A 143,665-nucleotide genomic window follows, 5' to 3' on the forward strand; every position below is an offset into this window, starting at 1 on the left:
GGCTCAGATAGATAACTGCTTACTGCTCTTTTCTCACCCTCCCAGATCTCTCTGTCGTGGCTGTGCCAGTGAGGCAGGTGCAGGTCGGTGGTCCTGCTGAGCTTCCCCTGCCACAGTGTACCTGGGCTGTATTCGGCTTTGCAAGAAAAATTATGAACAGAAATGTCTTAGTAAGGGGGGTGGTGGGTTCTGTGGCATCCTCTGCTGCAAAACCTGATTGGGAAGCTCAGCCTGGCAAAGCACAGGAGCTGAAACTCCTGGGAACTGCTGGAGCCCCTCCGTTGGAATCGTCTGCATGTTGGCGTGGAGAAAAACAGCTGTGACGGTGCAGGAAAGCCATGCTGACAGCAGTCTATCCCCAAAGGGACAAAGCGTGAAGGGCTGAACTTGCTCACTTGCTGTCCCTGGGCATGGTGTCCCCTGCAAAAACCATTAACTGCTGTGTGCTGATCAGCAAACCATTCCCAACAGCATGCTAAGCCAAGGCACTGGGTTATGCAGTTGCTCCGGACTTTTGAGGTTATAAATCAGAGTTAGCTGCTCACAGCACAAAGAATTATGACCTAAGGATCTGTCATCATCAGCAAGTCCTAAGGGATGATGGCTATTCTGGGAATTTACATTAAGTAAATGTTTGAGATCTCTCTATGTAGGCTGTTATCCACACCCACCCAAATGCACTTGAAAAAACTGCCTAGAATTCTTAACATTAACATTTTTGGTGAGAAAACAAGCTGGCAAAAACAGAATAAAAGCCACAGCCTCTGAGGATTTGAAGATGGGAGGCAGAGCCAAGGCAGGGCAAAGTAAGATCCCCAAACAGAAACACACACCAAAGAGGAGTGTGCAGGACCTGCAGAGATGTGGCTACAGAAGGAGGGACCTTCCTCTCCTCACCTTCAGAGTCAGGCTGTGGGCTCCCCACACCTGAGTCAGTCACCACAGGCACCGTCCACAGCCCTCAGAGAGAAAAAGACACCTCTGGGCTGGAAATCACCTGGCTAGTTCAGATGTCCCCAGTAGGGCAAATCGAACCGCCCAGAAAGGCCTCCTTCCTGCTCCAAGGGGTGTTTAGGCAAGCAGCTGTATGTATCTGCTCTCCTTCCTTGGGTTTTCCCATCAGTGGCTCTTGATGCTGGAGAGAACCACTCAAGGGACAGGAGACAGAGAGGGATGGGCAACACCACTGCCCTGGCACGGACTTCTGACTTGATGCTAGCTTTCTTAGCCAACCTGGTGGCAGAGGCCCAAGAAAGACAAATCGCTGCATGGGAAGAGAGGCGTCCTGGCTGCTGACAACTGATTGCCTTTTGGAGCTCACAGTCTGGCCAGCAGACAGACACAAGTAGATACATGCAGTTCGTTCATTCATTTTGCATCAATAGATTGACAAGCTTCACTAACTAACGCGATTGAAATAGCTTCACGTTATTGGATTGTGTAAAGTCTGTCCTTTTCTGTCCCTTTCATCTTTTTCTTTCGTTCTTCTTGCTTGTATGTAGCTCTATCCAGCCCTAGGAAGAGAAATTAAAACAGAAACTTTAAAACTGTTTTTAGTGTTTCAGGCTGGTTATTTTACCCAATTAATCTGTATAATGGAAAGAAACCCAAGTGCACCCACAACGCCTTGAGACTGATGGGTGGCCACCTTGGGTCATTTCAGATGTTCATCTAGCCCTCTGTCTGTTCAGTGACCAAAAGGGACAGCCCTAGGGAGAGGTGCAGGATAAGCACACAACGAGGCTTCTCTTCTAACAAAATGCAGGACTGTCACAAATGTGAATCAGTTTTAACAAGCAAATATGAGAAGCCCAAATGAAGACTTACCCTTTGTATCTCTGCAACTCTGCTTGCACATCCGCATCGCTGTACAGTGAGTGCCGAATAAGTAACAAAGTTCTGAATATTTTTCTGGGGGAAAAAAAATTAGGTCAGCTACATGATTTTCGTCAGCAAAGGTGCTACCGTAACAGGAATCAATTCTTTGTGACACAAAGCATTTGTGCTGATGAGACTATTACGCGGATAGTGAATGACGTTTAAAATCATGAATGCCTGGTAGTCCTAAACTGTCTGTAAGCATGACAGCTGTGTGCAACCAATGCTTCAGCTTCTAATAAAGGTTGAATAGAAAATGTTTGACATTGCAGATTGATTGCCTGTGTGGTTTTTCAGCAAGTGAGGATATTCTACCATTTTTTAAAGCAATCGTAGCCAAGGAAATGGTCTCAGAAATTATTCATTTTGAAGCAATGCAGGAAAGCTGTATTTGGCTGACATGGAGAATTAACAGGGGAGAAAACTAGGACAGACAAGGAGCTCAGAGCAGATGGGTGCTAGCAACAAAGAACAAACCTGTAGCAATGAGAAAAAGGGACAGAACTGAAAACACCTCCAAAAATGTGTATTTTATTGTGCCCACTTACTTCAGATCCCATTTTCAAACGTCTCTGGAAAGGGTAGCTTCCTGCTACAGCTAGTATCACACACCTCCTCTGGCAAAGCACGGTTTCAGACAAGGTGTTAAACCAAAGTGAAAAAGAATACAGAAAGTGCAGTCTTCCCCTGTTGAGAGCAGCTAAATTGCACGGTTCTGCCACAAGTCTCTAATGAGCTACTGGTTTTACTAAAGCTTAAAAACTTGACCATGATGCCATTGAACAGCTTGGAAAGCAGAAGGTAAAACACAAGAACCAAAACTGATTCCCTGTGTTAAAACCAGGCAGAATGATGATCTCAAGACCCAGATTCAGTTTCCAGGAGGCTGCCCTCGCTGCCAGGCTGAGTCCAAAAAGGGGGACTCACTGCTCTGAGGTGTGGGTCGCAAAACCTTCCTTATGAGCAAAGTTCAGGTGAGAGTTCCAGAAGCTCTCAGGTGAGAGTTTCCCAAGCAGCTCTCTGCCAGAAACAAAAGTCCTCTTTGGGCAGAACAGTCCACTATTACTCTGTAGACTTCTTTTTCCCCATCTGAACCTTCTTCTAAAGCATTTGAAAGCTGCCAGCGTCAGTATACAAAACGGTGAGCTGCCCAGCTACCTAAGACAGCATGCATGGTCCCTGTCCCAGTACACTCCACCAGGTACGCAATGGGAGGATGAGACTACAAACGTGTCCTCAGCCGTAGAAGACAACGGCCAAACAGATAGACTTCGCTTCCAAATCCACGTGCTGCAATGCGTAATACCTTCAAGTGCTAGAACTAACTAGTAGCACTCACAGACGCTATCGAAGAGGATGCTGTTTTGTTCAAGTGTTTGCAGCCATTTGGTGCTACCCCCCCCCCCACTAGTGACTGGTAAAATTTCTGTGTGCCTATCAGAGGTGAGCAGGGTAAGAAAACAAAGTACTTTTCTGCTGGAGGCTAGTGTATCCATTCGTCTAGCTATAGTAACTTCTTGTGCTTTGCGAGCACCCTTTGTATACCCGTTGTGGTAGCCAGAAATTCCCCTCAGAGAAGACACTAGACAAAGACAGGATCTTTCAGGGTCTTGCTCCCATCGGTCTCCAAGTTACACCTCCCAGGCTTCCTTCAACACGTGCTTCCGTCTCTGAGCATAACAAAAGGTTATGCTTTTGGTTGTTTTGGAAAACCCAAGTTTTGAGGGATTTAATACTGAAATACCACAATTGAAATGAAACTCTGGAAGTCTTGAATCAAAACATTTCACTGCTGCTGAGCCAAACACCTTCACTGCTGAACTTGTTGCAGAAACTCTAGGAAATTCACAGGGTTCAAAGCCCATGAAAGTTAGCTGGGTCTGACTAAACACAGGAGTGGACTGACGGTTGTTTGAAAGCAGATAACATCAGTTTGATGATGGTGGTCTGTGGTGTTTCCAGGAAGCTTCATGAAAGGTAAATTTGGTAAGTGAAACCCAGCCAGGACACATGCTCCTTCCTACCACAAAGTAGGACTTCCCCTGCTTGTTACCCTTTTTCAGACTTGGCATTACGCCCCATCCAAGGCATGCTTCACCAAGACTTAGGATATGGGTTTCACCAAACAGAAGGAGCAAAATCAAAAGCTTTACTGTAGCTTTTGTTTTTTCTCTAACAACTTTGGGGCTACTTTCTGATTCTTACACAGAAGAAAGACAAAAAGCACCTGCAAGACTCTTGATAAAGCCATGAGATCTGCTTAATATTTGACTCTACAGATGGCAGTGGGGATGAGCAAGAAGGTCCTAGGAAGAGGTGGAGCTTTATTCAACCTACCCAGCAGAGCAGATGAACTGGTGGTGGGACAAGAGAATGACTACGTGCTAGAAAGAATTGGGGGGAAATAGTGCAGCTCTGAGGGGTGTTTTTGCAGTCAGAAGCTGACAATGAATCAGCTTTGTGTTTTGATAATATTTTCCATCTGTGGGAGAGACGAAGTATTGACTTCCTTCTCAGCCTTCCCATGTGTGTGTGGGCACAGGAACAAAACTGAAACGTCAGGTGTCCAGCAATGCCATTGCACAAAGTTAACGTTGCCTAAAAAACTAACAGATCTTGAAAATATCTTCAAGGCACAGAAAAAAATAAAAGAAACCAAATGAGGCTACGAAATTTAAAATAAAATAAAAATGGAAATTGATGCAATTAGTGCCAATTTCACTAATCCAGCCTTTGACAGCTTTTCTGCCCTAGATAGAGCTTGCAACACACACTTCCCCGCCAAGCCCTTTATGCAGGCTCTCCCAAGATAAGATGTCAGTGCTAGCGACTGACAGCACGATGGCTGCTGATTGCTCACCTGGGCACTGCACAGATCCTGATATCCTCCCATGCTGAAAGAGGTGATCCTTCTTACCACAGCAGCCTCCCTGCCTTCCAACGCCTTTCAACCTGCATTACGAAGCAGGTTTGAAATGGATAGCTATTAAAAAATACAACATAAAGTGTCCTGTATTTTCAAACGATCTTTATTTTATTAATCCATTTTGGATACACAATGGTTGGTAATTGCATGTAAGGTATATTAATTTTTGCAGCGTTGCTAATGAGAAGTTTATGGCTGGCTTATTTCATAGCATTAACTGTAGTATAAAACATTTAAAGTAATTTATGTCACCAGTCAAGCTACGAAGGACTCCTGTTCCTCCTCTTCCTTTCCTGCTCTATGGACAGTTGGCATTGGGAGTCATCTAGTTTTTGGGACCATAATTCCTTCCATCTAGTATTATTTGCAGGTCTATAAAACATAACATAAAGTATTCTCTCTGCTATCATTAGAAAATTGTCTTGCCGTTAGCTTTGAAAATGCAATCCTCTTGTGTCCTTAGGGTAGTTTATCCTTTAAGCATCACAGCTCACGTTATCTAGGACTGGACACTTAACTAACTTGTAAAAGTTATGGCTGTTATCCTTGACCTGTGGTGACCCATGCAGGCAATTTTGTTGCTGTGGTGGTCAGGAGGGGTGGCACAAGGACAGTGATGTTGTCTAGGCTTGACCTTAAGTCCAATACACAAACAGACAGCATAATAGCATGAAAAGCCACCCAGCCAGCAAAGTATATGGCAAAGTAAGGGATACGTACACTGAAACCCTTCTTCTGACACTGGTCTCCTTGGGGCCTTACACAGGTCGAGTTTTCTGCCCAAGAGCTTCCCCACCAGTGCAATAGGAAGCAGCAGTCCCAATGCCTCAGGGACCGTATTTTGGGAGACTGTTCAGAATGCAAGAGCATGGGGAACATCTGCTGACACTTGCAGGTAGCATGGTCAAGATCAACAGCAGATAAGTCTGTGGAAGAAAAATCCATCAAAGGCAAGAAAACATAAAGATAATCCCACTGGCTCAGGAAGTCCTCAAATTGTGTAGGGTTTGTCAGGGCAGCACCCCTTGATGCTTGCTCTGTTCTTGCACTCTTCCCTGTGCGGTGCTGTTGTTCACCGTCAGGTACTGGGCAATACAGACCTCTGCTCTGGGCCAACGTGACTGCACTTACGTTTTTAAGAATTTTTACTGGATATTTCTGTAACCTACCTGTATTGGGAGTTACCTGAAACCACCACAATGTACATCTGAAACAGTCAATTCCATGTCCTTGCTGGCTGCCAGAACCTAGGAGCAGGCAGTGAAAACATATCACTACCAACGCACCTGCCACTTCCCTTTGAGAGAGAACAGGGACAAAGGCATCTGTCTGAAAATAATAACACTTTATTTGATTTTTTTTTTTTGTTACATTATCATAAATGTTCTCTATTCTCAGAAAACAAAGCCCTAGTTTGGAAAATAATGCACATACAAATCTCTTCTTACGGGTATTAAGTATACAGAAATATACAAAGATTTCTCTATTATTGTAACATATCATCAGAATGCCCCACATCCCACATTTTTACTCAGGTTCACTGTACCGGTAAGCGTAAACTACAAAGGTAACAAGCAACCTGAAAAAGACATGGTTTATATAATATAATTATATATATGTGTATATATATATCTACAACAGTGCAAATATATCACAGCGTGCAGGCAGCAATAGTCTCTAGAGAAGCGTAATAAAATTGATTCATAGTAATGCAAATGCATTACAGAAACAAGAGACAACAATGACATATTAGATATACAGAATATGCACACTTTAGCACGCTGATTTAAAATGATACCTTGCATTGACTCTTGCTTTAAAAACAAAAGAACAAATGTTAAATAATTCAATAACAGATTCAAGGGCAGTATCTCACAATAAGGTCAACTGACTCAGATAAGGTATTTCACAAATCTTTACCGACACAGGTAAAGGCTTGGCTACACTGCAGGACTTGTTTGTCTTCTTTTTAGATATATCAATGAAATCTTTTCCTTAAATTTAATTTACTTTTACCGTAATTTAAGAGCATTTTTTTTCCATATTTTTTAAAATTGCTCAACAACTAATTCACATTTGTACAATTATCATTGAGGCCAGGAAGGCTGGTTTTTGGAAGTAACAGAAAGGAGTTCGTATAATGATTACTCTAAGTGGGCTACTAAAATAAGCTACAATGGGGTCAGAAAAAAAGACATCACAGATGCCACTGAAGTAAAAAGCCCCATCAACCTTAAAAGTAAAGACTTCCATGTTGCCTTGCAATCTGCTTAAAAAGACATTTTAGGTTTTTTTTTTTTTCTCGAAAGAGTAAAGCAAACCCATAGATCCAGCACATTAGGTATTCGGTAGCTCAAAGAAATCTAAAAGTCATCCCTGCACCTCTACCTCTCACTGTTCCCATGCAGCTCATTTTTACACCCCACGTGGACAGCAACCACAAATATCTAGCAATAAGCACACAAGCAATTGGTAAGCATGGGCTGCGCCGCATGGAGGCCCCCAGAAAAAAAACGGGTCGACAAAATCTTGATGTATCTTGAAGGCATAAACAATGCAGAGAATGCAGGCTGGCAGGCTGAGCCATGGGGATTTCTTGTGCCAAAGGATATGTATTTTGACTGGTCACCCTCTGTTTTACAGTGCTGGCAATGGGTCTCAACAGAAATCTAAATCTCTTAAAGGAAGGTTCTACAGTTGACAACTGCATAAAGTTATGGTTCATTGTAAGATTTCAAAATAATAAAAACTCTGAAGCTAGATTTCCTGCTTTACAGTACCATTACTCCTTCACAAACTCTACGTGAAATGTGTACAGGAACAGAAATACACTAACATACGCACAGAATTAAAAGGAAACTTGTTATCCTTGCAGGCTCAACCTGCAACTTTTGGACACGTAATATGCAGAATGATATCCGGGGTTGTAAAAACCACTCAGTGGGATACATTACAATGATCTCTTTATATATTATGAAAACAGGTATTTGAGAACAGGACAGTAGAAGCTGATCCCTGGAAACGCTACTGCCCCTGTCCACGAATAAGAGAGCTCATGATTAACTTCAATGACACTCAGCACTCCATTTCTGCGCTCACTAGTGCTGTGTGGCAGGATTAATAGGACCCGTGTCATGGGCACAGCAATGATCAGTCTGTCACAAACTGCTACAGACGACGTGACACGGTGTCATTTTCTGCCTACTTCTAGTTCCCAGCAGCTTTTCAAAATGCCTTTGTTATTATCATACTTTATAAATGGCTTTCCAAACGGAATGAAAGGAAAGAAATTCCTGAGCAACTGCACCCTATCGGGCTGTTCTGGTAGGAAAATGGATATACACAAGATCATTTTCTCAAAGAAAAAAGAACAACATGTGGGACAGTATCTCTGCAGCTACCACCGAGATCCCTCTGCAGAAATACAGACCGATTATCTACCACAGGCAACCTGCTCCAGAGGAGCCTAAGGCTAGCTACTGCCAAAAACCAACCTCGGTGTTTTCTAATATTCCTACTTTTGGCAGGGATCTTTGCTGCCCTGTGTCAATGTTAAAGGGAACGACAATCCTAACAGAGTTCAGGGTGAAGTCTGGACCTTTTCTAACTTACAGCAGGGCTACAAAAACAAGGTAACTCAAAACATCACATCTACTTGTTAAGTGTGCTATGGTACCCCCAATGCAAGACCAGTTTTAACAAGTTTCCATTTTGGCAAGGAATTGCTTGAACTTCCAGCTCTGAAGGTCTAAACACCAAAGCTTTAAGCTCTAAAGTTTCAACGTACAGGGGCTCATCTCCTCTAACCTGGCGTGTCCAGAGCAGGTAGGCAGACTATCTAAGGTACCTTCCTCGGCTCCCTAGATACCCAGTGCAAGAATTATGTACTGCCCTGAGGGCAAACCATGCCTTTTTGTCATATTACCTAATTCCGAATCTTCTGCCAGTGTCCAAAACACATGCCTAGGAAAGACCACAAAGGAGATGCTAAGTTCAGTGGGAAGAATTGCCTCTATAGCTGCCTGTCTAGTCCCCATTAACTAGAGAAGGAGCTTAGGAAACCAGAAGAAATGCATAAACTAAGCTCAGTAAGTCCAGGAAGCTGAATTACACCGCTAACATTTCAATTTATCCACTTCAGGGCCGTTGCAAAAACTGGAACCAGACTAGCAAAATGAGGACCCAGTCCTGCTCCAGCGGACACTGCCCTGAACCCCCCCAGGAACAGCCATGACTTCAGATGTGGCAACTGCTATAATAAAACTCACTGTACGGGCCAGAATTCAAATCACTAGGAAAAATACCTGCATCAGGGAACTATGGAAGTATCTTGGTCCATTTGTCCTGGAGATGGCTATTTGCTTCCTTTTACTACAGAGAAAAGTAGATGATTAACTTAGACTAGACCTCTTGTTTTTAGACAGCTATGCTTTTGTGAGATAAACCATGTCCAAAAACACTTTCCAGTTGAAAATTAAAAAGAACTGAATTTCATTGGCTGAATCACAGTATCCATAGTTAAAAGCAGCATGCATGTGATTTCCTCTTCCTCCACACCTGGATCCTAAGAAGCAGGCCAACGCTGCGGCTGGCCACCTGCACCCCAGGCTCTACCCATGCATTCAGAAGGAAGCTCTGCCTCGCTGCTGCTCCTGCAGCGGACGTCCTTTTCAACCGTGTTCATTCTAACTCACAAAGCTTGGCTCAAATACAGGTCAAGAGAACTGTTCTGTTTGGGAAAGCATTCAAACTTATGCTTATATCCCACTCAACCCAAGGCAGCTGATGAACTTCAAAATCCTCCGTGAATGAGGACACACCAGAGTAGAGACAGTGCCAGGACAGAAAATGCTGTGCTTAACCCCCATGAAGAGGACTCCAAGCCAGCTTCTGCTGCACTAAGATCAACGAGCATCAGAGCAGATCCCACAAGTACGAAAAACTCCCCACAGAACTAACTTGACCCCAATGAAGGAGCTAATGACGAGCCCTGCAGTGCTGGGGGGCTCCCCTGCATTACGCGGGACAAACACGCGTGACCCTCTCTCCCACACAGCCACCAAATGAGACCGGACCTGAAGCTCAGTGAGCGAAGGCAACGTGGAAGAAGGGGCATCAGGCTGCAGAAAGAGGTATGCGTGCCATTTGCGAGGAGCTCTGTTTGGAAACATCATCATTACACCTTAAGTCTCTCCCTCTGCCCTGTGTTATTGTTGCTGAATATAATCGTCACAGAGCAGAAGACAAAAGAATAAAATCATATTCCAATAAAAGTTAACACTTAAAAATAATTAATTAAGATCCCTTCCTGCTTAGTTTGGAAAGTAAAAATAAATGCTGACAATGTTTGAATGTAAAGCAGTCGTGGATTGGCATTTCTAGTACAGAAAGAAAAAAATGGAAAGTTCATTTTTCCTTACCAAAACTATGCAGATAACAAAAGCAATTATGCAAAGCAACAGTAAACAGACAGAAAAATATACACTCATCTCCATGCTTGATTTTCATTCTCCTCTTCCTCTCAAAAGAAGTATTTTGTGATTTGAAAAGATTAATTCAAGATCATTGTAAAGGTGTAATCTCCTAGAGACTAACCCAAAGCAAATGGATTTTTCAGTATAGTCTCCAAGTCTGCTTAGACAGCCAACATCTCAGTCTTCCGGTGCAATACAGCCCTCACCCAGCAAAGCACTTAAGCCTGGACTTTACTTTAAAGACATTAGTTGTTCCTTTGATTCACATGAGATAATGCAGATGGGAGAAGTTATTAAGACAGTTAAGCACTTCGCTGTAACAGGGCTTCAAAGGATCCCATTAGAGTCGAAAACATTCATCTGGTCTCGAGTAAATAGGACAGACAGGACCTCCTCTATGAGGATCGCTGGGGTGGTACATGTCAGCATGTACCACACTGTTTTCTAGAAACAGATGTTTAATGAAACATTCATTTCTGTTGATAACATGGACTTTGACACAAACGAGTAGATCGAAATGCCAGTCATCAGACACATCCAGTACTTGGACTCAAGTGTTCATTACCTCCCAACTTACTCCCAGCTCTCTGTATTATGTGTATATATATTCCTCTCCTTTAATGAAAAAAAAGATATCTTGGGCTCCAAATATTAAGGAGTGGACAGGAATTCAGCACCAGATAGTCTTCTGTTACTCCCTTTGATCCATAAGGATGAAATTTTCTCGATTTCTTATATGATTAGAATCTGCTTTACAAATCTTTTATTTAATTACAAATAATAATGTTTTAAGTTCTTTTTAAAAATTCTCAGGGGTTTTCAGATTATATGCAAGTTTCCACAAAGAAGAACAACAAAAAAACATTTGAAGCACATAAAGTCTTAACCGATGCACACAGTAACCAAAGCAACACGCAGAAAACAAGTCCAAATAAAACAAGGAGGCCAACAGAACATGAAAACCTTCCTGCAATCCCAACAGAAATCATACATTCAGTCTTCAAGAGACCTTTAATAAACCTTTAGCATCTTACACAACTTTTAGTCAAATTGTGACTGGTTCGAATGGTAATAACGGCATTGATTTCAACCAGTTTACGGCTATTTATATATGGCTATATAAATTGAGGATTTGAAGTCTTTAGAATCTTGCTGGCCTCATTATTCTTCTGCATGAAGCCTTCAGAGCTTCACTGTGTGCTTGCTTAACACTACAGCACATGCATGCTTAGTCCATGAACCTGGGAATGCGTTTTCTACCAGCCTGTTAGAATTTGTTTCCACATAAATAGAAAAAAGCCAGGTTGAGACTATGATAAAAATCTTTGCAGTATCTGAAAACATAATTGGGATGAACTTTAAATACTTCTGTCGCACAGTTGTGGTAAAAGAGATATCATTAGTTAATTTTAGAGCTAAGGAGGGAAAGAATGATTATCTCATTTATGTGTAGCACTGAGTTTCAACAGAATTAATTTATTTCTTTAGTGGGACACTACAGTCTGAAAGCGTTCCTTAGGATAGTAACTTTCAGCTAAATGCTGCCAGCAGATGGCTGGGAAAAAGCGTATTACCAAAAAAAGGAGTGACAAAAAATATTGCAGAGCATGCATTTTCTTAGCAATGCCCGTGGAGGACCAGACTTTTGGCTACCATAATAAAATACAAAGTTACAGTACAGGACATGTTGCAGACTAAAGAGGTAAAATAAGAAAGTCTACAAACAGAGGAACAGGCACAGATAACAAGATAGCATCCAAGGAAGTCATACTGCTAAATTGGTCTAGATGGGAGAAGACAGCATTGTCATTGTGTAAGTTAACAGTGTTGAAGTGTCAGCAAAGTTATTTCATTTGGTAAACTGCAAGTGATTTTCAAGGTGGTATTTGGTAAATTGTGTTGGTAAACACAAAACATGAACCCTGAAGGTATTTAATGCCATGGATGTCACACTCTTTCATACTCAGCTAGCCTACAGCTGGACCAGCAGCGTGCAACAAAAGAGTAATTTGGCAAAGGTAGCCTTTCGTCTGCTTGCAACCAGCATTTGAACCGTCTGTAATATTCACAATTATTTTTAGAGTCTTGAAATAACCAAGGCATGTTGTGCCAAGGGATTTCAGCTTGTGACTTATTTAAAAACCATTCACAGTTATGAGTATTATTTAGAACAGCCCAAATTCTTAATTTCTCATATCTGACAGCCATATAGGCCTACACATGCTTGTGATTATGCCTGGAGAAGCCGCAGAGCTGTATAAAAGCTCTACTGGCTCCAGGACATTTTGTGAAAAAACAGCAACAAAACTATGTAAAGAGGTTGTGTAAGGATTTTTTTTTTTTTTCTTCTACAGTAAAGATTGACCTTGCTTGCTCAGGTCAATCTTATTTTCAGGAAAAGTTCAGCTAACCTTCCTAAAACATGTGACTTGACTTAAAGTGTTCCAGAACACAGTCTTAATTCAAGCATCTTGAGTTTAAAAGATACACGCAGTCTATGTCTGTATTGGTAAATTTAATAGAGCCTGGTCACTGGCCAGGAAAATTGGGAAACAATTGTCTTCAGTGCTAAATGGCAGAGCTGTGGCCCGGCACAGCCAGAGCTTTTCTAGACAATGTTTGGGCTGTATTTAGAAGTTAGCACAGTCCTGGGACCATTCCTATTAGCCCCAGTTGTCTGAGGACTAATAGAGCTGGCCCTGGCACTATTTAGTTTACTAGCACAGACGTAGCCATGGAGTCCTCAAAAACACTCTGTGAATTGTGACAGCTGGTGACCAGCAGATGTGCAAGGCTTCTCTTCATCTACATCTTCTCTTCATCTACCCTGCTGAGCTCCTGAATGGTTTGCTGACATCGAGCTGCTTCCAATCTACAAGACTTCAGCATCCTGATAGGAATAATGCATTTATAGAATTTGTAGGTCTGACTTGGAGGTCTGTGACACTAGGGTAAACACACAGTAATGGCAGAAGGTAGTGGAATTTGCACGGTTGTTCACCAAGGTGTCCAACATGAGTATGGGCCCCACAATTTCATTTTGGCTTGAAAATCCAAACCCATGAAAATCAGTGACAAAATTCACATCTATTTGGAACAAGAATTCTCCCTGCCAAGTTTACAAAGGTGAGATATGCAAAACAAATGCATGCTTCTTTTAATGGTTTCATTGGTGTTTAGATCAATTAGCTATTAATTCCCATGTCACACACGTAGACTTCAGGATGAGAACAAAACTGCTTGGCATAATTAGACCTGCAGTATTACAAGGTCATTTGTATATTTTGAGGAGAGTCCTACACGTTGTGTGCTTCAGATATAATGACCACGGCCATATGAGGCGGTCACAAGTGTTTTAACGCAATACCCCAAGCTCTGAGCTGTGGATAGCTCTCCATCAGGCTTTAACAATCGCTCAGGCTTTAGGGATAGATTCTGCTTTCACAATTTAAGAAAAAATGAGCCTTGGAGTGCTTTAACGTTTTCATTCGCAGGAGGTAGTTCAAACAGATAATGAGCAGAGTTAGCATTTTAAATACCACAAAGACTGAGGATTTAAAAGACACTGCAAAACAACAGTTTTTCCATCATTCAGCAACAGCTTGAACATGTCTGACTGCCTGTGCTATCTACTGTTGCTTCCAAATACGGACCACAGGTTGAGTGCAGACTCAGAATCTGCCTTATCATTACAACTTTCAGATATGAGACCAGCTCGACAAGTAAAGCACCAGAATTCTAAAATTAGATGGAAACAAAAATAATTACTTGAATCACTTTAGGTTTGTTTTAAAAAAGTATCCATATTAAAAAGATCTTTTTACCTTATTAATGAATACATTTACAGACTTTTGGCCAGAAGGGGTAATTCTGTGGAAAAGAATTGCAAAATAATACATAGAAAACTGCAAAGATGAAATTCTGAATTTAAAAAGATGAGAGAATCCTATTTTCTTTGCATTCCCTATTTTGCATCTCATTACCTTGTCACCTACAGACGACATTATACTATTCTGGCTACCAGGACGAGTATTACCTTATCACAAAACTGTTTTTCATAAGGAAAGTTCCTGCAACCAGGTTTTTTATTACAGTTACATTGCCTCAGTGTTGATATTCTCTGGTGTAAAATTCCCTTCTATTTCTTCCTAGTTAAAGCTAGAAAGTGTAATGAAAACACGACCCAACCCAACTGGACTGATTGGCTTAACACTATATGTCCACTATCCCATTGTGGTTCTCTATGGGCTAGGTCATAACAGCATCTAGCTGGGCACGGGAGACTGGCCTGCCACAGTGAGACAATGTCAAGTGCCCTCTATAGCATGTCTAAAGATCTTCCTACTGCATCGTTTTAGCTGTTTTTCCTTTACCTCTCTGCTCGGATTTTGTATCTGAGAACAAAATAGGCAATTAGGCGCAGAGAGAAGAAGAAAATTCCAAGAACAATGAAGTCCAGGTAAAGTTTGGCATTTTCTACATCCAGTTCTCTCAGAATGGCCTCTGATTTTTGAAAATGGCAAGTATCATCTTTGTCACAATGCAGATCTTCTCGATCCAGTCCATAGATGGAGAGAATAACTCCTTCGAACCCGTATCTGGAAAGAAGAAGGATGGATTACAAGGAAAAGTCCTGATGATCTGTTTAGAAGTACTCCAACAGCAATACAATCCCTATGAGAGCTCGGCTGGAAACACCGAGGGGTTCAATATCATTCTGACACGTGTCTCGGGGCAAGTTCTATCCCTGTTACAATCAAGCAAATGACATGTCACCGGCATTTTAAATAAGATTGAACAAAGACAGAAGTTTTGCCTTTAACTGCTTCTAGTTAGTGTATAGTGCAATTTCTCCAAAGAAAAATATTAAAATACAAAGCAGACTAATTTTGTATTCTGAAATCCCCCTTTTAAAAGTGACATCATTAATTCCATGTTTTGAAACTAAGCAACAGGGATACAATTATGATTTGAAGTCAGAAATATACTAAAACTGGCATAAATCTAGAATCTCTCTTTCCTTCCATGTGCTACAGTTTCACTGACAATGTACAGTTCTCGCGTCTCCCCTGGCACTGGGTGCACTTAGGATTTGACTTTGTGAGCAGATACACCATCATGCATCCCATGCGTACGACAGCACCCTCCGGCTTCAGGAGACCCCACACGGGCTAGGCAACCGCTTAAGGCCTCATCTTGAATTCTAGCTACTAATTCAGGGTGTGCAGCCTCTTAATCTTCAATAGGTTTTTGTGTAAGACCTCACTTGCCAAATGAGAGGATATTTTAGCTTGGGTTTTCTCAGTAATAGTGCAGCTTGGGCAGGGTGGGGAAAAGGGGGATGGGAAAATTCACTTCACCTAATTTCAGCTGTAAACATTTAAGTGTCTAGTCTAAACTATCCCTCTGTGCTAGCCTCCAGAAGTTTCCTGATGGCAATCATCCCATCTTAAGACAGCTGTCTCAGACAGCGAGAGTGACAGACATAGATAGGCTGTAAGGTGCCTATGGTTTTTAATACACTAGTTCAGATTAGAGATGAAACAAATCCCATGCCTCTTGTGGCAGTGGTACTGCAAAACTTAAAAACAGGTCTTTATCCAACAAGTCTACCTAGCAGCAGTGATTTATACAACATTTTCTTCCAAAATGAGGTGCTGGCATCAATTTCTCAGTTGGGCATACTGTCCCTATTATTTCAGAAATCCATTATTGCAAAATCCAGGAAGATCTGCATGCTGTGCAATCCCACTGAATTCAAGGGGACTGACACGGACTTGTGGCTGATAATCTGTACTGAATGTTCCTATTTATTTCACATCATATATAACATAAAATGCAGTAAGATAATGTGGTATACATCGTATATATATTTATACCCTAAAAGAATGTGCTGTGAATATAGTCTCTTCAGCACCCAAAATAATCAAGCAAACAAGCAAAGGCAAACAAACAGCATTTCCAGATGGGAGGTTAATGGCCTCCCTAGCAGTACCTGACATAGGAAATGTAGGACATCCACTGGAGGTACGTTGGGATGGTGTCAAAGCTGACAAAAAATCCAGAGAACAGAAGCACTGGGATGGCAGTAACTGGGCCCACAAAAGTGGCCACCTGTGAAGAGAAGGAATAGACAGTTTCTTGTCAGACAGTCAGAGAAAAAAATTAAAATTAACTTGGTCTTTCATCTGATGTCCTGACCTCTAGTGAGGAAACCAGCCTGTAAAAGAGCAGACCTTCCTTATGGCAAATCCTCTGTTCTGTGCCAAACCCAAATAGGCAGTGCAAACTTACTCTTTAGGCAGTGCGGAGCGATGCCATTCAAGTCCTTCTTATAATGCTACTCCCCAAAATTATCACAGTTCCAAATACTAGGAAATTACTGATTTTTTTGGACAAGATTTCTTGTGAGGGGGAGATTAGATGCTGTTAGTGGAGGAAAAGGGGTCCCTCTCCTCTTCCTAAACCCTTCTACTAGTTGATGCTGCTGCTGTGCTGGGATCTGGCCTTTGAAGGACTTGAACCCATCAAAAAGTTTACAGAGCAAGAGGGCACTGTGATTCCCTTGCTTCTCTGGGTATGAGACCCCTCTTTCTAAATATTATCCTTTCTCACTCCCTCCCCACTAAGGATGCACAGACCTCCCTCCTTATTAACCCCACATGAACAGTAGCTTCAACTAGTCCTAAAATGTTGTGAAGAGGATAAGGAACATCTCCAGCTGGGTGGCTTTGGTGGTGTCCTGGTTTCAGCTGGGATAGAGTTAATTTTCATCTTGGTAGCCGGTATGGGGCTGTGTTTTGGGTTTAGGATGAGAACAATGTCGAGGATACACTGACGTTTTGTTCTTGCTAAGTAGTTGCTAAGTGGCGCTCACAGTGGTAAAGGACTTTTCAACTGCCCATGCTCTGCCGGGTGCACAAGAAGCTGGGAGGGGGCACAGCCAGGGGGAGTGCTGACCCAGATTGGCCCAAGGGCTATTCCATACCATATGACATCATGCTCAGTATATATAAGCTGGGGGAAGAAGAAGGAAGGGGGGGACATTGGGCATGATGGCGTTTGTCTTCCCAAGTAACCATTACGCGTGATGGAGCCCTGCTTTCCTGGAGATGGCTGAACACCCGCCTGCCGATGGGAAGTAGTGAATGAATTCCTTGTTCTGTTTTGTTTGCGTGCACGGTTTTTGCTTTGCCTATTTAACTGTTCTAATTTATTTTACTTCAATTATTAAACTGTTCTTATCTCAACCCACGAGTTTTCTCCCTTTTGCCCTTCTGATTCTCTCCCCCATCCCACTGGGGGGGAGTGAGCGAGCGGCTGCGTGGTGCTTAGTTGCTGGCTGGGGTTAAACCACGACAGTCCTTTTTGGCGCCCAACGTGGGGCTCGAAGGGTTCGAGATAACAACAGATTTAATTGGAATGCGCTAGATCGAATTTATAGCTGTTATTGCTGTTTAGCTGTTAATCGGCAGGCTTCCGTGCTTGCCATGGGGCTTGCTTGCCTTACTGTATGTTAGAGTCATCTTACTGTGTTGTGCCTGGGAACATTTTGATAACAGCAATGGCCACGTACCCGGGCTGGCAGATGGCCAGGGCATCGCTGTTTTTCTGTGCTGCTTTACTGGACAGGCTGGAACTCCAGTGTCAACTCGAGTGGAAGGGACTGTGACCTGTGGACGAGTTCCTGCGGGAGCACGACACCCCAAAGTGTCTGTGGACGTGGATAATCCCGTGTCAGAGCAGCCCATGGAAATTAAGAGTGGAGCAGAGATTCACCTGCAGCCCATGGAGGACCCCATGCTGGAGCAGGTGGATGCCCGAAGGAGGCTGTGACCCCATGGGAAGCCTGTGCTGGAGCAGGCTCCTGGAAGGACCTGTGGACCCGTGGAGAGAAGAGCCCACGCTGGAGCAGGTTTGCTGGCAGGACTTGTGACCCTGTGGGGGACCCACGCTGGAGCAGTTAGTGAAGAACTGCAGCCTGTGGGAAGGACTCACATTAGAGAAGTTCATGGACTGTGCTGTCAGAGGGATCCCACGCCGGAGCAGGGGCAAGGGGAGGACTCCATTGCAGTGTTAAACCCTATAACCTGGCCCAAAGGGGCCAGGGGTGGAGACTGTAATGGAAATACCTTTAAATTGTTGTGACCCGGGATTTGAGTTGCATGTTATGGGAATTACTATAGCAGGAACCCCTTGTTGCTAGCCAGGCTAGGAGTAAGGGGAGGAGTTCATTGCAATGTTAAACCTGGCCCAAAGGGGCCAGGGGTGGAGATTGTGATGGAAATACCTTTAAATTGTTGTAACCCATGATCTGAGTTGCATGTTATAGGAACTACCATAGCAGGAACCACCTGAACCAATGGAGGAGAAGCCTTACAAGAAGCAGTGCAAGCGCAGCAGTGACCTGACCTGAGCTGGCTTTGGTGCCCAGTAACTCCACACAGCACACCACCTCTCCTGTCCTGAGTGACCACTATCACAGATGGAGCCCAAAGTCATGGACTAAATGAGCTCAATGGACATTTTTGGGACAACAGGGGTGGTGGTTAAAAAGGATGTATTGGATAATGTGGGACCTGAGCGTGATGTAAATGGTATGGAATAAGGGGTGGATACTGTCCTGGTTTCAGCTGGGATAGAGTTAATTTTCATCTTGGTAGCCGGTATGGGGCTGTGTTTTGGGTTTAGGATGAGAACAATGTCGAGGATACACTGACGTTTTGTTCTTGCTAAGTAGTTGCTAAGTGGCGCTCACAGTGGTAAAGGACTTTTCAACTGCCCATGCTCTGCCGGGTGCACAAGAAGCTGGGAGGGGGCACAGCCAGGGGGAGTGCTGACCCAGATTGGCCCAAGGGCTATTCCATACCATATGACATCATGCTCAGTATATATAAGCTGGGGGAAGAAGAAGGAAGGGGGGGACATTGGGCATGATGGCGTTTGTCTTCCCAAGTAACCATTACGCGTGATGGAGCCCTGCTTTCCTGGAGATGGCTGAACACCCGCCTGCCGATGGGAAGTAGTGAATGAATTCCTTGTTCTGTTTTGTTTGCGTGCACGGTTTTTGCTTTGCCTATTTAACTGTTCTAATTTATTTTACTTCAATTATTAAACTGTTCTTATCTCAACCCACGAGTTTTCTCCCTTTTGCCCTTCTGATTCTCTCCCCCATCCCACTGGGGGGGAGTGAGCGAGCGGCTGCGTGGTGCTTAGTTGCTGGCTGGGGTTAAACCACGACAGGTGGGGAAGATAGATCTTGACCCAACTCTAGTCTCTCCTCTCTACATCCCCTCTAGGGCAAAGCACCATATAGGTATCTCTGGGGAGAGCAGAAGCACAGGGATCACACAACAGGGCTATGCTGGTCTCCACAGCGTGGCACAGAGAGGGAATCAAGTCTTCTACTGCAGAAATCTTCATAGCATCAATGCATATTAATGTCAATATCACCTGTTATCACAAGCACCACAAAGCAGTTCTGCTGTGGAATGGTCGCCTCAGCACATCTCCTGCCAGGAAGCAGAATGGAGTTACACAGCCAACTTGCGGTGAGACAGTCATGCCAACAGCTGCTCCTCTCCTTCCTTCTGCAGAAGTTTAGTTTCTGGGCAAGCCTTTTCCTACCTTACCTCCTGCAACCTTTTTGTATGTGTATGGGAGAACCCTCTCCTGAGCAACTGATCCTCATGGCCTACCTCCAATTTGTAGATGCACAGAAATTCATCAGTCCTGCAGTTTCTAGGACCTGCTCAGCCTAGGATGAATAGCAAGAGACAACCCACTCAAGCAGGGGCAGGCGCTTCAGAGCCTCACATCCAGTGCATGTATACGCTGTTTAACTTGATGCTAGTGGGAAGCATCAAGTACCTATATCAGACCACGAGAACTTTTTGCCTGTCATCTCTCAACAGATGTCTTGGGGACACAGCAGCAGTTAGAGCAAGCAGTCAGTATTAGGAGACAGCAAGGTTCCTGTGAGACCACAAAACACCATCAGTACCTGGAGGGATGTAGAGGCTGCACCTATGAGAAGCCCCAGTGACTGAGCCACCAGGGATGTCATGGTTCCCAAGGCTGCGAAGAGGACAAATCGGAGTGCATCAGATGGCTGTGAAGTCATCCAGTACACAATGCTGCAGTAAGCCACAGGAAACATGATCTGCAAGGAGATACACTCGGAGTTAGTCCATTAAAGCCAAACGTTCACTGTTACTCTGAATAAGATAAAAACAGGGGGAGTTCTAGTGAATCCACAGCTCTCAGCCTTTCCATTACATGACAGGCGTGGCGGAAGAGAATAAATACATCTGCCACAGACTGTGATATCTATCTTACTACTTGGGCATTATGAAACAGAACCCACTTGCTTACAGCCCTTTTCAATTCCCCTTATGGAAAAAAGCAAAGGCGGTCATATGTTTATTAAAAAAGTATCGGGTCAGGTCTCGCCTCTGTGAAGTCCTGCTGTTCACACTTAGGGTGCTTCTGCTTTGGACCTGAAGCTTCAGCACACACATATGGACAGCTTCTCTGCTATTTAGATGGATAAAATACCAGTACTAACCTTCTTGGCAAGTGGACTTGCCATGAACTTAAATGATTCTTGTTTTATTGAAGAGTAGAGCACATACCTGAAAAGGAACGTCAGCCATGGTTTTGGCGAGATAGTAGGCTTTCAGGCTGTACCAGTAGTTCAAATGCTCTCTAAGAAATACTCCCATCTCAAGAGGAACTACAGGGAACATAAATTAGTAAGTTAGGTTGTCAGTGTGCAATACTGTTGCACATAATAACGTAGTTTATCCATATCTAATCCTGCACTGCTGCAGTCCCATAGTGGGACTGGAACGCTGAGGCCTTTGACAGACCAGCAATAGTTTCAATGATTTGTAATGAAATGTAAGAGGTCAGCCCTGAGAGTTGCTCACTGTTTAGACTATGTGCCAGTCTACTCAGATGATCTAAACCTCCCTTAAAGAGGTTTTTTGAATTAAAAGTGGTGTCAAAACTTAAAGAACCTGGTTATTCCTTTTGGTCCAACAGGGAATTCAAAGTAACAGTGCTCCCAGAGGAGGTATGGAACAGTCCATGCTGCAGGAGTTTGCTTCTGACACCACATGAACACGCTGATCTAATGCAGGAGTCATGACTTGGAAGTCCTAGAGAAATTATTACATCCTCCCTAAGACCAACCACGGCTGAGATGCACCGGCACAAGAGGAAATTTCAGTCCAGGACTGTAACTGTGAACTGTCTCGGTTGAGAAACACTGCCAAAAATGGGGAGAGAGAGGTGCCACTGGACAAGCCTATTTCTGTTTGCCTCTACATAGCAGTTTAGCGAGTGCAAGATTTATCCCCACACCTGTCTTAGAAGTAGAAGCATAAGTCAAATGTTAACTTATACGAAACAGATACATTACAACACCCTCCCAGCTTACTGCAATCCCCTTGTCCATTGATGTAACAGTATGACTGGTACTCACATGTAAGGACAGTTGGCATGAGCGCAGCAAACATAAGAAACAACATGGAAAAAAAGAGGAAGCCAGAGTTGCTGAGGACTTTCTTAGCTTCATTGCCAATGCCTAGGTAAAGCAAGCCGATGAGCAGTCCAATGCCAATGTGTGAGGTGATACGCAAGTGTGTCAGGACCTACAAGCAAGGAAAGAGTAGTATTTCTGGTCAGAAAGCCTGGGCTCAAAAACAATGGCAACGTGACTGAAATCAGATATACAGATTGCAGAAAAGGAGTACTTATGTGCAGAAGAACTTATATAGAAATTTTCATTTCCTACTGGCAAACTGGGCTTCAGCTAAGGAAAACGTATTGTAATGAGCTTCCCAGTGTCAATCAGACACACAGTTATTACAGTACAGAAAACTATGTCCTGTAAACACAGGCAGAAACTGCAAATGCTGCAACCTGAAATCTTACTGTTTGACAATGTCATGGAGCCATTGGCCCTTATTTATCAGGAGAAGGAGACTTTCTCTCTGACTAAAAGATAATCCCAGAGCAGAAGAGAGGCAGAAAAGGTATTTCAGGTTTATATAAACCAAACTAACTTATCGGGCATAAATTGCTCTTCTGTGCCTTCTCTGCAATACAGTATTCCTACAAGAGGTATGGAAGAACAAAAGAAATAATAAAATTTTGAACAACTGCAAGCCTTTACAGTTGAGCAGGGAAAAAAAAAATCTTAAAACCAACACTTTTCTTCAATCTATGCATCAGAACATAAGTTACAGTTTCCCCTTGGTGGAGACGAGGAGAGGACCATATGATCCATGGTTAGGGCTCACACACCTCTGAGATATGGTCTCCAAGTGTACCAGAGCCATTCTGATCAGCTAGTTGAGCAACATGGAGAATCTGAAGCTGTACGTATGCTTTGGATTACAAGAGCCCTCCCACATGAACATGTCAATTTATTTTTGACCAAATATTTGGTACTAGACCAGATGTGCAAACTATTCCAGATTGCAGGAAGGCAAAATCCAACAGCTTAATTAATCCTTGAATGACAAATGCACTATAATGTAAAACAGCAAGGCAGAAGAACAAGTTACGGCAAAGAAATGTGCTGGCAAAACAACAAATGTGCATAACTTATATGATCTGGAAATAAGAAGATGTTTCCTAACCACTAGAATTGCATGGCTCTGGCATATCTTCCCAACCAGAGCAGTGGGGAAAATAGCTGATTGCTTTTACTATGGCATTCGGTATATTTCCCTTTCTGAAAGGGAAAGGATACTGTGGTTATCTGACAGCAGACGCCTGGACACAATGGTCCAGTAGGTTTCTTCCAGGCCTGTAGTTCTGTGTGGACATGTCTACACTGGAAATGGTAGTGTCCTAAAGAGATAACCTGCCTGGGTGCAGGGCAAAAGCAGCGTAGCTGCAGCATCTGGAGCTCAGTGAAGCTCACTTTACCCTGTCACAAGGGTAACTTACTCATGCTGAGCTCAACATGGCTCAACTGCTTTTGGTTTCCAAACTACCTCATCTGAATCCACCATGTGCCCACCAGTATAGATAATAGTGTCTGACCTTCCCCTTTTGTAAGGACAAGTATGTCAAATTAATACATCTCTATATATTAATGTATATATTGTCTTCCCCCCACCCTCATGTAAAGCACTGAAAACCTTCCAACACGCAGAAAAAGCAGCAGACAAACCCTCTTCAGATTTATCAAACTGCAAATTTGCCACAGAGAAAAGCACTTGGCCAACCAGTACCAATTATACTGCACATGGGTGAGCTCCTTGGACAGTTGTGCATGTAAGGTCTAGTTGAGGAAGCTCATCTCCTTAACTCACACCTGTTAATGAAGGGACAATCTTACCTAGAGGATATTTCAAAGCATCAATGTAAATAATTCTACATCTTAAATTCACAAACAACTCTGCTACTTAGAGATAAGAAAAACTTCCTTGAGCAAAAAAAAAAAAAGTCCCGTTGCATTTTGTTAATGCAAACTAAGCACTCAAAATATTTAATGAACATACATGAAAACTGCAGGATTTGGGAATTTGAAGGGGGTTGTTTATTTTTAAGAAAAAAGGTGAAAGATATGGTTTTTTTTTTCCTTGGGAATGAACAGTTTCATTATGATACTTACTTCATTCTGATATGAAATGTACGAAAATAGAAATGTTTCTTTGTCAGAGAAGCAACATTTTTATTTACCAATTTTCTGTTTCAAAAATAAAGACTTTAATTACTAGCCTTACATCACACTGAAATTATTACCTCTGCTACCCTGAATTTTCTGGAAAAACTAATTTTGTGACACACCTGTACAACTTCTCACTCACTTTTCAGTAGGATAAATAACTGTATAAGGGACCTGCCAGCACAGAGGGGATTTAAGCTTTAGGTTTTTAGGCCAGATGCTTCTGAGTTCCTCTGAAGAAAACTGTTGTTCATAATGAAGACGGTACAGTTAATAGCAAGACTGAAAGGTCAGTCTCTTTCCTTTGACGTTCTGTGATGATTTTCATGCATGGGCTGTTGGACAGGACCTTTAAGGTGTATTACACTACCTCACAACCAACTGGATACACCTTTTGGCTACAAGTTATTATAAAGGCAGTCTTACCGAATCCCTCATGATGGTGAGAAAAGTTCTTTTGAAGAGGATACAGAATTGGGTTAGGCAGCTGGCAGAGAAGCTGTGGCAGCCTTCTGTGGAGGAGGAATCCTGTGGAAACACGTAAACAAATAAACTTCTTTCTTTGCAGCATCTTGCTTAGTGTTCATTCACAAAACCCCACTCTCAGCTGAATGTGCCCAGAAACTTCCTCCATTGACTGAGGATTGAAATTATCTTCCTCCCCCTCCAGCCTCAAGCCATGCCCATTAGTTGTGATATACAAAATACCTCTTCAGAAGGCCGGTGCCAGAGGAAGGGATTCAACTCATTCTCACCACCCACATCTCTCTTGTAGTCTGTGTCACATATCCTCTCCCGTACTGCCCTTACCAGCCGACTGTTCTGGTCGCCATATTCACCAGATGCTACTTCCATAACTACAAAAAAGAGAAAGTGAGAGGTGAGTTACTGGTTTACGCTACTGACTAGTTACAAGCCTTATTATTAGATCCCCTTGATTCTGTAGCATTGACAGAAACAGGATTTTTGTCTAGAACAGGCTCTAAAATGCCACATGCAAATTCATATGTATAGACACATAATTTAAATATATCTTTCTATAAATCTTCAGAGAGTTCTCTTCATCCTGGAAGTTAAATGAACCATTTTAGAGGAAAGGCAGTGAATATGGGATAGTCTTGGTAATAAAAAATGACAAAAGTCTATTTTTGTGGTCCTTACGGCTTCTTTGGAATTAAGAAACAACAATGAAAAAACCCAAAATGCTATTAGCTGTACAATACCACAGTGGTATTGTTCAAGATGAAAAAAACAGAATACTGCAGCCACTTCGAAAAGCCACTAAGATTAGTTACTATGAAACACTAAAGAATATGTTTTATCTTTCCTGGACCTGGAGTTCCACCAGAGAGAAATATTCATTAAATTTTACCACTAGATGGCATTCAAATTGCTTAGAAAAAATCTGAATAATTTTATGTTGAATTTTGGTACATATATGTACACACACATATGCATGTATGTACAGAAGTATAAAACAGACCATGGTCCCCATTACCCTGAAGGTGCTAATGAAATACAAAATAAATTAAATAAAGTATTCAAATTGTCCTTACCAAAATCTGCTGGATTGTGGTACGTTGGGCAATTCAAACCCAAGTCTCTCAAGTAAGGGACTAGGTTTAATACCTTCCCACGGTAAATGCATTGACCTTGGCTTAAAACATAGAGCTGGAAAACAAGGCAAAGAACAGGGGGGAAAAAAAAAAGAAAAAAGAAAAATGTGAAATAGTATCAAAATACTTGATCCTGCTATCTGTATGACAGCAATCCATGAACATAATGACCTCTTCGTGTCCCCGTGGGAAGAACACCTTGGGAAGATTTGTCACCATGTGGAACTACCTTTGCATGGAATTACAACTAATGGAAAATGAAGTGCTTAAGGTTTGAATTCTGCAAACATTCCCTCCAGGACTTAAAGCACATTAACACAGAAGCAGACTAATTCCAGCCTTAGACACATGCTGAAAATAGGCAAGAAACTGTAGAGCCGAGTCATCTAATTTCCACACATTATGGATATTTTGGGCTGTGAGACGAGGCTGGTGAATGCAGGAATGGAAGGAGAGGTGGAACAGCACAGCAATGGGAAACAGCTTGCTTATTCTTACTTTTAGCCACACTATTGACTTTAAATAAACCTCCTTGGCAGACTGGCAGTCTGCAAGAGCTTGTTCACCTATGGTGTAGTAGGTTTTCTCTTAGCTCTCATAGGTCTAATTTAAATCTCCTAACAAGATTAAAGTAAATTTAAATCTAACCTGAACACACATGATCTCCAACAGACTTCATTTCCATTATTATTATTTCACGTGAATAAACTCTTCTGAATTTACACCTGTGTAGCTAGGATGAGAATGTGTACTAGCAACATTGCAGACATTGGCACTAAAGCTCTCTTGCTCTTCAACTACTTTAATTTACTTTACCGACAGCCCTGTGCCCAGGAGCAGTGGTGGGTGAAGGCATGAAAATCACAAGTGCAATAATAATGATTTCACAAACATACCAGCCAGATTCTTTAAAAACTTTTCATGTAAAAAATGGAAATGGGCAGAGAAGAAGAAAAAAACATAATCAAAAAATATATTTTGCTCTTATTTATTGAATGTCTTTATTTGATCTGGAACCATAGACTAGAATTATTCGTGTTTTTACTTAAAGAGTGTAGCCTTGAAAGTATAACCTACCTAAACCACACATAAGGAGAAAGAGTTTGAGAGTAATACCTGATCAAACAACTCGAACAGTTTAGCACTGGGCTGGTGAATCGTGCAGATGATGGACCTGCCACCCTGGGCTAAAGCCTTCATCAGGGAGACAACCTGAAAACATGATGCGCTATCCAAGCCGCTGAATAAAAAGAAAGTTTGTTATCCACAGGTCCATAGGCACCACTCAAAACTAGCACATGTATTTGCTACTTTGGCGTCTCACTATTATCCCTTTATAAATTTTCTCTGTAGCAGTTTAATTTTATCATATGCCAACCTTATGCTTGTATTTCTCTATCAGTCTTTTAATTAAGTTGGAAGCATGCCTGAGAATGAAAAATAGAGTATTCTCAAAGCTGCCTTAAGGGACTTCTACATTTTAGTACTGCAGATTTAAATGCTCCCAACTTTAATGAACAGATACATATTCATAGCTCTCCCAGCCTCCTCCTAGACTGATCACAGAATTCGATTCTAAATATGCTACATTCATTATTAAAAGTCACACTTTAAAATGCTTATATTCAAGCTATCTTTGCTTGAAAAAGAAAACTCATGCCACATTCTGAAAACATTTTCCTCTCTCTCTCCCTTCCTGTTTCAGTTTGTGTCCCACGGTCCAGCAATTACAGCAGTGACCCAAGGCATTAAGTACCCAAATCAAATTATTTCTTGTGGCCTTATTCAGTACTTACAGGCAACAGAAAATGAGCCTTTTCCAAGGTGAATAACCTTTCTGCACCACTGTTCTACTATAAAAAGCAGTATTTGTCTATCTTTAATTTTTGGCCTTGAAGTACCTGGTTGGTTCATCAAAAAACATGACAGGAGGATTGTTCACCAGCTCCAAAGCAATGGCAAGACGCTTTCTCTGGCCTCCAGAAAGACTCCCAGTCCTCGTATTGGCACATGTCAGCAAACCGAGGGCTGTCAGTATTTCCTTTACCTAGAGGAAACACAACAATGCGTCATTTAAATTCGTTAGCACAAAAAAAAAGCCTCTTTACTGATTTTCATGGAGAATGTAAACTAGCTCATGACTTTGTTTCACCACCCATACACCAAAGCCTTTTTTTCATCTAATGTAGCATTTATTAGATTCAGTGGGGCTTAACAGTCTCCCATTTACTATTTTGACCCAAATTCTACTTTTTTGTCCTACATGACCTGTCTCAGTAAGGAAACCTTGCCTGTGAAAATGGAGTGGAAATCAGTTCTTCTATAGCACTCCTTGGATATGGCACCGCTATCAAAAGAGCTTTGCAGCATGTGAGGAGTTACTACACAGTGAAACCAAGAAGCTTCTTTCAATAGAACTTCTAGGCTGTATTTACAAGGGACTGGAGAACTGTATAACAAAAATCAGTGGTTTCTATAGAGCAATGACCTGCTCTTATCTCATCACAGTCTGCTCTTTAAAGTGCGGCCATTGATTTTAAGTGTTTTCATTCTCCTCAGAGCCAATTTAGTTGTCACAGGTACTGTCAGACATATTTGGGATTTCCTCAAGGCACAGCCTCAGGAAGGGCACAGCTTGTCCCAGGGTCTTTGGAGCAAAAGGAGAACAATCCCAGCTGCTATGAATTTTTCTTGTTTCAGTGGTTTTAGATCTGGCCTGGTAGCCCTATATGAGGAAAATAGTTCTTTGGCATCGGTAAAAACATGAACATAAAAATGAGTGAATCCAAGCTACATTGCTCATGCAATTAAAAAAATCTACCACTTAAAAGGTAGAAAGAAAGCCCAGACATCCAATACTTCACTGAAGTATAGGAAAAGGAGCCCGTCATTTTTTAAAGTAGTAGTTGCTTGGATGGAGAGAATTTTTCTAGAAAGGGTGGCTAACATGGTAAAAGTTGGTTAGACCAACCAGGGCCTGACCCTTCACTTGTCCTGATTTTGACTTCGAGGAGCTACCTCTCTCAATGAGAAGGGGTGAAAAAAAGAACAAAACCCACTAACCCTTGTTCTCAGAGAGAAGAGCCCAACTATCTCCTTCCCTTTATCTCTACGAAGGATGCTACGGGACATGGGCAGCACAAGCTAGGTCAACTAGACACGTAAACTATGGTTCGCTGGAGGATTTTTCACTTCTCTGTGTTTTAAACAAGCATTGTAATCTTGCTAACATGAGTGCATAAATTCGTAAACGTTTATCATAGATAAATTGTATCTTACAATTTACAACAATAAAATGAATGATCTAGTCCAGCACAGGCCAGCAACACTAACTAGAAAATGACTGCCCTTCTAATATGTGTTGAATAAATGCATAGAGCACAGGTTTTTCCTCAAAGAGCTGCTTCTAATTACAGTGACAGTGTGAACACGTGAATTAACTTGCTCGGCCTAACTTACTAAACTGTAAATGAATTAAGACTTTCAAAGTGCAAATAAAATTAACAGCTGTTTCTAAACAAATGCATTTTCCAATAATAAAAAAAAAAAATCTGTGTTTAGCTTATTAAAAAAAAAAAAAGTATTTGAGAGAATCAAAGCAACCTTAAGCTACCAAACATATGTTGATTCCTGTAAGTTTCCCTCTCTGGAGCTCTTTCTGATTTTCAAGGACTCTCTGAGATTGAAGAAATGCCAAATGTTCCAATTTGGAAGTAAATACAGACAGAAGACAGCCACAAAAACGGTTGTTCTATCTTTGAAGCTGCCATAGTTTTCACATTTCAGGCAAAGGGTATACTTTTCACCAGGTGGGTCAGAAGCAGGTTCACCTTCTCTTTTATAACCTCTGCTTAAGAATCACATGCCAGCTACTGTCAGAGGTGTCTTTTACTAGAATAAGAGACTCATCTGAAAGTATTAGAGTCCAACAAGTCAAGTTCAGGCCTCTACCAGATAAAAAAAAAATTAATTAAACTGGCAACTGGGGAAAAGCAGGAAGCCTCTCATGTTCCTGAGACAGCAGGCCACAACTTTATCATGTCCATGCTCCACTCCCACTCCTGTGTCCCCTCATCTCCTCCTTCCTCCTGCACAACTCGGTTTCAGTTGAGTCCTGCAAGGTGGCTTCTTCCAGTCACCTACGTGTTTTCCTAATTTGCCCACGGAGGGTCTCCTCAGTGCAAGGCTTTGGGAGCACAAAATGCACCAAAATGGAAATCTCACCCTCCTTTCTATTTATGAAAAAGAACACTGAAAAATCATGGAAAGCCCAAAACTTCAGTTCTGTTTACAGGAGTAAGTATAGCAAAAACATTAGGAGCTTCCTATACCAGTAGTAACTCCCTCTTCATTGGTGGGACAACTGAGTTGCTAAGCCACTAGAAGACTTGTTCAGAGTAACATACATGTCCCTAACAAAGGTAGAAGGAGCAGTCAGCTTTCTTGGAAGGTAAATCTCAATAGTAGCCATGTGGCCATGTTACCAAATCAGCCCCATTAGCCCGCAGCATAACCCCCACGTAACAGAGGCTTCCTCCCCAAGGAAGCAGTGTATGAGAGATCTCCTTGTTGGTGCTCTCTTATGCTGGACTGAAACGTAGCTTGAGACCAGCCAAAACACCTCCAAACACTTTCTGAGCTACCGTTTCACTTTTCACAACTCTCTCAACAACCTGAACCATCTCTGCTTTCACCAGTACCATGATTTTTTGTTTATGTTTTGCTCCAGACATTATCCTCCCTGGGCATATATGGTTTTGAAACATGCTGTGCAGCACCGAACCGTTCCTCTCCTAGGCTTTGGCATGCTCTGGTTAACTCTACCTGAGCACAGACAGATGCCTGAGCTCTGACCGTCCTTAGGAATACACAGGCCCAGACATTTTAAGTGCAGAATAAATGTGTAGAAAGGGCACATTTCCAGTCCTTTTTAAAGTATAACTGAGGTAACCAAATTCAGTTGAGAAAGCCGCCTCATGCACAAGCTAACACGTCAGAAGCCATTTTGTCTGCTCACACACCTCCAAGGTATTTTCTTTAAAAGGACAGCCCTGTGTCAGAACAAATCACGGGGAGGAATCGTGGCAATCAGACGGGCGAGAAGAGCACGCTTCCTAGCGCAGGTCCAGCTGGGTTATGGGTCTCCATGGGCAAAAACACACCAGGACTTCTCTCCCACTCAGGAAAGTCATATGTCAGCCACAGGCAGAAGCGGGACAGTGCAGCAAACGTGCAAGAATAAGTTGTGCAACTCATTCCCAGTGTTTTAGAAGAGATACGTGCGTGTTTTAGCCCTGTTTCCTACTTGTCCAAACCTTGGTCACCCAACACAGCTTCAAAATACCTTAGTCTGTATCTTAACCGCAACTGCATTAACTTGTCCAGTGCAACAATATGTCCACCAGCATAGCCATGAAGAGCAATGCTTTCAAACACGAGCATAGAAATTTCTGCAGCAGTTACAAGAACTGCTGAGTTTTTTGTTAGTCCTTGGAAAAATTAAGGCCTACTCTCACCATTGCCAGACATGACTGATTTATCTTGCCACACACAAGATGCCTGAGCCCTCAGACATGCATATAACAGAATCTAAGGTGCTAAGGTACATTAAAAGGCATCTTACAAAACCTGTGAATTTATTTCAATAGATTTTTTTACAATTATCTACTCAGTCTCATACCGAAAGCAACTTTCGTAGAGACTGTAGTAAACGCTCCCTCATAACGATACCTGTCAACTTTGAGGTTATGATTAATTCTATCATTACAAGTCCAATGCAATTCAATCTTAGATAAAAATGCCTGCTTTACAGACCTCACTTCATGGACCTCTTTGGCATCCCCCAAAATTCTCAGTTTGATGGACAATATACATACCATTTCTCTCCTGCCTTCATCTTTCTCTTGAAGTTTCAGGTGAGCAGACACCTGGAATGCAATACAATGGAATTTGATTTTGAACTGGTCTGAAGCACAACCACCAGTTACAGCGTCTCAGGCACTACATCCCAACGTACCATTTAAACAACTTCTTTCAGCCCAGTCAGAAAAGGTTAAGTTTAACTATAATGTTCAAATTGCAAGCATCACATATGCATGTGCAGTAGGTAACTGAGTATAATCTGACTTAAGCAATCACTCAAGCATCTGACAAAAAGCACATTAGAAAGAAAGGCCATTCTGCAAGTGAAAGAGCTTGAGAGGAAGATGGGAGAGTCATGTTTTTTCATAGCCACTAACTTCCCAGGCAATACTAGAATCACAGTTTATTTGTGCTTCATCCATATCATAAGGATAACCAAACTCTGCCATTCTCCAGGATGTGAACAACTGAGTATAGAAATAAATAATCTTGTGAAAGATGCAATCTGCTGTCCTAAGAGGCAGCTCCACAAAACATGATGATTAACCTTTATTAGAAGCAATTAAACTGTTAAGTAATTATTTTTGTCAGAGCCTTGATTGATTAATTTAGACAGCAAGTACGATCTGGGCCCAATTCTACAAAAGTGGTCCTACGGGATTCTGACTACAATGTTCAAGTAAACAAAAGAGAAGAAAAACTTCCTCACAGAGAAGAGCCTTTGCAGAAAATTAGCCACATAAAAACTACACTGATTCCTTCTGGCCTTAAAATTTGTGAATTGATGCTTGCATATAGTATGAGCAACCTTAGCCTTATTTCAATAACATCCTCTGAGAAAAACTGTCTCGTTTCTCAAACTGAGCAACAGGCACTTCTAGACTGATTGGTCAAGCTGGCAATTAGCAAATTATTGATGCTATGCAAAACAGTAAGAAGAATTTACGTTGCCTGTAGGTCTTGGGATTATTCTGTTCCTGTTGTTTTCCTGTGAAGAACTGGAAGAGATTTTATACAATGCCTTTATTAAAGAAAAGGCACAAAAGAGTAGAAGTAGCAGAGAGACCATGCTCAGTCAAAATAGCACTTTGCAGTCAAGAACATGGAAGATGGGGAGAAAGAGAGAGACAAGGTTACTCATCCACCACCCAAGAAAAATGATGGTCCCTACAAAGGCTCATTCTGTGCAGAATTTCAGGTTCCATTCTCTAGGAGGTCTAAGGAGTTGAGCCTTAGATTTTCTTCCAAATCATAATGCTGGTCACAAATTGAAAACAATAAAGCTAAAGAAGCTTAGACAACCCCTAGAAGGATGAGCCTGAAATGGAATTCAAGGCATCATTGAAGTCCAAGCACTTTCATTGGGTGGGATCAAATAGAGATAATGGCTCGTGGTGTTACCAGGAGTAAGAACATGTGCACAATACACAGAGATTTTTCCATTTTCTCCTGCTCAAATAAATTAGAGTAAGAAACAAAGCTCACCATCATAGCTTCCTGGACAGTCAGATGAGGAAGGAGCATGTCATCTTGCATAATGTAGCAGGAGACTTTGCGAAAAGAGCGCAGGTCACGAGGCTGTCCATTGATGAGAATTTCTCCTTTCATTCCTGTCTCTCTGAAACGAACCAAGAAAATAACCAGCGGTGAATCTTGCCTTCACTTGTGCTGCCACAGGCCTCAGTATGTGGAAGTCTTAGGTAATTCTTGCCTACTATGGAATAAAACTGATACAGTGGATAGAAATTAATTTATTTCATGATTACGCTCTCTTTCATAACAGGCTTCATGCAATGTTGCTGAAAATTTTACTCCAAGTTAGTACAAAATGTGTGCTGTCTTATACGAATGTTTGAAAAAATATCAAGCCGTTCAAGACATTTTTTTTTAGGTTTCTCTATCCTGTTCCTTATGCCCTAATGACAACAACACAGAGACACTTCGTATTTGGCCATACAACAGGGGATTCAGGAAGATGAACCACAGTCACTTCGCACATTGCAGTTTGGTCAAGAATACATCAACACTATGAAAGTAGCAACTAAAAAGGGTCATATTTTTCAAGTGTTTATAAAATGTGATTTAAAAAATATCATAAACATAAGACACTGAGTCAGATTTGTACACAGCTAGAGAAGAGAAATTTTTTTGTGTTTTGGACTTTAAATTCCTTCCTATTTTTGGATCAGACTTGTTAACAGATAAATCCTAAGTGACCAGAACAGGGCAAACAGAAAAAAATATAAGCAATAAGAATCTAAATCAAAACCTGTGAAATACCTGTTTTCTACAAACACTGGGGTAAGATTTCTTCTGCTGTTGTCTCCAAGCAGCCATCAGGCTAGGTGATCTTATCTTACTTGGGATTTCCATTGTTACTGACCTGTATCCTGCCAGAATGTTCATGAGCGTTGACTTCCCAGCTCCTGAAGGACCCATAATTGCAACAAGTTCTCCACTGCTGAACTTTCCTGAAATTCCTTTCAAAAGGGTCTTATAACCTGAAAGAAGAAAGAAAAGTTCACTGAACCCGTCACAATCACATCTAGGGGGCAATGAAAGTTCATTTCCACTAAACAATGACGACAAATATGCATTAGCAGGCACCTGCTGAGACGCTGATGCTGAGATCAGCACACTGCCAATAACCACCAAAAGCCAAATTCTGAGTGGGAGCAGCAGCCTCCCCCACTACACAAGTAGTATTGTGGGATTACAGGATCACATACCCTTGATTCACTCTAAGAAAATTTTCAAACAGGGTTAAGAAGCCTTGCTGCCATTTTCTAAGTGTCTTCTCGGAGTATTTTACTAGGATGCTAGCATCTAATTAAAACATCTAATACTCCACAGCTACTGTACCTCCACAGCCTTGGAGCAGACTGCCCTCCAATCACTGCAGCTTCATGCCAAAATTCTGCCCTCTCAGCAAAACAACAACTTCTTGGAGAATAATAGCCATGATCTCAAAGGCAAAGCCCTATGCTTTTGTTCATTCCCCGCTAAAAGAGGTATGACAAGAAACACCGCAAAAGGAGACATACAGGAAAAGGCAAACCTGCTTCACTGTCTTACCATAAGGACTCTCTTATCATAAGAGCTCTAAAGGCTTGTCCAGACAAGGAGACTGACCACAATAACTCTGTAAAAATAATTCCTGGGGAAATACTTGTTCTGGATTAAGAACATGCAGGGTTTTTCTCTCATTTAGATTAATCCACTTCAGACAATCATGCCACAATAATTATGTCCTCAGGCGAAGCTGTTCTAGAATAACCACAACACCAACTTCAGATATCTCATTCCTCAGTAAATCACCTTTGTGATCACCTTAATTTAAACCCCAAACTCCATGTTACTCTAGGTGTAAGCAAACTGGACTCCAATGAGAATTCCAGATTTGGACTTAGTTGCACCCATCTTGTCCTTCATGATTCCTATTTTAAGGCACAAGGACTGGGTGGGGAGGGTGGAGAGAGCCCTGACCAGCATTTAAACTTTTCAGAATCTCCTTCCCTTTTATTTTTTTGCTTGCTTACTTTATTTTAACTACCAGTGCTTTCAGTTAAAACTTTTAGTAATAATAAAATGTTAAGTAAGATGTCAAAAAAACAATCTCATATGTTGAAAATGTTGCTGCAATTAAATTAAAACCAAAACAGAAGGGCGAAAGATCCATTTACATGCAGTGCTGGGATCTGGCAATCCATTGTGCCATATTGGTGCATAGGCAGGCAGCATTTCTATTCCACATGTAAACTACCCCAGTCCTGTGATTATCATTAGCATAGGTTGTAGCTGGAATGTTGAAATGCTGTTAAAAAAAAAAAAAAAAAATCACACTGGCTGCAAACTCTTAGAAAATGAATCTTCTTCTGATTTCTCTTTCTTCCTAACTCCATAATTTCTTGTTTTCCTTTCATCCCTGCTTAGCATTCTCTTTATATTTTCTTCTTTTCTCTAGTCTCAGTTCACCCTCTTTCAATGCCACAGAGAGCAAACTTTTGCACCAAAAACATTAATGTCATCCTCCCATGGGGTCTCCCAAATCCACAGCAAATACTCTTCTCTGAGCATTCCCCAGCCCAGGAGGAAAGCAGTAGCCACAAAAACTCTCTCTAGAAATATTTGATCCTACAGTTTTCATGGCAAATGCCCTAGAAAATGTAATTGACCAAACTTATCAAAATAATAGCTTTCTCGAGTGCCTTTTTTTTTTAAACAGGCCGGTAATTTTTCACTCTGAAATCTTGTCCTGGACCTGAATGATACAACTTGATTGGAAGCTACAAGATATCATGGGTATGAAAACAGCAGTGTATTTGCATTGCCTATTTATGGCACAAGTCCTAAGAACAAAAGCAAAGACAATCTATCAAAAGGAACAGCTATTTTGAAGAGAGAAATCCGTGGCACCCTGACAAGGTCAACAAGCTTGTCCCTCATGCCAATGTCAGCATTCAAATCAGCATTTGAAGGAAAAGTGCAAGGAAGAGATCAGACCTTTCAAACATGACAATATTTACTAAATGGGATGTACAGAGATAAAGTCCTTCATATTACCCCTTAAGTGTCATGAGACCCAGTTACCTCCCAAGCCTATTAAATTTGTAAGGGACTCAAATATTAGACTTTGCCACCAATTATTTGCATTATGCACACACCCACCACACAGACAAGTTATACGCAGATGGGAACTCTTTCTCACACTAGTCAAAAGCTGGCCAAGTTGGCCTGTCATTAACTTGCACTGGGACAGGATTTCTTTCACTAGGTCCCACATGTAGTGCACAGGGTAAAGTACTCACCCGTGTCTGTCTCCATTCCCCATCTGCCCCACAAAGCAGTTCAACATGACAGAACATCACACGGCAACTCCATTACAACAATTTCTATCGTATGGGCTTGCTCTGACCCAGATTTCCAGGGTAAAGGGTTCTTGTCAGAGTTTCCTAATGGTCAGCTCATCATGAGTTTCAAGATCAGGACAGTAAATATTGCACAAACTTACAGGGAAGCATAAAGAATATGTACTGCCATGAATACTGAGGGAGGTACAACCTAAAATACGCACTCATCGTCTGAAAACATCTATCAACACACATGCACCATTACCTAAAACTGAAGCCTTTGCTCTCACTACATATCACTGTGAGATTTAACATTATATCCATTAAAGTCACTTTTCCGAACATAATTTCACAAACAATAATCAGTTTGACTTTAATTGCAACATCTTCCCCCTCATTACCTGCACTTGTTTCTGCCCCTCTGATGGAGATTTCCATTTTAAGTATCCCGCACACAATGCTAAATCAGAGTGGGACACATCTCTGCAACTCATTTGCTAAACAGTAGAGGAACATGATTTAAGAAGAAATAGAAAAAAAATATGAATTTTAGATCAGGATCCCAATCATTGGCATTTTAAGTTGCTACAAACTCAAACCCATCTCTTCTTTTGACTGGAAGCACATAAGAAGCCTTTCTATTACAAAGGTTAATTTAGCAAACCCTCAAAAAGATTTGACACTGTAGCAGTAGCGTAGTGCCCAGTATAATCCTTTATAAGGAATTAAAATCCATAAGTAACTACAGACTTCTCTTTCAGAATATTGAGGCTAATCTTTAACTGAATCAGTCGACCTAAAACTTCTATATTGGGCCACATGTCTTTCACGAGAAACAGATTATGCATTTGGAGGGGATTGTACTCTTACAGTACAGGGACTGTTTCATATCCTTCTGCCGTATATTAGGAATTTCTGACCACCTTCAATCCTGGTTTGCCTGGCCCACCTTGTTTTCCTTAGGCCACCAGTTCATGATCCATGCAGCAAGGAGTTTTGGTACCCCAGAGTTTAATGAAAGGTTGAACCTCAAAGCGAACTCACCCCAAGATGGATGCATATTATGGGCCATTCAGTTCAAGGACTACAGCGGCCATCTCCGTTTGGACTGGACTTACATCAAGACCAAGTTTAATATCATGACTTTCAGTTATTTCTCTTAAAACTGTTTTCATTTCCAACGGAAAATAGCTTGGATCCTTTCAGTTTTCCAGTATCCCCTCCTGGGGTTACTGCAACCTCACCCTTAAAAATATATTTAGAGGTCGATGCCCATGGGAATCCAAATACCAGTTTTCAAGAACTACTTAAAATATGAATTTGTTAACAGGACATTAATACACCATCACCAACCAGAACAAGCACTCAGCAACTTTCTCAGTCCAACTCAAAGAATACAAAAAGTAAGAAATCAAAACCGAAACAGAAAATGCAAGTAATGAAAAATTTTTTGGTCTTAATTTCCCCTCACATTACATGAGTTCAACTGCTTCTCCCGAGAAGCGAAATGTGTTTCGTTTTCTGTTGTAGGATTTCCCACTGACAGCAGACTCCAGGCACTGTGATATTAGACCAGATTCGCAGCCAGAAACACATGACTGGCCTGAACAGACCCCCCCCATTCAAGAGACGTATTTTCCCTCACTGCCTGGCTGCAGCACAAAGCCCACAGCAGCCCCTTGTTTAATGATCTGATCGAGGGTGACCTCTCGTATTGATGAAGATACCAGGGGAGCTCTCGTCATTCGAGGCACCAAAATTTTTACTAATGGATTCAGCAAGGGAGAAACGTGTTGATGGTTTTATATGCTTCCTTGTGGATTCTACAAGGATATCTGTGGAGATTTGGCTTTATCATTTTCACAAAAATTATGATTAATCTGGAAAGAAGCAAGCCACCCCCTCCCCATACTTGGGGTAGGAGCGCATACTTCAGAATGTGTCTGAATCAGCACCAAACAAATAATAACTAAAACTCCTGCCCTTACAGTGAATTTCCTCAAGTAAATACCATCTCTAGTTTTTTTTACTAAAATGCTTCATTCATTTGCATTTCCTTGCCAGTAATATACTCATTTGTTACTCAGACAAATGTCACACAGACTCCTAGAAGTTTCTCGGCGTTGTAGCCTAATTCTGCATCCATCAATAGACACAAAGAGCCCATCTCAGGTCCTGGGTGAGCACAGCAGGCTTTCCCTCCTCACTGCAATTAGAGCAGGATTTGCCCTTCCCAATATAGCTGAACTGTTTCTCTTTCATCACAAGTTCTTCTGAAGGTAGGAAACAGCTGCTAGCACCCCGCAAGTACCACTGGCCTGAAATTGCTCAAAGGTTTCCCAGAAAATTCACTATCGCAAATAGGTAACATCGGAAATTTCAACTCGAACAGCTCAAGTTCAGCAAAACTATAAACTGAAAACCAAGCCACAAAATAATCAGTGTTTGACACTTAAATGTCAAAACCAAAGGCATCATAACCTGCTCTTTCCACACTCCCTACCTGCACCCAGGTAGAAGTGCACCATTTCTTTATTAAAAAGTACTGTATTTCTATGTCTTTTTGTGGTGCTTTTTTAGATGGGATGTGATGTATTCCTGCTCAGAAACATCCAGCTGGAAATACAGAAGACACCTCTGGCAAGTACTGTAACACTAACCTGCCTTACTTTAATACCTTCAACAAGCAACATACTTTTTAAACAGCAATTTAAATTTAAATACACAAATGTGTTCATTTACAGTACCATCAGTCAAATTGTTTGTTAAATCATGAGGAGAAACCGCAGCAATTTCTTGGCACTGCATATTGACCCTGTTCCATTAAAGAAACTCCATTGCATTTTCCTATTCTAAAATTTATAAGGCTTAATCCTCACCTCATTTCCTCCTGTTTCAATCAAAAAAAGTCCAGGGAATCCTCCAACGCAAAATCCAAATAAGGGAAGGGGAATCAAGATGCCACGTCCACCTTTCTCCTTGAGGCAGGAATAGAGAGTCCTCCTATTATGGAAAAATGCTCCTAGCAAATCCATGACTTTGCTGCTGCCCCCAAGATCTACCATACCCACATCTCGACAGGTAAAGACCATTCCTTGGATTACCTACTGTGCAACAATGCAAGTAAGGGAAAAACAGACTAAACAGGCCACATATCATATTAAATGGAAAGTTAGTGAATTATGGATGAGAGAAAGAGCTTGCAGAAGTCCATCCAGACATGGAAAACATCCTCATGATATCTGGCAGACATTTCATTTGTAGACTCTTTAGATTTATATCAGAAAACTGAACAGCTGGGGAATGCTGGCAGAAACCCCACAGAGAAGCACGAGATGAGAAACACACACAGATAGAGATAACAGCCCAAGGCCAGATTTACACTAGAAACATTTGTAGATGTAGTAACATTAGCTAGGAAACATATTTCTTTATAATTTTTACATCAGCAAAAAAGCTTTTTCCATATACCTACATGTAAATATACCAACAAGAAGTCCTCTCACCCAATCCTTCTCTAACTATTATTCACTTTCTGCATCTCAACCCTTGTTCTCACCCCTGAGCAGAAGCCACTGTCCTAGCAAAACATCTACATGTTTACTGGCAGAGACTATGCTGGCCTGCTTCATCTAACAGAGTTTGATCCCTGTGGGGCAAGGGTAAGCAAGGAGTGGCAGCACAGAGATTTACGTGAAGTTCCTGCCGAAAGCTACCCCATATCGCCGTCCCATGGAGTCTCTCTCGGGTCTCCTCATGCTTTACCTCCTCTGTCTTCCCCTGCACTGAGTGAGCACCTTCCTAAACCCCAGAAGCAAATATGCACTTACAGAAGACCAGCAGGCTGATGCTGCAGAGCACTGAGGGCAGTGACAGTAAATATCTTGCATTTATCGTGCTACTTTGTGGAGCCCAAAGTCAGGACCACATTATTTGCACATGAAAAGAGGTACAGGTTCCTCTTCTTTGCACATAAATAACATAATTGTGCATGTAAATTAGTTCCTGACAGTTTACAGTTCCATTTTACAACTCAGCAGTCACAGAGCCATCCAGTTTGGGAATGTGAACATGATAGCCATACACATACCAGGAGATGTGTGGAGTGACTAGTAGCTATTGTAAGGTGGTGGCCCGGTTTGCGGGTTTGGGGCTATTTGGTGCGTATAGTTTCAGAAGCAGCTTACAGCAATACAAGATGATGTTGTTACTGAAGTGGGCAGTGTCCTTCTGCCCGTTCTCCCCAGGACACCTTCCCATCACTTTCCCTGAGCCGGCTTTCAAGTGCACCTACACAACCAGTGAGGACAGCAAGCCCGTCCACCTGGAAACCGTTCCTGGGAAATTAAGAACAAAGAGGGGTTGTTTCCAGCTGCACGGGCTGCGGGACTGTCACTGCCAGGACGAGACGGTTTGCAAGCAGGGTAGGGAGGTGGGACAGTCCTTTCGGCAGCCGGGGACCTTCCAGCAGTTTGTGCCACCCAGGAATCCATCTCTTGAGATACCTTTTCTTTTCCATTCTGAAACACAAATAGGACTTACAGTTAAATGAAATTACCCCTTATGCATAATTCATGCTAGGCCATTCAACCCATTTCATTCCAAACTGGATTGCTTGTTTGCTTTATTTTAGTACAAAACAAAAATTAAGTCACTTCCCAATGATAAGATGAAGATACCTGGGGCTTTTCACCTAAATCAAAGTTAGTTCAAAGCCAGGGTGTTTCCCTAAGTTGGCATATTGCCAGAGAGGTGTTTTCCATATATTTCTAATTCTGCTATTAACCAGCCCAGGCACCATGTTGCCCACTCACCACACAAGTACAGAACGCTTTCCTCTCAGTGCTATGGACAAGGTTTATTAATGTTTAAGAAAGAGTTTGTAAATTCTCAGTTGAGAGGTATTATCTGTATCAGTTGATCATTATTTAAATAATTCGAATTTAAAAAAAACTCTTGATGGGCATTATTTAAATGGACATTTCTTTCCCAAGCTCCCCACTGAGTTCAAACAGGCTTAAGTTAAAGTGAATTACTGGTACCGGCATTTGGGAAGAAAAACAGGCATCTTTTAACTTCCAGAAAACGTGTGGGACAGAAACAGCTTTCCTGACAAACAGAGTGAAAAAATATACTGCTTTACTAATAGGAACTTTCCTAATTGTATATTGGCCTGAACTATACCTATATAAAGCCTGGGGGGCAAAGTCACACTACAAATAATAAACATGTTTAAGGTAACTGTTTACCAAATAAAACCTATATGTAAACTCACAAGCCATTCATTAGTTCATGGCTTCCACCATCATTTGTTTATCACACGTGAATAAATCTTTTTATGAATCATTTTTCCACTTTAGCTTTAGAATCCTCACATCCCTGTAAGTCTACTCTATTCACACGTCTCTCAGCAACATAGAACAATAGGATTTTCCATCGTCTAAGCTCTGAGCTCTGCTTTAGGACAATTAAGGGAATTTACAATTGTAATGCATTCTTGTACCTTGCCTCAGAGAAACGACCTTCGTTATGTAAACGTCTATAAAACAGCAGGCCAGGCACCAAAACATCAGGACAGAGAGGGCAGAAAAGCTAAGTGAGTGCTTGAAGTAACCAAATCAAATTCCTTTGCCTCAAAGTCCTTTCCAACTCAGAAAGGAGAAATCCATTCCTCTCAACCTAAAAATATAATAAGTCTTTCATGCTTTACAAAAAAAAAAAAAAAAAAAAAAAGAAATCCCCCCTGGGCAGCAAAGCTCTTTCTCTGGGGTGGACTAAACTGCATTTCTTAATACAGCCCACAACCAGGCGTTCTTAAACCTATTGCTCTTGATCCACAGCTGATTTCCCCCTCAGTGATCATGGGACGGATTATTCATAACTCAGATGAAGAGCTTAGCCCATGCTCAGAGTGAGCCTTGTAGCATTCCATCTACCTAATTTTATATATCTAAAAGTTTGACGCTTAACCTAAATTCATTGTTTAGGGTCCATAAATTACCAATAGAGAGAAAAAGGCACACCTAACAGGTGATTAATTCTACTTATTTTGCATTCCTATTCTGGGAAGGGATAAACAACCCTCAGGAAATGCATCTTTCTCTTAACTATAGTGGGAGTTCAGGACAATTCGCTTAGACTAGACACCAAACCTCTAGATACTGTGACAAATCAAATCCTTTGCCAACAAAATCATGGCCGACTTCAGTATCGGTCACAAATAAAATGGATATCAAGACATTTTCTGTGTTTTTAAATGTCAATTTGATCGTGGTCCGTCATTTGCTTGCACGATTTCAATTATAATTAAGCATACAAATCACACACTCAAAATCTTCAAGTTGGATTGGCACTCCACATGTGCAGATGCTTCCTACGAACATATTAAGAAGAGCATCCTGCCCATGTTCAGGATGTACAAATGTATCAGACATTGTGTTTTTACTTTACCATTGGTATTTAGCACTTACTTCACACTCTGATAACTGGGGACAGTTCAAACTCTATGCATTTTTGCTTCAAGCTGTCTACTAGCTCAAGAACAGAGCACTGTATTGGCAGCACTTGGTTCAAACTTAACCAGAACATCTCAAAGCCTGAAAAATCCCAATGTGCTTCAGAAGATTAGATGTTAATCAAAAGCTAAATGTTTGAGAACAAACTTTAAAGCAGTTTTTGAATTTTGTTTGTGTGGGTGCCTAAGATTTGACTTCTATCAACGCACTTCCTTTGTGCTAAACATTATCAGCTAACTTCCTTCTGTGGCAAGTCAGTAAAACATACAGTAAATTGGAGCCTAAAGAGAGATTGTGAGCCCCCAAGCCAAGATTTATGACATGAAATCCCTAGTTACTGTAGGCCAGGTTGTATACTAAAAGAGAATGTGTTGATGAGAAGATGGCAATCCAGATGGGAAGCTGAGTTCTAGCAGAGGGAGAATCTTAAACCAAACTGTAGTTCATAAAGAATCTGAAAAGTCCCTTTAATTTCATTGTTCTCTCAGATCCCTGGACTAGATACTAAACTTATGCAAGACATTGGATCTGACAGTCCCTGTTGTGCAGTCAAACAAAAAAAAACCCTGACTAAGTAAAGATTTCACTCTTTTGAAACTTCGAAATAAGAGTTGTGTGCACCATGCTCTTTCTGTATTATGCAGGCTGCTCATCGCATTATTTTGGTATCTGAATACTGCTTTTCTTCAGCATACCTAATCAGATATGACAGTCTGTTAGGCTGCAAGCTCTGCAAACCCCTAATTTTGAGTTTGAAGGTTTAATAGACTATACAACCTCACTCACCTTGTCTGACTGTATCACATCTCCTGGCCAGGCAATGTTTCTCTGTAAACAAGATGGGTTTTACGTACACAGAACCCATACCACCAAATAACAGGAGACTGAAGTGCTTGCAGGTGCACACAGAATTTACAGACTTTCTTGAAACATGTATTCCTCCAACAGCACGGAGGAGCAGAACAGGAGACAGTAGCATCGTGGGCACACCTCCTTGCTCCTGCAACTATTGATTACACCCCCCCCACCATGCTGTGAGATGAATGGGTTTTGTGCCAGCCCCCTTTAAGTCGACGCTCTTCACGGCTATGACCAGGCAGAGCTGAAGTATGTAAGTAACCTATCGATGCAACCTGAGCCCAGGTAACTACTAGACACCCTTTTTGTTAAGGAAATATCTCATATTGGTTGATACCAGTCCCACTTGGAACAGCTGCTCTGAGCCTCTCCTTGTATTCACCTTTTCCATATAGCTCCCTTTATCTGGTCCTACAGCAAGGTTACAGCCTTCTACTGAGGTTTAGAGGATGATTACGATTATATATCGGTCCTGCCTATTAATTTTAATCAGATGTGTCTATGGCAAGATTCGGTTCTTGTCAATTTCTTTGTTGAATGTTTCTGCCTGAAAGAGTTAAAGCTGCTCATCTTCCATACGCATGCACACGAAGCCATATGCCTGCAACTGAGGATAGAGAATGACAATTAAATGGGTCAATGAACGAAAGTAACCTTCAAACATGAATGCAAATAAATCTGTACTTGCAGCAAGACCTGATGGCTTCAGAAGCAGTATTTACATGTTGAAGCATTTGGAGATCTAGGGCATAGCTTGTACTTTGCCTGCACAGAAAATAGCTACCCTAATTTATCTTCAACCCTTAGGAAACACGAAAGCAAAAAAAAAAAAAAAACATGTATGAATGACGCACAGCTTCATCTTCTTCTGAATCTACTGGAAATGTCTTTTTAACGCAATATCCATCGCCTAATCCTTGTTTGATAATTGCTTTTTGCTGCCTTTTTTTTAATTGCCTTTGTTTCTGTTACTTAAGCGTGCAAGAAAGGTCTTTCCTGACAAAAGAAGAGCCAACACAATTTGAAATGAAAGGCTGACACATTCCCTCGAATGACAAACTGAAGTCACGAGCCTGATACGTACATTTAGATATGAAAGCTGTTTACGTATGCCAATCAGGCAGAAAGCAATTTCTCATAATTGCAGTACCTTTATACCTCAAAGTACAAACAGTATTATTCAGAGTCTTACAAACAGATAAAACGAGAACCCTTCCCAACATCTCTTCCTTTCTGAAAAAAATCTTCAAGTAGGAGATATTCCAAAATAGCCCAGCAGCTGTTACGAACTGAACTGCCCCATCTGCCTTCATTCTGAAGTGCAGATCCAGCTGGGTCACTCTGCAACAAGGGAGACAGAAACCCTTCCTCCCTCAGAGAAGGCTACCATGGGTCTCCTGTGCTGATGTCCACAGTACATTTTTTTACTGTTGCTCTGTCCCTCCCCCCTCCCAGCCTCTCCGCACCCGCAGAGCAAGAAAGCGGGAAGGGAAAAAAGCAAAAGTAAAACTTTGGCGCTCTCCACCTACCTACCTGTGTACGGGCTAGAGAGGAAGGCCCTGGGGCTTTCCAGAGTTACAGCAGCAGCAGCTGAAGTGATGTAGCACCTCCAAGCTGGGCCTGACGGCAACACCTAATCTGAAGAGCTTGGTGTGTAAAGAAAAGCTTTCCCTAACACTTCTGCGTACATCTTTATCACAAACTCTAGGTTAAACTGGAATGTGATGAAATGTCTCCTGTAAACTGCACAGGAAAAGAACATACCTTTTCCCAGACTATTAGAAACAAGACTTGTCCTTTAGAACACGGCTTCTGCAATGATTTACACGCTCACAAGACAACATTTTGTCCCTAGCCCTTACAGACACGGGGACCCACATTTCTTGGATTTTGAAAAATGTTTTCAGTCCTGGTCACTGCAATTTAAAAGCTGACACAGTGCTCAACCTTTAAAAAAAAAAAATCACAGTCCACAAGTCAGCTTCGATAAGTCAAAATATTACATTTGACTCCAAAAAAAAGGCAGTTTTTCACCGCAGTCTTATTCAACTGCAACAGCGACGACAGTTTGTTGCAGGAACTTTCTCTGAAGAACAGGCAACTGCCGAGCACCTCGGCCATCCGACCTTCTGGACAACCCCTGCACATCCTTCTCCTGCCTCTTCCCACCCTCTCAAATCAATTCTGCACTGCAAATTGCAAGAAGCACTTCCACCGCCTTACATTCCCGCTGTTCCCATCCCATTCTCTCCCACAAGAAGGCTGAAGAACACCTGGAGCCAGGAGGACCTTTTGAAACACACTCAGAGGCAAGTATCAGAGGTGTTTTAAAAAGTAAATTTTAAACTCATGCACTGAGTCTTTAATTCTACTATATAGACCCAGGAGCAGAGACACGGATAGAAACTTCAGCAATTGGCCTCCAAAACTGAAAGAGCTCAGTTAACGAGAACAGGAGTCACGTTCAGAAGAACCGGTGCGGCTGAAGAAGCTCCTACGGCAGCGGGACATCCCTGTGGCCAGCCATATGGACGGCTGGAGCGTGTGTCCCGGGAGACTTTCATTTTCAGAAATAGCCATACTGATTCTGCCCAGGTCTCCTCAACACTCTCAAGCCTTTCATGAAGTAGAAACATAATATAATATAATATATAATATATAATTATATTATATTATATATAATATAATATATTTACTTTATTCTAGCACCAATCTAGTAACAGATATAACCTATGATCCCGAACGTAAAAATAAAGGAAAACCTCAAGTGTGTGCAGAAATAAACCCTGGATTACCTCCAGTTCTCGCATTTTACTTAGAACAACTGTGTTTTTATCTCTCTTCTTGAATATTTACACTAATGAAGTTGCCCAAATTAAAATACTTTTCGTTGTCAGCAAACTAAATATAAAATCCTCTAAACACCACTGAACTAATTATCATCTTCTGTAGCATGTCAGTGCTGAATATGTTACAAACAAAACCCGCTGCACAGGGCATTGCTGCTTCTGGAATGAAAATTAGTTAGAATGAGAGCCTTTCAGCAGCCTGATTTCTGCTTTTTTTGCAATTCAGAACCGGAGAAGTTGGCAGCCTTGCGGGGACATACATCCATTGAACTACCATAAATGACTAGATTTCCATGTTTTAAAAAGCTCCAACTCACCTACATTTGATATTATGGATTAGCTGAAGCTTATAGAGTAGCACAAACAAAGCTTGACTCTTGCCGCTAACCATATATCCTAAGCAATTAAATGTTTTATCAATAACATGTCCCATGTAAAGATGAGAGTTTTCAAGAGGAAAACTCTTTGACATTTCACACACAAAAAGAAATAATCATTCACCAGATGCACTTAGATTGCTGTATAAATATCATCAGAATGATTAACTTTTATTTCACATACTAGAAAAATTCAAATGTACACATTAAACTTATCTGAAGTTTAAAAAAAAGGCTAATGAACTTCAATTCACAATTTCAGGATGTGATAAAATAAGGCATCAGAATCATTTGGCATTTTGGAAATCCTGTCTTTCCTAAATTATCTACAAAATGATTAGTAAGGCAAGTTGGGAAGCAATAACTCATTTCACAAAAGCATGGTTTTCACCTCAAGTTTCCATTTTGTTCTTATGCTGATGCAGAGAGAAAACTCAACTTTGAGTTTTGGTGGCAGACTTTTTGTTCAGTTGAGTTTTTTACAAACCAGTAACAAATCATTCCAGAGGCCAGTGGAACACACTGAGATGAGGGTGAACCAAGTCTAAATCCCTGAGTCAGATCAAGAATTCCAGCTTGAGTCTCTTACATTTTCAAGTGCCCTGGTCACCAGCTCGATTAGGTTTTCTCTCTTTCTAACTAAGAAGTCCTCAATCTAACAAATCTCCATGAAAACCCAGTCAGAAAAATATACTGAAGAAACAATATGTTTCTACTCTGATGCACCACCATTTTCCAACAAAAACAGGCTACTGAAAATTTCCAGAGGTATTTAATTAGGCTCATCAGGAGACCCTCTGTGTTAACAGTCCTTTCACTTATACTTTATCCCTGCACTGGTTCACTTCTCAATAACACCTGTAACTTCTTTTGACACTTTTTGTCCTTCTTTACAATTAGGTTATTTAACTGTTCAATGAAAAGGCAAGGGTAAGCTATGGACATACTTAAGCTGGACGTTGGCTGATCCAACTGGTCTACTGGGACAGGAAAAATTTGGTAGTGAAAGCAGTTCCTTCCTCCACAAATTAGAAGTCCATCAAAAGAAATTAGCTATGTTAACAGCCTTAAGACTCTTGTATATCACTAGTAAGAGAGACTTACATAAAAAGTGTTGGTCTTCTCACATCCTTCTAATTAGTTGTCCCTGTAAACTATATTCCAAAATACATCTGTTTTCCAAAGTGAAGACAACATGTTTCCATTTTTTCTCAACCACCAACTAAACTGACAATGACGTTTCAAAAAAACGCCAGCTGGATACATTACCAGAAAATTAAACTTGCCTTGTCTCTTGAGGTTTCTTTATTCTCTTACTGTATGACTTCTATATGACTAGTCTACCTATGCTTAACATACTTCTCTAAGTCATTTATCTACGCTACCTATTAACACACCAGTACACACAGGAAAGAAAAAGGAGGTAAGAGTCCAGGCCGTTTACACGGTTTTCCTTCCAAATACTGTCGCTTTAAATGAAATAATGAAGAGACACAGTTAGAACAATATCCATGCCACCTCAAAACACATGCTTTGATCCTAAAAACCACAGGCGCCCTCCAGACTGAGTTCCTGTAAAACAACATGGCACCACTAAAACCAATACAGCAGCACAGGTTTATGCTAGTTCAGCAGCTGACACAGGCTAAAGGATCAAAAGTAGGGATTAATGACAATCTAGACACACAGCAATATTGCAAGATTCAAAGACTGGAAGGTGGAAACCTTCCACGTAGGAATACTGATATATCAGGAACTCAAAATCTCAAGATGGGATTTATTTTAACCAGCTGCAGCGATCTACAATGTAAACATTTGCATGTGAGCTATTCTATTGGGTCTGGCTGGGATTGAGTTAATTTTCTTCAGAGCAGTCCCTATGGTGCTGTGTTTTGGATTTGTGACTAAAACAATACTGATAATGCACTGTGTTCTGGCTATTGCTGGGCAGTGCTTGCACAAAGTCAAGGCTTTCTTTTTTTTAGAGCAGGCTGGGGTGTGCAAGAAGCTGGGAGGGGACACAGCCGGGACAGCTGACCAGAGGGATGGATATCCCATACCATATGACATCGTGCACAGCAATAAAAGCTAGGGGAAAGGAGGAGGAAGGGGAGACATTCAAGGTTACAGCATCTGTTTTCCCAAGCGACCCTTCCACGTGCTGAGGCCCTGCTTTCCAGAAAGTGGCTAAACATCTGCCTGCCAATGGACAGCAGTGAATAAACTCCTTATTTCGCTTTGCTTGTGTGCACAGCTTTGCTTCACTTATTAAACTGCCCTGATCTTGATCCACGAGTTGTCAGCTTTTGCTCTTCTGACTCTCTCCGCTGTTCTGGTGGGGGGGACTGAGGAAGCGGCTGTGTGGGTGCCCAGCTGCTGGCCGGGGCCACCCCACCACAGCTATTCCTCCTAGTAAATGTAGAGTCACTTGTTCAACTTGTTTTGGATGAAATGAATAGTAACCTACACTCCACTGACCATCAGTGAAATCTTTTCATAGAATCATAGAATCGTCAAGGTTGGAAAAGACCCATAAGATCATCGAGTCCAACCGTTAACCTAACACTGCCAAGTCCATCTATACCATGTCCTTGAGCACCACATCTATCCGTTCTTTAAATACCTCCAGGGATGGAGACTCAACCACTTCCCTGGGCAGCCTGGTCCAATGCTTGACCACCTTCTCAGTGAAGAAGTTTTTCCTAATATCTACCCTAAACCTCCCCTGGCGCAGCTTGAGGCTGTTTCCTCTTGTCCTATCACTCGTTACTAGGGAGAAGAGACTGACCCCCACCTCGCTACAACCTCTTTTCAGGTAGTTGTAGAGAGCAATAAGGTCTCAGCCTCCTCTTCTCCAGGCTAAACAACCCCAGTTCCCTCAGCCATTCCTCGTAAGACATGTGCTCTAGACCCTTATCTTTTGTCTATAAAGAGAGCCTACGTTGTTGTCCAACTTGGACACGGCCTCCTACACAGTAGACACTGACATGGACACAGATGAATCTGACTGTCAAGCCTTTCTCTCACTGCTATGAGATGCCCAAGGAAAAATGTGGTCTACTGTCTATTAGGTATAACCGCTCATGCAATCCATGTTTTTAAAAATATCTGATATACTTGAGTATAATTTAAAATCTCATTGTGAGATGAGCAGTTTCATTACACACAGTGATAAAGCAGTTGCAGTCTGCTGGGCTACAGACAGTCCTACGGGCAGGACATTCAGTACCATACAGGAGATGCACAAGTTCAAAGTTTTCATGCATTTTTTTCTAAATGTATCTGACAGAACAAGGGAAAGTAGTGACAGCTGTAGCCTGTGTGCAAATGGAAAAATAAGCACATCTCAAATATTGTTAGTTTTCATTTCAGTGCTAGCTAAATGCTTTTGATCATTATGTGCAAGTGGCGAATGCATCACCTGTGTCTTTTTTGTCTTTGTGCCAACAGGTGAGATTACGTTATGCTGACAATCCGGGTAATGGCACAAGTACAGTACACTGCTCTGTCACCAGATCACAACATTTTCAAAATATTACTATTCTTTTAAATTTCTGTATGTACATGTTAAAACTGAGTCACCACTCCACTTCCAATGAAGACCTGAATGAAACCCAACAAACTGCTTTTGAGCTCTGCTATCTGCTCCCAACAGATGAGCTTCCACTTCTGTATTTGTAGTATTTGTAAGAGTTCTTGTGTATTTTACAGTTGATATCACTGTTAGCACAGTAGCCTCCACATGTCCTGGTCAGACTCGTGGTCCCATGTTCTCAGTCAACTGACATCAAACATCAAGATCTTGGAGCAGGGACAGAATCTGATCTACTCTATTCTTCTCCCCCACACTCTCCCTTTATTTGCTGATGGTAAATTGTCCCAATACAATGAAAGGGTTTGCTACAGCATGTTTTCCTACAGGAACCCAAAGCACTGCTGCAAGACCCTTGTATGTCAGTAAAGCGAAGGTCACACCAAGATTCGTTTCACATAGAGTGGTAAATTCAAAACTTAATCAAACCCACAGTTTGGCTTTGCCCACAAAAATCCCACCATCTGTTATGTTAGAAGAATGCTTGGGGAAACTGCACAAGACATGCTCTTCTAGAGGGATGTTTGCTGAACCTAAACCAGAAAGTCATTTCATAACTGATGCAGAACCAAAAAATCAGAGCATCAGGCATGAGTCCCAACATATATAAACCCCAAGAACGGGACCTACGAATTGGGTAGCAACAGCCCCAGCTGCAGTATCTCCATATATTTAAACTATCTTGGCCATTTTCTGCAGTAAGGCAGAGCAACTACTGGGTGACAGGAGTCCTTGTTCAGGTAAAGGACTTTTCCTGGCAACTGGGAAGAACTCCCTGCTCCCTCCCATTCCCTCTCCATCCAGCTTATCTGAATCACGGCTCCCATTCCCTGATAAAGGCTACCTGTGCCTGTAATAAAACAGCATGGGTGATTCAAAACCAGCAGACCCTCTTCTCAGGGTCTGACCCACTGAATTCCAGTGAAGCTGTTCTGCCTCTGCCCCAGCAGCCCAGGGACAGCAAAGACAAGGGTCACCTACGGGGATCGTCCAAGAGGCAGTGGTTCAGCAGGGCAGAAGTCTCTTTAAAGGCAAGACGTGTAAGGAGAACATGCAACTGCCTTTGGGGAGGTTTACATCTGTCACTTTTTCCATCTTACAAAGCCGCAAGAAAATGGTGTAGGTGGACGGCTGAAGATTGCTCTTCTCAAAGGCTTCCTCCTGAAATGGGTGCCTACGCTCTAATACTGACTAAGCCGCAGGGCTTTGCGGCTGATCTAATTAGATAATGATACTGCAATACAAAAGGAGAGGTTAATCTTGACTATGTCTTCAATCTTTTTTCCTTGTGTACAGTTGTAAACACCCTGGAAGCATTTGGAGTCACTTCTTCCTGTGTGTTTTAGTGTCAGCACTCGCACAGAATGGCTTCAAGTGTAGATAATGAGGGGAGCTGGAGCAGAGGAGACAGGAGAGACAATCTTTTAAAATGCACTGGGCAATTCATGCAAATCCTGATGTGTATTAGTGCCAGTGTGGCCAGCAAAAAAGATGATGACAACAACACAGCTCTTGCCACCCCTATCCCACTCCACTCATCCCTGTGAAGAAGAGACCACAGAGCACTCCTCACACCTCTGAGATACATTAGGTGCAAGGGGTCCGCAGTGTGGATCCTCTCGAGGCTGACCACAACCAGACAATATCCTCACCAGCCCTTTCCCTTCCCCACGTCAGAGGTGCTCAGGGAAGGCAAACGCAGCCACAAGGGAATGTGGAACCCACCGCATGCACAGAGCTGTTTCTGGGAAGTGCCTTCCATTTGCAGATCTTGGGTGCTGTTATCTGCCTTCCCCGGTGCAGTCAAGGGACATTTCTAGCCCCGAAGCAAACCAGCCAGAAGAACATCTCTACCATATTCCTGTTCTTTGCACCACTCTCTCAGTGGCTCTTGCAAATCGAAGCACACGTTCCCATTAGTTTACATAAAACCTCAGTATTTTCCTTCTGCACCCCAAGATACAAACTCCTTCCAGTTTTCTGTCACCAGTAAACCACTATTCAAACAAACAGAAATAGCACACATTTATCTGGCATGTAAGCATACTCTCCTTTACACCTAGCAGAAAAGCGAGTTGCAGTAATGCTCAGCTAATAAAGAAGGAAATTCAGACAATGATGTCGGCAGTTATGAACAGGCAAAATTGCCCAAACGTGCATGGATTGAACCCACCATTGATACACATCAGAGCTACAACCCATTCTTTCTTACAACTTCTAAAGAAAACAAGAACAATGCACAAGCAATCTGATTACGAGAAGAATGACCAAGAGCAGAAAATTACTTATGTAATGCAATAAGTTCCTATTGAAAGGCACCTGCAAAATGCTGTCTTTTCTTTATACCATTCTTTATACCACTGGCATTCAGGTGGATAAAACAGCTTCCATTTTACAGTCATTTTTCCTGCTGTTTTAGCTTGTTATGCTGTTAATCCAGTAGCAACAGACTTGAACCACTTCTAAGCAACTGATATTCTTTTGCTTTTCATTTTTTAAAAAATCAGGTTGTTAATGCTTTTCTATAATTATATCATCTTGTCACTACAAAGGAGGAGGAATATACACCTCTATAAAAATGTTATCTTCAAAATATTTGTTATAGTGATACACAGCCAGGTTTTGTACATAAATAAATATACGTGAGTATATGGGCATATGTGCATATATACACACATATATATGAAAACAGAGATAGCATGTATATAGATATACACTCACACACTTATATTTACACATATCTATAAATATATTAGATGTATCTATATATATACACGTTATATTGAACATATTTCTCTCTCTCGCTATATAAAGACAATACACACACAATATACTCACAGATTACTAAAAAGAATATTTAGAAATCTTGGTAAGAAGCGATACATTACTCTTTGCACTCTGAAAGGGGGGGCCTGATGCTTTGAGACATGCCTATATTGGACGGTGTCTGCTGACACACTTCCACCACCATAGAAACATGCCTTAGACTCCCTCATTTGTAATGCTGAACATCTGGACAGGAGTCGGAATCCAAGCCAGGACAAGTTTTCTGAGGTTAAAACTGTGGGTGATGGAAGGGAGTGGGAAAAAGATGGCCTTTACTTTATTACCCTGGTAGTCAAAAGTCTAGTTTGGCCCGAACAGCATATTGGTTGACATTCAGCATTGACATTTCACATGAACTGCATTAGCTTCCACATTTTTCAGAACACAGTTTTAGCAGTAAACCATACTAATGAGTGAAAAAGTGTCTTTTAGGTATTAGGCCATACTCTTCCTTCAGCAAGCTTTATTCATTTCAGTTAATTTACGTCAGGGATGAATTTGGTCCAAAATGTTCTATCATAAGCCAATACCCCTGGCAGGCTGTCGATACCTGTTTCTTGGGTAAACTCTATCCATTATGCCATTGCAGTCATTTCAAGGTTCATTTGGCCCTGTACTTTTAAAGCAGCATAGTATGAACGTCTGAGATGAGTTGTAGGTTGGCTTCGAAGTTAGTTTTATTTATTGCTGAATGTGTGCCACTTTTTGTGCCAACTCACTTTGCTTAGGGAGTTTATTTTTACTACCTGTCAATAAGAATCAAATGCTGAGTGTTAAAATGCCACAGCCATGCCCTGTATGGGAAGGCCTGCCTTATTTTTAGTTATTTGTTTGGTTTTATAATGTGTACATGGCATATTTAGAGTATATGGGATTCAGGAGACTGATGCTAATACTTCTGTTTGGAGGCTAAAGACTAAATATGTTATGATGCATATCCTGAAGTTTCATCTTTCTTTTGGTGTCCCCGGGTGTCAAACTATTACTGGACAAGACACGATTATTCTCTATGAATACCTAGTCTTACAGTAATCCCAGGGTTCATGGACTTGTGACTACTTCAGGTAGTATTTCTCCTTGAGGTTTATGTATTTCTCCTTGAGGTTTACATCGCCTTTCTCCCAGACAAAAAAATCAAATAGTCTACCTTTTTCTGGTTAAGCTTCTTACGTTTGTTAAGCTCCTCTGACTGTTTGTGATATAGCAGCTCGCACACACAGTCATAACTCAGCCTTTAAGACAGCAGAACCTGATTTATTATAATCACAAGTGGCAGCAACTCGATTCCTTGTTTGCAGTTACTCACAACTTTCCTCAAACTTTCACATGTGAGGGTAAGAAAGTGCCAGTGTAAGTTCCACTTCAATGATGATTTACATCACAAGGAAACTTTCCATGGGCTTAAACAAGCGATAGGCCAGCCACATTATTTCATTTATTTTTAAATAGAAAGCTTAAAAAAATTGAATCAGCCAAGAAGGTCTAAAAATGGTCTTTGCTCAGTTACTTGATAAAAGGTCAGTCACACTGAGCACAGAGACCGAGTCAAGGCTCAGAGGACCAACCCTACTAACCTCACCAGTGCAAACACAGCCCCCTGAATTGGCTGCTCTGAAGACGCTCGAAGGAAAAGGACAGGATCACTGTTCCTGGAGGAAAGCCCAGCAAGATGTGTCCACAGGGAAACTCCCTTCCTGGAATGCCATGCAAGCGAGAGGGGGCGATGGCCTGCTGGGGAATAGGACTTACCATGTCATGCAGGGGGAATGGAAGTTTGGGATGGTGTAAGACCAGCCATGGGGGGGCTATGGGAATTACGTAGAGTGAGACATACTTATCACAGGACGTTTAGGGGAATTGCCAAAGGCAGGGAAAGGGATGGATCAAGGACTGAGGAGGAACAAGCCTGAGAAAATAGATGGAAAAGGTGATTAAAGGAGCCAGACACATGTGAACAGGCAGCGGGTCAGTACACCTGTCTGACTAAGCCCTGCCTCGATCACCGCAGTCCAACCTGTACTCCTACTAAACACTATTCTCAACGATATACTGTGTGAACACACTCTCTACTATGAGCCTGTGTGCGTGAACTCTAGCAAATATCACTATGGACTCACCAGTGAGTAGCAGAAGTTTGCACGTCAGCCAGTGGAGTGAGAGGTTGCAAACCTGAGGGCTTGTAGGTCCAGGTACCAACAACTGGAGGAGACCAGAGTCTGGGCCAGTGAGTGGACTGACAGCATCCAAAACCCACTGGTGGAGAGACCTGCCTTGTGTGCGTGTGCAACCCACAAGCAGACAGCGGGGAGGAACGGCAGCAGCGTGGTGGTCAGGTTTGCAGAAGTGCCGTCTGCGTTTCGGTGGGTGCCGTAAAGGCACTTCTGTCCTTGTGCTGGTCTGTATGGCTGGCTGAGTATATTGCATGTATGGACGTGTGCGCGTACCTATTGGGAATACGTGCCCTGCCTCGTTACTAACTGGACCTGTAAATACAGAACTGCCACGTACCAACTGGGCCGGGGCAGGAGGAATCCCCTCAGGTCCTGAAGCCCCACCAGATTCAGCTACTGCCAATGGTCTTGTTTTACAATCACCACAATTAGAAACTCTTGAAAACTTCTCGTGAAGAACCTGCAGTTCTGATTACAAAACAGATCTGACCCAACCGGTTTTCAGAAAGGTCTCTGATCCAGCATCTGCATGCTTAATATTTATTTACCGTCACTTTGCTCCTCTGGGGCAAATTCTCCTTCAAGTAATTCCTCAAGACTGAGGGTCAAAACCAAAACCCAAAAGAGTATCTTTTCATGGCCAGCTGTGCACAGATGCACCCCTCCACATTTTCCTTGTCTTTCTGACTCTCACATTTCTCTGGTGGCAGCATATGACCTTCACCTCTCTGAGTGCAGAAGGAAGAGAAACTCAGTCCTAGACAGCCACCCACAGGCTTCAGCCTTATGGGCCTAAAATAGTTATTTTAGACAGTTAGGCCTCAGTATTCATATTCAATAAGCTGGCTGAAGTTCGTGGCTTTTTGACCCAGAAAAAATAACTGCCCTTCCTCTAATAGCAAATATTCACCTTCAATCCCCTTCCTTTTAATTGTGTACTCATTTACCAATTCTAGCCCTGTCATGCTGGCGCTATTAGAGAGTGTTTAATTTCCCAATCACTTGAGGTAATAACTGGATCATGTCTAAAAAAATTATACTAGCCATGCTCTGTCGGTGCAGCCTCATCTACTTGACTGCTTCCACAAGCACAAAACAGATGCAACAGGGCAGAATTTGACTCCAGTGCTTAACGAGAGTATTAAAACCTTCAGTTTTTTTTTTCTTCAAATTTCATATTAACTAGGTGCATCACTGCATTTGAAATTCCCTTCATTTGAAATTCCTTTCTTCTCTTGTCTGGCATGAAAGCCTGCCCTCTGAAGATCAGCAAGAGACAGAGCAGAGGTCTCATTCTCATTTATCCAGGAACTTGACCACTGCATGTTCCACCTTTTCCTGTCTCCTGTAGCAGATGTACTGCAATTATAAACAACATTTGTTATTATTCTAAACATGCAAAGCAGGAAGAAACATGATTCTTACACAAAAGATGTAGGCTGTAGATACTAGATGAGAGGCAGATGGTAAATTATCTTGTAAAGCCAAGGTGTCTGCCGTTTATTTTTCTTTGGAACAGATACATAACAAAAAACGAACAAACAAACAAGCGGTTAACTCAGTTTGACTATGTAATTCCACGTACTTCTTTCTGGGAAGAATTTGGATGGCTTCATCCCTATCCTCTCTGAACAGAATTAAGTCTTCAGAGCGCATCTGTTTCTCCCCCTGAAATCAGCAAAGTCTAAATGAACTGTAATGAGAATACAAGCCTAACATCGACAAGAAAGTCCAATCGGGAAACGCAGTTACAACGGCTCCTGCAACGTGACTCAAGACATTGCAGCATGCGTCTCCAGCCACACCGCTTCCTAGACAGAATTATTTTGTCCTCATCCAGAGACACTGGCACAGCACTAGTCCTTCTGTGTTTTATACTACCACTTACATTCTGTATCAAATATTCATTCTAAAATCTTCTTTTCTAAAAGACAAAGTATCCAAAGGCCAAATTAAACACAAACGTCTGCACTAAAGCACATAATTCACAAGGGAGCCACTTTCAAATATCTGAATCATCACCAATGGGATATTTCAACAGGTCTCCTGATAATGATTTCAGGAACTAATGAAATATGTAAGAACATCTACTTGTAGGAAGCTATTTGAGATTCAAATAGTTACTGAAAACAACTAGAATTGCTTGGCCTTCTATGTATGTGCTGTATGACCCTTTTCCATCATACTTAACATGTTGTTTTGGGGGTGAACAAGTTAAAGAATTGGTTGAAAAGGGCAGTAATTCTTCCACACATATTTTATTATACCATAAATTCTTTTCATGTATTTGAAAGTTGGTGAAAAAGCAATCACATTTGGACAGATTTGAGGACCCTCAGTCTTTCCATTTCCTAATTAACATAGGCTTTGATATCAAGAAGAAGATGACTGCTACAGTGTGGTCCTGGGCTTGATGAGGAGGACTCTGCCAGTCCTAGGCACTAAAGCTGTGCTTGTAAATTACCTTCATATTAGAGAATTAAATTTTCCACCTGGTACAGTCTAAGTAAGGGCTGGTGGTTTTGCTGTCCTCTGTACCAATGATGTTAAACAAAAATTGCCAGCTTCTAGGTTCAAAGCCAGCACAGTGGGCAGGCAATCTGAACCACTAACATCTCAGCTTGTTACTGTCCCAATGCTTTTGACAGAGAAAAAAGACAGATCTTGTGCAGAACTCTCTGATTGAAAATTTGGTAATATAAATTGCATGTGATGTCTTTTGGAAGTAATACCTAAAAAAAGAGGGCCATTTTGCCATCTTACATGGATGTCATGTTTCAACAAGTCCTTCTACTAAAGTTCTTAAATAAATGAATCTGACAGGAAGGTAGATGGCTGGTTCTCAAATGAATGAGAAAGCAGATAAAGCAACAGGAAACAAAAGAGTAGGAGCCAGTGGTCCATCAATGAAGAAAGCTTAGCCCTGAGTCTCAGGGAATCTTTCTCAGGCTATGTGCTGTTCACCTTACTCCTGAACGGTTTGAAAAAGGAGGCAAACAGCAAGGTGACAGCACGAACACCAAAAGCCCTCTTAGGTTCAGAGGGCAACTGAATGATTTTACAAGAGAAAAACCCATCGAGAGCTAGTAAACACAAAGATACTACACCCAGTTCAGGAAACCTCTGAGCTGCAAGCTGCGAGAACCCAGGGAAGCACTACTATACACCTGCCTGCACGTGAACTCTTCCCCAAGCATTCAGCTCTACCTGCTGTCAGAGAAGGGACGCCGGGCCAGGTGGACCTTTTCTGACTTCATTTAATGGCAAACTGACCTAAACTCCCAGCTTACATCTATCAAAACCTCAGTCTTGTGTTAAACATATATCCTTACGCACCTCAAGAGTGTGCAAGTCGCAGAGGTTCTGGGGATAAGGCATGGCCTTTTTGGCTAATGCATTTAGGTTTTGCCTCAAGGACATTCATCTTGAGACTGAACACCCACTCTCCAGTTTGCTATGCTTTAATTTTAAATCCAAATCAGTTCATTCCCGTGTGCTAAACTATCACGTACATTTTGCTGGGATTCTCCTTGCGTGTTGTTTGGAGTAAGTCTTGAGATGTTAATTTTAATGGTAAGACCAAACACTGTTTTCTAATAGAGGACAAAGGTAGCCGTCAGTTTAACAGGTACAGTTGTGAATTATAACACAGCTGAGTATTCCTTGCGAGGGTCTGCCACATTTTGAGTAGTATCATGTTCCCTGAACTCTGTCTTCTCAAAGACAGCCAGTTTACTTCAAGAACAATGATACAGGGAAGTGTGAAGCAATTAATTTCTTAGAGAATACAGAGCTGAACTCCGAGATATTAAATCCCCTGAGAACAAAAGACCTGCCTTAGTAGGCAGGTAAGTTTAGACCCTGTGGGCCTCCAGAAGGCACCTTCCAAAATGGCATGTAAGTACACAAGTAAAAATGGACTCTAACAGCATTTTTACTCTTGAGCTAGCTTCTATTCTTAGTTGCTTTTGTGATTTCTCTTTCCTTTTACTGACGTTATGGAGAACCCTGATCAACCATCTGATGGCTGAAGCCATCAATTGCAAAATGACTCCTGCTTCATCTTTCTTCAGACTTCAAACATATCTTCAGACTATGGACCAAATTCTACTTTGAAATGTGAAAAAAGTACACCCATATGATGGTGCATGCTGCCTCTACCTCCTCAACACCTCGAGCAAGACATGACTGCGTATGGGCCGAGGACAGCAAAGCATTTCATCAAATCCCACTCAGTGTACAGAAAGTTGTAGTGGAGGGCTGTCAGGGTGAGTTACAGCCAGCCCCCGACGCACGCTTGCTGCGAGATGGAAACTGCGGAGACCATAGCTCAAACTCCCGACAACTCATCATCGCCACTGCCATCACCACTTCCCTGGCGTATAAATTCAGAAATGTTTTAATCAGTATCTCTCTAAAACTTCCTTCCTCGGCCACAAGTTTTCAAAACAGCAACGAAAAAAATGTATTGTATTAAAACATTAGCTAGAATGAAAAACAATCAGGTCATTGTAACGTTTAGTTTTAATAAACAATACGGCAAAGAGAAAGAAAAAAATATGTTCTACTCACACAAAGACTCAATAACCAAAACTCACTGAGTCAAACGCAGACGTATTTCCAAAAAAAGGTACAAAAACCCCCCCAAAACCAAACCCACAACAGTAGCAATGGCTTCTGCATGGAGGAAAATAAGTAATGCTCAAGTACGGTCATACTCAGCTGGGAAACAGTAGAAGGATCAGACAAAGGGGCTGACTGAAACTTGTCCCCAGTAACCTCTATTTTATACAGCCCATGCAAGGGGATGCTAGGAAGAGTTATATATCACTTAATAAAAAGCTGTGAACTATTCCGGTAGCAGTGGCTACTCAGTATATTTTTACCATCGTGAGACAACTTAAGTGTTAAAAGAAAAACTGCATGCATTTTTATCAAGGTTGAAACATGCATTTAGAAATAGTCTGCTAAAAATAATGTTTCATTTTCATTAATTTCACTAACATTTTAAGACACTGAAAAAGAATCCACAAGATATTTGCTTAAAGAGCTTTTTACTAGTATCGCAGTTCATTTCAACCAGCTTAACTTGTTTATTCTTTCTAACATATGGATCTTAATTTGCATACATCCTGCTCTCCAAGATGAAAACACGCTCTCAGACAAAGCAGGCAAAAATGGACGAAAACAATACAACCCATCTGTCAGAGAAAGGCGGAAAAAAAAAGAAAACCAAAACCAAACCCTCTCTCGGAAAGTGGGTTTTGCTCTTTACTGTTCTGCATCTTTTCCTCCCATCTTAGCAACAGCGCCTGCAGCAGCCAACCAGGGCCCGGGCGGCGGGGCGAGAGCATCACGGCCGGGTTACTGCAGTGCATTGCCCGCCAGTAACCGCGCCGGCCGAGACCCAGACCGGGCATGCGGCACCTCTACCGCAGTGCACCTGCTGGGGATGAGGACAGGCTTTTTCCGACTCCTCCAGCAAGGATTAGCAAATAATTTAGGGCAAATCCTCCCTTCCTCGCCCCCCGCTCCGCTTTTTCATTTGGGTCTTCAGATGTCTCCGGGGGGGGGTGGGGGTGGGGGTGTATGTGTGTGAAATCTTTTAAATGAAGTCACAGAAAGGATGCAGCAAAAGAAAGCCTAGCTAAATAAAAAGAAACAGGTCTGTCCAAGCGCACATACCAGAACTAATTTGTAACAGAGCACCAAAGCAAATCAGTGAAACCCGGCCTGTTTAAACCTCTGCTGATGAATTGACAGTGGGTTAAGTTTCCATCTTATGCAGAGATCAGTATTAACATAATATACAGACCTCTTTGCTGAAATGTAGGTATCTAGCTGTTCGATGACACTATCTCAGACTGTGACGGCCACTTTTTGCGTTTCATGAATATCAAGCGACCTGCCAAAGACTCCGTGTTTCCCCATCGGACACGACCAAGCCATCCAGAATAAGCACAGTCCTTCATTCCCTTCCTTCCACTCTGCCATTTAACGTGCTGAATCTCAAAGCCATGAAGCAACAACCTTGTGACAAAAGACAGCACCTCTCTGGCTGATTGTCTCCACAGGGTCTGAGCCATTAGAACAAACCAAAACAACAGAAATATCACATTTTCTGCTGAGCTTGAATTTCTGCATTGCTACTAAACCGCTCCATAAAAATACCCGGCCGCATTTTGACCGGCTGGAGCCCGTTCTCTTGGAGGTTACTGAAGACCAAATCCTACCAGAACTTGCACTCGAACACAGCACAAATGAGTCATTACAGTCCTAAAAATAACAACGGAGAAATTTCCAACTAAAATGTTGCCTAATTAACCATGAATACTGACAAGTATGGGGGGGGGGGGGGGGGGGGGGAAGTAATCCCTGAGTCGTTGTGGAGTTTTGAAAGCCAATTTATTACTACTTTCCTCCTGGATGCACTCAAGTTATGTAGGAACAATATTTCCATTTCCATCCTACATCATAACAAAAACACCTAGAAACAATAGGACAAACATCCTTTGGTGGGTATACAGAATGTATATATCTTTTCAAAGTAAAGCCGAATGAATTTGACCAAGACAGAAGGTCAAATACGGCCCTCTCCGTATTTGGGACTATTCATAATTTTATCCCCAAACCACTCATTCTGTTCAGATTACTTTATGGCACTTTTTAACAAAAATGGCAGAAAGCTAAGGCGCTGACTTTTCCCTGAAATCCTCTTGCAAACAGTTTTCAGGCAGTCCTAGAATTAAAACGTATGCGTCTATACTTTTTCTATAAACTGCTAAAAACCAATGTGTGTTTCTGTGGTTCGCATTTCAAACTGCAGTTTAAACAGACAGTTCAGAAGCCAAGATAAGATCCACTTTCAGATCTCCTTCTCAACCTTTAGATAAATGGCTTTGTGAAAAGACAGTGAAATTTTGGACAAAGTTTGTTCTGAAGCTCTGTGGATCTTGCTTTTCCTCATTTAAGAAGCCCATACTGGATCTAATGGAGGACTCTCCTCTTTTTCTTCCCCTCCAAGCCAGCTGGCTCCCTCTTCCTAAAAGAAGGGAGAAGGCATTCTTGGACTAAACAGCCCTATTATTTCCTTGTGTGTTGAAGTTTCCTTTTTCTGGCTTTGCCATTTCGTCTTAATCTTACAACACACTCTGTCTCTGCTCCAACAGTCCTGCAGCTCTCTTACGTGAAATCTGGAACCTTGCGGACCGCAGGAGACCCCTGGCACATGCTTGAATGATGGCAGAATTCAAAGACTGAGACAAATTTTTGGTTTTGGAAGATCCTTATCCTCACAAGATCTGGATTAAGTCACTTATCAGTCTCTTTCCTTCAAAACTGAAGAAATAGTTGATTCTACCAGTTGACTAATTCCCTAAAAGCTTTATGGGGAAAATGCCAAAGTCATCTGAGATCTTCTGAAACTCGTACCTCTGTAACCTCTTCCAAATTCCCATATTGCTAAGAACTCCTACTGAACGGAATGGGTCAGATACAGATTCTTAGATCAAGGACTCACCTACCAGATTCCTTCCCTATTAATACCACTGACTTCAAGAGGAATTACACCATGAATGAATCAGGTCCAGAGTCATACCAATCTTTGCTGTGAATTTGATAAAACCTCATTAAAATGAGTAGAACAGCATTTATCATACAAATCTGAGAATGAAAATGCCCTTCCTTATTTTTAAAAAGAAAATGAGATTTAATAGATAAATTAGGCATTTTAAGGCTGAGACACAAATCAATTAAAAATTCTAATTTGAAGTCTACGATGGCTTATTTAGCTTCTTTGTTGTTGACAAGCAATGCAAATTCACATTTCTTTGTGCTTTTAATAAAAAGTAAATGATGTTACATACCATGAGTTTCACTGTCTGAACAATACAGCTAAGTACAGAACACAATGGCAGCATTACTAATTATTCCTCCTTTTGTTAATTTAGAGCCTAACCTTAACATTACTTTGCAATACCATTTCTACTGAAAGGAGTACATGTTTTTGTTGTTGCTCTTTAGTTGAATTCCCCTTCAACATGCTGGCACAAATTGTCTTTGCAAGGAAATCATATTTCTCCCTCTGTGATCCAACACTCACGAAAGGTTTCAACTAATTCATTATAGTCATGGAGAAAGATGTAGAAATAGCCGAATTTTTTTCCAAGCTCCGTTTCAGAATAGAAAACCATTAATTTAAAAGGCACATTTTCATAACAGCATCCCTTATCGCTTATTGCCATGACCAGCACCCAAGAACAATGTGAACTGACAGACATCTCCCATTTTTTAATTTTTTTTCAGCTTGTGCATACAAGTTTACCGCTTTTTAAAAATCAGTTGCATTTCCTACACTGGACTTTGTACCTTCAGGAATGCATTTTCTGCTACCCTTCTCATTAAAAAGCGAATTTAAAAATTTCACATCATGGCAATGACAGATCCTTTTAGCACAGGGAACCCACAAGGAGGATAGAGCTAAAACATCCACCGGTGTTTCAAGGCACAATATTGTCCTTTTGTTGAGCAGAGACAGATTAAAACCCATTGCAAAGTCCCAGTTTCCCATGGGAGGAGAAACCAGTAAGAGGCATTCAGAATAGTTTTACATGTAATGTATTCATCTACGAGCCCACCAGTTTTAAACGGAGATATCCCAAATTGCACACAAACAATCCTACTGCAGAACGACTAAAACAATTCAAGGAATCTGACAGTTACCTTCATTTGAAACAATTTAGACAATCCAGTTTTCTATTTCTCTAATGGAAAACCTTTTCTATTAAAACCAATACATTGGGTCAGTCCCTGGAGCAGCGAACATGGCTGGGAGGAAAGTTTGTTGACAGAAGGTTTCTATAATATGCCTAGCAATTCACTGAATCATAGAAGTGTTGCTTGGAAGGGACCTTCGGAGGTCGCCTAGTCCAGCCTTCTGCTCAAAGCAAGACGATCACCAACAGAAGATCAAGTCAGCTGTGGCTCTGCCTAGCCAAATTTTCTACACCCCACTGGCATGGCGAAAGCACACCATCTCTGGGTGACCTGTCCCCGTGTTGCACCAACCTCCTGGTGAACAGGTATTTCCTAACGTCCACCATAAGCCACCCAAACTGCAGCACGTGGCCACTGGCTCTTGTGTATCAGCTGGCGCTAACAGGAGTTTGGCTCCACTGCCTTTGTCACTGCCCTCTAGGCAGCGGTACGCCAGAATGAGATCATCCCCCGGCTCCCCCTTCACTAGACCGAACAAGCCCAGCTTCCTCCGCCTCTCTTCGCAGGTCCCCTAACCAATTGCCTACCCCTCTGACAGACCCCTTCCAGCTTCCCAGTAGCTCTGACCCAATAGTTGATCTGGAAGGCCCAAAACTGGATACAGTATTCCAGTTGTGCTCTCACCGATGTTGTGAAGGATAACAACTTGCCTCCATCTGGCCAGGTCCTCCAAAGGTAGCTTATTATGTGGTTTACCTTGCTTGCAGTGAGATTACTTTGGCTCACATTCAGCTTGGCATCGACTGTAAACCCCCCCCAAGTCTTTTTTAGATCCTTGGCTAGCAGAAGAGTGCCAAGACCTGCTGGCAGACAGCACGGCCCACAGCCACTCAGAGGCTCTTCTTAGTGGTCCGAGGAAAGACATATGGTGCAAGACCAGGTGAGGAGGGGAGCATATGAACTCATGCTCACAGATAGCCAGAAAAGCTTCATCTCCTCTTTCAAATCTAAAAGTGTAGTGACACAGTCGTAGCCAGCCATGCCCTGGCGCTAAATACCACAACCAGTCCTTTTCAGCAGCAGGACATTTTGTTAGGATGTGCCATTTTGTTCAAGCCAAGTCACTCAGATGTGTCAGCAAATGTGGACAGACGTCTTTGGTCTAGAAGCCCTCAATCATTTTTGGCCAATAAGAAAGAGATCCAGTTAAAAAAATCTGAAGTTTTTAAGTCTTACATGAGACACTGGCATAGTTCCATTTCTTGGAGGGGGAAAAAAAAAACCTTCAACGCTTGAGTTTGTTCTGATAAGATAAAAAATAATTTTGAACGTACGAAACTTGCTGTCAAACCAAGTTGTTCTCCTATGGACAGTATACATGGCTACATGCAATTTTAATAAAAAATTAAAAGAAGGCAGGTGTGTGCACATACAGTTTTGATGTTGAAAAACCCATTAAAGCCTCAAGTTTCCACATACTTCAACAAATGAATAACTGTATGCACAGGCTGTCGGCATACAGTAGCACCTCCATAGCCACAGATCAAGTTTTTTTCATACCACACGTTTTTAGATTATTAAAAGCCTAGGTGTTGCGATAATGACACGATTTCCAGACAGCAGCAATGTACTTTGTGAAACAATTTCAAGTGGAACCTTTAAGCCAGTGGATTTACAGAGTCAGAGCAAGTGCAGGCATCAAGTATGGCTCAGGTGAGCGGCGCATTGGCAGGGGCTTATCTCTTAAAAAGAACTAAAGCACACAACCATACCAATTTACGTTAGTAAGAGAGAATTCCTCGAGGAAGAGCAATTATGTCATTTAGTACACAAAATTCTCCTGAAGATTTCAATATTTTCTCTTGGGCTTACTTCTTTTCGCTCGCAGGAATTTACTGCACGACCTAGTTTTCCTCTCAGAGATGACTAGTCACACACATACACAAAAAACAAAAGCTCTCTAGGAAACACGTGGCTACACAAAGCAGATGAAGGTATAAAAAGAACGAATGCAAGGCAGATGAAAAAGGACAGAGCCACCTTACACCCACCTTTCAGAACTGGAATAGACCAAGAGCATATGAAGAAGAGAGCTGAATATGCCCTCCTCACTCCTATCAGTAAATCAGTACCAGAAGAATTGTCTCAGAGCCAGCTGTAAGTGAAACAGGATTGCGAGAAGAAAAGTGGTAACACTTCACTTCCTTGAGACGGATTCAATATCTGTATCATTCTGGTGTGCCCTGTGTTGCAGGCTGTGAACTCTTTGCTGTGTATTATTAGCAAAGTAGCTAGCAAGAGCATCCTGGTCCTTGACTAAACCTCAGGATTCAGTCCGAGCAATAGCCAGTGATTTCATCAGTTAAAAGAAATGGTAAGCTTAGAGACATCCATCATAGCATACCAAGAGACATGGATGGGCTGACATTCCTATAGCTCACAGCATTTATTTCCAAACACAGCATTTTAAGAGAATAATTTTTATCCTGGTTTAAAATGCCTTCTGAAATTCTGAGATGCTTGCTGTTCAGAAAGAGTACTGAAAAAATACCATTTCACAAAACAGCCAATCACAAAAGTAAAAAAAGCATCCTCTTTCCCCCCACCCCCATCTTTAAACTAATGCATGCTCTACCCACCCTCAACAAGAAATTGTAGACATGCAAGATCACAGGACAGATATTTGGCAGCACAGCAATACTATATTTACTTCAGATACTTTAGAATTGGGAGGCAAAAATAAGCAGTTGTATGAACTCATCTACAGTTTCTTGGAGTGCAAGGAGCCGTGCACCCCACTGCATCAGGCTCCAGGGAAGTTCCCCAGTGCCAGCTGGGAGACAGTGGGTATATCAAGAAGCCAACCAAAAAGCAACTGTGAAAACGTGCTCCCTTTACTCGCTTTGCTTCGCCATCCACAACAGACTCATTCCACCTATCATGACCACCCACATGGACAATAACGTTTGTATGTTAGCCAAAACATTAAGTTTTCCTCACCTTTCTTCCTCCACCATGGCCCTTCTTGGATAGAGTATGACAGTTCTTTAAACTCAATATTCACAGCTGGTCTGCGGGGTAGGTAGGAGAAACGATGAGCTTCTGTCAGAGCATTGTCCACCTTTTTTAAATGTCCATTCATCAGTCGAACGTCTTGGTTATCTGTGCCATTTGAGACCACTTCATCCACAGAAACACACACTGACTTTGGCTCGGCCATGGTACAAGCAGAATTGCTGCCGTTCTAGACGGAAAAAGTTGGAGAAAAGACGAAGTTCACACACTTTGGTTTAGGAACATGTTTCAAACCTTCTGCATTAGAAGAATTACTACTTAAACAACACAAGAATCCAGCACAGTAATGTGGCGAAAGGGGAAAAAAAAAAAAAAAAAAAAAAAAAATCTTTTGTTTGTTCTGCCAGTGCCTTGACAGAAGAAGTAAAAGAGCTCTTGCACTTGCAGCACACAAAGGGCAGTTCCTTTAGCACCAGTTTCCCCACAAAGGTCTTATATACAGCACATCAGTATCTTCCAAACAGAGTAGCTCTTACATCAGCTTAATACAACACTGATAAGTTCAGTCCCCATTGTATTTGGTTTCTTATGCACTCAAAGAATTTGGTTCTAGTTACTCTGATTCCAGGGCTTGCACTGGGACAGAGCTGGAGGGGGAAGAGAGCTAGCTGAACTATTATTTGTGCATGCATTTCAGAAGACAACCACTCAAGAAGTCTAAGAGCTCTTATTCCTTTGGATCAGAATATACGTCTGTAAATGTGAAATTGCACAAGTTATATTTATGCAGATTTTGAAATGTACTATTTTGTGCCTTATTTGCTCCTGCACTGATAGTTCTGGAGACTTTGCAACCTGGAACAGTACAACTTCTTTCCTAGAGGTCTGTTAGGAAAGCACAGCGCTTTCCACCCAAAATCCCTGCACACTCTCCTTGCTTGACACTGATCCCTAATGGAAATCTTATCAGCTACATAAACATTAAACCCTGCTCCAGTACTTGCACTGTTAATACTGCAAGGTCAATGCTTTATGCTTACAGCCATACCTCTTATTCCACTTTGCCCATCGTAGCACTCACTGCAATTCCACTTGGCATTTTTTGGACTGAATCTCTTTCCCCTCCTCTCCTGACCATGACAATGGCCTGCCACCTGCCTTCCTCTTTATCATGCACACAAAATCTGAACTTTTTCCATTTCTTTTACCTGCATGGGCACCTTGCACCAATATCAACAGGATGAGTATAAAGCCAGAAGTAAAATAATCATGAATTTTCTTCAGCTAAACAGAATTTTGAACAGTTCAGAGGCTGTTCATTGTCATCTGTTGTCTGGAGTATTCCATAAGCAGGGCCCAACATCTGCACAGCCATCTATTAGAAAATGTAGTATTTTCAGTGCAGATCTGTATTGGAAAAGACTTCTGTAGCTGGCTTATGCGCTAGGCTTTCCACGCTGTCACATCTGCCCAACAAGCTGCATATCCCCAAAGGTATCTCTTGGAAAGCATACGTTCTTGCTGCACTACATTTCAAGGCATCATTGCTGAACACCCTCAAATAAAGAGGTGTAGGTCATGCCACGGTCTCCCCCTACCCATCCTCCAATGCAACTAAGAAGTGACATTGTCTCCTTTTCACCGCACCATTTTCACCCTGTCATGGTCAGTGGTCTTCCCATTTATGCTGTAAAAGCAGTGCTGCTCAGATCAGTCACTTGTCATGAATGCTGATGAAAAACATTAAATAAAACAGTCCTACATAACCACTATATAGCTAGCATCGTCAGGTTCTTCAAGCACAAGCCCTAAGTTCTGGATGTAAAAATCAGCTCCGCTTACCACATTTTCTCAAGAAAGCGATTTTAATCATGCTCTCAACTTACTCAGAGGTCAGGTATCCAGTAACACTTACTCCCAAATTCTTAAATAGTTGACTGTAATAGCGTGTAATTTGAACGTAACAAGAGTAGCGTGAAACACCTTAGAACTGAACAATTAAAGTAGGGGAACCTCCCTCTTCCCTGAAAAATAAGGGAAGGTCAGTTAACAATATTCTTTCCTGAATGTTTTCAGGGCTTACTTTGGCACTCATAAGCTGTTTGGTTCAGAAGAACCACTGAGCAACTTCACACGTCAGAGGGAATATCCAACAATTAAGACCCAATGAGCAGGTCACCTTGAGTATTCAGGGGACGGTCAGAGCTTCTCCAGTTCAGATCAATTCAAACAGAAACATCCTTTGGACAAGGGCCTTGTCTCTGCCTACTTAATCATAAGCCAGTATGAAGCCAGAGACTTTTGTTCCTGGGACATTAAACAAATCAATCACCCCGTGGACAGAAATGCCTGTTTTCAGCAGACGGTGACGGAGGCCTGCCAGCCCTCAGTCACACGCCTGCCTCCTCCAGGGACTGCGTGCTATGGGCGAGGATCCCCCCCGACCCAGGGACCGCCTGCTATGGGTGAGGATCCCCCCCGACCCAGGGGCCGCCTGCTATGGGCGAGGATCCCCCCCGACCCAGGGGCCGCCTGCTATGGGCGAGGATCCCCCCCGACCCAGGGGCCGCCTGCTATGGGCGAGGATCCCCCCGACCCAGGAACCACCTCCTATAGGCGAGGATCCCCCCCCGACCCAGGGACCGCCTGCTGTGGGCGAGGATCCCCTCCAACCCAGGGACCACTGCTGTGGGCGAGGATCCCCTCCAACCCAGGGACCACCTGCTGTGGGCGAGGATCCCCCCCGACCCAGGAACCACCTCCTATAGGCGAGGATCCCCCCTACCCCAGGGACCGCCTGCTATGGGCGAGGATCCCCCTGGACCCAGGGACCACCTGCTATGGGCGAGGATCCCCCCTGACCCAGGGACCGCCTGCTATGGGCGAGGATCCCCCCCAACCCAGGGACCACCTGCTGTGGGCGAGGATCCCCCCCGACCCAGGGACCGCCTGCTGTGGGCGAGGATCCCCCCCGACCCAGGGACCGCCTGCTGTGGGCGAGGATCCCCTCCAACCCAGGGACCGCCTGCTGTGGGCGAGGATCCCTCCGAGAGCCTGGGGTGGCAGAAACGGCTCCCAGTCGTGGGGTCACCTCTGCCTGGGGAGAGGTGGGCAACTCCCGTGGCCAGGACAGCCACAGGCTTACCCGAGCCCCGCGTAACCGCTCCTCAAACACACCTGAACCCCCCCCGCGTACCGCCAACACCACCAAACCCTTCGTCCCTCTGCTGCCACACCAAGCGTACGTACAGCCGTGCCTTTCACACCGCTGCCCGCTTCAACCCCCCTGCGCAGCGGACACGAAGAGCGTACGTTCCCAAAGCCTGCGCTCACGTCTCGGCTGGCGTCACACAGCTTTACTCCCCATACCACTGCATTTGCCCCCTCCGGGGCTGGACTGCTTCCCGGCGCCCACCGGGCGCGGCGGCCCGACGGCCCCGCAGGCTCTGCCCGCTCCCTCCCCAGCCGCCTCCCCGCCGAGCCCCTGCCCCCCGGCTCCCGCCCCTCTGCCGCTCGCCCCGGTGTTATGCAAAGGTTACGGTCCCTCCGCAAGTCTGTTTTGAACGCGACGGGGCGCAGCGGCGCAGGGAGCATGCTCGCAGCAGCCGCTAATCCCCCGGCCTGAGCCACAGCCCAGAGGTAACCAGCGGTCAAGCTCCGCCGCACGCCGCCGTCCCCTCGCACACCCCGCCGCCGATCGGGGGCTGCCCCGCCGCCGGTACCGGGCTCCCCCCGGCTGGACGCAGCCCCGGGCCCGCCGCCCGGCCCCGGTTTTCCCTCAGGGAGAGCGGGAAGGCGCCCCGCGGAGCCTTCGCTGCGTCCCCCCCAGCCCCGCACCTCGCCCACCCCTCGCCGCGGCCCCGCCGGGGGAGGCAGGGAGGGCAGGGCGCGCCTTACCAAAGCGGTGCCCAGGGAGAAAGCCGCCATCAGACATGCCATGTGCCTCGCTGCCCGCCCGGCTGCTGGCGGCGGCTCCCGCTCCGCCGGCACCGCGCGGAGCCCTCGAGTGCCGCCTCTCCGCCCGCACTGGCTGCGGGAGGCGGGCGGGCCGGGAGGGAGCGGCCTCCCGCCGCGCTGGGGCCGCCTCCGCCCCGGCCCGCCGCGGCAGGCACGGCCCCCGCCCGCCCCCGCGGCCCCCGCCGCCGGGCTGGGGAGAGCCGGCGGGGCGGTGCCGGGGGACCGGCCCGCAGGGGCGCCCCTCCGGCGTGGGCAGCGCGGCCCCGCTGTGGGCCCGGCCCGTCCCGCGGGTGGCCGTGGCTTTCCCTCTGCCGGAGCAGGCGGCAGACGCTTCTCCGGGGGACGGGCCGCTGAAGGCGGCTGGTCGGGACGTGCCGGCGGCGAGGTGCCGGGCGTTGCCTCCGCGCCCCTGCCTGGCACAGCTTGCGGCCCGGCTTCCCCGTGAGCTCCCCGCGGGGGCCGGGGTGGCGTTCCCCGGGGCGACGGGGAGCCGAAGCACCACCGCGTTGCGCCGGGTGCCGCCCCGCCGGCCTGAGGAGCAGACGGCTCTTCTGGCCCGGGGACTCGCGTGCCGCTGGTTCGTTGGCTGGGCGAGCCGTTGTGGTTCAGAAATAAATAAAGGTGGTCACTGGGTTTCCATCTTTCTTTGTTTTTTCCTGAAGTCAAAGGCCTGCATTTCAGCGAGGTCCTGCAAAGACGGGGCCTGAACCACACGCTTGCCCGTGAAGTGCCATGGGTGGTGGTCACGTGCCGTCAGGGTTGTGTTGGCCCTGCTGACTTGAGTCTAGATCCGTGACTAGGTTTTGAGTTAGATTCATTAGCCAGGCTACCCGGTGGCAGAAAGCTCTGCCCAACCAGTTCGCCAAGAAGCTAGATACTGGAAGACCCACCAGCCGTCCCAAGTGCCGCTGACGTTACGTACGCGCTGGGCCTGGTTTTGGCTTGTGCTGAGGCTCCCTCTCTGTTCCTCTGGAAGCAGCACGAAGAGGGGATAAACTATAGCAGGGGTCTGAGAATTGGGTTCAAAGCGTCTACCAAACGTTACATACACGAGTTCATAATCTGTGAGGAATCTTCTAACCAGGGAGGTTGCCCTAACGTTCGGTGCTCGCATAGCATTGTACAGACACGGAGGTAATCTTCACAAAGCCCCTGGCAGGCAGGTAAGTATTTTATCCTTGCTGAGCCATGGAGGGGTGTTTACCGCAGGTGGCACAGCGCTGCTGCACAGAACATCGGCGCCGGGTCAGGCGGGGGCCCGTCTCCTGCAGCACCCTCCCTCCTGGCAGCGGCCGGGAGATGGATGCTCAAAGGAGAGCTTAGGCACAGGGCTGTCCTGTGTCAGATGTCTCCCTGATACTCGCCCAGCCTACAGCTGTTTTTAGCTCAAGGACTTCCTGGCGTAGTTGTCGCTCCTGAATGTGCTAATAACCCTCAGTAGATACCTCTTCCATGAGAGAAATCTCCCCCTTGGAAACATACGAACTTTTACCATCCGCTGCATCCTATTGCTGAGGAACAGAGTGCGGAGACTCACCGAGCTTGAACTTGGATTCAGTCTGTAGATGTTGCAGAAAATTATTTACTTGTAACTCATGTGTTGAGGAAGAAATGCCTGCCTGCTGTGGAATACCAGACCAAACACGGATGGGCCCATCCAGAAGTCCTCATTGAAGGCTTTAATTGTGTTTGGGAATGAATCTGAAATACAATTATCTCCTAATATTAGAAATAAAGAGAAATTAGGAAGCATTCTTCCAGTGAGGGTCCAGGGTTTTAATTAACTTGGTTTGGAGCACGTGTCTATAGCACCTAAAATTTATTCACACTTGACTCCTTTATTTTCCCTTAGAAACATTGAGAAGGCTGCATTATCTCCTTACGGGACCTGAAACGGGCTGTGAAATACTGCTGTATATGTTTAAGGCATTTATAGGGTAAAGCAAACTGCTTAAAGACATCATGTGTTTTGACTGTGAGGTGGAACAGGCAGGATACAAAGAGAGAGCAAGAGAGAACCTCATCTTAGCGAATGTGTGATACAGGCCCAGCATGATGCTTACTATCCTCCGTTTTAACTTCTTAAAGGCTCAGGAAGGAGCAAGGAAAACAACATAAAGGCTGTAACAAAACTTAAATGTACAGTACTGAAATCTGCTGCACAAACAAAAGTTTTAGCTCCGCCTGTAAGCAGCTTACGGTACTAAGGGCTGAACCGTGCCTTTCACGAATCGAGCCTTCGCGGGAAGGCGTGCGCTGCCCGTCGGCTGCGGGGCTGCCTGCGCTGCCCGCCTGGGCTTGCCCGCGTCGCCGGCTACGTCGCGTTACTGCCCCTCGTTCACGGGCCAGCAGCGTGCGAGGAGGAGCATTGCACCAAGTTCACGTGGCATTATATGCTCCTGATCAACAAAGTGATGGCTTCTCTATCGATATTATGGCTGAAGTAGTCTGGGCTCAACCGTGTATTTGCTATACTGCTTTTAATGGTGTACGTGAAAACTACCCTTCGCTGTATGAAGTGGCACAGAGGCACAGACGTTAGGCGTGATGCAAAGACAAGTGATGGCTCGACCCTGCAGCCTCAAGCATTGCTCCCATCACCTTCCACGAGAGTTTTTCCTGAACAAGAGTACATGATCAGATCCTGAGGACTTATTCTTTTCATGGTGGCCGCAGTATCAGTATCTAAGGGAGCTTCTTGTAAAACACTGAGACATAAAACAGGTTTCTCAGAAACCAAGTTCTATTTGGTATCTATTTTGATACCACACAGGAAAAAAATGATTACATAAGACGAAGCACGCTAAAAATAGCAGTCTCCTGCATTCCTACATTCCCTCATTAACTCTTCCATTAACTTTACAGGTGATCCCCTGGTCCCTGCAGGCAAAAAGATCAAGAACACAACTCTGTGGGAAAAAAAAAAAAAAAAGAAGAGAGAGATAAAACGGTGTTGAAAAAAATCCAGGACAAAAAAAAAGGGAAGCTACAAATGAAGGTGAGGACAAGCGGGCAGGGACAAAACTCTAACTCCTAAAATAGATGAGGAAATAGTAGTAGCTTCCAGGCTTTACAGCAGGGTAAGCATTACAGACAGTAGACTGGTGCAGCCCACAGGAAAGAAAAAGGACATCACAAGCAGAAATGCACTGGGAAGGGCAAAGTGGAAATGCAGCGACAGCAGGAGAGGGCAGATTTACAGCACAGCCACGGGAGGCATTTTAGTGCAGTACTGATAGCTCTGGTGTCTCTGTACAAGAACTAGTTCATGTATAGAAGCAGTATAGCCTGGGGAAATGTGGAGGCCAGCATGGACTTAACTGGTGAGATACAACATGTAGGAAAAGTTCATCTGAGAAGTGTGGAAGAGGCAGATGAGAAAAAGGAAAGTCTTAACTATAAAAGGCAAAATATTTTAGATGGAGTTGTCATTAAAAAAACCCCTCGGCTTTAACTATTCGCAACTTGCTGTTCATTTAAGCTGGTCTGGGCAGAGTTCGAGGAATTCTATGGAAAAGATTTAAGGAGCTTTTGAGAAAAATGTCCTTTTTAAAAAAAAAAAAAGTTTATCAAAGAAAAACATTTGGGATTTTCGTTTCAGAATTATGTTTCTAAATCTACCTAAAAAGTCAAAGGAGCTGAGAGCACAAAGAAACATATCCCACTGTGAAACGCTCACACAATTATTGACCTAAATAAAAACGCAACAACAACAGTTTATCCCAGATGGAGTGTCACTTTGCCGTTTGAAAATATACACTGTTCTGGATGGTTTCTGAAGTATGTTTTCACTCTTCTTCTGCCCTACCCCAATTAATTCCATAGGTTTAGTGAAATAAGAGTGGAAAGAATATCGGTAGGTTTGAACAGCCTAAAGATAAAGTTGAGAAAAAACTTATGGTCTGATCCTGAGAAAGGCTGAGAGTCTGGGTTTCTGGCAGCTAATAGCCATGAGTCTGCATTGTGCTTTAAAAAAAAAGGGCAGAGAAAAGGAACGCATAGTGGGGAAAATAATCAGTATCTTACTGGAAGAGAATTATTTTAACTAAAGAGGTATTATTCTCTGTTTCAGTTCCCATGTATTAGGACTTGAAAGACATCAGCATACATCTTGCTTTCAGGTGATGTATCAAACAAACCACCAGTGACATATCAAACTTTCCTTTACTACTAGGAAGTTATTAGCAGCTTTGCACCCAGTCTCCAACTAAAAAGACTATTCTAGTACTTTTTGTCAGTGGGCTGGAAATTTGAAGCATCATCTTACTAAAATACAGTAAATCCCTGACTTGGATCACATTTTTCTTCTTCCTTCCTGTTGTTCTCCTTCCCAATTTATTGGAACAACAGTCATAACCCCTCTCAATTTTGTTATACCTTTTTGTCCACGACATTAGTACTTCCCTATCTATACTGGAAATACTCACATAATGCTATTTGAGAAGAATGTGATCAGTCAGTTTAAACAGATCTGCCTTCAGATCTATTTAATATTGAAGAACATAATCAGTCATTCCTTTCAGGTTAGGTATACTCTGTGTAATGGGTGGGATTCGTTTCTAATTTTAGCTGCCTAGAAAATTGGTATCATCTAAGCTAGTCGTGCAGAATGTCTTTCAGTCATTGGAGAGAAATGGGCATCCCCAAAAGAAAATTCAGTCTTTCCTTCTTAAATATTTACCTTGATTTGGGATAGATTCTGGATCCATCTTGGCTTCCCTATCAACTGGGGAGGGCTCCAGACACCTAACTTGGAATAGCCATGGCCAGTGTTATAGAGACGGATACCACCCAAGCTGTGTTCCTACACCGTTTTTGTCTTGAACTAACATTGCCAGGAATAACACAAGAGGCTTCACATGTTTATTTCACATGAGATTTTATCAGTATTTTGACGTCTGGGTACTCAAATGTCCCTCTTCTGAGATCCAAAGGCAAGAAATTCAAGAGCGAAACACCAACCTGTTTCTAACCAGTTTTAGCTGCAAATCATTTCTATGGCTACTCTCTATTGCGCGCATGGGAATCAGTAGGGTGTACAGCGCTCACTTTGATGCAAGGGAATTATTTGAGTGTTTTGCCTCAAGCAGATTGAGGGAGATAACACTGGAAAGAAGTAATAGTAGGTGCAATGGATTGGGTCAGCTCTGCAAGAGATGGTGGTCCATTAGTCTGTATCTAAGTAGCCCTCAGTTGTCATAGCCAGCTGATCCCAAGACATGCTAGAAGAGGAAGAAAACACATCATCAGTCTTCCTGCTCAAACAAACAGAGTTATTTTGTCAGAGACTGAGCATAATTTATATGAACTCACTACTTTCAGTTGATGTCAACATAGCATGCTCACAGCAAATTTAGTTTCCCTCAGTTATGAGCGGAGAAATAGCAAATTTTTCTGTCACCCATATATCATGCTGGAAGCAGACGAGGGCTCTAGGGAAAAGGTCCCCAGCACAGCGCCTATTTCAAACATATTTCTGCATTCCTACAGTGTAGTCCGCCTCAAATCATACTGCCCTCATTATAACCAGACATGCGGACACATTTCTCAGACTAGTGGCTGGAAATCACAGCTAAGAGCAGTGGGATTTTAGGCATCATGTCTCGCTAGGCTGCACCTTCCCAGACTGTAGCCTCAGGGTCTGGGCACAAGGGAAAGCGATAGCACTCGTGCAGCGGTAGCCAAGCTGAAAAACTTCAGCAAATCCGTTATGAGCAGATTAGGTGAAGAAAATATTCTCACAGTCTGATGAAAAGACTGCAGTCTCAATTCACAAGGCAACTTGAAAATCAGACATGGCACCAATCTCCTGAAATCCTTTGCCAGCTTAGGCTCCCTGTACAGTGCCAAGCGAGAGAGTTGAGCACCTGGGAATGGGATACACAGACATCAGCAAGAAAAGTTAGGCAGAAGGAAATGCCAAGGAAAGACTCATGCCTGGAGGACTTGGACTTAGTCTCTGAAAGCTGTTTCCAAACGGGATTCTCAGCCATGACACCAACTCCTGTTTTTCTCACAGAAAGCTGCAAACAGCACCTATCCCATTACACCCAATAACCCTGCCACTGAGCACTCATTCTGGTCCTGAAAAGTAAATTTGAAATTCAGTCTCTGCTCAGTTTCAAGAAAGATTTTGAACATGCCTGTTGGGACAGGACAAGGTCTGAGTTACTGAAATTAAGTATTCTGTGGGGAAAGCCTTGGGTGTCTCTCCCCTTGCAGTTGTTGCACTTTGGAAATGCAACTAAACACCAACTGGGGAAGGGATGTGAATGCCACTCTCCCCTTTGTTTCTGTGTGAAGTGGAACAACTTCATGAAGTCCAGAGTTTCACCTCAAGATGCACAGCTCTTCTACAACGGACAGGAGACTCCAAATAAAACCCTGTTCTCCAGGTCAGGCGGAGCAGTTACTGTGCCTGCCAGCAAAGCACTCTAACCATCCACATCAGAAGGAAAAACCGTCCTTTTCCCAACCCTGTCCACCTCAGGTGGTTTTGTACATGACTGGCAGCAGAAGCGCCGAAGATTTGAGATTTTAGACTCTTTCTGAGAGATGTGAGACTCAGCAGAGAAACCTCGATTATTCCACATGGCCATGCTGTCTGGCACATCTCAAAGATCATTTTATAAGTGACATGAACCTTCCTAGGTGCTCCCTGCAGATGTATACATTTATTTCCTGCAGCAACTGAAATCCCTGGGAGATAATGACCATGATTCCCAGGCAACAAACCCAGTCCGTTGGAGTCTCAGTCTCATAGAGAAGTTGCATGTCCTGCTTTAGCGCAGGGGAAGAAAGCTACAAAACCGCTCAAAGCTGTCTAGTTACCAACGAGGCATTGGGACAGTTGTCCCACTCGCTCCTTCCAGTAGCCCACATGAGACTGGCAGGGGAACAAAGCACTAACACACTTGCATCAGCCAACTACCAGGGCTACATGCGGAAAGGAGCGTAGCGGGGGCTGGTAAGCTTAGTACATGCTTGTTACATGTACTTGGTAATGCTTTTGTCCAAGATTACATCTAGAAACAAGAAATGAGTGTGATGCGCTCTGCAAAAGGTGCCTGGTCACCGGGAAACCTCCCAAGGAAGCAGAGCTGTCATTATCCATGAGGGAGCCAAACTGCAGGCCCTGAACTTATACTCAAATTTGTCATGGTTATCAGAGTGACAGTCTGTCAGCTTGGAGAGGTGAGCTCCTTGGAGTTCCTGGCACAGCTAATAGAGGCTTGAGAGTGGGGCACTTGGAACCCTGCAAATAATTTGGCACCGTCACAAACCTCACAGCCACAGCGTTCAGTAGTGCCTGACTTCCTTGTCAGTCCACGGGCCTGACGTGAAAGCCGTTCACAATGAGCCTTTCCTAATTCATACACATTTGGCCATTGATAGACTGACACATGTCAGACTAAGAGGCCATATCTGCTAGTCTGGTCCCTTGTATGTCACTGGTCCTTCAGTCTTGCTCAGTTACCCTGTATGGGAGTTGGTAATGTTCAGCTCTCTTCTGGACAGGTATTCTGGCTTTATTTGAAGGTACCAAATCAAAGAAGGGCATGGTTACCTTTAATAGTTTATTCCACCAGTTTGTCATTTGCTGCAAAATAATTTGTAGAGTATTGACATGTCTACTCCAGTTTTCAACTATTTGTTTACATGTGTAATTAACCAGGTTAAAAAGCCCTTTACAGTTTGGTACTTTTCCTTCCCCCAATCCTGAGAAGGTAGATACTTAGACATAATAATTGAGTTGTAGCCAATCTTCTTTTTGATAAACTAAATGCACTGAACCCTCTAGGGCTCTCTGTAAGGCAGTTTCTCCTGCCTTCTAATCATTTGTGTCTCTTTTTTATACCTTTTCAGCCTCTGTTTAGAGCAGTTGATGCCAAAACTGGATGTAGCATTCCAGCGTTGATCCCACTAATGCCATGTTCAGAGTTAACATTACCTTACTTCTGCCCTGCTTATGCACTGTTAATCCAAGCATCCCATTAACCTTTTTTGCCCACAGCATAACTGTGGGAGCTCCTGCTGATTTGCTTATCCTTCGATTGCCAAATCCTTTTCTGAGTCCATTCCTGCTGGGATACAGCATCCTATTCTGTAGGGATGACCTTCATTCCTTATTCCTAAAAGTGCATCTGTGCAGTCAACTACTTAAATACATTTCACTTACGTGGGTCAAGCTTATCAAGAAGTCAAGATCGTTGCATGCAACAGTTCTAGCCTCTTTGTTTACCATTCTGCATAAGTCACACACCTTAATCAGCAAAGGAGTTATATTTACTTCCGAATCACCGATGCAAATATTTAATCACTTCAAGCCTAACACTATCTCCAGTGCAATCTTAATCAAAACATGCCCATTAGAAGCTTCCCCAGTGATAACTGCCATGAGGTACATTAGTTTACCAGTTGCTGAACTATTTATCTTATTCTATGATATTCTACAGTATCTGACATATTGTCATAGGATACTAAGTCAAACCTCACACGAATGTAGCTATATCACATGTGAGCATGCATATATTTTCATAAATCAGTCTGATACCTGCTCATAGAAAAGGGCTGACCTGGCTAGGGCAGACTCAGAAAAGGACAGTCTTCTCAGTGCATGGCATTATGCATCTTGTTTGCTATTATAATTCATTATTAAAGCCATTCTGTTATTTTGCCTTGAGCTGATGTCACAGACCCCAACCTAATCCAGCCATTGCTCTGGCCTTTTCTGAATTCTGGTGCAACATTTGTAGGAATAAAGACATTTCCCCAGGACTCCAAATTTTATTCAATGTGATCAAGGTTCTCTGTAGAGGTATTTTTAGGAATCATGGCTGTAAACTATCCAGGCCAATGATTTACAAGTTTAGTGCCAGCAAGGGCTATGGAGCATCATCTTCCATCCTAAGGGCCTAAAAAGTACTTCTTTGTCTTCATTGATTTACTCACGCCATGCAGCCCCTTTCCAAATTTTATTTAATTACTCTGCTACTTTCTGCAGTGCTATGAGTCGTGCCAGGTTCATAGTGGGTCTGTCCCATAAACAGAGCACTACTGGGACTCTTCTTGCTTGTAAACAGGCAGACTGGCATCAGTGGTCCCTCAGCAACCACTGGCTTCCAGTCCAGTGAGACAGAACGTACATAGCGACTCTATGTTGAGTTCTTTTAAATATTACCAAACTGGTACTTTTAAAAATTCGAGCATTGGTTCACTACTGACAGCTGCAGAATACAGCACATCTCCCATGTTAAAAACTCTCTACTTTTATTTCCACCAAGGTGCACTCTGTGTAGTGCATGGACAGCAAGCATCCCTCTGTTTCCTTTTTCTATTTTGAACCATTCGGGTCTACTTTCCACACCATCTGTGCATGCACTGTGGACATCTGGAATTTCCAGATGTAGAGCACCCTTGGTCAGAAGCTTGTTGCAACCATGCATGCATATGCTCATGGTATAACGTATGCCCAGTGGCAGCAGGCTGTGTTGTTAAGGGCAAGAACACACACCTGGGCATCCTGAACTAACATAGCAATTCCTCAAACTTGGCTCAGGTAACTTTTCTGAGTAGAAGAGCACAGGCGTGATGGACACGACAACATAACCCCACAGTGGATGGAAACGTCTCAGCATCATTTTATTCAAGATATACTTCCAGTTTTGTAGCAGCCTACTAGCTTTTTGTTGGGAAAGGAAGGTGAAGAGGAGAAGAGGGTTAGGGAAAGAAGGAGCCTTCAGACAAGTCACGGATGGAAGTTTTCACTGCCCAGCTCCCCACCAGCCTAGCTGGCACGGTGGATTGAAGGCCAGCATCCGCAGCCTCCCCGGCCGGAGTCTGAGGAAGCTGACAGGAAAACAAACAGGATCCTGCAGAGCCATTTGACTTTGACAGTTTTCCCGTGTAATGCTTTTGATCTGAAAAAATGACAACTGTTTCACTTTCTTCTAAGCCCCTCAACTCCCCCAGCTCTTTTAAGAGCCGAGTAGTCAACTAAAAAAAAAAAAAAAAATCACTAAATGTGGTGCTTGTAACCTTAATGAAAGAAAGACTAATTAAAGTCCTCATGAAATAATTACAAACTGCATTGTACAATGTAGAGAATGAAAAGGGAGACTGTTCCCAGCTACCCATGGAGAGATCATTTAATAAAAGAGAATGAGACAGAGACAACTGCAATACAAGCTGTAGGACAAAGCAGGAAACTCCATTTCCTCATATTTAAGACACCAATCACTTCCGACATTGCATAAGCAGAATAAAATCAGATTGCCCTTTACAGTGACCCAAGAGCTTCCTTTGCTAGGTTTTTTTTTTGGCAGTGACAGCCTAGACCGTATTTTCCTGTAAATGAACTGTAAATACACCTTGCACACATTTGCACCATCGTGTTGCAAAAGGCATTAAGGACAACCCAGCAAATACAGAGTTGTTACAGCAAAGCAGGAACCAGTTACTAGCATGAGACTGAACAAAATGAAAAAGGAGTTTTCAAGCATGGCATAAACTGCAAAATCACTCTCTCTTCTAAGTTTTTCAGCACTTTTTGCTAGAATTGACGAAATTGCTCACAGAGCAGTGTGACCACACTCATTTTTAATAACAGGTCAACTACAAGGCTTCGTGCCCATACAAAATACAAAAGAAGAGGAGGAAGGGTTTATCTGGTTTCCATCACGCTGTCAGATGAGACATGCGCTGCCGCCAGCTTGCATGTCTGAGGCAGGCAGTTTGCTAGCAGCGAGAATCAGAACAGGCGTCTCCTGTCAGGCTTGCACAGTAATAACACATCCCTGCTTCCTCGCTGCTCGGAGGGCCCCATGCAGTAGGCACAACGAGTTTGCAAGGCTGGCCAGTGATGTCTCATGAAGGAGTGAAGCAGTCACAACTCTCCTTAACTAATTTCCTTAGCCCTACCAGGATGCACTGACAAGTTATCATTAAAGGAATTTTCAGCTTGCCCTTGCTTTAATCCTTTTTTTTCTGTCTTCCTCACTCCTCCTGCATAATCTGCACATGCACATACCTTTGTTAGGTCCTGGGTTGCCCAGTCTTTACTGATACACATGGTCTGGCTGCAGCTCTGCATGCAGGCTGCATAGGATGGGAGGCAGCAGCACTGCGATGGAGACCAGGGCACGTGCAATAGTGCACTGGTGCCACTGCACATCTTCTCTAACATGTGCACGTTGGAGTCAAGATGCATTCTGACAAGCGTGGTGAGAGGGATGTATGTCCTATGCCACGTCTTCCTCCAAGGTCAAAATCCTGTTAGTGAGACCTCCGTCCCAGTTATACTTGAAGCAAAGAGGGGAGGAAAGACACCAGTCATGAAAGGTGCTGTGGTAAGTAGACCCTATGGGCTATTATTGGCAAAATACTGGAAAAGAGAGAAAAATTCTTGTGCCAGCTGTGTGCCTGCAGAGCCACAGGCTCCCACTTAGGTGCTGCTGCTGCTTCTAAACTCCCCATGCTTGCAAAAATTGCTGTTCTTTCCCCATGACACAATATAGTGCCCTGCCCAGACCTGTTATGCCACAGACCTCCTGACCCACCTCACCAGGTGTTGGCATGATGGACAAAGCTGGTACCTTCTTCCAAGGCATGAAGGTTGGGGAGGGAGGTCTCTTCTGAGCACCTACAGCTTTCTTATAATGTAGGTGTCTATGAGTTGGTGTTGCTCTAGGTTCCCTTCAGAGTCAATGGAGAGAAACAGGCATTTCTGGGTGATTTCATCTCATCTGAAGTAGACACCTAAAACAGGGCAGATGGATGGTGTCCTGAAGGTGCTCATTTTTCTCTGTTGACAACAGAGGCCAGCCCAAGGCAAGACAAATGGCCTCATCCCTGTCACAACATCACACAGCAAATACAGCTGCATCTCTGGGAAGGGACAAAGCTGTGGTTCCTGCAGGGAGGGCTCCCTCCTCCCCGACAGCCCTGCTAGGTGGCAGCCCCTAGTCCCCACCCCTGGCCAAGGGTGTGCTGCTCTTCCCGAGTTCACTTCTTCTGGAAAGACAGAAAGGAGAGCCGAGAGATTATACTGCCCATCCCTTTGGCCCCATAGGGCTGTTCACTAGCGCATGGCTATAGGGTTATAGCATACTACTTGCCCTATAGGCTGAGCGACAAACCTGAGGCAAGCAGAGAGCCTCCTGTTGCCATGTATTACCAATCATGCATTCTTATTTCCTTGTTCCAGGGGTGACTTCAGTGCGGACCAGTCACGGATTTAGGCACTGGTCAGCAGAAGTGAAGGAAAAGGATCCTTTCTGTAAACACTCATTAGGATTGAAAAACTAATGGCACAATATTCAGGCTCTTGTATGTGATACTCAAGAGCAAGCAAGCTCACTGATAGCTGGCACTCTGCAGCTATCCATTTGCTTAGACAAGAGAAATAATTAGACATGTGAAATGACCTCAGTGATAGTTCAGGAAAATGACAGTTGGAATATCACATTTTTTAATTAGCTGAGAGCTAATATTTAATTACATTTTTGATTCATAGAGTGTTTTTTACACAGATAATTTGGCCATGCTCATAAAAGTATATCTTTTTTAATATTAATTTACTTAAGTTGCTGATTCAGTGAATCCAATGTAAAAATCTCCACAAGGAACAGCTGAAAAGATGAAGAGTCCAAAAGCTGCATAAGCCGCATAAGCCTTCTGAATGAGAAAAGAAATCAAATTAAGATTTTGAATGTACTTGGTGTACAATTAACCTCTTAATCAGAAGAATAGGATGTTTATTGTTGCAATGAGACGAATAAAAATTCAGGAGCTGCTATCAAGACCAGACCACAGTGACGACGAGTTAGTGATTTGCATTGCCACAACTGCAGTGGCAAAGACCAAAAAACACATCAGTCCCTTACCTCAGGCTGCAAGTGGCTGCTCCTTGGCTGCACTGGCTCCATGCTTGGCCGAGGTGCCACCCTCCGTTCTCACTTCACCTTGCACCAACCCAGAACATACCAAAGCAAGCAGAAGAAGAGCGTGTGGAGGAAACAAATCAAAACTTCTTTCTTCGAGTGTTTTCACAGTGTTTAGGGCTATGCTTTAAGCTGGTATTTAGGCACTCAGAGAGACAGGTAGGATCACACTGAGATTCCCACAGACACCTTTATCCCTTCCTTTTTTGACTGTAATTCCCCCATGAACTTAACTGCATGTGTAACGAGAGAGCTGCATGGCTCTTCCTACCTGTGACAGCACGGCCACAGAGCCTGCTGCCAGGGCACAGCCAAGGGGACCTGCAGGCAGCAGAAGCTCCCGTTGCCTGTCCAGCATCTCTTTGCTCCATGTCGCCTCTTCAGAGTGATGAAATTTATTCATTTCCCAACTCTTGTGCCATCTCACGTGCTGGAAAAGAAGACACTTGGATGGCTTTAAGACAGGACTGAAGTGCACTTAAGCATTGCAAAGGCCATTGAAAGGGAAGTGAGTTTCCAGGCTGCCCTGTCCTGCAGACTGAGCCAAAAATTCAGGAATTCGCGAAGATTTTAGTGCAAACAGGTCTTGGAGCAGCTGATACAGGTACAGGGAGCACCATCTGGTGGCTACTGCTTCACAGTGCAGCATTTTCTTCACCTGATACCGTCATGAATGGATAGTTTTCTGTCGATGTCCCATCAAGGTATTAACAAGATTTTTGGAAGCTCAGATGTAGTGCTATACTCATTCAGTCTCATCATTAAAAGAAAACCAAACCTTTCTTTATGAAGTTGGAAGTGTAGGAGAGGGAATAATTGCCACTAAAATAGCTTTGAGGTGTGCCCACACACACCCCCTTTTCTAATGTAGATTTTTTTGCTTAACTGTGCACACCTGCTGTGGGATCACACAGCTGCAGTGACTCACTGCAACAAGTCGAACCCAAACTGGAAGAGCGTAGAACTGCAGAAGAGTAAGCTGAACTCATCTTCAGTGACTTGAGTGGTCATGCAGGCAACGCCTTGAACCCCTGGCAGGACCAAGTCTTCCTAAAAGCATCCCGAGTTGATTATAATCCTGCCTAACCTGCATGAATGTTGCTGCCAGCACAGGAGCACAGTGAGCTTAGAACAGGGCATTTACAACACCAGTAACAAAAGCTTATATTTCTCTGAATTAAAACATCTATTCTTGCTACAATTTCTAGCACAATTTCAAATATATTCGACCATGCGAAGATCAGGTGCCCCCCCAGACAGCAAGAGTAATGGAAGAGCTTCAGTTGCTCAGGGGAAACTTTTTTAACTGGGGCCGTGAGACAGCCAAGGGGACGTGAGCTGGCCAAATCCCAGTTTCTCACTGCAAGCTTTCTAACCACAAGTTGAGCACAGCCCTAAATTTCTTGAATGTTTGGAAACTGAGTCCTTTTAAAAGAACCAGTTAACTCTGGAAACAACTGGCAGATGGGCATGTTTATACAGCAAAAATGTTTAAACTCAACCCCTTTTCAGCAGCAGTGCTGTCTGGCTCTGCTCATAAATTGGAAACTGGGTTTCCAGCAGGCAGATGCACCTGCTTGATCCAGTTAGTGATAGCTAAACAGGTATGTTATTGATTTGGGTCCCCAGAATGCAGTGTTCTGGGACAACCCAGCTCTCATAAAGATGAGTATAAATGACAAAGGTCTGCTTGGATTACCAATGGTAATATTTCTATTGCTAGATTATTTCCACACTACTACACTTCAAAGCAGATGTCAGCAGGTTTCTTATTACAAAGTCAATCACAAGGACTAGCTGCAGTCCTTAGTCAAGCCAGGCAATATCGTGTGCAGGTAATGTGGGCCTGAGGGACGGGCTGGCTGATGTCTCCGCAGCTTGTGCATGCTTCCTGGCACCAGCTGCCAAGGTCCTACCCGGACCCAAATCCTGCAGTTCATTTTTCCAGGACATGCTGAGTGCATGCATGCACTCCTTAGTCTATAGGTCAGTATATACTGACAATATCCTGAAGTCCTACAGCATTTTCTTGCTGTTTGTTTGGGAAGAGGTAAGCAAGCAGGTAAGCTTGGGTAAGGCACATCACTATGCTATTGGCTTAGATCATCTGCAGCTTTGACCCCTCTTGTTGCTATTTTGTCTAACTTGAGTGTCTTTAGATCCTTTAGTGTCTCACTTCAGAGTCTGTATCAGCACGCAGCAGAGCCATCTCTCTGCAGAGGGAACTTCTGGCCCAGTGTCCTCCCTGTGTTCCTCAGCCAGTTCCTTCTGTTCCTCTGGCACCTGGCTCACAGGCTGCAGGAGAGCAGGAGATGACATTCCTGGTGTTTCCCAGGCCTCTCTTGTTCAGTCTGAGCACATGTCCTATTGCTTTGCTCCTCCCTTTTAAAGAAGATGTAATTCCTACTCTCCATCACGAGTCTACAATGACAAGGGCAGTAAGGGAAATTCCTAGCATAGCCCACATAATCCCAGTTGGATAGAAGATGGTGACTGCACAACCTGCTCTTCCACAGCTTGGCTAGATCCAGTCCCAAACTGCCTGTGCCCACAGGAATGCAGTGCAACAGCTGAGTATGGTCCTGGTTTCATAGCACCATCATTTTCATCACAATGTCTAATATCTTACTCATGAAGCTGGACCAAAGCTTTTGGCTATTGACAGCAACTGGAATAGGAAAAGGGACATTAGTTAAAAATCAGCAGAAGACTTCAGTCTCATCTCATCAGTTCCAGGGCCATCATATGACATGACAGAGGCCAGAGGCCAGAGGCTGGCTGGGGCCTCAGTTTCACCAGGAAGTCAGCTGGCAGGTTGCTATCGGTTTCAGTAAGACAGAACACAGTATTTCCTAAGACCTTGGCCTTGGTCACAACATGCATGAAGTGAATGGTAGCTTAAGTGACTAGCTCTTAGAAGCTAACTAAAAACTTGAACAGCAGAGGCTAATGCCACCCACCATAGAATGAGACCCACAAAAGAGAGAGATTACCTGTTATCTGAAAGCTGTTGGAGCTGGAATACTGGGTTAGGTGGGTCTTGTCTTCTGAGCCAACATAGCAATTCTCTATACAGCAAGCTGAAATATTTCTCTAGATACTTATACTACTGACACGCATGGGAAAAATAGCATGTCATGAGCCCTTTCAGAGGCTAGGAGTCTAACAATGCCAAGAAAGGGAACATCCAAATCTTGGAATTGTTGCAAAACGGTAGAAGTTTAACAGATGTGGTGAACCTTATCTGGTACTCTCATTTGAATGCCAGCTCAAAGACTCAGAGGGCACATCTTGCAGAGGGTCACATGAGCAAAACGTATTATCATTATCTGGCTACGTTCCTCCTGTCTCTACAAAAAAATGGGTGATCTGTTAAGCTATGGTTGGTGTGCACTGGCCTGTGTTCTACTTTCAGACTAACACATTTCATGATGTCCTGCAATAAATGCTTTCTAACATTTTTAAATTTCCACTTATTGCTTAGTTTATTATCTTCCATATCTATGAACTTGAGCAATTTACCTCTATTTTTTACTGTTTTGTAGAGAATCCCCCCGGGCTGGAAATCCCATCAGTCCCACAGGTGAGTTGTCCCAGAACCTTCCTCCCCTCTGCACCAGTATCTACAGAATTCCTTCTGTTTGAAGACACTTTTCTCTCCTCCTGCATGATAGGCCATATAACTGGTGAGAAACTCTGACCACCTATATCGAAGTGAAGTGATAAAACATATACAGAGGGCTGAGGCGCTTACATCAGGCTTCAGTGAAACACGAGGCAGGAGAGCTCCAGGTTGCTTCTCAGGTGGGAAACGATAGCACTCAAGGGCCAAGTCTGGTGCTACATCCCAGAAGATGATGGCCCCAGTAATCCTTGTTGGCTCAGCTCCTCTCACAGCCAGGCTGCCCAGCAGGCTCTGCAGCAGCCCTGCTGGCAATCACATGAGAGATCCCTAGCATGGGAGACGCGTTTGAAAAGTTTGGGGGCACTGTGTAACTCCCAAGCTGATGTTTAGCCAGGTATTGTTTAGTTTGCATGCCTAAGGAGATAAGACTTGTGTGACTGAGCTGACAATCAGCCTACCAGCCCATCTGTCTATTCAGCTGCTGACCTTCCAAAAAACTTCTGCAAATGTTGGCCAGTTGCAACTAAACTTGAAACGATGTAGATGCCTCCAAAGAGAGGCTCAGAGGTCTCAAGTATACTGAGGTCACTGAAGGATGGTGAAAATCAGAGGCTTTTAATACTGCTTGCACTAAGGGAAAGTTCAACCATTACCCAGACTATGCCATCTGTTATACAGCCAAACAGGTCTAGAGGATGAGAGGAAGGAGGCAAGACCGGAGGTGCTGTGGGAGAAAAGCTGGCACCATGGAATGACCACGGACTGGGGGCAGGAGAGGTCATGGAGACGGGAAGGTGCGTTGCTGCAGCGATGGCGTGTAGAGCATGCAGGATGCCAGCCCCTGGGAAACCAGGCTTGTGCAGTTCTGCTGTTCAGACACCAGCTCATCCCTATCTCTTGAAGCCAGAGCAGCTCAACGTTTTCTGGGTAATAATGTCAGTCAGCTCCAGGGAAAAAAACGTGAGTCTGAAACAGGCAAAGTGCCTTTCCTCAGTCATGTAGGGGCTGCTTAAATCCCGCTGATATCAGCAGGAGCCAGCTACCTAGATACCTTTGAGTATCTTACCATCAGCTGTTTATTTCCCTGTCCCACTTGCTGGGCCTGCATCTCTCTGAGTAGGGAATATGCACGAGCCTGTCTGAATGCTATTTGGAAGAGACAAAGCGATGTCCTGTGGAAAGGGGAGCTCTGGCTACTCCTGCTCTCATTTTCAGAGAGTTGTCAGAGTCTAGACACCACAGTATGGTGGTAGGGGGATTTTTATTGGAGTAGGGAAAAAAATAAGGCTAGATCCATTAGATCTAGCTTCTCTTGTTTAATCTAGCTCAAAGAGATCATGCCTTTGTGCAATCGTATACTGGATGAAGGTTATCTCTGTTGTTGACAGTACTGGCTACCCTCCCCTCTTCCTGCTAGAAGAGGCTCCAAATTACATGACAAAACAAGAACAGCAGATGCCTTCAGAATGCAAAATTGTAAAAATAGAGATTTTATTTGTAAAGCATTTTTGAGAAAATCATGTAACATATCACTTTTCTTCAGAGAGCTTAAATATATTTTGCATGAACAAGTCCTAGGATTCCTTAGTAGAAGCCTGCTGTACATGGTCTTTATTTCAACATTATTTGCAAGGACATCAGAAAGATTCACTAACAATGAGAGTTTGCTATTCAAAGTAGACCCCTCATAAAAGAAAGAAAACAGTATTAACATAAGCAAGAGCACTCATTTGTATTTTCAACACACAGCTCCCTGGAGAACTTGTATTTACTGACAGAATACATTGTCAAGTGACTGCTCAGTGAATGTAGCACCAGAGCTAGCTTTGTTTAAAACCCACATAAAATAAGTTTAACAAACATGAATCACACTGACTTTCCGTCAGTGAGGTGGGCTGTGACTCTATACCCCAGACCTGAGCAGAAGGACAGCCAAGCTGATAGTACATGGAAGGAAAGGGAGAGCAAGTCATGCGAGACCCCTCTTTCATAGGTCCCTGAAAAAAAAATATTCTGGACAGGAACATAAACCACCAACACAACTTTGTGTGCAAAGATGCCCTGGGTACTCGCACAGCCTTCCCTTCTCAACCAGCACAGCCTGCTGGCCTCTCACAGTGACACTGCTGCGAAGCCAAGGACAGAGGAGCAAGGCTGGATGTGACTTCCCTCATCAGGATGATGACACAGCCTGACCTAAATCAGCCTTTCTGCAGTCAGGCCAGCGCATAAGATGGCTTCACCCTTCTGCTTAACCAGGGTCCTCGGCAAGGTTCCTTCGGGAGCCATACTGTAGCCCAGGAAAGGAAGTATAAAAAAAATTAACACTGGCTGCACCTAGAAGACAGCAGAGTTGCTTGTGCACCACCGCTCTGCTGAGGTCCTTTATCTGCTGATGTCCCACAAGATGCTACGGTTCTGGACACACTCGAACCCATGCCAACTAACTAAAACATAATCTGCAAAGACAAGGGGCTAGAACTGTTCGGGGGGCATAAGCCAGGACCTCAACATCACAGGATATTCAGTGCTTCGACATGAATGCAGAGCATTGGCATACAGACAAAATACACAGCCACAAGGAGAACTGGTTTGAGATGAAATACATAAATGCTACTGAAAATATGTACAGCAATACACTGACCTTTATAATTTGTTCAACAACACGTTCCAAGCAGGAAAAAATACACGACAGGAAAAACAGCCTGTAGCTTCACTGGGACTGCAGCTAAGAGTGGTGAAAACAGATAAAGGCCATTTCTTTTCATTGGTCTAAAGCACAAGGTCTGGTCCAATGCCACGGGATCCTTCGGGTTGCTTTTAGCAGACTCTACTTTGGGATTATCAAGAGCAAGGCACAATGGCAGAACATGACACATCCTTGCCCAACCAACCATTTTTGACAGGCAAAAATAGATGAGTCAAATACTCCAGCCCAAATTAACCTTTTGTCTCCCTTTCCTCATCTAGTAACATGTTAAGGCCATGCAATTACTGATTTCCTATTAAACCACACCTGTGTATAGCATGCTATACATTTGTTACATAAAGACATTTGTTTCTTCATAACCCAGCAATTAAAGAAATTAACCTTGAATTCAGAAGCCTCCAGATCAAATTCCTGCTCCACCAGAGACTCCTATAGCATGTCCATATAGCCCAGATCTATCCCACTTCCCTTCAGACTCCTAACCAACCTGCACATGCTTGAACCCTAATTGCACTGGGCTCATTCTGCAGTCACTGGAGAGAAAGAGGCATCTTCATATGGTGATAAAAGTCTCAGATGAGGTGAATCGCTCTTGGCCAAGTGCATAAAGCCCACCAGGATGACTCTGGGCTCAGCTGTGTAGTCAGGTGACTTGCCATAGATGCTAAGATCAGTCACTCGATTTGCTGTTTCATCAAAATATAAGAGAGCATTGAGTAGTTCGGATCCTGTCTCTCTTCATAGTCAATCGTTAGGAATCATTGCAATACCTGTAGTGGATAGTCTGAGCAGAAGTTTCTCTGTGCCTCACTCTACCACATGTACAATGGGGAAAATTCCCCACTCCATACGTTGTAATGTTAAAAGGAAGATTCATTAGAGGTTGTTAGGAGCTCAGGAATTTGGTGATGGACACTGGGAAGGAGAGGGTAGAGTTATCTTGGGTTAGTATAAACAATTAACATAGAACTTTAAGACAAATATATTAATTTTTCCCCTTACCCAAAATATGTAAATGAAACCGATGGCTTCTGTTATAAGTGCTTGTAGGCAAAATTTCCCAGGAGTCCTTGAGGTTCAACCAAATATTTCCCCGATCTTTTCTTCATATAGATGTAAACCAATGCTACCAGAATTAGCACTAATGCAACTCCAAGTAAAACTCCAAGGACAATCACTGCCACTTTCCAGGTGGAACTTTTTCCAGTTGATGACTGAGCAGACAGAGCTGGAAATTTAGAACAAATTTTAGAAATGTTGGCTAGAAACAGTAAAAAGTAGGTGTAAGAAAGCTTGGAGCCCTAAGCGACAGCTGCATTTTACTGTTTGGCAGCTTTGAAACTTTTGAATAATATTAAAAATGTTTTTGTATGTAGTAAAGATTTGTTACCTAGAAAATTTTATGGACCCCTTTCTCTCTCTGAAGGTCCTTGTGATCTATGGGTGACACCCATAATCAGCAGCTCTGAGGATTTGCTTGGTGGAAAGTATCTGAAAGGTTCTGGGAGGAGAGAACTCCAGTCTGTACCTCAATAAGGAGTCACGCCAAGGTGTGAAAAAGGGCCATGAAATGCAGCTGTATATAATTTAACCCTCACAGTCCTCCTTATACTTGCACAAGCATCTTTGTGAAATTAATCAGGACCTGGTCTGCCAGCTGTACTCACACCATGTCTTGCTCCACAAGACAGTCCAGTGAAACCAAAGTCTCTAAACTGACAGGCCAAAACCAGAAAGCTTCCTGATTGCCAGATAAAGGCAATGAAAGGCCTATAGCACATGTAAGCATACCTCATCTCTGTGGTAAGATGCATGTAGTAAGGGTGGAAAGGCACGTAGACTAAATTCTAGTCCTAGCCAGCATTTTACAAAGGCAGGGTATTAACCTGAGTAGAAGGAGCATCTATGTTGCATGAAAAGCCCCCACCTCATAGCAGCTCAAGGCAACAAGCACATTACCACTCCCATGAGCATGACAGATACTGTATTTTGGATGAATATCCTTCTGCACAATTTCTACTTTCCCTCTCAGCCTCTGCATCTCTGCAGTAGTTTGTGTTGCTAAATCCACACCGCCTCTGGCCAGGGAAGCAGGGGCCAAAGGTTTTCAAGGGTTGTCCAACAGAAGAGGTGAACCCTTCCTTCACACCTCTATCCAGAGAGAAGTATTGCAGATGCCACTACAGAAGTCTCCTCATGCCCTTCTCCACTGAAAGCCAATTTTTTAGAGTCAGCGTGGAGGGTACAAAGGTGATACACACTGCAACAAGAAGCTCACCTAACCCTCCTTCTATGTGAAGAGAACCCGTCCTTTGAGTCTGCAACTGGGTATGTGCAGTGGCTCTTTAAAATAGATCCATAATCTACGTGATATCTGGACTACAAATAGGTTATCTGAAATACTTGAATCTCTTAAAAGAAAGAAGTTCATTTATCAGCTTTTGTGAAGAGCAGGAGATCTGACCCTTTAATCCCCACACCATCACAGAGAAGATGTTTCAACATCACTTACGTTGTACAGTTACTTCAGTTTCTTCACCAAACTTGCGCTTTAATATTTGACTTAAGTATGTCTGCATAACATTCACATCGATGGGTTCTTGTTTTGGCAGTAGAGAAATAAAATAAGCAATCACACTCCCAGGTCTGAATCCAAGCATAACGATATCGAAGTGGTCATCTTTCAGTTTAATGCGCATTTCTCTAACAACCTGTGTAAATTGAAATTTATATTTGTTCCATGTGTCAGTCAATTGAGGCAGAGCAGGAATGCACACATCATGCACACATCATACACACATCAGGATATGAATTTTCTGCACTTACCATTCTTTCAGGGTAATGTCTTTGGAATAACAAATAACTGAATAATGACAGTGATTTTTATCTATACCACTAAAAATCTTACTGAAGGAGGATTCTGGAACAACACACAGTCTGTGACTGAAAATATGAAATCAAAGTTTGACTTCCAAATCAGCAATCTGTTTAGTTAGCTATCAATGGATAATGCATTGAAAATAGTTCTGCTCCTCCACAGACTACTAACCCATACGGGACCCTGACTGTACAAAATTTGGAATCTACAAAGTGCACCTAACATTTCTAAAGTTATCTTCAGTGTCCCCTAGCTTTTTTAACATGTACAGCTAAACTTCAAGCATGGTCATGCACACACTACCAGCACAGAACTTGACATTAGAGGTTTAGAACAGCTAAAACGTTTTTATCACCAGATTACAAAAATCATGATGTTACAGAATAACTATACAAAGAGAGACAAGGGTCTGATTTATCTCTCAATCATTCTGGCATAAACTAAGTGTAATACCATTACACCCATTGGAATGATTTCAGGTTTACCCTGATGTCTCCAAAAGTACAGTCTTGCCCAGTGCTTTCCTGTGGATACAGGGCAAGAACAAGCAGTCTTCCCTTCTAACTAAGACTGGTTGAAACATTTCTGCCAGGACTGATCTTTACAGAAAATTAGTTTTTTTATTCAGCCCACTAAGAAAAAGGTATCTTCTTGCTGTGGAAAAATATGATATTTTACCTGAAAAGTTTGCAAGATTACTGTTTTTCATAGATGATAAAAAACTCTCTCCTGAATCACTGCCCAATTGTCTACCTTCATCTTTCCTGTCGGATAAACCCCCACCCCAAACTACATGTCACATTAAATTCTCTGGCCAGAGACTCCAAAAATGCTTTTCTTTTCCTCACCATGATGAGCAGTCTAGATGATAGGAAACCTGGCCTATGCAGGTGAAAGTGTAAAATTTCAAAACTAAACCTTCAGGGTGATAGTACTGTGGAATTTAAAATAAATAGTTCAATATTCAAATTGAAAAAAAAAATCCAACACAGAAATTGACTGAATTTTCAGTCATGTTAGTATAGCCTCTCCTTGGTTTTGCCATTTTTTAAAGAGAAGTGTGGTAACAGTTGCACTGGCATGTTGCACAGGGCCTGAGTGAACGCTTATTGAAAGGCAGTAAAGGGACTCCTGTTGCATTCAGTCAGGTTGGAGGAAGCCTTTTAAATTCACTAAAGTAAATTTTCTATCCATGAAATGGAGATGCTAGCAGTCATAGGACAAGGTTACAAGGAGTTGGCGTTGTGAGAACAAATTAATTACTGCTTATGAAATCCATGGAGACTCCTAGCTAAAAGGTATGATAATCACACTCAGAATAATTTTTTGTGTTAGTTATTTAAAAGTGATCTGCCCCAATCTTACAGTAGTTCACCTTTCCAACAGGCTTATGTAGACCGGGATTCCTGAGAGGTATATAAATTATTCCTCCTTTTCTTTAACATCCTGCTAAAACAGCAGGCTGCCTGTCAGCTTTACTAGGCTCATCCACTGTCTCTAAGCTTCCATGTTCTCTCTTCAGTTCCTCCCTGATATGATCCCCTTGATACCTCTCCAGTCCAGCAACCGCTACCATGAAGCAAATTCACAATGATCTGGACTAACAATACACACTTGTAAAGGTCCCATATTTCCAAGTGTGTGTTAAAATGTTATTTTTGAGTACTATGCTTTTTCTGTTTCCACAGCCATCTGCTTAGTAAGGTGAGAGAAAATAAACAGAATAGAATGTTTCCTGTGCTTATAAAAATATAATTTTAAAGTGCCTTTCACTAAATATCTTACATTTGAGGATGAGTTAGGGAACATACCCTCCTCATTGGACAGCATGCTTTCTCTCCTTTGGTCAAGATAGTACTTATGCTTCCTATGCTGTTTTCTTCTGTCACAATCTTGATTTAAGAATTAATCTAGGAGACTGATGTTGCTAATTGCAAAGCTTTTCTTAGTTCATTCATAATGACAAAGGAGATTACAGCAACTTACTTCTGTTTTGATACTTTCAGACAGTGTTTTGTAACCTTCACTATCAGAATTATAAAGCGTATGATTAAATGTCTGGCTTTTTAACAAAACACTGCAGGCAAATGCTTGGTAATCTGGAAAAAAAAAAAAAAGTGAAACGATTAGGTGAATCTCAGGATGTCACTCCACACTTGCTTTTTGAACTTTATTATCATCTCATGTATTTATAATACTAATTGATAAAACCAGAAACTAATCAAATAAGAAAGTGTATCATGTAAGTGTACCTAATGCAGTGGCTTCTGAACCTTCAAGAGTTGATTCTCTTCCTTTTCAAATTTGTCAGCCATCACAATTCTCACAACTTGTTAGTCATTCCTATATTATTCAAGGTGCATCCTACTCCCTAATTCAACAGCCATTCCCATTGATTTCAGCAGAAGCAAGATCAGTCTATTAGATTCTGCAAGATACTGAGTATGTTTCTATCCTCCCGAGTAGGTGGATGAGACCTAAGCCGAAAGAAGTATGCTTTACATAGAAAAGTCTAGACTAAAAATAGAATTGGAAGCTGACACTGAAGTTTGATGAAGGCAGCTTCCTTACCAAAGTGTGAACTTCGGATGCTATGTGAAGTGATATAACAAAGCAGATGACAAAATATTCATGAAAGATACTATATTGTGAAGTGATACCCCATAGATGTGAATAAACAAACTTTAAAATTCTGTAAAACTTACGTGAGCATACAATATATTTTAAGTCAGAACAGCCAGTATTTTGTGGTAAGCAAAACTCAGTTCTGTTGAAACAGGAAACAGGATCTGTAAAATAAATTAAAAAATCAAGATAAATGCCTCTGTGCATGCGTGATTGTTGCTAGTAAGAAAATTATGGGGTGAAAAATCCCTCTTTGCACTCCACATAGTTCATCATACTTCCAAACTGAAATAGGTGAAAGCATTTAATCATGGCCAAGGAATCACCTAAGCAGCGGTTCCTTTTGCCCAGGGAGAACTTGGAACTGCAGATGATAAAAATGGATCATATCAGAAGAGGGGCAGGTGGTGGGTGGGTAGGTGGTATTTGAGAACTTTACTGAGATAATGTTGAGAACTCTAATTTCTTATGGGCGTTAAAGATACAGGTTGTGCTGTTACGTGTTTGTACAACTCAAGTAAACTAGATAGATAAGAGTTTCCAGAAGTAAAAGTCACCTGCAATTTCATTTGAAAACAATATGCATCATGGAGTCTTAAAACCTCAGTATGCTTATCTAGACTGGCTAATCTGAATTATTTATGATGGGTCAAAATAGTAGTAAAGGGTGGTACTGCAGTTTTAATATGGATAGCTCATTGGGTATAGCTCTACTTCTCCTCATAGAATTGAACGTAATCTTTAACTCCACATAAAATCCAGATGACTTGGTCTTTATTGCTCTTTTTAGTTGGCTCACAAACACTTCTCTGGTAGGGTAGATGGCTTCAGATTACAAAAGGAAACAATTTATTTATTTTTTTTTTAAATAGAGAAACTAATATATGAAAGCCACTGGACTGAAGTATTGAAAGATTTGAATGGAAATTATGATGAGAATTCCTTGGCTCTGTGATCCTAAAGCCTAAGATAGAGGGTAAGTCCACAAGAAGGAATGCCACATTTAACTCTAGAATAATTGCCCTAGAAGGGTTTTGAGAATAATCTCTCCACTAGAGAACTGAAAAAAAGGTTGCAACAAAGGAGAGAGTTATGTTTTAGAGGTCAAGGAATGCTGGAAGAAAGTAACAATTGCCAAAAGTCAAGTTAGACCTTTCAAAGGATATTAAAAGAAATCATGAAAATTTTCTCAGCCACAGAGGAAGTATGATAAAGTGCAATACAGTTTTATCAAAAGTGGATTATGCCAAAATAACCTAGTAGTTTCCTTTGACAAGCTGACTTGCAGATCTCTTCTAATGATAGAAAAGCAATATGATACAGCGCCGAGTGGCAATTTTTTAGTGGAAAAAGATTTGTGTAAAGGAAATGGCTAATGGGGAGATGGCAATGGGTAGCTTTAAAAGAAGAAACCTTGCTTTAGAGGGATATTACATGTGGTGTTCTTTGAGAATCAGCCTGGTGTAGAACTTGTTCAACATTTCCATTCTAGACCTTGCCAGAAAATGCAGGAGTTTTTGCTCATAAAATTTGCTGATGGCACAAAGTTAGTAGGTGTCATTAACACTGGGGAGAATTGAGATATCTTCCAGAAAGAACTGGATGAAGCTAAGGCTGAAGCAGCAGCACTGGGATGGCATCTCCTGAAAGCTGTATTTAGGGATTAATAATAAAAATGTCTTCTCTAACCTGGCAGCACAAACATTGAAGAGAAAAGGACTTCAGTGCCTGAGCTGATCACAGCTGTGATGCAGCTATGAAAAAAGCATGTGTAGTCATATAACACATCGTTCAATACATTTCCAGTAGAGACATGAATGCTAATGATATGGTAAGCACAATGGTCCAAGCTTGCCTGGATGGCTGTGAGTAATCTCAGTTACCCACATTCAAGAAAGGTGACTTCTGTTTCAAAAAAACGAAGAGAAGAGTGATGGAGACCTCCAAGGCAGAGAAGAATTCTTCTTAGGAAAGGAAACTAGGAAAGAATGGCTTGTCTAGTCTAGCAAACAAAGGCTGAGAGCACTGTCTGTAGGAAAATTTTATAATTATATCAGGGAGGGAGAACACAATATGAGGAAAGGCAGAGAGGAAAACTATTTAAGTTAGAGGGCAATGATGTTAGCACAAAAGCAAATGGATACATATTTGCCATGGATACTTTTAGGCTGGTAATTTGATAACGTTTTCAGAACATCAGAGCATTGCAATTCTGCAACTGCTTTCCATTTAGAATAGCTGAGCAAAAATGCCTAAGGCCTTTCAAGATGGCTTATAAATGAGTTGATGAGAACCCTCTATAGTTTTTACCTTGTAACTACATAGCTATACTTAACAGACCACTTGTTGTAAATCTTGTTAAGAGACAGGTATGGATCTCAGGCTCAGCACTGCTCTAAGGGAAGTACACAACTTTTGTAGGGTCAGAGGTGGGCAGAGGAAGATCTTTCAAGAAAAGCAAGCTCCTGTCTGCCTGCAACATTTTTTGCAAAGGTACCCATGACATGATGACTATCAGTACACAGACATTTCAACTAAGAAGGTCCTGTTGAGTGCCCTGGATACTAAAATGTTAGATCCAGGTTATATGTACATTCCCTAAATGGCTTGTAAGAAAGGCAACGTCACCTGGGAGGCCCTGGACACGATATGAAAAGTTTAGTCAAAAGCATTTGGCTGAGGGAAAGGATGTAAGCATCCAGGATTATATACTTCCCAAAAGATACTTTCCAGGTGTATCTGAAATTTTGAGAAAAAATATAGCATATGTTCTACTTTTTATGATTTAGTACAGTGATTCAACAAAACAGTCTGTCTTAATGTCTATATCCTAGGATGAAATTAAAAAGATAACAATGACAATTAAGGACTGCCTGCATTCACAAAAGCATGTACAACCTAAACTTCACATTACCATAATATTTACTGTTAAATTTACAATCAAAATATCTTGACTTTTGTACAGAATTATCTGGTTCAACAATACAGCATGGTCAGAAATTTTACAGAATAAGCACATACTGTTGCAAACTCCTGTTTAATCCAAGTAGTCCTATACAAGTAAGGGGATGAGTCAGATAAACAAAGATGACTTACAGGAATAGTAGTCTATGAAATCAGATCCAAATCATATTGTAAAAGGATATTCTGAGAGTACATTAATTAAAAAGAAATGACAGGATAATCGAGGAAATACCTGTTCGGACACTGACTGAAGTCCAGCTATTCTCAGCACAAGATAATACTGCCACAGATATTGTGTATACATGACCAGGAAGCAAATGTTCAAACACAGTTTTTGTCTCTTTTGTAGTGGTTTTATTTATCTCCCTGTTTCCATCCATGAGGGACACAGTGTAGAGGCTGCCTCTCCGGCCACCGGTCCAGCTCAATTGTATTGCTTCCCCAGTCACATTCTGAACTTTGATGGACACTGGCACTGCAAAGGGAAAAAGTTTCATGCAGCTGAGGGCAGTTCATTTCACTTCTGCAATTCTACACATTTAATATTGAAGCAAAAAAATACAAATTAAATCAATATAAATCTGTGTGAGCTTTCTCAGGGCTGATTTCAGCCTTTCAGCCCATTTTCCCACAAGAGCAGAAATAAACTGTTTGCTCTATAGCTGAAAATCATACATTAGTGTATTTTATTTGATGGCTCCAAAACACAAATGGGTGACATTCTACTTGCTTCTAGTCTTGCTCACCGCAGGCAAGGCAGCTGCTCTGATGAGTGTTCTGAGGTGGACTGCTATTTGACTCATACTGATATCATCAGGAGGGTGGATTACTAAAAAGCCACCAGGAAACCCTAAGTTTAGAGCAGCAGATAGGCATTTAATAAATGTGCTTCATAATAACATGAAGAAAAACAACCTATCACAGTGGTTTATCACTGGAGGTATGCACCCAGTGGAACCTGACTGGGTCCAGGAGGGCTTTACCAAGGTGTAGACACTGCCTTGATTGATATTTATGTAATTATATATTGTCAGTGGTTCTCCCAGGCTTCCCGTTCTGAAGTTATACCCAGAGATTTTACGTCACAGCTGATATGACTGATGAACAAGAATATTGTATCTGATTTTAATAACTTGTCTTGGCTAATTTTTGTTCTAGTATTCAATATTAAATATTTACTTACCACAAGGCCCTGATGCAAATGTGGTAGTGAAAATGGAATTAGCTGTGGATCCTGTATATCTCACTGTAGCACTTTTTGGAGGGACTGTCGTCATTTGTTCTGTAAAATAGCAATTTGGAGGCAGTGAGTAGAATTTCTTTTAAAGTTTCACCAAGTTTATGCTATTTATTTTCATAAACAACTTTCAAAAAACAAGCCCAGAAAATATGCTTCCATTGTTTGCTTAAATAGTTAACTATGGTACCCATTCTCACAAAAAATCCAATCCATGAAAGGCCAGTGTAAGTAATCATAATGAACTATTATCTGAGGGAGGGTCGGGGAGGGAAAAGACCTTATATGCAATTTTTTTAAAGCTTTTTTTTTTAAAAAATAATATATATATATTTATATTATATGTATAATATATATATTATATATTATATATAATATACTTATGTAAGTATATATTTTTATACTAATACAAAAAAAATATATATATAAATATAAAAAGTGGTTACGTGAAGGTAGATGCTGCTTTTGCTGACAAACTCTCCCTGGAACTTGGGGACTGTTATCTGTGAATCCTTTGTTGCATTGGCAGGAATAACTTGCTCCTTCAGTGGTGCAGGTAGCATGTTGGGAACAGTCATTTAATCCTGGCTGACAACTGTTCCTTGCTACAGTGAAATTAGTTAAACAAAACAGAAAAAGAACAAGGTTTTAAGTCAGCATTGGAAAAAGAGATAAACAGAATACTATTTGCAATTGCCTCTCCCCACCTAAATCCCATTTCACTGGATGTTACCGTCAGTGAAATATACACTATATTTCTTGAATTCACAGTGACAAATGAATGCATACCTTCTATAACAGTCTTTTTAAGATCAGCTTTCAATACTGTACTCATGTTAAGGGCCTCTGTAAAAGCATCTGAAATCTCTGTTTTTGTTATATTTTCTCCTACATCCAACACAATGTCGAAGAACACAATCACACTGCCATTCTTGATGCTATTAATTACAATACGCATTTTTTTTTCCTTTATTAATTCTAGGATCTTCTGTGGCAGATGTTTTTCTATCTGCAAGGTAAAAAGTTTATGTTATTATCTATTTTTCTCCTTTAACATAAGGAATTTTTAGAGAAATATGCTGGCCATAATTCATTTAGAAGCAGCTCTCATAGTAGGAGAATATGTATAACTCCCAGACAGAATTTCATTTAAACCAGGGCCTCAGAGCACCACAATATAAATGAGAAGTATGGCCTTAACAAGTACTGCTTTGTTTCTAATCATCACACAATCTTTCCTGTCCACACTTGAGATTATTCATACCCACATCCTCATGATTATTTACATTAGGAAGAGCGCGACAGAAAATAAATTTTTATTTAGAATTTCTAAGCAAAATACCTCCTCAATGAACTTAGTTTCAAATTCCTTAAATGCTCTACTTGATTTGTTTTGATATTCAGGTCTGAAAACTTCATTGGTAATCCTAGTGGTTCCATTGAAGACTTGAGCAACTGTGGAGATATTAAAGACAGAATAACCAGCCAAAGTATAGGTATTGTTTAAAAACGGCTCCTCAGCTAAGTACCTCTAAGGATAAGAGCAGACCAGAGGTGAATGTAGACACGTTAACTCCCCGCACCAGAGTTGGCCACAATAAACTCATAAATAAACTCATAAACCACTGTATTCCTCACCTTTTACTTGATGTGTCTCTGAAAGAAGAGGGCAAGCTGTTACATGATGTGAAGGAGAAGGACCACCATACCCTTGGTTATGTGCCTCACAGCAAGGCAGCTTTGAACACCAGTGCCTGCAAGAGGCCTGCCCTTGACCTGCAGTGCACTGCCTCTGCTCCTTCCAACACGTTGCTTCATGTACCAGGCACAATTGCTCCCAGAATCACAGATGGTGTCCCATGGGAGGACAGTGCAAGACTCCAGGTAACAGATAATAGAATAGGTATTTCACTTGTGAACTTAACTATGTTGACATACCCTACTGTAAGCATTTGCCATACTGCAGCTGCTTCTACTGAAGAAGCAGCTGGCATTTGCAAAGTGAGCAAGCAGTAGGAGGTGCAGGACTCTGGGCTTTCCTAGGCTACAGGAGGACTGTGGCTTTAAACCTGCTGGCTGCTATATGACTGAGAACCCAAAAGTGGGCACAACTTGCATGTGAAGATGCAGGAACAGGACAGGCTTGGGAAGTAAAAGAGTATGGAGCTAGGAGAGACTGGGATGTTGAACCACTGTGGTTCTAGTTCAGTAAAGTTTTGAATTTGGCAGGAGGAAAAGGGAGGCTTTCTGTCTTAGCCCTATGGAAAATTTGCAGGCTGTCTTTTAGTGTCTGAAAGTTTGGCCTCCCTTTACCTATTCGTTTCAGTATATAGCTTTTTCGTGTCTGGGTAGGTGCTCAAGGAAAAAGGGCTTCATCTTCAGGCCATGTATGTGTTAGTCTGCTAATGGAAAAAAAGAGAAGGTTCCTGAGGAAATACCTGTCCGAACTGTCAAGGAGGTACTGATGTTCTCAGAGCAAGTTGAAACATCCACGGATATTTTGTATTCATGATCAGAAAGCAGATTTCTGAATGCGGTACTTGTTTCATTTAGGCTTCTCTTCACCACACTAGAGCCTCCCCACAGATGCACTCTGTAAAGACTGTCTCTTCTGCCACCTTGAGGTTTCCAGCTGAACTGTATCATTGTACTGGTCACATCCTCCAGCTTTATGGAGAAAGTGAGAGGTGCTAAAAAGCAAAAAAGAAATTCCTGTAAGACTTGTAGTTATAGTCTGTGTGTCTTTAAGGAATAAAGTATTCGTGCAACACTGATTGCCTAAGGAAAAAAAAAAATCTCTGCAATGTTTTTCTAAAGCTGTAAAAGACCAAGTTATACCATATCAACCATATGCATATCTCCTAATGAATTCCATGAGAACACTACAACTCCAAATCTGGGGAGAATTAACCCCTTAGATTTGTATTCAAACTAGAAAAATACTATTATGCTCTAAAAATGAAAATCATATCCCTTTTTTTTGGGGGGGTGGGGGGTGGGGCGCAGAATGGGAAAAGAATGCATTCACATATTTTCCGTATTAGCTTTCATTTTTATCCATTGAAAAATGAAGTAAGATCCATTACTACATTTACTTTAAAGCACGCAGATAGCCACATGGCAAAAAATAAAGATTCACTAGAACAGAATTACTACTGAAACAAAAAATAACATAGTTAGCACAAATACATATGGAAGAAAATCTCCCAAGGAAGGAAATGCCTCTAACATTCCATAAAATAGAATTTCAAAACTCAAATACTAAAAAAAAAAATTGAAGTTCCCACTACTATTGCTTAAGCTATGAAACATAACTACACAGCCACTTCCCTCTGTTGCACACCACACTGCATAAGGACAAGCCATTGTGAATACAACTGCAGAATATAGATGCGATTTTTGAAAAATGTATCTTCATTCAGTGATTAATATTCCTGGATCAAATTCCCAACAGAAAGACATATTGAAAAAAGTTAAAATACAAACTGAAACTAGCAAGAATAAGATAAAAATATATTAAATTCTTACACCAATTCAGAAAATTAAATTCAGCATTAAGACTTAAAACACTCACAGCAAGTAGGAGTAGAAAAAGGATAAAGAGATGTTGATTTCCTAAAATTCATGGTGGAGGAGGTCACCATCGCTGTGGCAGGGAGAGAAAGGGACGTCTTGGCGTTGGGCTCAGCCGTTGCGCCGCTCCCCGTGTTCGTGGTGGGACGTTGGCCTTCGCTGGCAGGAGTCACGGCACGGGTAGCCGCAGAGGCCGTGTCCGCGGCAGGTGAGGGGCTCCCTGTGGAAGATGAAGTGGCCCGCACCTCTGCCGTGGCCTGCCCCACCGTGAGGGGTCTGGAGGTGAGCCACGCTGCCTGCGTCTCCACACTGCTGGCCAGCGTGGAGGAAAGGCTGGCCTCGGTGGTACCTGAGGCGGGGGACGTGCCGGAGGTGGATGCCGGTGGCTTGGGGCTGGTCGCGCCGGGAGCCTGGCTGTGCGTCACGGGCTCTGGCGTCGCAGCGCCCGAGCCGATGCTCGTAACGCCAGGAGTGGAGGAAGGAGCGGAGGATGCGAGTGCCGTGGATGGGTGGGATGTGGTGGCCAAGCCCGCCTCAGTGGTGCTGCTTTGCTGCGGGCTGGGAGTCGCAGCTGAGGAGCCCGCAGGAGAGGAGGAGGAGGAGGAGGAGGAGGAGGAGTGGCTCGTCGCTGCCGAGCTGGGCGCGGGAGACGGGGAGGCAGCACTGCCACTCGCTGTGCCCACGCCGGTGGCAGTGGCGTGAGGCCTCGTCGTTGGGAAGGCGGGGCTCGTCGCCTCGCTCCTGGCAGACACCCCGAGTGAGCTCCCTTCCTGAGTTGGCGTCGCGGGCGCGGTCTCCGTCCTCCCTTCTCCGCCCACCGTCGTCGTCGTGGAGGGGGTCACCACCGATGTGGCAGGGAGGGATAGGGACGTCTTGGCATTGGGCTCAGCTGTTGCGCCGCTCCCCGTGTTCGTGGTGGGACGTTGGCCTTCGCTGGCAGGAGTCACGGCACGGGTAGCCGCAGAGGCCGTGTCCACGGCAGGCGAGGGGCTCCCTGTGGAAGATGAAGTAGCCCGCGCCTCCGCCGTGGCCTGCCCCACCGTGAGGGGTCTGGAGGTGAGCCACGCTGCCTGCGTCTCCACACTGCTGGCCAGCGTGGAGGAAAGGCTGGCCTCGGTGGTACCTGAGGCAGGGGACGTGCCGGAGGTGGATGCCGGTGGCTTGGGGCTGGTCGCGCCGGGAGCCTGGCTGTGCGTCACGGGCTCTGGCGTCGCAGCGCCCGAGCCAATGCTCGTAACGCCAGGAGTGGAGGAAGGAGCGGAGGATGCGAGTGCCGTGGATGGGTGGGATGCGGTGGCCAAGCCCGCCTCAGTGGTGCTGCTTTGCTGCGGGCTGGGAGTCGCAGCTGAGGAGCCCGCAGGAGAGGAGGAGGAGGAGGAGGAGGAGTGGCTCGTCGCTGCCGAGCTGGGCGCGGGAGACGGGGAGGCAGCACTGCCACTCGCTGTGCCCACGCCGGTGGCAGTGGCGTGAGGCCTCGTCGTTGGGAAGGCGGGGCTCGTCGCCTCGCTCCTGGCAGACACCCCGAGTGAGCTCCCTTCCTGAGTTGGCGTCGCGGGCGCCGTCTCCGTCCTCCCTTCTCCGCCCACCGTCGTCGTCGTGGAGGGGGTCACCACCGATGTGGCAGGGAGGGAAAGGGACGTCTTGGCGTTGGGCTCAGCCGTTGCGCCGCTCCCCGTGTTCGTGGTGGGACGTTGGCCTTCGCTGGCAGGAGTCACGGCACGGGTAGCCGCAGAGGCCGTGTCCGCGGCAGGCGAGGGGCTCCCTGTGGAAGATGAAGTGGCCCGCGCCTCCGCCGTGGCCTGCCCCACCGTGAGGGGTCTGGAGGTGAGCCACGCTGCCTGCGTCTCCACACTGCTGGCCAGCGTGGAGGAAAGGCTGGCCTCGGTGGTACCTGAGGCGGGGGACGTGCCGGAGGTGGATGCCGGTGGCTTGGGGCTGGTCGCGCCGGGAGCCTGGCTGTGCGTCACGGGCTCTGGCGTCGCAGCGCCCGAGCCAATGCTCGTAACGCCAGGAGTGGAGGAAGGAGCGGAGGATGCGAGTGCCGTGGATGGGTGGGATGCGGTGGCCAAGCCCGCCTCAGTGGTGCTGCTTTGCTGCGGGCTGGGAGTCGCAGCTGAGGAGCCCGCAGGAGAGGAGGAGGAGGAGGAGTGGCTCGTCGCTGCTGAGCTAGGCGCGGGAGACGGGGAGGCAGCACTGCCACTTGCTGTGCCCACGCCGGTGGCAGTGGCGTGAGGCCTCGTCGTTGGGAAGGCGGGGCTCGTCGCCTCGCTCCTGGCAGACACCCCGAGTGAGCTCCCTTCCTGAGTTGGCGTCGTGGGCACCGTCTCCGTCCTCCCTTCTCCGCCCACCGTAGTCGTCGTGGAGGGGGTCACCACCGATGTGGCAGGGAGGGAAAGGGACGTCTTGGCGTTGGGCTCAGCCGTTGCGCCGCTCCCCGTGTTCGTGGAGGGACGTTGGCCTTCGCTGGCAGGAGTCACGGCACGGGTAGCCGCGGAGGCCGTGTCCACGGCAGGCGAGGGGCTCCCTGTGGAAGATGAAGTGGCCCGCACCTCCGCCGTGGCCTGCCCCACCGTGAGGGGTCTGGAGGTGAGCCACGCTGCCTGCGTCTCCACACTGCTGGCCAGCGTGGAGGAAAGGCTGGCCTCGGTGGTACCTGAGGCGGGGGACATGCCGGAGGTGGATGCCGGTGGCTTGGGGCTGGTCGCGCCGGGAGCCTGGCTGTGCGTCACGGGCTCTGGCGTCGCAGCGCCCGAGCCAATGCTCGTAACGCCAGGAGTGGAGGAAGGAGCGGAGGATGCGAGTGCCATGGATGGGTGGGATGCGGTGGCCAAGCCCGCCTCAGTGGTGCTGCTTTGCTGCGGGCTGGGAGTCGCAGCTGAGGAGCCCGCAGGAGAGGAGGAGGAGGAGGAGGAGGAGGAGGAGGAGGAGGAGTGGCTCGTCGCTGCCGAGCTGGGCGCGGGAGACGGGGAGGCAGCACTGCCACTCGCTGTGCCCACGCCGGTGGCAGTGGCGTGAGGCCTCGTCGTTGGGAAGGCGGGGCTCGTCGCCTCGCTCCTGGCAGACACCCCGAGTGAGCTCCCTTCCTGAGTTGGCGTCGCGGGTGCCGTCTCCGTCCTCCCTTCTCCGCCCACCGTCGTCGTCGTGGAGGGGGTCACCACCGATGTGGCAGGGAGGGAAAGGGACGTCTTGGCATTGGGCTCAGCCGTTGCGTAGCTCCCCGTGTTCGTGGTGGGACGTTGGCCTTCGCTGGCAGGAGTCACGGCACGGGTAGCCGCGGAGGCCGTGTCCACGGCAGGCGAGGGGCTCCCTGTGGAAGATGAAGTGGCCCGCGCCTCCGCCGTGGCCTGCCCCACCGTGAGGGGTCTGGAGGTGAGCCACGCTGCCTGCGTCTCCACACTGCTGGCCAGCGTGGAGGAAAGGCTGGCCTCGGTGGTACCTGAGGCGGGGGACGTGCCGGAGGTGGATGCCGGTGGCTTGGGGCTGGTCGCGCCGGGAGCCTGGCTGTGCGTCACGGGCTCTGGCGTCGCAGTGCCCGAGCCAATGCTCGTAACGCCAGGAGTGGAGGAAGGAGCGGAGGATGCGAGTGCCGTGGATGGGTGGGATGCGGTGGCCAAGCCCGCCTCAGTGGTGCTGCTTTGCTGCGGGCTGGGAGTCGCAGCTGAGGAGCCCGCAGGAGAGGAGGAGGAGGAGGAGTGGCTCGTCGCTGCTGAGCTAGGCGCAGGAGACGGGGAGGCAGCACTGCCACTTGCTGTGCCCACGCCGGTGGCAGTGGCGTGAGGCCTCGTCGTTGGGAAGGCGGGGCTCGTCGCCTCGCTCCTGGCAGACACCCCGAGTGAGCTCCCTTCCTGAGTTGGCGTCGTGGGCACCGTCTCCGTCCTCCCTTCTCCGCCCACCGTAGTCGTCGTGGAGGGGGTCACCACCGATGTGGCAGGGAGGGAAAGGGACGTCTTGGCGTTGGGCTCAGCCGTTGCGCCGCTCCCCGTGTTCGTGGTGGGACGTTGGCCTTCGCTGGCAGGAGTCACGGCACGGGTAGCCGCGGAGGCCGTGTCCACGGCAGGCGAGGGGCTCCCTGTGGAAGATGAAGTGGCCCGCACCTCCGCCGTGGCCTGCCCCACCGTGAGGGGTCTGGAGGTGAGCCACGCTGCCTGCGTCTCCACACTGCTGGCCAGCGTGGAGGAAAGGCTGGCCTCGGTGGTACCTGAGGCGGGGGACATGCCGGAGGTGGATGCCGGTGGCTTGGGGCTGGTCGCGCCGGGAGCCTGGCTGTGCGTCACGGGCTCTGGCGTCGCAGCGCCCGAGCCAATGCTCGTAACGCCAGGAGTGGAGGAAGGAGCGGAGGATGCGAGTGCCGTGGATGGGTGGGATGCGGTGGCCAAGCCCGCCTCAGTGGTGCTGCTTTGCTGCGGGCTGGGAGTCGCAGCTGAGGAGCCCGCAGGAGAGGAGGAGGAGGAGGAGGAGGAGGAGGAGGAGTGGCTCGTCGCTGCCGAGCTGGGCGCGGGAGACGGGGAGGCAGCACTGCCACTCGCTGTGCCCACGCCGGTGGCAGTGGCGTGAGGCCTCGTCGTTGGGAAGGCGGGGCTCGTCGCCTCGCTCCTGGCAGACACCCCGAGTGAGCTCCCTTCCTGAGTTGGCGTCGCGGGCGCCGTCTCCGTCCTCCCTTCTCCGCCCACCGTCGTCGTCGTGGAGGGGGTCACCACCGATGTGGCAGGGAGGGAAAGGGACGTCTTGGCATTGGGCTCAGCCGTTGCGCCGCTCCCCGTGTTCGTGGTGGGACGTTGGCCTTCGCTGGCAGGAGTCACGGCACGGGTAGCCGCGGAGGCCGTGTCCACGGCAGGCGAGGGGCTCCCTGTGGAAGATGAAGTGGCCTGCGCCTCCGCCGTGGCCTGCCCCACCGTGAGGGGTCTGGAGGTGAGCCACGCTGCCTGCGTCTCCACACTGCTGGCCAGCGTGGAGGAAAGGCTGGCCTCGGTGGTACCTGAGGCGGGGGACGTGCTGGAGGTGGATGCCGGTGGCTTGGGGCTGGTCGCGCCGGGAGCCTGGCTGTGCGTCACGGGCTCTGGCGTCGCAGCGCCCGAGCCAATGCTCGTAACGCCAGGAGTGGAGGAAGGAGCGGAGGATGCGAGTGCCATGGATGGGTGGGATGCGGTGGCCAAGCCCGCCTCAGTGGTGCTGCTTTGCTGCGGGCTGGGAGTCGCAGCTGAGGAGCCCGCAGGAGAGGAGGAGGAGGAGGAGGAGTGGCTCGTCGCTGCCGAGCTGGGCGCGGGAGACGGGGAGGCAGCACTGCCACTCGCTGTGCCCACGCCGGTGGCAGTGGCGTGAGGCCTCGTCGTTGGGAAGGCGGGGCTCGTCGCCTCGCTCCTGGCAGACACCCCGAGTGAGCTCCCTTCCTGAGTTGGCGTCGCGGGCGCCGTCTCCGTCCTCCCTTCTCCGCCCACCGTCGTCGTCGTGGAGGGGGTCACCACCGATGTGGCAGGGAGGGATAGGTACGTCTTGGCGTTGGGCTCAGCCGTTGCGCCGCTCCCCGTGTTCGTGGTGGGACGTTGGCCTTCGCTGGCAGGAGTCACGGCACGGGTAGCCGCAGAGGCCGTGTCCGCGGCAGGCGAGGGGCTCCCTGTGGAAGATGAAGTGGCCCGCACCTCTGCCGTGGCCTGCCCCACCGTGAGGGGTCTGGAGGTGAGCCACGCTGCCTGCGTCTCCACACTGCTGGCCAGCGTGGAGGAAAGGCTGGCCTCGGTGGTACCTGAGGCAGGGGACATGCCGGAGGTGGATGCCGGTGGCTTGGGGCTGGTCGCGCCGGGAGCCTGGCTGTGCGTCACGGGCTCTGGCGTCGCAGCGTCCGAGCCGATGCTCGTAACGCCAGGAGTGGAGGAAGGAGCGGAGGATGCGAGTGCCGTGGATGGGTGGGATGCGGTGGCCAAGCCCGCCTCAGTGGTGCTGCTTCGCTGCGGGCTGGGAGTCGCAGCTGAGGAGCCCGCAGGAGAGGAGGAGGAGGAGTGGCTCGTCGCTGCCGAGCTGGGCGCGGGAGACGGGGAGGCAGCACTGCCACTCGCTGTGCCCACGCTGGTGGCAGTGGCGTGAGGCCTCGTCGTTGGGAAGGCGGGGCTCGTCGCCTCGCTCCTGGCAGACACCCCGAGTGAGCTCCCTTCCTGAGTTGGCGTCGCGGGCGCCGTCTCCGTCCTCCCTTCTCCGCCCACCGTCGTCGTCGTGGAGGGGGTCACCACCGATGTGGCAGGGAGGGATAGGGACGTCTTGGCATTGGGCTCAGCCGTTGTGCCGCTCCCCGTGTTCGTGGTGGGACGTTGGCCTTCGCTGGCAGGAGTCACGGCACGGGTAGCCACAGAGGCCGTGTCCGCGGCAGGCGAGGGGCTCCCTGTGGAAGATGAAGTGGCCCGCGCCTCTGCCGTGGCCTGCCCCACCGTGAGGGGTCTGGAGGTGAGCCACGCTGCCTGCGTCTCCACACTGCTGGCCAGCGTGGAGGAAAGGCTGGCCTCGGTGGTACCTGAGGCGGGGGACGTGCCGGAGGTGGATGCCGGTGGCTTGGGGCTGGGCGCGCCGGGAGCCTGGCTGTGCGTCACGGGCTCTGGCGTTGCAGCGTCCAAGCCGATGCTCGTAATGCCAGGAGTGGAGGAAGGAGCGGAGGATGCGAGTGCCGTGGATGGGTGGGATGCGGTGGCCAAGCCCGCCTCAGTGGTGCTGCTTTGCTGCGGGCTGGGAGTCGCAGCTGAGGAGCCCACAGGAGAGGAGGAGGAGGAGTGGCTCGTCGCTGCCGAGCTGGGCGCGGGAGACGGGGAGGCAGCACTGCCACTTGCTGTGCCCACGCCGGTGGCAGTGACGTGAGGCCTCGTCGTTGGGAAGGCGGGGCTCGTCGCCTCGCTCCTGGCAGACACCCCGAGTGAGCTCCCTTCCTGAGTTGGCGTCGTGGGCACCGTCTCCGTCCTCCCTTCTCCGCCCACCGTAGTCGTCGTGGAGGGGGTCACCACCGATGTGGCAGGGAGGGAAAGGGACGTCTTGGCGTTGGGCTCAGCCGTTGCGCCGCTCCCCGTGTTCGTGGAGGGACGTTGGCCTTCGCTGGCAGGAGTCACGGCACGGGTAGCCGCGGAGGCCGTGTCCACGGCAGGCGAGGGGCTCCCTGTGGAAGATGAAGTGGCCCGCACCTCCGCCGTGGCCTGCCCCACCGTGAGGGGTCTGGAGGTGAGCCACGCTGCCTGCGTCTCCACACTGCTGGCCAGCGTGGAGGAAAGGCTGGCCTCGGTGGTACCTGAGGCGGGGGACGTGCCGGAGGTGGATGCCGGTGGCTTGGGGCTGGGCGCGCCGGGAGCCTGGCTGTGCGTCACGGGCTCTGGCGTCGCAGCGCCCGAGCCAATGCTCGTAACGCCAGGAGTGGAGGAAGGAGCGGAGGATGCGAGTGCCGTGGATGGGTGGGATGCGGTGGCCAAGCCCGCCTCAGTGGTGCTGCTTTGCTGCGGGCTGGGAGTCGCAGCTGAGGAGCCCGCAGGAGAGGAGGAGGAGGAGGAGGAGGAGGAGGAGGAGGAGGAGGAGGAGTGGCTCGTCGCTGCCGAGCTGGGCGCGGGAGACGGGGAGGCAGCACTGCCACTCGCTGTGCCCACGCCGGTGGCAGTGGCGTGAGGCCTCGTCGTTGGGAAGGCGGGGCTCGTCGCCTCGCTCCTGGCAGACACCCCGAGTGAGCTCCCTTCCTGAGTTGGCGTCGCGGGTGCCGTCTCCGTCCTCCCTTCTCCGCCCACCGTCGTCGTCGTGGAGGGGGTCACCACCGATGTGGCAGGGAGGGAAAGGGACGTCTTGGCATTGGGCTCAGCCGTTGCGTAGCTCCCCGTGTTCGTGGTGGGACGTTGGCCTTCGCTGGCAGGAGTCACGGCACGGGTAGCCGCGGAGGCCGTGTCCACGGCAGGCGAGGGGCTCCCTGTGGAAGATGAAGTGGCCCGCGCCTCCGCCGTGGCCTGCCCCACCGTGAGGGGTCTGGAGGTGAGCCACGCTGCCTGCGTCTCCACACTGCTGGCCAGCGTGGAGGAAAGGCTGGCCTCGGTGGTACCTGAGGCAGGGGACGTGCTGGAGGTGGATGCCGGTGGCTTGGGGCTGGTCGCGCCGGGAGCCTGGCTGTGCGTCACGGGCTCTGGCGTCGCAGCGCCCGAGCCAATGCTCGTAACGCCAGGAGTGGAGGAAGGAGCGGAGGATGCGAGTGCCATGGATGGGTGGGATGCGGTGGCCAAGCCCGCCTCAGTGGTGCTGCTTTGCTGCGGGCTGGGAGTCGCAGCTGAGGAGCCCGCAGGAGAGGAGGAGGAGGAGGAGGAGGAGTGGCTCGTCGCTGCCGAGCTGGGCGCGGGAGACGGGGAGGCAGCACTGCCACTCACTGTGCCCACGCCGGTGGCAGTGGCGTGAGGCCTCGTCGTTGGGAAGGCGGGGCTCGTCGCCTCGCTCCTGGCAGACACCCCGAGTGAGCTCCCTTCCTGAGTTGGCGTCGCGGGCGCAGTCTCCGTCCTCCCTTCTCCGCCCACCGTCGTCGTCGTGGAGGGGGTCACCACCGATGTGGCAGGGAGGGAAAGGGACGTCTTGGCATTGGGCTCAGCCGTTGCGCCGCTCCCCGTGTTCGTGGTGGGACGTTGGCCTTCGCTGGCAGGAGTCACGGCACGGGTAGCCGCAGAGGCCGTGTCCGCGGCAGGCGAGGGGCTCCCTGTGGAAGATGAAGTGGCCCGCACCTCTGCCGTGGCCTGCCCCACCGTGAGGGGTCTGGAGGTGAGCCACGCTGCCTGCGTCTCCACACTGCTGGCCAGCGTGGAGGAAAGGCTGGCCTCGGTGGTACCTGAGGCGGGGGACATGCCGGAGGTGGATGCCGGTGGCTTGGGGCTGGGCGCGCCGGGAGCCTGGCTGTGCGTCACGGGCTCTGGCGTCGCAGCGCCCGAGCCAATGCTCGTAACGCCAGGAGTGGAGGAAGGAGCGGAGGATGCGAGTGCCATGGATGGGTGGGATGCGGTGGCCAAGCCCGCCTCAGTGGTGCTGCTTTGCTGCGGGCTGGGAGTCGCAGCTGAGGAGCCCGCAGGAGAGGAGGAGGAGGAGGAGAAGGAGGAGGAGGAGGAGGAGTGGCTCGTCGCTGCCGAGCTGGGCGCGGGAGACGGGGAGGCAGCACTGCCACTCGCTGTGCCCACGCCGGTGGCAGTGGCGTGAGGCCTCGTCGTTGGGAAGGCGGGGCTCGTCGCCTCGCTCCTGGCAGACACCCCGAGTGAGCTCCCTTCCTGAGTTGGCGTCGCGGGCGCCGTCTCCGTCCTCCCTTCTCCGCCCACCGTCGTCGTCGTGGAGGGGGTCACCACCGATGTGGCAGGGAGGGATAGGGACGTCTTGGCGTTGGGCTCAGCCGTTGCGCCGCTCCCCGTGTTCGTGGTGGGACGTTGGCCTTCGCTGGCAGGAGTCACGGCACGGGTAGCCGCAGAGGCCGTGTCCGCGGCAGGCGAGGGGCTCCCTGTGGAAGATGAAGTGGCCCGCACCTCTGCCGTGGCCTGCCCCACCGTGAGGGGTCTGGAGGTGAGCCACGCTGCCTGCGTCTCCACACTGCTGGCCAGCGTGGAGGAAAGGCTGGCCTCGGTGGTACCTGAGGCAGGGGACGTGCCGGAGGTGGATGCCGGTGGCTTGGGGCTGGTCGCGCCGGGAGCCTGGCTGTGCGTCACGGGCTCTGGCGTCGCAGCGTCCAAGCCGATGCTCGTAATGCCAGGAGTGGAGGAAGGAGCGGAGGATGCGAGTGCCGTGGATGGGTGGGATGCGGTGGCCAAGCCCGCCTCAGTGGTGCTGCTTTGCTGCGGGCTGGGAGTCGCAGCTGAGGAGCCCACAGGAGAGGAGGAGGAGGAGTGGCTCGTCGCTGCCGAGCTGGGCGCGGGAGACGGGGAGGCAGCACTGCCACTTGCTGTGCCCACGCCGGTGGCAGTGACGTGAGGCCTCGTCGTTGGGAAGGCGGGGCTCGTCGCCTCGCTCCTGGCAGACACCCCGAGTGAGCTCCCTTCCTGAGTTGGCGTCGCGGGCGCGGTCTCCGTCCTCCCTTCTCCGCCCACCGTCGTCGTCGTGGAGGGGGTCACCACCGATGTGGCAGGGAGGGATAGGGACGTCTTGGCATTGGGCTCAGCTGTTGCGCCGCTCCCCGTGTTCGTGGTGGGACGTTGGCCTTCGCTGGCAGGAGTCACGGCACGGGTAGCCGCAGAGGCCGTGTCCACGGCAGGCGAGGGGCTCCCTGTGGAAGATGAAGTAGCCCGCGCCTCCGCCGTGGCCTGCCCCACCGTGAGGGGTCTGGAGGTGAGCCACGCTGCCTGCGTCTCCACACTGCTGGCCAGCGTGGAGGAAAGGCTGGCCTCGGTGGTACCTGAGGCAGGGGACGTGCCGGAGGTGGATGCCGGTGGCTTGGGGCTGGTCGCGCCGGGAGCCTGGCTGTGCGTCACGGGCTCTGGCGTCGCAGCGCCCGAGCCAATGCTCGTAACGCCAGGAGTGGAGGAAGGAGCGGAGGATGCGAGTGCCGTGGATGGGTGGGATGCGGTGGCCAAGCCCGCCTCAGTGGTGCTGCTTTGCTGCGGGCTGGGAGTCGCAGCTGAGGAGCCCGCAGGAGAGGAGGAGGAGGAGGAGGAGGAGTGGCTCGTCGCTGCCGAGCTGGGCGCGGGAGACGGGGAGGCAGCACTGCCACTCGCTGTGCCCACGCCGGTGGCAGTGGCGTGAGGCCTCGTCGTTGGGAAGGCGGGGCTCGTCGCCTCGCTCCTGGCAGACACCCCGAGTGAGCTCCCTTCCTGAGTTGGCGTCGCGGGCGCCGTCTCCGTCCTCCCTTCTCCGCCCACCGTCGTCGTCGTGGAGGGGGTCACCACCGATGTGGCAGGGAGGGAAAGGGACGTCTTGGCGTTGGGCTCAGCCGTTGCGCCGCTCCCCGTGTTCGTGGTGGGACGTTGGCCTTCGCTGGCAGGAGTCACGGCACGGGTAGCCGCAGAGGCCGTGTCCGCGGCAGGCGAGGGGCTCCCTGTGGAAGATGAAGTGGCCCGCGCCTCCGCCGTGGCCTGCCCCACCGTGAGGGGTCTGGAGGTGAGCCACGCTGCCTGCGTCTCCACACTGCTGGCCAGCGTGGAGGAAAGGCTGGCCTCGGTGGTACCTGAGGCGGGGGACGTGCCGGAGGTGGATGCCGGTGGCTTGGGGCTGGTCGCGCCGGGAGCCTGGCTGTGCGTCACGGGCTCTGGCGTCGCAGCGCCCGAGCCAATGCTCGTAACGCCAGGAGTGGAGGAAGGAGCGGAGGATGCGAGTGCCGTGGATGGGTGGGATGCGGTGGCCAAGCCCGCCTCAGTGGTGCTGCTTTGCTGCGGGCTGGGAGTCGCAGCTGAGGAGCCCGCAGGAGAGGAGGAGGAGGAGGAGTGGCTCGTCGCTGCTGAGCTAGGCGCGGGAGACGGGGAGGCAGCACTGCCACTTGCTGTGCCCACGCCGGTGGCAGTGGCGTGAGGCCTCGTCGTTGGGAAGGCGGGGCTCGTCGCCTCGCTCCTGGCAGACACCCCGAGTGAGCTCCCTTCCTGAGTTGGCGTCGTGGGCACCGTCTCCGTCCTCCCTTCTCCGCCCACCGTAGTCGTCGTGGAGGGGGTCACCACCGATGTGGCAGGGAGGGAAAGGGACGTCTTGGCGTTGGGCTCAGCCGTTGCGCCGCTCCCCGTGTTCGTGGAGGGACGTTGGCCTTCGCTGGCAGGAGTCACGGCACGGGTAGCCGCGGAGGCCGTGTCCACGGCAGGCGAGGGGCTCCCTGTGGAAGATGAAGTGGCCCGCACCTCCGCCGTGGCCTGCCCCACCGTGAGGGGTCTGGAGGTGAGCCACGCTGCCTGCGTCTCCACACTGCTGGCCAGCGTGGAGGAAAGGCTGGCCTCGGTGGTACCTGAGGCGGGGGACATGCCGGAGGTGGATGCCGGTGGCTTGGGGCTGGTCGCGCCGGGAGCCTGGCTGTGCGTCACGGGCTCTGGCGTCGCAGCGCCCGAGCCAATGCTCGTAACGCCAGGAGTGGAGGAAGGAGCGGAGGATGCGAGTGCCATGGATGGGTGGGATGCGGTGGCCAAGCCCGCCTCAGTGGTGCTGCTTTGCTGCGGGCTGGGAGTCGCAGCTGAGGAGCCCGCAGGAGAGGAGGAGGAGGAGGAGGAGGAGGAGGAGGAGGAGGAGTGGCTCGTCGCTGCCGAGCTGGGCGCGGGAGACGGGGAGGCAGCACTGCCACTCGCTGTGCCCACGCCGGTGGCAGTGGCGTGAGGCCTCGTCGTTGGGAAGGCGGGGCTCGTCGCCTCGCTCCTGGCAGACACCCCGAGTGAGCTCCCTTCCTGAGTTGGCGTCGCGGGTGCCGTCTCCGTCCTCCCTTCTCCGCCCACCGTCGTCGTCGTGGAGGGGGTCACCACCGATGTGGCAGGGAGGGAAAGGGACGTCTTGGCATTGGGCTCAGCCGTTGCGTAGCTCCCCGTGTTCGTGGTGGGACGTTGGCCTTCGCTGGCAGGAGTCACGGCACGGGTAGCCGCGGAGGCCGTGTCCACGGCAGGCGAGGGGCTCCCTGTGGAAGATGAAGTGGCCCGCGCCTCCGCCGTGGCCTGCCCCACCGTGAGGGGTCTGGAGGTGAGCCACGCTGCCTGCGTCTCCACACTGCTGGCCAGCGTGGAGGAAAGGCTGGCCTCGGTGGTACCTGAGGCGGGGGACGTGCCGGAGGTGGATGCCGGTGGCTTGGGGCTGGTCGCGCCGGGAGCCTGGCTGTGCGTCACGGGCTCTGGCGTCGCAGTGCCCGAGCCAATGCTCGTAACGCCAGGAGTGGAGGAAGGAGCGGAGGATGCGAGTGCCGTGGATGGGTGGGATGCGGTGGCCAAGCCCGCCTCAGTGGTGCTGCTTTGCTGCGGGCTGGGAGTCGCAGCTGAGGAGCCCGCAGGAGAGGAGGAGGAGGAGGAGTGGCTCGTCGCTGCTGAGCTAGGCGCAGGAGACGGGGAGGCAGCACTGCCACTTGCTGTGCCCACGCCGGTGGCAGTGGCGTGAGGCCTCGTCGTTGGGAAGGCGGGGCTCGTCGCCTCGCTCCTGGCAGACACCCCGAGTGAGCTCCCTTCCTGAGTTGGCGTCGTGGGCACCGTCTCCGTCCTCCCTTCTCCGCCCACCGTAGTCGTCGTGGAGGGGGTCACCACCGATGTGGCAGGGAGGGAAAGGGACGTCTTGGCGTTGGGCTCAGCCGTTGCGCCGCTCCCCGTGTTCGTGGTGGGACGTTGGCCTTCGCTGGCAGGAGTCACGGCACGGGTAGCCGCGGAGGCCGTGTCCACGGCAGGCGAGGGGCTCCCTGTGGAAGATGAAGTGGCCCGCACCTCCGCCGTGGCCTGCCCCACCGTGAGGGGTCTGGAGGTGAGCCACGCTGCCTGCGTCTCCACACTGCTGGCCAGCGTGGAGGAAAGGCTGGCCTCGGTGGTACCTGAGGCGGGGGACATGCCGGAGGTGGATGCCGGTGGCTTGGGGCTGGTCGCGCCGGGAGCCTGGCTGTGCGTCACGGGCTCTGGCGTCGCAGCGCCCGAGCCAATGCTCGTAACGCCAGGAGTGGAGGAAGGAGCGGAGGATGCGAGTGCCGTGGATGGGTGGGATGCGGTGGCCAAGCCCGCCTCAGTGGTGCTGCTTTGCTGCGGGCTGGGAGTCGCAGCTGAGGAGCCCGCAGGAGAGGAGGAGGAGGAGGAGGAGGAGGAGGAGGAGTGGCTCGTCGCTGCCGAGCTGGGCGCGGGAGACGGGGAGGCAGCACTGCCACTCGCTGTGCCCACGCCGGTGGCAGTGGCGTGAGGCCTCGTCGTTGGGAAGGCGGGGCTCGTCGCCTCGCTCCTGGCAGACACCCCGAGTGAGCTCCCTTCCTGAGTTGGCGTCGCGGGCGCCGTCTCCGTCCTCCCTTCTCCGCCCACCGTCGTCGTCGTGGAGGGGGTCACCACCGATGTGGCAGGGAGGGAAAGGGACGTCTTGGCATTGGGCTCAGCCGTTGCGTAGCTCCCCGTGTTCGTGGTGGGACGTTGGCCTTCGCTGGCAGGAGTCACGGCACGGGTAGCCGCGGAGGCCGTGTCCACGGCAGGCGAGGGGCTCCCTGTGGAAGATGAAGTGGCCTGCGCCTCCGCCGTGGCCTGCCCCACCGTGAGGGGTCTGGAGGTGAGCCACGCTGCCTGCGTCTCCACACTGCTGGCCAGCGTGGAGGAAAGGCTGGCCTCGGTGGTACCTGAGGCGGGGGACGTGCTGGAGGTGGATGCCGGTGGCTTGGGGCTGGTCGCGCCGGGAGCCTGGCTGTGCGTCACGGGCTCTGGCGTCGCAGCGCCCGAGCCAATGCTCGTAACGCCAGGAGTGGAGGAAGGAGCGGAGGATGCGAGTGCCATGGATGGGTGGGATGCGGTGGCCAAGCCCGCCTCAGTGGTGCTGCTTTGCTGCGGGCTGGGAGTCGCAGCTGAGGAGCCCGCAGGAGAGGAGGAGGAGGAGGAGGAGTGGCTCGTCGCTGCCGAGCTGGGCGCGGGAGACGGGGAGGCAGCACTGCCACTCGCTGTGCCCACGCCGGTGGCAGTGGCGTGAGGCCTCGTCGTTGGGAAGGCGGGGCTCGTCGCCTCGCTCCTGGCAGACACCCCGAGTGAGCTCCCTTCCTGAGTTGGCGTCGCGGGCGCCGTCTCCGTCCTCCCTTCTCCGCCCACCGTCGTCGTCGTGGAGGGGGTCACCACCGATGTGGCAGGGAGGGATAGGTACGTCTTGGCGTTGGGCTCAGCCGTTGCGCCGCTCCCCGTGTTCGTGGTGGGACGTTGGCCTTCGCTGGCAGGAGTCACGGCACGGGTAGCCGCAGAGGCCGTGTCCGCGGCAGGCGAGGGGCTCCCTGTGGAAGATGAAGTGGCCCGCACCTCTGCCGTGGCCTGCCCCACCGTGAGGGGTCTGGAGGTGAGCCACGCTGCCTGCGTCTCCACACTGCTGGCCAGCGTGGAGGAAAGGCTGGCCTCGGTGGTACCTGAGGCAGGGGACATGCCGGAGGTGGATGCCGGTGGCTTGGGGCTGGTCGCGCCGGGAGCCTGGCTGTGCGTCACGGGCTCTGGCGTCGCAGCGTCCGAGCCGATGCTCGTAACGCCAGGAGTGGAGGAAGGAGCGGAGGATGCGAGTGCCGTGGATGGGTGGGATGCGGTGGCCAAGCCCGCCTCAGTGGTGCTGCTTCGCTGCGGGCTGGGAGTCGCAGCTGAGGAGCCCGCAGGAGAGGAGGAGGAGGAGTGGCTCGTCGCTGCCGAGCTGGGCGCGGGAGACGGGGAGGCAGCACTGCCACTCGCTGTGCCCACGCTGGTGGCAGTGGCGTGAGGCCTCGTCGTTGGGAAGGCGGGGCTCGTCGCCTCGCTCCTGGCAGACACCCCGAGTGAGCTCCCTTCCTGAGTTGGCGTCGCGGGCGCCGTCTCCGTCCTCCCTTCTCCGCCCACCGTCGTCGTCGTGGAGGGGGTCACCACCGATGTGGCAGGGAGGGATAGGGACGTCTTGGCATTGGGCTCAGCCGTTGTGCCGCTCCCCGTGTTCGTGGTGGGACGTTGGCCTTCGCTGGCAGGAGTCACGGCACGGGTAGCCACAGAGGCCGTGTCCGCGGCAGGCGAGGGGCTCCCTGTGGAAGATGAAGTGGCCCGCGCCTCTGCCGTGGCCTGCCCCACCGTGAGGGGTCTGGAGGTGAGCCACGCTGCCTGCGTCTCCACACTGCTGGCCAGCGTGGAGGAAAGGCTGGCCTCGGTGGTACCTGAGGCGGGGGACGTGCCGGAGGTGGATGCCGGTGGCTTGGGGCTGGGCGCGCCGGGAGCCTGGCTGTGCGTCACGGGCTCTGGCGTTGCAGCGTCCAAGCCGATGCTCGTAATGCCAGGAGTGGAGGAAGGAGCGGAGGATGCGAGTGCCGTGGATGGGTGGGATGCGGTGGCCAAGCCCGCCTCAGTGGTGCTGCTTTGCTGCGGGCTGGGAGTCGCAGCTGAGGAGCCCACAGGAGAGGAGGAGGAGGAGTGGCTCGTCGCTGCCGAGCTGGGCGCGGGAGACGGGGAGGCAGCACTGCCACTTGCTGTGCCCACGCCGGTGGCAGTGACGTGAGGCCTCGTCGTTGGGAAGGCGGGGCTCGTCGCCTCGCTCCTGGCAGACACCCCGAGTGAGCTCCCTTCCTGAGTTGGCGTCGTGGGCACCGTCTCCGTCCTCCCTTCTCCGCCCACCGTAGTCGTCGTGGAGGGGGTCACCACCGATGTGGCAGGGAGGGAAAGGGACGTCTTGGCGTTGGGCTCAGCCGTTGCGCCGCTCCCCGTGTTCGTGGAGGGACGTTGGCCTTCGCTGGCAGGAGTCACGGCACGGGTAGCCGCGGAGGCCGTGTCCACGGCAGGCGAGGGGCTCCCTGTGGAAGATGAAGTGGCCCGCACCTCCGCCGTGGCCTGCCCCACCGTGAGGGGTCTGGAGGTGAGCCACGCTGCCTGCGTCTCCACACTGCTGGCCAGCGTGGAGGAAAGGCTGGCCTCGGTGGTACCTGAGGCGGGGGACGTGCCGGAGGTGGATGCCGGTGGCTTGGGGCTGGGCGCGCCGGGAGCCTGGCTGTGCGTCACGGGCTCTGGCGTCGCAGCGCCCGAGCCAATGCTCGTAACGCCAGGAGTGGAGGAAGGAGCGGAGGATGCGAGTGCCGTGGATGGGTGGGATGCGGTGGCCAAGCCCGCCTCAGTGGTGCTGCTTTGCTGCGGGCTGGGAGTCGCAGCTGAGGAGCCCGCAGGAGAGGAGGAGGAGGAGGAGGAGGAGGAGGAGGAGGAGGAGGAGGAGTGGCTCGTCGCTGCCGAGCTGGGCGCGGGAGACGGGGAGGCAGCACTGCCACTCGCTGTGCCCACGCCGGTGGCAGTGGCGTGAGGCCTCGTCGTTGGGAAGGCGGGGCTCGTCGCCTCGCTCCTGGCAGACACCCCGAGTGAGCTCCCTTCCTGAGTTGGCGTCGCGGGTGCCGTCTCCGTCCTCCCTTCTCCGCCCACCGTCGTCGTCGTGGAGGGGGTCACCACCGATGTGGCAGGGAGGGAAAGGGACGTCTTGGCATTGGGCTCAGCCGTTGCGTAGCTCCCCGTGTTCGTGGTGGGACGTTGGCCTTCGCTGGCAGGAGTCACGGCACGGGTAGCCGCGGAGGCCGTGTCCACGGCAGGCGAGGGGCTCCCTGTGGAAGATGAAGTGGCCCGCGCCTCCGCCGTGGCCTGCCCCACCGTGAGGGGTCTGGAGGTGAGCCACGCTGCCTGCGTCTCCACACTGCTGGCCAGCGTGGAGGAAAGGCTGGCCTCGGTGGTACCTGAGGCAGGGGACGTGCTGGAGGTGGATGCCGGTGGCTTGGGGCTGGTCGCGCCGGGAGCCTGGCTGTGCGTCACGGGCTCTGGCGTCGCAGCGCCCGAGCCAATGCTCGTAACGCCAGGAGTGGAGGAAGGAGCGGAGGATGCGAGTGCCATGGATGGGTGGGATGCGGTGGCCAAGCCCGCCTCAGTGGTGCTGCTTTGCTGCGGGCTGGGAGTCGCAGCTGAGGAGCCCGCAGGAGAGGAGGAGGAGGAGGAGGAGGAGTGGCTCGTCGCTGCCGAGCTGGGCGCGGGAGACGGGGAGGCAGCACTGCCACTCACTGTGCCCACGCCGGTGGCAGTGGCGTGAGGCCTCGTCGTTGGGAAGGCGGGGCTCGTCGCCTCGCTCCTGGCAGACACCCCGAGTGAGCTCCCTTCCTGAGTTGGCGTCGCGGGCGCAGTCTCCGTCCTCCCTTCTCCGCCCACCGTCGTCGTCGTGGAGGGGGTCACCACCGATGTGGCAGGGAGGGAAAGGGACGTCTTGGCATTGGGCTCAGCCGTTGCGCCGCTCCCCGTGTTCGTGGTGGGACGTTGGCCTTCGCTGGCAGGAGTCACGGCACGGGTAGCCGCAGAGGCCGTGTCCGCGGCAGGCGAGGGGCTCCCTGTGGAAGATGAAGTGGCCCGCACCTCTGCCGTGGCCTGCCCCACCGTGAGGGGTCTGGAGGTGAGCCACGCTGCCTGCGTCTCCACACTGCTGGCCAGCGTGGAGGAAAGGCTGGCCTCGGTGGTACCTGAGGCGGGGGACATGCCGGAGGTGGATGCCGGTGGCTTGGGGCTGGGCGCGCCGGGAGCCTGGCTGTGCGTCACGGGCTCTGGCGTCGCAGCGCCCGAGCCAATGCTCGTAACGCCAGGAGTGGAGGAAGGAGCGGAGGATGCGAGTGCCATGGATGGGTGGGATGCGGTGGCCAAGCCCGCCTCAGTGGTGCTGCTTTGCTGCGGGCTGGGAGTCGCAGCTGAGGAGCCCGCAGGAGAGGAGGAGGAGGAGGAGAAGGAGGAGGAGGAGGAGGAGTGGCTCGTCGCTGCCGAGCTGGGCGCGGGAGACGGGGAGGCAGCACTGCCACTCGCTGTGCCCACGCCGGTGGCAGTGGCGTGAGGCCTCGTCGTTGGGAAGGCGGGGCTCGTCGCCTCGCTCCTGGCAGACACCCCGAGTGAGCTCCCTTCCTGAGTTGGCGTCGCGGGCGCCGTCTCCGTCCTCCCTTCTCCGCCCACCGTCGTCGTCGTGGAGGGGGTCACCACCGATGTGGCAGGGAGGGATAGGGACGTCTTGGCGTTGGGCTCAGCCGTTGCGCCGCTCCCCGTGTTCGTGGTGGGACGTTGGCCTTCGCTGGCAGGAGTCACGGCACGGGTAGCCGCAGAGGCCGTGTCCGCGGCAGGCGAGGGGCTCCCTGTGGAAGATGAAGTGGCCCGCACCTCTGCCGTGGCCTGCCCCACCGTGAGGGGTCTGGAGGTGAGCCACGCTGCCTGCGTCTCCACACTGCTGGCCAGCGTGGAGGAAAGGCTGGCCTCGGTGGTACCTGAGGCAGGGGACGTGCCGGAGGTGGATGCCGGTGGCTTGGGGCTGGTCGCGCCGGGAGCCTGGCTGTGCGTCACGGGCTCTGGCGTCGCAGCGTCCGAGCCGATGCTCGTAACGCCAGGAGTGGAGGAAGGAGCGGAGGATGCGAGTGCCGTGGATGGGTGGGATGCGGTGGCCAAGCCCGCCTCAGTGGTGCTGCTTCGCTGCGGGCTGGGAGTCGCAGCTGAGGAGCCCACAGGAGAGGAGGAGGAGGAGTGGCTCGTCGCTGCCGAGCTGGGCGCGGGAGACGGGGAGGCAGCACTGCCACTCGCTGTGCCCACGCCGGTGGCAGTGGCGTGAGGCCTCGTCGTTGGGAAGGCGGGGCTCGTCGCCTCGCTCCTGGCAGACACCCCGAGTGAGCTCCCTTCCTGAGTTGGCGTCGCGGGCGCCGTCTCCGTCCTCCCTTCTCCCCCCACCGTCGTCGTCGTGGAGGGGGTCACCACCGATGTGGCAGGGAGGGAAAGGGACGTCTTGGCATTGGGCTCAGCCGTTGCGCCGCTCCCCGTGTTCGTGGTGGGACGTTGGCCTTCGCTGGCAGGAGTCACGGCACGGGTAGCCGCAGAGGCCGTGTCCGCGGCAGGCGAGGGGCTCCCTGTGGAAGATGAAGTGGCCCGCGCCTCCGCCGTGGCCTGCCCCACCGTGAGGGGTCTGGAGGTGAGCCACGCTGCCTGCGTCTCCACACTGCTGGCCAGCGTGGAGGAAAGACTGGCCTCGGTGGTACCTGAGGCGGGGGACATGCCGGAGGTGGATGCCGGTGGCTTGGGGCTGGTCGCGCCGGGAGCCTGGCTGTGCGTCACGGGCTCTGGCGTCGCAGCGCCCGAGCCAATGCTCGTAACGCCAGGAGTGGAGGAAGGAGCGGAGGATGCGAGTGCCATGGATGGGTGGGATGCGGTGGCCAAGCCCGCCTCAGTGGTGCTGCTTTGCTGCGGGCTGGGAGTCGCAGCTGAGGAGCCCGCAGGAGAGGAGGAGGAGGAGGAGGAGGAGGAGGAGGAGTGGCTCGTCGCTGCCGAGCTGGGCGCGGGAGACGGGGAGGCAGCACTGCCACTCGCTGTGCCCACGCCGGTGGCAGTGGCGTGAGGCCTCGTCGTTGGGAAGGCGGGGCTCGTCGCCTCGCTCCTGGCAGACACCCCGAGTGAGCTCCCTTCCTGAGTTGGCGTCGCGGGCGCGGTCTCCGTCCTCCCTTCTCCGCCCACCGTCGTCGTCGTGGAGGGGGTCACCACCGATGTGGCAGGGAGGGATAGGGACGTCTTGGCGTTGGGCTCAGCCGTTGCGCCGCTCCCCGTGTTCGTGGTGGGACGTTGGCCTTCGCTGGCAGGAGTCACGGCACGGGTAGCCGCAGAGGCCGTGTCCGCGGCAGGCGAGGGGCTCCCTGTGGAAGATGAAGTGGCCCGCACCTCTGCCGTGGCCTGCCCCACCGTGAGGGGTCTGGAGGTGAGCCACGCTGCCTGCGTCTCCACACTGCTGGCCAGCGTGGAGGAAAGGCTGGCCTCGGTGGTACCTGAGGCAGGGGACGTGCCGGAGGTGGATGCCGGTGGCTTGGGGCTGGTCGCGCCGGGAGCCTGGCTGTGCGTCACGGGCTCTGGCGTCGCAGCGTCCGAGCCGATGCTCGTAACGCCAGGAGTGGAGGAAGGAGCAGAGGATGCGAGTGCCGTGGATGGGTGGGATGCGGTGGCCAAGCCCGCCTCAGTGGTGCTGCTTCGCTGCGGGCTGGGAGTCGCAGCTGAGGAGCCCACAGGAGAGGAGGAGGAGGAGTGGCTCGTCGCTGCCGAGCTGGGCGCGGGAGACGGGGAGGCAGCACTGCCACTCGCTGTGCCCACGCCGGTGGCAGTGGCGTGAGGCCTCGTCGTTGGGAAGGCGGGGCTCGTCGCCTCGCTCCTGGCAGACACCCCGAGTGAGCTCCCTTCCTGAGTTGGCGTCGCGGGCGCCATCTCCGTCCTCCCTTCTCCCCCCACCGTCGTCGTCGTGGAGGGGGTCACCACCGATGTGGCAGGGAGGGAAAGGGACGTCTTGGCATTGGGCTCAGCCGTTGCGTAGCTCCCCGTGTTCGTGGTGGGACGTTGGCCTTCGCTGGCAGGAGTCACGGCACGGGTAGCCGCGGAGGCCGTGTCCACGGCAGGCGAGGGGCTCCCTGTGGAAGATGAAGTGGCCCGCACCTCCGCCGTGGCCTGCCCCACCGTGAGGGGTCTGGAGGTGAGCCACGCTGCCTGCGTCTCCACACTGCTGGCCAGCGTGGAGGAAAGGCTGGCCTCGGTGGTACCTGAGGCGGGGGACGTGCCGGAGGTGGATGCCGGTGGCTTGGGGCTGGTCGCGCCGGGAGCCTGGCTGTGCGTCACGGGCTCTGGCGTCGCAGCGCCCGAGCCAATGCTCGTAACGCCAGGAGTGGAGGAAGGAGCGGAGGATGCGAGTGCCATGGATGGGTGGGATGCGGTGGCCAAGCCCGCCTCAGTGGTGCTGCTTCGCTGCGGGCTGGGAGTCGCAGCTGAGGAGCCCGCAGGAGAGGAGGAGGAGGAGGAGGAGTGGCTCGTCGCTGCCGAGCTGGGCGCGGGAGACGGGGAGGCAGCACTGCCACTCGCTGTGCCCACGCCGGTGGCAGTGGCGTGAGGCCTCGTCGTTGGGAAGGCGGGGCTCGTCGCCTCGCTCCTGGCAGACACCCCGAGTGAGCTCCCTTCCTGAGTTGGCGTCGCAGGCGCCGTCTCCGTCCTCCCTTCTCCGCCCACCGTCGTCGTCGTGGAGGGGGTCACCACCGATGTGGCAGGGAGGGATAGGGACGTCTTGGCGTTGGGCTCAGCCGTTGTGCCGCTCCCCGTGTTCGTGGTGGGACGTTGGCCTTCGCTGGCAGGAGTCACGGCACGGGTAGCCACAGAGGCCGTGTCCACGGCAGGCGAGGGGCTCCCTGTGGAAGATGAAGTGGCCCGCGCCTCTGCCGTGGCCTGCCCCACCGTGAGGGGTCTGGAGGTGAGCCACGCTGCCTGCGTCTCCACACTGCTGGCCAGCGTGGAGGAAAGGCTGGCCTCGGTGGTACCTGAGGCGGGGGACGTGCCGGAGGTGGATGCCGGTGGCTTGGGGCTGGGCGCGCCGGGAGCCTGGCTGTGCGTCACGGGCTCTGGCGTCGCAGCGTCCGAGCCGATGCTCGTAATGCCAGGAGTGGAGGAAGGAGCGGAGGATGCGAGTGCCGTGGATGGGTGGGATGCGGTGGCCAAGCCCGCCTCAGTGGTGCTGCTTTGCTGCGGGCTGGGAGTCGCAGCTGAGGAGCCCACAGGAGAGGAGGAGGAGGAGTGGCTCGTCGCTGCCGAGCTGGGCGCGGGAGACGGGGAGGCAGCACTGCCACTCGCTGTGCCCACGCCGGTGGCAGTGGCGTGAGGCCTCGTCGTTGGGAAGGCGGGGCTCGTCGCCTCGCTCCTGGCAGACACCCCGAGTGAGCTCCCTTCCTGAGTTGGCGTCGCGGGCGCCGTCTCCGTCCTCCCTTCTCCGCCCACCGTCGTCGTCGTGGAGGGGGTCACCACCGATGTGGCAGGGAGGGAAAGGGACGTCTTGGCGTTGGGCTCAGCCGTTGCGCCGCTCCCCGTGTTCGTGGTGGGACGTTGGCCTTCGCTGGCAGGAGTCACGGCACGGGTAGCCGCAGAGGCCGTGTCCGCGGCAGGCGAGGGGCTCCCTGTGGAAGATGAAGTGGCCCGCGCCTCCGCCGTGGCCTGCCCCACCGTGAGGGGTCTGGAGGTGAGCCACGCTGCCTGCGTCTCCACACTGCTGGCCAGCGTGGAGGAAAGGCTGGCCTCGGTGGTACCTGAGGCGGGGGACGTGCCGGAGGTGGATGCCGGTGGCTTGGGGCTGGTCGCGCCGGGAGCCTGGCTGTGCGTCACGGGCTCTGGCGTCGCAGCGCCCGAGCCAATGCTCGTAACGCCAGGAGTGGAGGAAGGAGCGGAGGATGCGAGTGCCGTGGATGGGTGGGATGCGGTGGCCAAGCCCGCCTCAGTGGTGCTGCTTTGCTGCGGGCTGGGAGTCGCAGCTGAGGAGCCCGCAGGAGAGGAGGAGGAGGAGGAGGAGTGGCTCGTCGCTGCCGAGCTGGGCGCGGGAGACGGGGAGGCAGCACTGCCACTCGCTGTGCCCACGCCGGTGGCAGTGGCGTGAGGCCTCGTCGTTGGGAAGGCGGGGCTCGTCGCCTCGCTCCTGGCAGACACCCCGAGTGAGCTCCCTTCCTGAGTTGGCGTCGCGGGCGCCGTCTCCGTCCTCCCTTCTCCGCCCACCGTCGTCGTCGTGGAGGGGGTCACCACCGATGTGGCAGGGAGGGATAGGGACGTCTTGGCGTTGGGCTCAGCCGTTGCGCCGCTCCCCGTGTTCGTGGTGGGACGTTGGCCTTCGCTGGCAGGAGTCACGGCACGGGTAGCCGCAGAGGCCGTGTCCGCGGCAGGCGAGGGGCTCCCTGTGGAAGATGAAGTGGCCCGCACCTCTGCCGTGGCCTGCCCCACCGTGAGGGGTCTGGAGGTGAGCCACGCTGCCTGCGTCTCCACACTGCTGGCCAGCGTGGAGGAAAGGCTGGCCTCGGTGGTACCTGAGGCAGGGGACATGCCGGAGGTGGATGCCGGTGGCTTGGGGCTGGTCGCGCCGGGAGCCTGGCTGTGCGTCACGGGCTCTGGCGTCGCAGCGCCCGAGCCGATGCTCGTAACGCCAGGAGTGGAGGAAGGAGCGGAGGATGCGAGTGCCATGGATGGGTGGGATGCGGTGGCCAAGCCCGCCACAGTGGTGCTGCTTCGCTGCGGGCTGGGAGTCGCAGCTGAGGAGCCCGCAGGAGAGGAGGAGGAGGAGGAGGAGGAGCGGCTCGTCGCTGCCGAGCTGGGCGCGGGAGACGGGGAGGCAGCACTGCCACTCGCTGTGCCCACGCCGGTGGCAGTGGCGTGAGGCCTCGTCGTTGGGAAGGCGGGGCTCGTCGCCTCGCTCCTGGCAGACACCCCGAGTGAGCTCCCTTCCTGAGTTGGCGTCGCGGGCGCCGTCTCCGTCCTCCCTTCTCCGCCCACCGTCGTCGTCGTGGAGGGGGTCACCACCGATGTGGCAGGGAGGGAAAGGGACGTCTTGGCATTGGGCTCAGCCGTTGCGTAGCTCCCCGTGTTCGTGGTGGGACGTTGGCCTTCGCTGGCAGGAGTCACGGCACGGGTAGCCGCGGAGGCCGTGTCCACGGCAGGCGAGGGGCTCCCTGTGGAAGATGAAGTGGCCCGCGCCTCCGTTGTGGCCTGCCCCACCGTGAGGGGTCTGGAGGTGAGCCACGCTGCCTGCGTCTCCACACTGCTGGCCAGCGTGGAGGAAAGGCTGGCCTCGGTGGTACCTGAGGCAGGGGACGTGCCGGAGGTGGATGCCGGTGGCTTGGGGCTGGTCGCGCCGGGAGCCTGGCTGTGCGTCACGGGCTCTGGCGTCGCAGCGCCCGAGCCAATGCTCGTAACGCCAGGAGTGGAGGAAGGAGCGGAGGATGCGAGTGCCGTGGATGGGTGGGATGCGGTGGCCAAGCCCGCCTCAGTGGTGCTGCTTTGCTGCGGGCTGGGAGTCGCAGCTGAGGAGCCCGCAGGAGAGGAGGAGGAGGAGGAGGAGTGGCTCGTCGCTGCCGAGCTGGGCACGGGAGACGGGGAGGCAGCACTGCCACTCGCTGTGCCCACGCCGGTGGCAGTGGCGTGAGGCCTCGTCGTTGGGAAGGCGGGGCTCGTCGCCTCGCTCCTGGCAGACACCCCGAGTGAGCTCCCTTCCTGAGTTGGCGTCGCGGGCGCCGTCTCCGTCCTCCCTTCTCCGCCCACCGTCGTCGTCGTGGAGGGGGTCACCACCGATGTGGCAGGGAGGGAAAGGGACGTCTTGGCGTTGGGCTCAGCCGTTGCGCCGCTCCCCGTGTTCGTGGTGGGACGTTGGCCTTCGCTGGCAGGAGTCACGGCACGGGTAGCCGCAGAGGCCGTGTCCGCGGCAGGCGAGGGGCTCCCTGTGGAAGATGAAGTGGCCCGCGCCTCCGCCGTGGCCTGCCCCACCGTGAGGGGTCTGGAGGTGAGCCACGCTGCCTGCGTCTCCACACTGCTGGCCAGCGTGGAGGAAAGGCTGGCCTCGGTGGTACCTGAGGCGGGGGACGTGCCGGAGGTGGATGCCGGTGGCTTGGGGCTGGTCGCGCCGGGAGCCTGGCTGTGCGTCACGGGCTCTGGCGTCGCAGCGCCCGAGCCAATGCTCGTAACGCCAGGAGTGGAGGAAGGAGCGGAGGATGCGAGTGCCGTGGATGGGTGGGATGCGGTGGCCAAGCCCGCCTCAGTGGTGCTGCTTTGCTGCGGGCTGGGAGTCGCAGCTGAGGAGCCCGCAGGAGAGGAGGAGGAGGAGGAGGAGTGGCTCGTCGCTGCCGAGCTGGGCGCGGGAGACGGGGAGGCAGCACTGCCACTCGCTGTGCCCACGCCGGTGGCAGTGGCGTGAGGCCTCGTCGTTGGGAAGGCGGGGCTCGTCGCCTCGCTCCTGGCAGACACCCCGAGTGAGCTCCCTTCCTGAGTTGGCGTCGCGGGCGCGGTCTCCGTCCTCCCTTCTCCGCCCACCGTCGTCGTCGTGGAGGGGGTCACCACCGATGTGGCAGGGAGGGATAGGGACGTCTTGGCGTTGGGCTCAGCCGTTGCGCCGCTCCCCGTGTTCGTGGTGGGACGTTGGCCTTCGCTGGCAGGAGTCACGGCACGGGTAGCCGCAGAGGCCGTGTCCGCGGCAGGCGAGGGGCTCCCTGTGGAAGATGAAGTGGCCCGCACCTCTGCCGTGGCCTGCCCCACCGTGAGGGGTCTGGAGGTGAGCCACGCTGCCTGCGTCTCCACACTGCTGGCCAGCGTGGAGGAAAGGCTGGCCTCGGTGGTACCTGAGGCAGGGGACATGCCGGAGGTGGATGCCGGTGGCTTGGGGCTGGTCGCGCCGGGAGCCTGGCTGTGCGTCACGGGCTCTGGCGTCGCAGCGCCCGAGCCAATGCTCGTAACGCCAGGAGTGGAGGAAGGAGCGGAGGATGCGAGTGCCATGGATGGGTGGGATGCGGTGGCCAAGCCCGCCTCAGTGGTGCTGCTTCGCTGCGGGCTGGGAGTCGCAGCTGAGGAGCCCGCAGGAGAGGAGGAGGAGGAGGAGGAGGAGCGGCTCGTCGCTGCCGAGCTGGGCGCGGGAGACGGGGAGGCAGCACTGCCACTCGCTGTGCCCACGCCGGTGGCAGTGGCGTGAGGCCTCGTCGTTGGGAAGGCGGGGCTCGTCGCCTCGCTCCTGGCAGACACCCCGAGTGAGCTCCCTTCCTGAGTTGGCGTCGCGGGCGCCGTCTCCGTCCTCCCTTCTCCGCCCACCGTCGTCGTCGTGGAGGGGGTCACCACCGATGTGGCAGGGAGGGAAAGGGACGTCTTGGCATTGGGCTCAGCCGTTGCGTAGCTCCCCGTGTTCGTGGTGGGACGTTGGCCTTCGCTGGCAGGAGTCACGGCACGGGTAGCCGCGGAGGCCGTGTCCACGGCAGGCGAGGGGCTCCCTGTGGAAGATGAAGTGGCCCGCGCCTCCGTTGTGGCCTGCCCCACCGTGAGGGGTCTGGAGGTGAGCCACGCTGCCTGCGTCTCCACACTGCTGGCCAGCGTGGAGGAAAGGCTGGCCTCGGTGGTACCTGAGGCAGGGGACGTGCCGGAGGTGGATGCCGGTGGCTTGGGGCTGGTCGCGCCGGGAGCCTGGCTGTGCGTCACGGGCTCTGGCGTCGCAGCGCCCGAGCCAATGCTCGTAACGCCAGGAGTGGAGGAAGGAGCGGAGGATGCGAGTGCCGTGGATGGGTGGGATGCGGTGGCCAAGCCCGCCTCAGTGGTGCTGCTTTGCTGCGGGCTGGGAGTCGCAGCTGAGGAGCCCGCAGGAGAGGAGGAGGAGGAGGAGGAGTGGCTCGTCGCTGCCGAGCTGGGCGCGGGAGACGGGGAGGCAGCACTGCCACTCGCTGTGCCCACGCCGGTGGCAGTGGCGTGAGGCCTCGTCGTTGGGAAGGCGGGGCTCGTCGCCTCGCTCCTGGCAGACACCCCGAGTGAGCTCCCTTCCTGAGTTGGCGTCGCGGGCGCCGTCTCCGTCCTCCCTTCTCCGCCCACCGTCGTCGTCGTGGAGGGGGTCACCACCGATGTGGCAGGGAGGGAAAGGGACGTCTTGGCGTTGGGCTCAGCCGTTGCGCCGCTCCCCGTGTTCGTGGTGGGACGTTGGCCTTCGCTGGCAGGAGTCACGGCACGGGTAGCCGCAGAGGCCGTGTCCGCGGCAGGCGAGGGGCTCCCTGTGGAAGATGAAGTGGCCCGCACCTCCGCCGTGGCCTGCCCCACCGTGAGGGGTCTGGAGGTGAGCCACGCTGCCTGCGTCTCCACACTGCTGGCCAGCGTGGAGGAAAGGCTGGCCTCGGTGGTACCTGAGGCGGGGGACATGCCGGAGGTGGATGCCGGTGGCTTGGGGCTGGTCGCGCCGGGAGCCTGGCTGTGCGTCACGGGCTCTGGCGTCGCAGCGCCCGAGCCAATGCTCGTAACGCCAGGAGTGGAGGAAGGAGCGGAGGATGCGAGTGCCATGGATGGGTGGGATGCGGTGGCCAAGCCCGCCTCAGTGGTGCTGCTTCGCTGCGGGCTGGGAGTCGCAGCTGAGGAGCCCGCAGGAGAGGAGGAGGAGGAGGAGGAGGAGCGGCTCGTCGCTGCCGAGCTGGGCGCGGGAGACGGGGAGGCAGCACTGCCACTCGCTGTGCCCACGCCGGTGGCAGTGGTGTGAGGCCTCGTCGTTGGGAAGGCGGGGCTCGTCGCCTCGCTCCTGGCAGACACCCCGAGTGAGCTCCCTTCCTGAGTTGGCGTCGCGGGCGCCGTCTCCGTCCTCCCTTCTCCGCCCACCGTCGTCGTCGTGGAGGGGGTCACCACCGATGTGGCAGGGAGGGAAAGGGACGTCTTGGCATTGGGCTCAGCCGTTGCGTAGCTCCCCGTGTTCGTGGTGGGACGTTGGCCTTCGCTGGCAGGAGTCACGGCACGGGTAGCCGCGGAGGCCGTGTCCACGGCAGGCGAGGGGCTCCCTGTGGAAGATGAAGTGGCCCGCGCCTCCGCCGTGGCCTGCCCCACCGTGAGGGGTCTGGAGGTGAGCCACGCTGCCTGCGTCTCCACACTGCTGGCCAGCGTGGAGGAAAGGCTGGCCTCGGTGGTACCTGAGGCAGGGGACGTGCCGGAGGTGGATGCCGGTGGCTTGGGGCTGGTCGCGCCGGGAGCCTGGCTGTGCGTCACGGGCTCTGGCGTCGCAGCGCCCGAGCCAATGCTCGTAACGCCAGGAGTGGAGGAAGGAGCGGAGGATGCGAGTGCCGTGGATGGGTGGGATGCGGTGGCCAAGCCCGCCTCAGTGGTGCTGCTTTGCTGCGGGCTGGGAGTCGCAGCTGAGGAGCCCGCAGGAGAGGAGGAGGAGGAGGAGGAGTGGCTCGTCGCTGCCGAGCTGGGCGCGGGAGACGGGGAGGCAGCACTGCCACTCGCTGTGCCCACGCCGGTGGCAGTGGCGTGAGGCCTCGTCGTTGGGAAGGCGGGGCTCGTCGCCTCGCTCCTGGCAGACACCCCGAGTGAGCTCCCTTCCTGAGTTGGCGTCGCGGGCGCCGTCTCCGTCCTCCCTTCTCCGCCCACCGTCGTCGTCGTGGAGGGGGTCACCACCGATGTGGCAGGGAGGGAAAGGGACGTCTTGGCGTTGGGCTCAGCCGTTGCGCCGCTCCCCGTGTTCGTGGTGGGACGTTGGCCTTCGCTGGCAGGAGTCACGGCACGGGTAGCCGCAGAGGCCGTGTCCGCGGCAGGCGAGGGGCTCCCTGTGGAAGATGAAGTGGCCCGCACCTCCGCCGTGGCCTGCCCCACCGTGAGGGGTCTGGAGGTGAGCCACGCTGCCTGCGTCTCCACACTGCTGGCCAGCGTGGAGGAAAGGCTGGCCTCGGTGGTACCTGAGGCAGGGGACATGCCGGAGGTGGATGCCGGTGGCTTGGGGCTGGTCGCGCCGGGAGCCTGGCTGTGCGTCACGGGCTCTGGCGTCGCAGCGCCCGAGCCAATGCTCGTAACGCCAGGAGTGGAGGAAGGAGCGGAGGATGCGAGTGCCATGGATGGGTGGGATGCGGTGGCCAAGCCCGCCTCAGTGGTGCTGCTTCGCTGCGGGCTGGGAGTCGCAGCTGAGGAGCCCGCAGGAGAGGAGGAGGAGGAGGAGGAGGAGCGGCTCGTCGCTGCCGAGCTGGGCGCGGGAGACGGGGAGGCAGCACTGCCACTCGCTGTGCCCACGCCGGTGGCAGTGGTGTGAGGCCTCGTCGTTGGGAAGGCGGGGCTCGTCGCCTCGCTCCTGGCAGACACCCCGAGTGAGCTCCCTTCCTGAGTTGGCGTCGCGGGCGCCGTCTCCGTCCTCCCTTCTCCGCCCACCGTCGTCGTCGTGGAGGGGGTCACCACCGATGTGGCAGGGAGGGAAAGGGACGTCTTGGCATTGGGCTCAGCCGTTGCGTAGCTCCCCGTGTTCGTGGTGGGACGTTGGCCTTCGCTGGCAGGAGTCACGGCACGGGTAGCCGCGGAGGCCGTGTCCACGGCAGGCGAGGGGCTCCCTGTGGAAGATGAAGTGGCCCGCGCCTCCGCCGTGGCCTGCCCCACCGTGAGGGGTCTGGAGGTGAGCCACGCTGCCTGCGTCTCCACACTGCTGGCCAGCGTGGAGGAAAGGCTGGCCTCGGTGGTACCTGAGGCAGGGGACGTTCCGGAGGTGGATGCCGGTGGCTTGGGGCTGGTCGCGCCGGGAGCCTGGCTGTGCGTCACGGGCTCTGGCGTCGCAGCGCCCGAGCCAATGCTCGTAACGCCAGGAGTGGAGGAAGGAGCGGAGGATGCGAGTGCCGTGGATGGGTGGGATGCGGTGGCCAAGCCCGCCTCAGTGGTGCTGCTTTGCTGCGGGCTGGGAGTCGCAGCTGAGGAGCCCGCAGGAGAGGAGGAGGAGGAGGAGGAGTGGCTCGTCGCTGCCGAGCTGGGCGCGGGAGACGGGGAGGCAGCACTGCCACTCGCTGTGCCCACGCCGGTGGCAGTGGCGTGAGGCCTCGTCGTTGGGAAGGCGGGGCTCGTCGCCTCGCTCCTGGCAGACACCCCGAGTGAGCTCCCTTCCTGAGTTGGCGTCGCGGGCGCCGTCTCCGTCCTCCCTTCTCCGCCCACCGTCATCGTCGTGGAGGGGGTCACCACCGATGTGGCAGGGAGGGAAAGGGACGTCTTGGCGTTGGGCTCAGCCGTTGCGCCGCTCCCCGTGTTCGTGGTGGGACGTTGGCCTTCGCTGGCAGGAGTCACGGCACGGGTAGCCGCAGAGGCCGTGTCCGCGGCAGGCGAGGGGCTCCCTGTGGAAGATGAAGTGGCCCGCACCTCTGCCGTGGCCTGCCCCACCGTGAGGGGTCTGGAGGTGAGCCACGCTGCCTGCGTCTCCACACTGCTGGCCAGCGTGGAGGAAAGGCTGGCCTCGGTGGTACCTGAGGCAGGGGACATGCCGGAGGTGGATGCCGGTGGCTTGGGGCTGGTCGCGCCGGGAGCCTGGCTGTGCGTCACGGGCTCTGGCGTCGCAGCGCCCGAGCCAATGCTCGTAACGCCAGGAGTGGAGGAAGGAGCGGAGGATGCGAGTGCCATGGATGGGTGGGATGCGGTGGCCAAGCCCGCCTCAGTGGTGCTGCTTCGCTGCGGGCTGGGAGTCGCAGCTGAGGAGCCCGCAGGAGAGGAGGAGGAGGAGGAGGAGGAGCGGCTCGTCGCTGCCGAGCTGGGCGCGGGAGACGGGGAGGCAGCACTGCCACTCGCTGTGCCCACGCCGGTGGCAGTGGCGTGAGGCCTCGTCGTTGGGAAGGCGGGGCTCGTCGCCTCGCTCCTGGCAGACACCCCGAGTGAGCTCCCTTCCTGAGTTGGCGTCGCGGGCGCCGTCTCCGTCCTCCCTTCTCCGCCCACCGTCGTCGTCGTGGAGGGGGTCACCACCGATGTGGCAGGGAGGGAAAGGGACGTCTTGGCATTGGGCTCAGCCGTTGCGTAGCTCCCCGTGTTCGTGGTGGGACGTTGGCCTTCGCTGGCAGGAGTCACGGCACGGGTAGCCGCGGAGGCCGTGTCCACGGCAGGCGAGGGGCTCCCTGTGGAAGATGAAGTGGCCCGCGCCTCCGTTGTGGCCTGCCCCACCGTGAGGGGTCTGGAGGTGAGCCACGCTGCCTGCGTCTCCACACTGCTGGCCAGCGTGGAGGAAAGGCTGGCCTCGGTGGTACCTGAGGCAGGGGACGTGCCGGAGGTGGATGCCGGTGGCTTGGGGCTGGTCGCGCCGGGAGCCTGGCTGTGCGTCACGGGCTCTGGCGTCGCAGCGCCCGAGCCAATGCTCGTAACGCCAGGAGTGGAGGAAGGAGCGGAGGATGCGAGTGCCGTGGATGGGTGGGATGCGGTGGCCAAGCCCGCCTCAGTGGTGCTGCTTTGCTGCGGGCTGGGAGTCGCAGCTGAGGAGCCCGCAGGAGAGGAGGAGGAGGAGGAGGAGGAGCGGCTCGTCGCTGCCGAGCTGGGCGCGGGAGACGGGGAGGCAGCACTGCCACTCGCTGTGCCCACGCCGGTGGCAGTGGTGTGAGGCCTCGTCGTTGGGAAGGCGGGGCTCGTCGCCTCGCTCCTGGCAGACACCCCGAGTGAGCTCCCTTCCTGAGTTGGCGTCGCGGGCGCCGTCTCCGTCCTCCCTTCTCCGCCCACCGTCGTCGTCGTGGAGGGGGTCACCACCGATGTGGCAGGGAGGGAAAGGGACGTCTTGGCATTGGGCTCAGCCGTTGCGTAGCTCCCCGTGTTCGTGGTGGGACGTTGGCCTTCGCTGGCAGGAGTCACGGCACGGGTAGCCGCGGAGGCCGTGTCCACGGCAGGCGAGGGGCTCCCTGTGGAAGATGAAGTGGCCCGCGCCTCCGTTGTGGCCTGCCCCACCGTGAGGGGTCTGGAGGTGAGCCACGCTGCCTGCGTCTCCACACTGCTGGCCAGCGTGGAGGAAAGGCTGGCCTCGGTGGTACCTGAGGCAGGGGACGTGCCGGAGGTGGATGCCGGTGGCTTGGGGCTGGTCGCGCCGGGAGCCTGGCTGTGCGTCACGGGCTCTGGCGTCGCAGCGCCCGAGCCAATGCTCGTAACGCCAGGAGTGGAGGAAGGAGCGGAGGATGCGAGTGCCGTGGATGGGTGGGATGCGGTGGCCAAGCCCGCCTCAGTGGTGCTGCTTTGCTGCGGGCTGGGAGTCGCAGCTGAGGAGCCCGCAGGAGAGGAGGAGGAGGAGGAGGAGTGGCTCGTCGCTGCCGAGCTGGGCGCGGGAGACGGGGAGGCAGCACTGCCACTCGCTGTGCCCACGCCGGTGGCAGTGGCGTGAGGCCTCGTCGTTGGGAAGGCGGGGCTCGTCGCCTCGCTCCTGGCAGACACCCCGAGTGAGCTCCCTTCCTGAGTTGGCGTCGCGGGCGCCGTCTCCGTCCTCCCTTCTCCGCCCACCGTCGTCGTCGTGGAGGGGGTCACCACCGATGTGGCAGGGAGGGAAAGGGACGTCTTGGCGTTGGGCTCAGCCGTTGCGCCGCTCCCCGTGTTCGTGGTGGGACGTTGGCCTTCGCTGGCAGGAGTCACGGCACGGGTAGCCGCAGAGGCCGTGTCCGCGGCAGGCGAGGGGCTCCCTGTGGAAGATGAAGTGGCCCGCACCTCCGCCGTGGCCTGCCCCACCGTGAGGGGTCTGGAGGTGAGCCACGCTGCCTGCGTCTCCACACTGCTGGCCAGCGTGGAGGAAAGGCTGGCCTCGGTGGTACCTGAGGCAGGGGACATGCCGGAGGTGGATGCCGGTGGCTTGGGGCTGGTCGCGCCGGGAGCCTGGCTGTGCGTCACGGGCTCTGGCGTCGCAGCGCCCGAGCCAATGCTCGTAACGCCAGGAGTGGAGGAAGGAGCGGAGGATGCGAGTGCCATGGATGGGTGGGATGCGGTGGCCAAGCCCGCCTCAGTGGTGCTGCTTCGCTGCGGGCTGGGAGTCGCAGCTGAGGAGCCCGCAGGAGAGGAGGAGGAGGAGGAGGAGGAGCGGCTCGTCGCTGCCGAGCTGGGCGCGGGAGACGGGGAGGCAGCACTGCCACTCGCTGTGCCCACGCCGGTGGCAGTGGTGTGAGGCCTCGTCGTTGGGAAGGCGGGGCTCGTCGCCTCGCTCCTGGCAGACACCCCGAGTGAGCTCCCTTCCTGAGTTGGCGTCGCGGGCGCCGTCTCCGTCCTCCCTTCTCCGCCCACCGTCGTCGTCGTGGAGGGGGTCACCACCGATGTGGCAGGGAGGGAAAGGGACGTCTTGGCATTGGGCTCAGCCGTTGCGTAGCTCCCCGTGTTCGTGGTGGGACGTTGGCCTTCGCTGGCAGGAGTCACGGCACGGGTAGCCGCGGAGGCCGTGTCCACGGCAGGCGAGGGGCTCCCTGTGGAAGATGAAGTGGCCCGCGCCTCCGCCGTGGCCTGCCCCACCGTGAGGGGTCTGGAGGTGAGCCACGCTGCCTGCGTCTCCACACTGCTGGCCAGCGTGGAGGAAAGGCTGGCCTCGGTGGTACCTGAGGCAGGGGACGTTCCGGAGGTGGATGCCGGTGGCTTGGGGCTGGTCGCGCCGGGAGCCTGGCTGTGCGTCACGGGCTCTGGCGTCGCAGCGCCCGAGCCAATGCTCGTAACGCCAGGAGTGGAGGAAGGAGCGGAGGATGCGAGTGCCGTGGATGGGTGGGATGCGGTGGCCAAGCCCGCCTCAGTGGTGCTGCTTTGCTGCGGGCTGGGAGTCGCAGCTGAGGAGCCCGCAGGAGAGGAGGAGGAGGAGGAGGAGTGGCTCGTCGCTGCCGAGCTGGGCGCGGGAGACGGGGAGGCAGCACTGCCACTCGCTGTGCCCACGCCGGTGGCAGTGGCGTGAGGCCTCGTCGTTGGGAAGGCGGGGCTCGTCGCCTCGCTCCTGGCAGACACCCCGAGTGAGCTCCCTTCCTGAGTTGGCGTCGCGGGCGCCGTCTCCGTCCTCCCTTCTCCGCCCACCGTCATCGTCGTGGAGGGGGTCACCACCGATGTGGCAGGGAGGGAAAGGGACGTCTTGGCGTTGGGCTCAGCCGTTGCGCCGCTCCCCGTGTTCGTGGTGGGACGTTGGCCTTCGCTGGCAGGAGTCACGGCACGGGTAGCCGCAGAGGCCGTGTCCGCGGCAGGCGAGGGGCTCCCTGTGGAAGATGAAGTGGCCCGCACCTCTGCCGTGGCCTGCCACACCGTGAGGGGTCTGGAGGTGAGCCACGCTGCCTGCGTCTCCACACTGCTGGCCAGCGTGGAGGAAAGGCTGGCCTCGGTGGTACCTGAGGCGGGGGACGTGCCGGAGGTGGATGCCGGTGGCTTGGGGCTGGTCGCGCCGGGAGCCTGGCTGTGCGTCACGGGCTCTGGCGTCGCAGCGTCCGAGCCGATGCTCGTAACGCCAGGAGTGGAGGAAGGAGCGGAGGATGCGAGTGCCGTGGATGGGTGGGATGCGGTGGCCAAGCCCGCCTCAGTGGTGCTGCTTCGCTGCGGGCTGGGAGTCGCAGCTGAGGAGCCCACAGGAGAGGAGGAGGAGGAGTGGCTCGTCGCTGCCGAGCTGGGCGCGGGAGACGGGGAGGCAGCACTGCCACTCGCTGTGCCCACGCCGGTGGCAGTGGCGTGAGGCCTCGTCGTTGGGAAGGCGGGGCTCGTCGCCTCGCTCCTGGCAGACACCCCGAGTGAGCTCCCTTCCTGAGTTGGCGTCGCGGGCGCCGTCTCCGTCCTCCCTTCTCCGCCCACCGTCGTCGTCGTGGAGGGGGTCACCACCGATGTGGCAGGGAGGGATAGGGACGTCTTGGCGTTGGGCTCAGCCGTTGCGCCGCTCCCCGTGTTCGTGGTGGGACGTTGGCCTTCGCTGGCAGGAGTCACGGCACGGGTAGCCGCAGAGGCCGTGTCCGCGGCATGCGAGGGGCTCCCTGTGGAAGATGAAGTGGCCCGCACCTCTGCCGTGGCCTGCCCCACCGTGAGGGGTCTGGAGGTGAGCCACGCTGCCTGCGTCTCCACACTGCTGGCCAGCGTGGAGGAAAGGCTGGCCTCGGTGGTACCTGAGGCGGGGGACGTGCCGGAGGTGGATGCCGGTGGCTTGGGGCTGGTCGCGCCGGGAGCCTGGCTGTGCGTCACGGGCTCTGGCGTCGCAGCGTCCGAGCCGATGCTCGTAACGCCAGGAGTGGAGGAAGGAGCGGAGGATGCGAGTGCCGTGGATGGGTGGGATGCGGTGGCCAAGCCCGCCTCAGTGGTGCTGCTTTGCTGCGGGCTGGGAGTCGCAGCTGAGGAGCCCGCAGGAGAGGAGGAGGAGGAGGAGGAGGAGCGGCTCGTCCCTGCCGAGCTAGGCGCGGGAGACGGGGAGGCAGCACTGCCACTCGCTGTGCCCACGCCGGTGGCAGTGGCGTGAGGCCTCGTCGTTGGGAAGGCGGGGCTCGTCGCCTCGCTCCTGGCAGACACCCCGAGTGAGCTCCCTTCCTGAGTTGGCGTCGCGGGCGCCGTCTCCGTCCTCCCTTCTCCGCCCACCGTCGTCGTCGTGGAGGGGGTCACCACCGATGTGGCAGGGAGGGAAAGGGACGTCTTGGCGTTGGGCTCAGCCGTTGCGCCGCTCCCCGTGTTCGTGGTGGGACGTTGGCCTTCGCTGGCAGGAGTCACGGCACGGGTAGCCGCAGAGGCCGTGTCCGCGGCAGGCGAGGGGCTCCCTGTGGAAGATGAAGTGGCCCGCGCCTCCGCCGTGGCCTGCCCCACCGTGAGGGGTCTGGAGGTGAGCCACGCTGCCTGCGTCTCCACACTGCTGGCCAGCGTGGAGGAAAGGCTGGCCTCGGTGGTACCTGAGGCGGGGGACGTGCCGGAGGTGGATGCCGGTGGCTTGGGGCTGGTCGCGCCGGGAGCCTGGCTGTGCGTCACGGGCTCTGGCGTCGCAGCGCCCGAGCCAATGCTCGTAACGCCAGGAGTGGAGGAAGGAGCGGAGGATGCGAGTGCCGTGGATGGGTGGGATGCGGTGGCCAAGCCCGCCTCAGTGGTGCTGCTTCGCTGCGGGCTGGGAGTCGCAGCTGAGGAGCCCGCAGGAGAGGAGGAGGAGGAGGAGGAGGAGCGGCTCGTCGCTGCCGAGCTGGGCGCGGGAGACGGGGAGGCAGCACTGCCACTCGCTGTGCCCACGCCGGTGGCAGTGGCGTGAGGCCTCGTCGTTGGGAAGGCGGGGCTCGTCGCCTCGCTCCTGGCAGACACCCCGAGTGAGCTCCCTTCCTGAGTTGGCGTCGCGGGCGCCGTCTCCGTCCTCCCTTCTCCGCCCACCGTCGTCGTCGTGGAGGGGGTCACCACCGATGTGGCAGGGAGGGAAAGGGACGTCTTGGCGTTGGGCTCAGCCGTTGCGTAGCTCCCCGTGTTCGTGGTGGGACGTTGGCCTTCGCTGGCAGGAGTCACGGCACGGGTAGCCGCGGAGGCCGTGTCCACGGCAGGCGAGGGGCTCCCTGTGGAAGATGAAGTGGCCCGCGCCTCCGTTGTGGCCTGCCCCACCGTGAGGGGTCTGGAGGTGAGCCACGCTGCCTGCGTCTCCACACTGCTGGCCAGCGTGGAGGAAAGGCTGGCCTCGGTGGTACCTGAGGCAGGGGACGTGCCGGAGGTGGATGCCGGTGGCTTGGGGCTGGTCGCGCCGGGAGCCTGGCTGTGCGTCACGGGCTCTGGCGTCGCAGCGCCCGAGCCAATGCTCGTAACGCCAGGAGTGGAGGAAGGAGCGGAGGATGCGAGTGCCGTGGATGGGTGGGATGCGGTGGCCAAGCCCGCCTCAGTGGTGCTGCTTTGCTGCGGGCTGGGAGTCGCAGCTGAGGAGCCCGCAGGAGAGGAGGAGGAGGAGGAGGAGTGGCTCGTCGCTGCCGAGCTGGGCGCGGGAGACGGGGAGGCAGCACTGCCACTCGCTGTGCCCACGCCGGTGGCAGTGGCGTGAGGCCTCGTCGTTGGGAAGGCGGGGCTCGTCGCCTCGCTCCTGGCAGACACCCCGAGTGAGCTCCCTTCCTGAGTTGGCGTCGCGGGTGCCGTCTCCGTCCTCCCTTCTCCGCCCACCGTCGTCGTCGTGGAGGGGGTCACCACCGATGTGGCAGGGAGGGAAAGGGACGTCTTGGCGTTGGGCTCAGCCGTTGCGCCGCTCCCCGTGTTCGTGGTGGGACGTTGGCCTTCGCTGGCAGGAGTCACGGCACGGGTAGCCGCAGAGGCCGTGTCCGCGGCAGGCGAGGGGCTCCCTGTGGAAGATGAAGTGGCCCGCACCTCCGCCGTGGCCTGCCCCACCGTGAGGGGTCTGGAGGTGAGCCACGCTGCCTGCGTCTCCACACTGCTGGCCAGCGTGGAGGAAAGGCTGGCCTCGGTGGTACCTGAGGCAGGGGACATGCCGGAGGTGGATGCCGGTGGCTTGGGGCTGGTCGCGCCGGGAGCCTGGCTGTGCGTCACGGGCTCTGGCGTCGCAGCGCCCGAGCCAATGCTCGTAACGCCAGGAGTGGAGGAAGGAGCGGAGGATGCGAGTGCCATGGATGGGTGGGATGCGGTGGCCAAGCCCGCCTCAGTGGTGCTGCTTCGCTGCGGGCTGGGAGTCGCAGCTGAGGAGCCCGCAGGAGAGGAGGAGGAGGAGGAGGAGGAGCGGCTCGTCGCTGCCGAGCTGGGCGCGGGAGACGGGGAGGCAGCACTGCCACTCGCTGTGCCCACGCCGGTGGCAGTGGTGTGAGGCCTCGTCGTTGGGAAGGCGGGGCTCGTCGCCTCGCTCCTGGCAGACACCCCGAGTGAGCTCCCTTCCTGAGTTGGCGTCGCGGGCGCCGTCTCCGTCCTCCCTTCTCCGCCCACCGTCGTCGTCGTGGAGGGGGTCACCACCGATGTGGCAGGGAGGGAAAGGGACGTCTTGGCATTGGGCTCAGCCGTTGCGTAGCTCCCCGTGTTCGTGGTGGGACGTTGGCCTTCGCTGGCAGGAGTCACGGCACGGGTAGCCGCGGAGGCCGTGTCCACGGCAGGCGAGGGGCTCCCTGTGGAAGATGAAGTGGCCCGCGCCTCCGCCGTGGCCTGCCCCACCGTGAGGGGTCTGGAGGTGAGCCACGCTGCCTGCGTCTCCACACTGCTGGCCAGCGTGGAGGAAAGGCTGGCCTCGGTGGTACCTGAGGCAGGGGACGTTCCGGAGGTGGATGCCGGTGGCTTGGGGCTGGTCGCGCCGGGAGCCTGGCTGTGCGTCACGGGCTCTGGCGTCGCAGCGCCCGAGCCAATGCTCGTAACGCCAGGAGTGGAGGAAGGAGCGGAGGATGCGAGTGCCGTGGATGGGTGGGATGCGGTGGCCAAGCCCGCCTCAGTGGTGCTGCTTTGCTGCGGGCTGGGAGTCGCAGCTGAGGAGCCCGCAGGAGAGGAGGAGGAGGAGGAGGAGTGGCTCGTCGCTGCCGAGCTGGGCGCGGGAGACGGGGAGGCAGCACTGCCACTCGCTGTGCCCACGCCGGTGGCAGTGGCGTGAGGCCTCGTCGTTGGGAAGGCGGGGCTCGTCGCCTCGCTCCTGGCAGACACCCCGAGTGAGCTCCCTTCCTGAGTTGGCGTCGCGGGCGCCGTCTCCGTCCTCCCTTCTCCGCCCACCGTCATCGTCGTGGAGGGGGTCACCACCGATGTGGCAGGGAGGGAAAGGGACGTCTTGGCGTTGGGCTCAGCCGTTGCGCCGCTCCCCGTGTTCGTGGTGGGACGTTGGCCTTCGCTGGCAGGAGTCACGGCACGGGTAGCCGCAGAGGCCGTGTCCGCGGCAGGCGAGGGGCTCCCTGTGGAAGATGAAGTGGCCCGCACCTCTGCCGTGGCCTGCCACACCGTGAGGGGTCTGGAGGTGAGCCACGCTGCCTGCGTCTCCACACTGCTGGCCAGCGTGGAGGAAAGGCTGGCCTCGGTGGTACCTGAGGCGGGGGACGTGCCGGAGGTGGATGCCGGTGGCTTGGGGCTGGTCGCGCCGGGAGCCTGGCTGTGCGTCACGGGCTCTGGCGTCGCAGCGTCCGAGCCGATGCTCGTAACGCCAGGAGTGGAGGAAGGAGCGGAGGATGCGAGTGCCGTGGATGGGTGGGATGCGGTGGCCAAGCCCGCCTCAGTGGTGCTGCTTCGCTGCGGGCTGGGAGTCGCAGCTGAGGAGCCCACAGGAGAGGAGGAGGAGGAGTGGCTCGTCGCTGCCGAGCTGGGCGCGGGAGACAGGGAGGCAGCACTGCCACTCGCTGTGCCCACGCCGGTGGCAGTGGCGTGAGGCCTCGTCGTTGGGAAGGCGGGGCTCGTCGCCTCGCTCCTGGCAGACACCCCGAGTGAGCTCCCTTCCTGAGTTGGCGTCGCGGGCGCCGTCTCCGTCCTCCCTTCTCCGCCCACCGTCGTCGTCGTGGAGGGGGTCACCACCGATGTGGCAGGGAGGGATAGGGACGTCTTGGCGTTGGGCTCAGCCGTTGCGCCGCTCCCCGTGTTCGTGGTGGGACGTTGGCCTTCGCTGGCAGGAGTCACGGCACGGGTAGCCGCAGAGGCCGTGTCCGCGGCATGCGAGGGGCTCCCTGTGGAAGATGAAGTGGCCCGCACCTCCGCCGTGGCCTGCCCCACCGTGAGGGGTCTGGAGGTGAGCCACGCTGCCTGCGTCTCCACACTGCTGGCCAGCGTGGAGGAAAGGCTGGCCTCGGTCGTACCTGAGGCGGGGGACGTGCCGGAGGTGGATGCCGGTGGCTTGGGGCTGGTCGCGCCGGGAGCCTGGCTGTGCGTCACGGGCTCTGGCGTCGCAGCGTCCGAGCCGATGCTCGTAACGCCAGGAGTGGAGGAAGGAGAGGAGGATGCGAGTGCCGTGGATGGGTGGTATGCGGTGGCCAAGCCCGCCTCAGTGGTGCTGCTTTGCTGCGGGCTGGGAGTCGCAGCTGAGGAGCCCGCAGGAGAGGAGGAGGAGGAGGAGGAGGAGTGGCTCGTCGCTGCCGAGCTGGGCGCGGGAGACGGGGAGGCAGCACTGCCACTCGCTGTGCCCACGCCGGTGGCAGTGGCGTGAGGCCTCGTCGTTGGGAAGGCGGGGCTCGTCGCCTCGCTCCTGGCAGACACCCCGAGTGAGCTCCCTTCCTGAGTTGGCGTCGCGGGCGCCGTCTCCGT

At 50.2% G+C, this 143,665-nt stretch overlaps 1 protein-coding gene across 1 annotated transcript; it reads right to left on the reverse strand.

Annotated features, from left to right (window-relative positions):
* Window positions 1-14,614: 14,614 nt before the first annotated feature.
* ABCG1 (ATP binding cassette subfamily G member 1) lies at window positions 14,615-71,190 on the reverse strand. The gene is given in 17 exon segments (XM_082304995.1): window positions 14,615-14,876; window positions 16,274-16,392; window positions 20,282-20,440; window positions 20,913-21,013; window positions 21,767-21,935; window positions 24,392-24,493; window positions 24,674-24,822; window positions 25,522-25,636; window positions 26,698-26,821; window positions 27,483-27,628; window positions 31,458-31,508; window positions 32,929-33,061; window positions 33,827-33,944; window positions 56,030-56,072; window positions 67,197-67,199; window positions 67,201-67,440; window positions 71,109-71,190. Coding segments are annotated over 17 exon segments (2,043 nt in total). The 5' UTR covers window positions 71,151-71,190; the 3' UTR covers window positions 14,615-14,647.
* Between the last annotated feature and the right edge of the window lie 72,475 nt (window positions 71,191-143,665).

This window comes from Platalea leucorodia (genome assembly GCF_965183815.1).
Source record: "Platalea leucorodia genome assembly, chromosome: 2".
NCBI classification, from domain to species: domain Eukaryota; kingdom Metazoa; phylum Chordata; class Aves; order Pelecaniformes; family Threskiornithidae; genus Platalea; species Platalea leucorodia.